This window comes from Ceratotherium simum, chromosome 24, assembly GCF_057802395.1.
Source record: "Ceratotherium simum simum isolate JZ-2026a chromosome 24, ASM5780239v1, whole genome shotgun sequence".
Classification (NCBI taxonomy): Eukaryota; Metazoa; Chordata; class Mammalia; order Perissodactyla; family Rhinocerotidae; genus Ceratotherium; species Ceratotherium simum.
In genome coordinates, this window is record NC_141923.1 from 32,399,866 (window position 1) to 32,544,044 (window position 144,179).

General features: G+C 41.1%; 2 protein-coding genes and 3 long non-coding RNA genes across 6 annotated transcripts; 4 read left to right on the forward strand and 1 right to left on the reverse strand.

Annotated features, from left to right (window-relative positions):
- The first annotated feature begins 9,252 nt into the window (after positions 1–9,252).
- On the forward strand, positions 9,253–10,414 carry LOC147913920 (uncharacterized). The gene is made up of 2 exons (XR_015556161.1): positions 9,253–9,367; positions 10,031–10,414. It is a non-coding gene; the product is annotated as an uncharacterized LOC147913920 (long non-coding RNA).
- A 5,172-nt stretch (positions 10,415–15,586) lies between these two features.
- TTC9 (tetratricopeptide repeat domain 9) lies at positions 15,587–55,295 on the reverse strand. 2 transcript variants are annotated; one of them, XM_087448309.1, is made up of 4 exons: positions 54,731–55,280; positions 21,899–22,081; positions 19,987–20,051; positions 19,813–19,877 (listed from the first exon to the last, which is right to left on the reverse strand). In XM_087448309.1, exons 1-3 carry the CDS (start codon positions 55,134–55,136, stop codon positions 19,987–19,989), a joined length of 654 nt encoding a protein of 217 aa, XP_087304435.1. In that variant the 5' UTR covers positions 55,137–55,280; the 3' UTR covers positions 19,813–19,877. The 2 variants fall into 2 exon arrangements, with proteins under 2 accessions (XP_014639728.2, XP_087304435.1); XM_014784242.2 differs by lacking the exon at positions 19,987–20,051 and having other exon boundaries at positions 15,587–19,877; positions 54,731–55,295.
- On the forward strand, positions 43,339–52,856 carry LOC147913921 (uncharacterized). Its single transcript, XR_015556162.1, has 2 exons — positions 43,339–43,415; positions 52,586–52,856. It is a non-coding gene; the product is annotated as an uncharacterized LOC147913921 (long non-coding RNA).
- Positions 55,296–57,638: 2,343 nt separating the features above from the next.
- On the forward strand, positions 57,639–73,419 carry LOC147913922 (uncharacterized). Its single transcript, XR_015556023.1, has 4 exons — positions 57,639–57,956; positions 58,280–58,462; positions 58,570–58,675; positions 71,865–73,419. It is a non-coding gene; the product is annotated as an uncharacterized LOC147913922 (long non-coding RNA).
- A 21,304-nt stretch (positions 73,420–94,723) lies between these two features.
- MED6 (mediator complex subunit 6) lies at positions 94,724–117,712 on the forward strand. The gene is made up of 8 exons (XM_004426303.3): positions 94,724–94,823; positions 101,679–101,838; positions 102,933–103,024; positions 104,996–105,078; positions 105,391–105,499; positions 106,885–107,000; positions 116,663–116,690; positions 117,303–117,712. Exons 1-8 carry the CDS (start codon positions 94,802–94,804, stop codon positions 117,431–117,433), a joined length of 741 nt encoding a protein of 246 aa, XP_004426360.1. The 5' UTR covers positions 94,724–94,801; the 3' UTR covers positions 117,434–117,712.
- The last annotated feature ends 26,467 nt before the right edge of the window (positions 117,713–144,179 follow it).

A 144,179-nucleotide genomic window follows, 5' to 3' on the forward strand; every position in this document is an offset into this window, starting at 1 on the left:
TCAACTAAGACCTTGGGTTCTTTTAACTAGAAGCTGGTGCAAACCTGGGCAGGTATAAGATTAGACGCAGGCTAGGACAGTGGGGCTTAGTGGCTCAAAAGGTAGCTGTGGTTGCAAGAAATGGAAGGGGAATGGAGGAAGCTAAAGAATTTAGCCCTTCCTCAAGCTCAATGACAGCTCTGATGGAACCTAGGAGCCCTAAGTTCCCTCATGCTCAAAGGTTACACAGTTTAGACCACTGGGGATGAGGTGTCAGTACCTTGCTTATACTGAATTGTGTGCCAAATGGGGCACTAGCATGTCTTTTGTTTTGTGTGTGTGTGAGGAAGATCAGTCCTGAGCTAACATCCATGCCAATCCTGCTCTTTTTTTTTTTTTTTTTTTTTTTTGCTGAGCAAGACTGGCCCTGAGCTAACATCCATGCTCATCTTCCTCCACTTTATGTGGGACGCTGCCACAGCATGGCCTGACAAGAGGTGCGTCGGTGCGCGCCCGGGATCTGAACCTGGGCCTCCAGCAGCGGAGTGTGCACACTTAACTGCTACACCACGGGGCCGGCCCCCTGGCATGTCTTTTTAATCTCTTCATTTCCTTATCATACAAGTTTCCATCAAATGTCAGTCTACCGTGAACTTGTACCCATGCCTGATGGTCAGATACTCCACGCGTGTTGTCTTTATTTCTATCCCTCCATCTTCTCTGAAGTTCCTCTGCAAAAAAGAGCCATTCCCACCTTTGACTAATATGCATATTAGTTCATGCAAATAAATGAAATGCATGGACCAGAAAGGACCAATTCTGTTTGGGGTCAGCTAGGATATCCCACCATATTTATAGAGCATTAGAACTGTAAGAGACCTTACAGTAGGTCAGTGATTCTCAAATATCAGTCTATGAACCAGTATCAGAATTTTAGCTTCTAAAAAATGCAGTTTCCAGGACCCCACCATCTGTATGTTTAAAAATGCTGGCAGGGTGATTCTGATACCCAGATAGATTTCTGACTTGCCTTCACCCATGTGAAGATGAGGATGAAGTAAACGAGGCCTGCCCCAGGCTCAAGGTCCCACAGCCAATGACGGCAGATGGAGGTTCAGATTTCCTCAGTCACAGGTTGTGTGCTTATCTGCATTTCTCAGCCCACATGTGTGTCAAAGAAACAGAAGCCCTATGATGTTGAATCAAAAGTAATCAAAAAGTAAAAATTTAAGGAACATTTTGATAAGGTGAACTTTACCAGAGTTGTCCCCTGACTGAAAGATTAAGAGAACCAGCGTGTTCCAACCTCCTTTGCCCCCACACTCAGCCTGTCCCCACAGCCTCACTGCTTCGAGGCTGAGGAGTGAGCCAAGAGACCAAGAGCCCTCCATGATCTTAACAATTTCCATAGATTCTAAATCTAGGAAAATAATTTTGCTTATAAGCCGCCAGACTCCATTTAGGACTCATCAAAACAAAACAAAACAAAACATAAAACCAGACCAAACAATAACTTTTGCTCAGGGTTCCTGAGATGTTCTTGGAAACCTTCATGGCCCTCTAACTATGGTGACTGCCCAGCCCTCGGTTCTCCTTGTTGGGAGCTCTTTCCCTCCCTCTACCTCAGGACTCATTTCTGTGCCTGTGACTCTCAGACCTTCCCCTGCAGCCCTGCCGTCTCCCCAGCACACATCGCCACTAGGGTGTCCTGTCACCACCTCCCTCTTTCAATGCATTCTAAACAGAACTTTGTCCTCTCCGTCAACATGGAGTATCTCCCTGTACTTCTTTTTGGCCAGTGCTTCCACAAAACTTCTCATCTCCTAAGCTTGAAAATTGAGGGAGGTTTCTAGTTAAGTACTGCTGGACTCCATCTTTGTTCTTGTTTTATGTTGGATCAAGGACAGAAACAATTATCAAATCTGTAGATGGCGTGAAGATTGGAAATTAACAGATATGGGTGATGGAATCAAGATGAAAAGGCTCACAACGAGCTGTAAGGAAAGACTGAAGTCAACGTGATTAAATTTAATAGAAGTAATGTGCATTAAGATAAAAATATAATATTACAATACCATATTATTCCATTTATATGAATTTCAAAAATTATTTTTGTTTTTTTCAAAACTAATCTATGGGGCTAGAAATCAGAATAGTGGTTACCTCCAGGGTTTCAGGGAGGAAATTGACTGGAAAAGGGCATGAGAGAACTTTCTAGGGTGATGGCAATGTTCTATATTATGATTGTTGTGTTGCTTGCAGAAGTGTATTCATTTTTAGGACTTATCAACTGACACGAGATCTGTGCATTTTATAGTACATAATTATAATTCAATAATAAAAATAAAATAACTCAATAATAAAAATTTAAAAATCGGTGGTACAAGTAGAAGATGGAGCCACAAGCATACTACAAGCCAGCTGTGAAATGATCTGATGAAAAAGCTAGGCACCTTTGCAGTCCAGAGGTAGACAATGATAGTCCCTTGTTTTCTGCACTGGCCAGTATGGTTCTGTGTGTCACATTTTAAGAGGGACACTAATAGACTGAAAAACAAGGGCCAGAGCTGGAAAACCTGTTAGGAGATGAAGAGTTGAAGGAACTGGAACATAATAGGCTAGAAAAAGAGAAGACTTTAAAGAGAGTCCAGATGGAAGATTGCCACGTTGAAGAGACGACTGTCTTGCTCTGACGACGGCCAAAGTTAGGTTGTGAGTGGAAGCTACTGAAAGACATGTTCCAGCCCAATATAACAAGGTGGATTCTAACAAGTAGAACTACCTAAAAATGGAATGGGCTGTATTTGATATAGGACTCCCTGGAAGTATCCAGGTGGGGACTAGAGAACCAACTGTTGGGAACATCATAAGCTTCCAGTGTGGACAACTATGGTTTCCTGAGTATGTGCCATGTACCAGGCACTCTGTTAAAACCCAGAGACAAAATTAAGAATAATAATTTTCCTCTTCTTCTTCTTCCTCTTCCTCCTCCTCTTATTATTATTATTATTATTCAATAATTAGCTAATACTAAAGAATTCTTACTTTATGCCAGAGACCATCCAAAGCAGTTTACATACATTATCACATTTAATCTTCACAATAACTCTATGAGAATGGTACTATTACTATCCCAGTTTCAGAAATGAGATATGACCAGTAAGTGTTCTTTCTTTTAATTTTTGTTTATTGCAGTAACATTGGTTTATAACATTGTAAAAATTTCAGGTGTACATCATTGTACTTCTATTTCTGCATGGACCACATCATGTTCACCACCAAAATACTAATTACAACCCATCACCACACACATGCACCGAATTATCCCTTTCATCCTCCTCCCTCCCCCCTCCCCTCTGGCAACCACCAATCCAATCTCTGTCCCTATGTATCCGTCCATTGTTGTCACTATCTACTACTTAATGAAGGAAATCATACGGTATTTGACCTTCTCCCTCTGACTTATTTCACTTTGCATTATACGCTCAATGTCCATCCATGTTGTCACAAATGGCTGGATTTCGTCGTTTCTTATGGCTGAGTAGTATTCCATTGTGTATATATACCACAGCTTCTTTATCCATTCGTCCCTTGATGGGCACTTAGGTTGCTTCCAAGTCTTGGCTATTGTGAATAAGGCTGCAATGAACACAGGGGTGCATGTACCTTTGCAAATTGGTGTTTTCAAGTTCTTTGGATAAATACCCAACAGTGGAATAGCTGGATCATATGGTAGTTCTATCGTTGATTTTTGAGGAATCTCCATACTGTTTTCCATAGTGGCTGCACCAGTTTGCACTCCCACCAGCAGTGTATGAGAGTTCCCTTCTCTCCACATCCTCTCCAACACATGTTGTTTCCTGTCTTGTTAATTATAGCCATTCTGACGGGCGTGAGGTGATATCTCATTGTAGTTTTGATTTGCATTTCCCTGATAATTAGTGATTTTGAACATCTTTTCATGTGTCTGTTGGCCATCTGTATATCTTCTTTGGAGAAATGTCTGTTCAGGTCTTTTGCCCATTTTTTAATTGGGTTGGTAGTTTTTTTGTTGTTGAGATGCATGAGTTCTTTATATATTTTGGAGATTAAGCCCTTATCAGATGTATGGTTTGCAAATATCTTCTCCCAATTGTTAGGTTGTCTTTTCGTTTTGTTGATGGTTTCCTTTGCTGTGCAGAAGCTTTTTAGTTTGATGTAGTCCCATTTGTTTATTTTTTCTATTGTTTCTCTTGCCCGGTCAGACGTGGTGTTTGAAAAGATGTTGCTAAGACCGATGTCGAAGAGTGTACTGCCTATGTTTTCTTCTAGAACTTTCACAGTTTCAGGTCTTACATTCAAGTCTTTAATCCATTTGGAGTTAATTTTTGTGTATGGTGTAAGGTAAGGATCTACTTTCATTTTTTTGCATATGGCTATCCAGTTTTCCCAACACCATTTGTTGAAGAGACTTTCTTTTCCCCATTGTATGTTCTTGGCTCCTTTGTCAAAGATTAGCTGTCCATAGACGTGTGGGTTTATTTCTGGGCTTTCGATTCTATTCCACTGATCTGTGTGTCTGTTTTTGTGCCAGTACCATGCTGTTTTGGTTACTATAGCTTTGTAGTATATTTTGAAGTCAGGGAGTGTGATACCTCCAGCTTTGTTCTTTTTTCTCAGGATTCCTTTAGCTATTCGGGGTCTTTTGTTGTTCCATATAAATTTTAGAATTCTTTGTTCTATTTCTGTGAAAAATGTTGTTGGAACTTTGATAGGGATTGCATTGAATCTATAGATGGCTTTAGGAAGTATGGACATCTTAACTATGTTAATTCTTCCAATCCAAGAGCACGGAATATCTTTCCATTTCTTTGTGTCTTCTTCAATTTCTTTCAGAAATGTTTTATAGTTTTCGGTGTACAGATCTTCCACCTCTTTGGTTAAGTTTATTCCTAGGTATTTAATTCTTTTTGTTGCAATTGTAAATGGGATGGTATTCTTAATTTCTCTTTCTGCTACTTCGTTGTTAGTGTACAGAAATGCAACTGATTTTTGTATGTTGATTTTGTATCCTGCAACTTTACCATATTCGTTTATTACTTCTAAAAGTTTTCTGGTGGATTCTTTAGGGTTTTCTATATATAAAATCATGTCATCTGCAAATAGTGACAGTTTCACTTCTTCCTTTCCAATTTGGATCCCTTTTATTTCTTTCTCTTGCCTGATTGCTCTGGCTAGGACTTCCAATACTATGTTAAATAGGAGTGGTGACAGTGGGCATCCTTGTCTAGTTCCTGTTCTTAGAGGGATAGCTTTCAGTTTTTCACCATTGAGGATAATATTAGCTGTGGGTTTCTCATATATGGTCTTTATTATGTTGAGGTACTTTCCTTCTATACCCATTTTATTCAGAGTTTTTATCATAAATGGATGCTGGATCTTGTCAAATGCTTTCTCTGCATCTATTGAGATGATCATGTGATTTTTGTTCTTCATTTTATTAATGTGGTGTATTACGTTGATTGATTTGCAAATATTAAACCATCCCTGCATACCTGGAATAAATCCCACTTGATCATGGTGTATAATCTTTTTAACGTATTGTTGTATGCGATTTGCTAGTATTTTGTTGAGGATTTTCGCATCGATGTTCATCAGTGATATTGGCCTGTAATTTGCTTTTTTTGTGTTGTCCTTGTCTGGTTTTGGTATCAGGGTAATGTCAGCTTCGTAGAATGAGTTAGGAGCTTCCCCCTCCTCAATTTTTGGAAGAGTTTGAGAAGGATAGGTATTAAGTCTTCTTTGAATGTTTGGTAGAATTCACCAGGAAGCCGTCTAGTCCTGGACTTTTATTTTTGGGGAGGTTTTTGATTACTGTTTCGATCTCCTTACTGGTGATTGGTCTATTCAAATTCTCCACTTCTTCTTGATCCAGTTTTGGAAGGTTGTATGATTCTAAGAATTTATCCATTTCTTCCAGATTGTCGAATTGGTTGGCATATAGTTTTTCATAGTATTCTCTTATAATCTTTTGTATTTCTGAGGTGTCTGTTGTAACCTCTCCTCTTTCATTTCTGATTTTACTTATTTGTGCCTTCTCTCTTTTTTCTTGGTGAGTCTAGCTAAAGGTTTGTCTATTTTGTTGATCTTTTCAAAGAACCAGCTCTTGGTTTTATTAATTTTTTCTATTGTTTTTGGTCTCTATTTCATTAATTTCTGCTCTGATTTTTATTATTTCCCTTCTTCTACTGATTTTGGGCTTTGTTTGTTCTTCTTTTTCCAGTTCCTTTAGGTGCATTTTTAGATTGTTTATTTGAGATTTTTCTTGTTTGTTGAGATAGGCCTGTATCGCTATAAACTTCCCTCTTAGAACTGCTTTTGCTGTATCCCATAAATTCTGGCATGTCGTATTTTCATTTTCATTTGTCTCCAGGGTGTTTTTGATTCCTTCTTTGATTTCTTCGTTAACCCAGTCGTTGTTCAGTAGCATTTTGTTTAATCTCCATGTATTTGTGGCTTTTCTGATTTTCTTCCTATAGTTGATTTCTAGTTTCATACCGTTGTGGTCAGAAAAGATGCTTGGTATTATTTCAATCTTCTTAAATTTATGGAGACTTGTTTTGTGGCCTAATATGTGATCAATCTTGGAGAATGTTCCATGTGCATTTGAAAAGAACGTGTATTCTTCGGTTTTTGGATGGAATGCTCTGTATATATCTACTAGGTCCATCTGTTCTAAGGTGTCGTTTAAGGCCAATGTTTCCTTATTGATCTTCTGTTTGGATGATCTATCTGTTGGTGTAAGTGGAGTGTTAAAGTCCCCTACTATTATTGTGTTACTGTCTATTTCTGTTTTTATGTCTGTTAATAATTGCTTTATATATTTAGGTGCACCTACATTGGAGTGCGTAGATATTTACAAGTGTTATATCCTCTTGTTGGATTGTTCCCTTGATCATTATGTAATGCCCTTGTCTCTTTTACAGTTTTTGTTTTAAAGTCTATTTTGTCTGATATGAGTACTGCTACCCCAGCTTTCTTTTCATTGCCATTTGCGTGGAGTATCTTTTTCCATCCCTTCACTTTCAGTTTGTGAGTGTCTTTAGGTCTGAAGTGTGTCTCTTGTATGCAGCATATATATGGGACTTGTTTTTTATCCAGTCAGCCACCCTATGCCTTTTAATTGGGGCATTTAGTCCATTGACTTTTAAAGTAGCTATTGATAAGTATGTACTTACTGCCATTTTTTAACTTTTTTTTTTTTTTCTCAATGTTTAAGTAGTCCTTCTCTGTTCCTTACTTCTTCTATACAGAATTGATGGTCACTTTAGTTTGACCACTGTCTGAAAGCTGTACTCTTTAGCTACCCTCCTCCCTCCTTTTATGTTTTTGATATCATATCTAACCTCTTTTTGTGCATTTGTATCCATTACGTTCTAATCGTGGAAATAGATAATTTTTCCTATTTGTGGTCTTCTCTTTTCCCCTTAAATCAGTCCCTTTAACATTTCTTGTAACACTGGTTTCTTGGTGACAAACTCCTTTAATTTTTGCTTATCTGGGAAAATTTTGATCTCTCCTTCCATTTTGAACGATATCCTTGCTGGGTAGAGTATTCTTGGCTGTAAGTTTTTTCCTTTTAGCACTTTAAATATATCGTGCCATTCTCTTCTAGCCTGTAAGGTTTCTGCTGAGAAGTCAGCTGATAGCCTTATGGGGTTTCCGTTGTATGTAACTTGACATTCTCTTGCGGCTTTTAGGATTCTCTCTTTATCTTTAATTCTGGACATTTTGATGATGATGTGTCTTGGTGTGGGCCTCTTTGGGTTTATCTTGTTTGGGGCTCTCTGTGCCTCCTGTACCTGGATGTCTGTTTCCTTCCTTAGGTTAGGGAAGTTTTCATCTATTATTTCTTGAAATAGATTCTCTGCCCCCTTGTCTCGCTCTTCTCCTTCCGGGACACCTATAACACGGATGTTAGTGCGCTTGATGTTGTCCCAGAGGTCCCTTAGACTGTCCTCACTCTTTTTAATTCTTTTCTCTTTTACCTGTTCACCTTGGGTAATTTCTTCTAGTCTTTCTTCCAGCTCACAGATCCGTTCTTCTGTATCCTCTACTCTGCTTTTGAGTCCCTCTAATGAATTTTTCATTTCCAGTATTGTATTCTTCATTTCTGATTGGTTCTTTTTTATATCTTCCATTTCTTTGTTGACATTCTCACTGAGTTCATCTATTCTTCTCCCCAGATCAGTGAGCATCCTTAACACTCTTAGTTTGAACTCTCTGTCGGGTAGGTTGCTCATTTCTGTTTCACTTAGTTCCTTTTCTGGGGTTTTGTCCTGTTCCCTTACTTGGAATGTATTCTTTTGCCTCCTCATTTTGCCTCTTTCCCTGTGCTTGTGTCTACGTATTAGGTAGGTCAGCTACGTCTCCTGCTCTTGGAGAGGTGACCTTATGTAAGTGATGCCTTAGGATGCTTCCAGTGTGCTTCCCTCAGTTCTCAATGTTCCAGGGGTGGCCCCTATGTGGGCTACGTGTGTCCTTCTATTGTGGCCTATTAGCTCTCCCTATAGGCGCCCAGGGAGGCTGGGTTATGCTCCTGGCCAGCTGTTGTAATGCTCAGCTGCTTGTAGTTGTTGTGGGCCCTTCAGTCTCTTTATCAGGTGTGGGGAGCCCCAGTACAGTTGGCTGTAAGTTCTAATACCACATTTGTGTTGCAGTATTTCTTTTAAGTGAGTAGGCCCCCAGTGTGGCAGGTTGTTAGGCTCAGGGCCTTACAATTGCTGTAAACCTCTAGCCTATTAGGTCTCTTGTCAGCTCTCTGGGGATTGCAGCTGGGTGGGGCTGCCCTCAGGCACAGGAGCACCCAATTGTTTCAGGCTTTGGAAGGTGGGGCAAACCTCCTATGTGGGTCTTTGAGAAGCACAAGTCTTCTGCAGCTGACAAGCCCTGTTGCCCACAGGTCCACACACACAGTCAACACAGTCCTGCCCTGTGTGAGTGCCCCAACCTCTGCAAGTGGACCCAGTCTCTCCACAGCGGGAGCCCCACACACTCCACCACAGCCCCACACTCTCCACCCGCTCCTTGTGCACACCCTACCCCGCTCAAGTCAGCTCAGTTGCCAGGCTGCAGAGAATCCAGTCACCAATCTATGCAGGCCCACACGTTGCCTGAGGGCTTGTTGTTGGGTGGGGCCAGTCTCTAGGGTGGGCTGCCTGCCCTGGCTGAGCTGGATTAAATTGGTGCTCTAGCGGGTGGAGCAGACCCTGGGCTAGCAGGTCTCAGGGAGAACTCCAATGGCGTCTGTGTCAGCACGCTCACACCAGGCCACAACAATGGCCGCCGCCAATGTCCCAGTCCCTGGAGAGGTCTCACCCCTCACCGTGATGCACTCAGGGCCTATTAGGTGAGTCTCTTGTCACCGAAGCACTGTGTACCTTTCTTTCTGGTGATTTTAGGATGCTTTCTGGATGGGTGAGTTTGTGCACGGGCCCTTTAAGAGCCAGTTTTAGTTTCTTTGTGAACCGGGTTTTCTGGGGGTGCTACCCAATGCTTTAGTAGCAGGCAAAGTCAGATATTATGCCGCTGGTGTCGATTGTGCTGGGTCCACAAAATGCCCCCAGCGGGGGCGCTCCCCGGCTCAGGGCCCCGCGCCTCCAGGGAGGCTGCGTACCTGTGAGCTGCTCCCGGCGGCCGTGACGCTGGCGGCTTGTGAAGGCGGCGTTTTTTCTCTCCAGAAGGGAGTCTCTGCCTCTTCCACCTCAGTTAGGATTGTCCGTTGTTGCAGGAGTTCCTCTTATCCAGTTTTCAGTTCTGTCTCAGGGGTAATTTTTCCACGAGTAGTTGTAAATTGGCTGTGTCCACGGGAGGAGGTGAGTTCAGTCTGCCTACGCCGCCATCTTGACTCCCTTATCTCATGACCAGTAAGTGTTAAAGTCCGAAGCTGGACTCTGACTTGGCCCACATTACAAAGGGTGTGTGAGCCTGCATGGGGCCAGGAGTGGAGGTCCAGGGAGCAGATGGGCAGATGGTCAAGCCGTCTTCTCCCCTGCTGTTCTCTCTCCTACAGTGCTGCAATCCTTGTTCCGCTGCCTTGGTTCAGTGGCAGCAGCTATGGAAGAGTCTGAGGATGGGGACACAGAAACTCCATGAAGGAGCAGGATCAAAATAACCAGGAAGGCCCCGCCAATCTGGTGACTCTTTAGTACTCGTAGGATGTTCCTTGAAGCTCTAGAACTTTGCTGTCCAATATAGTAGCCATTAGCCACATGTGATTATTGAGCAATTGACATGTGGCTGGTCCAAATGGAGATGTGCTGTCAGTGTAAATTACACACTGGATTATGAAAAAAGAATGTAAAATATATCATTAATAATTTCTACATTGATTATATGCTTTAATGGTAACATTTTAGATATATTGCGTTAAATAAAATATATTATTTTAACAGTTTTATTGAGATATAATTCACTCATTTAAAATGTACATGTCAATGGCTTTTAGTATAGTCACAGATGGTGCATCCATCACCACAATCGATTTGAGAACATTTTCATTACATTTCAACAAGAAACCCCGCACCTCTTAGCCATCACTCCCCCATACTCCCACTACCACCCCCAAAACCCCCAACCTAGGCAGACACTAATTTGCTTTCTGTCTGTGGATTTGCCTGTTCTGGAAATTTCATGTAAATGGAATCATACAATACATGGTACTTTGTGATTAGCTTCTTTCACTTAGCATAATGTTTTCAAGGTTCATCACTTTGTAGCATGTGTCTGTACTTAATTTATTTTTATTGTGAGTAATAATCCATTGTATGGATATACCACATTTTATTCCTCCATTCATCACTTGATGAACATTTTGATTGTTTCCATTTATTAGCTATTATGAAGAATTCTGCTATGAACATCAGTGTGTAAGTTTTTGTGTAGACATATGTTTTCATTTCTCTTGGGTGTATACCTAGGAGTGGAATTGCTGGGTCATAGGGTAACTCTATGTTTAACCATTTGAGGAACTGCCAGACTGTTTTTCACAGCAGCTGCACCATATAGTGTTACCACTGGCAGTGTATGAGGGTTCCAATTTCCCTACATCCTCACTGACGCTTGTTATCTGTTTTTTTGATGATAGCCATTCCAGTGGGTATGTAGTGGTATCTCACTGTGGTTTTGATTTGCGTTTCTCTAGTGGCTAATGATGTTGAGTATCTGTTAACGTGTTTAGTGGCTATTTGCGTATCTTCTTTGGAGAAATGTTTATTCAGATGCTTCGCCCATTTTTAAATTGGGTTATTTGTCTTTTTATTATTGAGTTGTAATAGTTCTGATGTATTCTGGATACAAATATCTTATCAGGTATAGATTGCAAAAATTTTCTCCCATTCTGTGGGTTGTCATTTCACTTTCTTGATGGTGTCCTTTGAAAGACAAAAGTTTTTAATTTTAATTGACAAAAAGTCCAGTGTATCTATTTTTTTATTTTGTTGCTTGTGCTATTGGTGTTATATTTAGAAAACCATGGCCTAATCCAAGATCACAAAGATTTCCACCTTTCATTCTCTTCTAAGAGTTTTATAGTTTTAGCTCTTATGTTTAGGTTTTTAATCCATTTTGAGTTAATTTTTGTATATGGTGTGAGGTAGCAGTCCAACTTAATTCTTTGGCATATGGCTATCCAGTTGTCCTAGCATTGTTTGTTGAAAACACTCTTTTTTCTCCCGTTGAATTGTCTTAGCACCGTTGTTGAAAATCCATTTACCATAAATGTGGGTTTATTTCTTGACTCTCATTTCTATTCCATTGATCTATTGTCTATCTTTATGCCAGTACCACATTGTCTTGATTACTGTAGCTTTGTAGTAAGTTTTGAAATCGGGTAGTGTGGGTCCTCCAACTTTGCTCTTCTTTTCCAAGATTGTTTTGTCTAATCTGGGTTCCTTGAATTTCCATATGAAGTTTAGGATCAGTGTGTCAATTTCTGCAAAGAAATCAGTTGGGATATTGATAGAGACTGTGTTGAATCTATAGATCAATTTGAGAAGTATTGCAATCTTATCAATATTAAGTCTTTCAATTCATGAACATGGGATATCTTTCCCTTTATTTAGGTCTTCTTTAATTTCTTTCAACAATGTTTTATAGTCTCCAGAGTATAAGTTTTGCTTTTTTTTTTATTTTGCAGGGAAGGATTCACCCTGAGCTAACATCTGTTACCAATCTTCCTCTTTTTTTTTCCTTCTTCCCCAAGTCCCAGTGCATGGTTGTATATCCTAGTTGTAAGCCCTTTTAGTTCTTCTATGTGAGCCACCACCACAGCGTGGCAATGACAGACGGGTGGTGTGGTTCTGTGACCGGGAAATGAACCCCGGGCCACTGAAGTGGTGAAAGCGCCAAACTTTAACCACTAGGCCATCAGGGCTGCCTCTGTATTTCTTTTGCTAAATTTATTCCTGAGTATTTTATTCTTCTTGATTATTTTCTTAACTGTATTTTTGTTTAGAATATACTATTAAAGGTAATTTTCTCTGTTTATTTTTACCTTTTTAAATGTGGCTACTAGAAAATTTAAAATTACATAGGTGGCTCACATTGTATTTCTAAATGGACAGTGTTGTTCTAGAATAAATAGGCTGAGATTAGAGAAAACAAAAGAACATAAAACAATGGGGTATATCCAGGGTGTTCATGACATTATGCCTCTGGAGCTACATTTGTGAAACCTGGTCTAGAATTTTCACCTATTCTGGAAATCGCAAGTCTTGAAGAGCTTCCGACAGCACTCAGAGATAACATGCGTAGCCACTTGTCCCTGTTCTACACAGAGGGGATTTAATCAGATATAACCTGCAGGGTCTTCTGTGACTTCTCAGCCCTCGGGCCTACAAGGGTAGTAAAAGTCACATTGCCTGAGCCAAGGCATGAAAAATCGGGAAAAAGGTAAGAAAAGACAGCTCATGATGAGTATCTCAAATTCTTTCATATTATATCCAGGGAAAGGAGTCACAGAGCCTTGTCATTGACCCTGGACTGGCATGTACTCATCTCTCACCACTTCTGCTCCACCAGTTGGCACCCCCTCAGGAAAATCTTTCCTGATCCTCCAGGATTGGATAGATGCCCCTGCTATGTGCGCCCTTGGTGTTTCTGTAACATTTATTATACAAATTTGAAGCCGTGTCTTTATTTTTCTTTCTTCCCGATAGACTGTAAGTTTCTCACCAGAGACAATACCTCATTAACCATGGAACCACCTATACCGAAGTGACTGGAATGATAGATATTGAGTCAGAGAATGAATGAATGATCACTATATTCCTTCTTTCTTTAGAAGAGAATATTTTTACAGCATTACATTAAAAAAAAAAAAAAAAGATAGGTGCTTTGTAAGTGTATTTTGCTTCAGTGGACAGAATATGAAGTTTGTTGTCAAAAAACTACCTGAGTTCCAGTTCTGCCTTTATTACTTAATAGCTGTGTGATCTTGAAGAAGGCACTTAGCTTCTCTGGACTTGATGCCTCATCTGCAAGATGAGACATTGAACTATTGAGCTTTAAGATTCCATCCAGCCCTAATATCCTGTGAAATGGTGAAAACAGGACAAGTCTAGCTTTCAATTGTAGGTTTGCTTCCAGACAAGCAATTCAGTGGAACAGCTGAGATCCCCAACCTTTTGCAAGGGCCTCTGCCTCCTCCCTCCCCTCCCTCCTCCTCCATGGCTTAGCAAATATTAATAGCCAAGGGCCTCACTGAGTGTGGTTTTTAATAGAATCCAATTTCAGTCCATTTAGAGTGGGATTTTTCATGCTGACTTGGTAATTTGAACTCTGTCATGCCTGATGGACTGAATGCATTTTCCCTGTCTGCACTGCCCGCCCTGGGCTGGTGGGGAGAGAGTGTAGGCATTGGGAGCGGGAAGCAGGGGCATCTTAATCAAAGTGGCTGCAGATCAGCTATTGTGGCCTCACAGCCAGTTTTGCCTGTCCTGCCCTGAGGCTGGTGATGAGGATGCCAGGGCATTGGAAAGAGAGTGGGCAATGACTTCTCCCCTGACGATCGCCTTCTCCTTGCAGCCCAGAAGCCACTGGCCTCTGGGTGGAACTGCAGGGAGAAAACTGTGTTGATCTTTGGATATGACTAGAAGACACTTGGTTCTGAAGACCATCAGAGTTATTCTAGCAGATTGTTGTGGAGTCTCTGATGTGCTTGGCGGGGGCATGTGATGGAGTATGGGGCTTCCTCTGCCCCCTACAACCCCTAAGTACTTGTTCTGTTTGATCAGAGAGTAATCCAAGGGCCTGTTGGAAGTCCCCTTCCTTCTAGAGCACAGTGTGGGAATATGGAAGGTGAACACACAGGTATTAGTAGCTATACTCTAAATGAGGAAACTGAGGCTGAGGGTGGGGGAAGGAAATGAATGTTTATTCCATGCTTACTCTGTGCCAGGCACTGAGCTAGGAGACAGGTATTTCTTAATCATCCCAACACCCTTTTAAGGGATATAACATTATTCCCATGTACAGGCAAGGAAAATGAGGATCAGAAAAGTCAAGCAACTGCCGAAGGTCACACAGCTAGTGCAAGTCAAGTTGGTATTCAAAGCTCCATCTACCCACTCCAAAAGATCACAGAGTTTGAAATGGTGGAGCTCAGTGCTCTGATTTGTCTGCTGGTCTACCTCAGCAGCAGCTCCTTAACCTGGCTGGTCATCAGAAGCACTTCAGGGCATTAAAAAAAAAAATGTAGTATCTTGAGCATTATCCCTATGAGTCTGATTCAGTGGGTCTAAGGCAGAGTCTGAGATTATGTATTTTTAAAAAGCTACTTCAAGTGATTCCGATGTTTTGGAAAGCACAGCACTGGAGCACGTGACTTCTCTTCTAACTCAAGTCTCCTAGGATTTCTTCAGTTCTCAGAAGCACAGATCCAGTCCAGCCCTGCATTGACCTCAAGTAACATTTGCCACTGAATCCATTATTCATTCATTCCAGGTTCAATGCGCAACATTTATGGAACACTCACTAGATGCCACGCATTGTGCTAGACATTTTGGCTGCAAATATGAGTAAAGCACAGTGCCAGCCTTGAGGAACATCCAGGTAGTGGGTGAGACAAACATAGATAGGAGGTTCCAATCCGTTGTAGCAAATTCTGGGCAGAGGTAGGCTCACGCTACTTTAGGGGTGCAGACTAAGGGGTCAGGGAAGGCTTTCAAGCACTGATGCCTTGGCCAAGTCCTATTGGAGTTAGCAAGGCAAAGAGGGGGCTGGAGGCATGAGGCATGGCCAACTCGCCAGAGGGAATAGCATGGAAAGGCCCAGAGACCCAGAAAGATGGGCTCGGGGAATCACAAGAAGCTGTGCAGCGGCGGAACATGGAGAACCTTGGGAGGAGGCCCTGGAGGGGAGCCTGGAAGAGTCGGTGGGAGAAATCACATGACACATTGTGTGTCATGCTGAGTTTGGCCTTTACCCTAAAAGTGATGAGGAGCCACTAAAGATTTTTAAGCTGTGGAGTGCGTAATCAGATTGTGTTCTAGAAGGATCACTCTGATAGAAACAAGAGGGTGAACCGGAGGCAGAAGAAGGTGGCAACAGAGGAACAAATTAATTGCAGAATTAAGAATTTATGTATGTCAAAAAGCACCATAAACAAAATTTGAAAGCAAAGCACTTGGAAAGCATATTTGCAATGTTTCTTGACAAAAATAATATTTTGAATAAAATTACATATCAATAATAAAGATAAACATACCAATATCAAATAAATAGAAAAATTACAAAGAAAGAAGTACAAATGGTCAAAAAGCATATGAAGATGTCATTCACTAATAATCAAAGAAGTGCGAGTTCAATTAACATTGACACACTATTATTTTCCTATCAAACTGGTAATGATTTGATAAGTGATAATACCCATGAAGTGAGGGTGCAGGGAACAGGGCACTCTCAAGGCTGCAAATAAGAGAGTGCTTTGGTACAAACTTTCTGGAGGGCAGTTGGCAACATATATCAAAATTCTTAAAGATAGCCAAGCAATTTCCTTCTTGGATTTTATCCGAAGGAAAAAGTCTTAGATATGTGCAAAATTTAGCTACAAGAATGTCTGTTGCAACATTATTTACAATAAGGATTGGGAACAAATGAAATAATCACTATTAGGAGACTGGTTACCAAATAAGGGTCCACCTGTATAATGAGGATGCTGTTGGAAAAAGTTTGAGAGAGACACAAAAAACATTACGTTCATGATATAGTAAGTGAAGTAGCACAAAGTGCAAAAACGTGTGTCCAATATGCTACTATTTGTGTGTGTGACAAAAGAATAAATATGCATATATTTGAAAATGCATAAATGTCTCCGGAAGGACATACAAGAAATTGGAGAGAAACTAGATGCTGGCAGATGGGGTGGGAAGGAGATTTACTTCTTATATTATAGGGCTTTTTGTACTTTTTGAATTTTGTATCTGTGTATGTATTACATATTCTAAAATATAAATACACATTTTGAAAAGTAAGTTATTAAAGAATATATACAATATGATCCAGTTTTTGTTAAAAAAAAAAAACTGTGTGTGTGCATGTGTACATTTATACCAAAAAGAACCAAAAGATACATCCAAAAGGATAACAATGTTTATCTTGGATGGTAGGATTATGGGTTGGAGTTTGTCTCTTTTTTTGCTAAAATTTCTACAATACACGTGTGAGGCTTTCATAATAATTACAAGAAAAGTGTAATTTTTTTCCCCAAAGAGTCTTATCACAAAAGTCCAAGCAGGAAATGACAAAGCAGGTCATATCCAGGATTAGTGCTCCAGGTATAGTTCAGCAGTGACGTCTGCCAACAAAGCATGTAATTACATGACAATCCTTGTTTTAGGGAGGGATGGGGAGAAGGAAGCTGAAGGTTTGGTAAGGTGAACAGACCTGATTTTGCATAACAGCCCTCTGAAGTCTCTGTTGGACAAATGCACAGAAAATTCAGTCCCACCACCCCAAACATCAACCAATACTCCCAGGAAGCTTTTTTCTTTGGGCTCATTTAACTTTGGGTCACAGTGAATGGAATTCCAATGTGTACCTAAGTCACCAGACAAGGAGACAGTCTGCACACTTGTTCTGTGAGGTCCCACGAGGTTGTCCTCTCCTAGTTCTGGTTTTTAACCTTTCTCTTTGGAAGGATGGCAACAATCTTGTCCCCATCTGTCCAGCCCTGCCCCAACTCACTCACTGAGGCAAGACCTCTCTCCTGCTCCATGTTAGGAATGGTTACTCTGAGTCCTTGCTGATGACGGGAAGACCCTGCCAGTTTGAACTGGTTCTGCCGGAAACCTCATCTTCAACCTTCAGATCCTAACAAGCAGTTTGCCAGCTCACATCTTTCTGAGCTGGAACCTTGGGAATGAGGGAGTTTTGCACATTTGCTTATGCTGTGTATGCTGCAGAGTGGGGTCATGAGAAACCATTTTGGAGGAAGAGGGCGGAGAGAAAGATATGGTAGGAGTAGGGGAGAATGTGGCAGCTGTAACAGCTTTTTCTTTTTCCTCTTCTCTAGAGGGTGAGCTATAAGCAAGCAACTATGGGCCGCTGGATATTTCTAGCACCTTCTTGCAGCCCCCGTTGGAAGCCTTTGAGGAGCTATGTGAATATAACCTGTGCTGCTGGCTTCTGGGCCCTCAGCAGTGATTGGATTCTGCAGTGGTGGACCCTCTGATTAAGCAAACAACCCATCATTGACTCTGTTTCCTTTCAATCTCTACCTGTAATGGTGACTCTTCCCCAAAGCTGGGGATGGGGTGAGGAGTGCTAGGTGGGTTGTTTGGATAGTGCTGGCCTCAACAGCAAGTAGAATGAACAATATGCAGAAATAACCGCTGGCTCTCAGCTGTCTTTTCCTGGCCTGTTTCTGCCCTGACCACTAGGGAGTCTAGTGTTAGGGACCTTTTTCTGCCTTGGGCTTAAATACAAGAGGCAGTCCATGTACCATCACTGACATCGTCAAGGCTTTTCAACTTAATACACATTGTCCTGCTCTTGAATGGTGGTAACTGCTCAATATAATACTTTGTTGAGCAGCAACTCACTTTAGAGTATTAACAGCTAAATCTCTGGAGTCAGAGAGACCTGGTTCACATCCTAGCTACGCCATCTAAGCTCATGCAAACTCGGAACAGTTAATTTTTCTGGTTTCCGGTTTTCTTATCCATCAACTGGGAATAGTATCTTATAGAATAATTACATGAAAGAAATGAGATTATACATGTAAAGATCTGAGGATAGTGCATTTAATAAACGCGAACTATTAACATTATTGCATCTGTATACATTTTAATTTGTACAGTATTGTCTCTTTCACTAACCACACGAAAAATACATGAAAGTGCTTTGAAAATTTTAAAGCATCATATAAATTAACGGTGTCATTGGTAATAATTTCATATGAGGATTTCTCAACTCCTCCATCTCTTTGAAGACTGGGACTACATCCTATGTCCCACAGCATATTGCACAATGATAGGCAAATGATAAGCCCTCAGTAAATGTTTCTTATTTGACTGAAGCAACATGGCAGAGCGTAAAGAGCATAGATATCAGGAGACTAGGCTGGGATAAAATTCGTTTAAGGCAGGAGATCCAGTCTGCAGTCATAATTTATTCATTCAACAAATATTTGTTGAACACATTCTATGTGCTAGATACCGAGTCCAGATAATTTCATCAAAAAGAGACTGTGCAAGTTCCCACAAAGCCAAGTCCCCGGGCAGTCTCCACGATCCCAGCCTACTCTGAAAGCACAAAGGCGGTAGCCAACATTGTGTACCACTGGACAAATGGTCCATTGCTTTGGGGGAATTCCCATCCTGCCTGGCTCTGATTGACGCTAAGGAGCTCTGATTGAGAGTTGGGGGAGGGAGTGAAAGGGAGGGGGTGGGCTGCTTCCAACAGAAATGACAGGAACTGCTGCCTGTTAATTTATTTTTATTTACACTTAATTAGTCTACAGTTCAACTCCCCAGTCTATACAATGCCCTTTTCCCTAGACATCATCTCTCCCTCCCTCCATCACCTATGTGGTCTGCCCTTGGCCCACTACACCCTGCCCTTCTGCTGTCACAGCTGCCTGCTGGGTGGGAGTATCGGAGAATGGTATGTGTGGTCACCAGAGGGCACTGAGAGTGGGATTCAATGGCATGTGAATCCTGGCAGAGCCTCAGATCCCCAAGAAAGAGAGAAGAAAGCACAAGCCAAGACAACAAGTGAGGGATGGAGGCAGGCGCTGAGGTTATTGAGGATGGGGGTGGGCGGGAATCCAGTGTACAAATTCACAGTCTCTCTGTTGGCTTAACCAATGCTTCTGGTGTTTGTCTCATCCCTGGAATTGTCACAGTTGCCTTGAGATGCTCTGGTCTGTCAGGAAGGTGTGGAGGGGTCCAGCCTGTGGGCTCCGTGCCTGCTACCTTTGGGATGGTGCATCTCCCAGCCTCTGCCTCTGTCAGAAGCACTGGCCAAAGTCAAAGCCGAAATGGCATTCCTGGCCTGTGAGAGTCCTCTCCAGCTGTCCCTGCGGAAGTTAGGTCCCTCTCAGTGGCTGACCTACTAGAGAAGAGGATGTCTTCATTGTTGGGGCAACCCACCAGATTCCAAATTTGCATGTCTCCTTTTCACACTGGGAGAAGACAATGAGTTGAGGGGCAACAGGAGGAAGAGGGGGGAGCCGGAATAAGTGGGGAGAAAGGAACAGGACCCAGGGAGGGGCTCTCCACCAGGGGGTGCCTGGAAGTCCCGGGTCAGGCGCGGTGCAGCTCTAGAGAGGTGTTCTAGTTACACCGCTTCCTTCTCTCTCTGGGAGCATCTGCTGAGCTTCATCTCCGTCAGTTGGATGTACCGAATCACGTTGGTGTCTGTGAGGAGAGAAACACACCTTAGGGAACACCTGGCGAGAGGAACATGTGGGTCTACACAGAATCAGGGTAAAGCTGTATATGCAGATCACAGACAGGCTAGACTCACTCAGTCAAGGTCGATGACAGTCGAGAGGGCACCAGGATGTCGGTCCTCTCCTTCACGGCCTCCACCTAGCAAATGCGGACAGGTCACCGTGACCCAGGGGACAGACGGGAAGGAGAGGAGAGGAGGGGCAATTTCTCCCCTTATTTGTAGGTAACAGCATCCCCCAGTGGTCCTGAGTCAGCACAGTTAGTTAAGACTCTGCTGGGAGTTTAACCTCAGGCAATTACCAACTTCTCTGAGCCTCACGTCTTGTCCGCCAGAAACCACCTCCATTTTTGAACGCCTACTTTGTGCCACATTTGTTACCTTCGTTATCTCATTTAACCCTCCTTATAATCCTGTAAGTATGTATCATCATCCTCACTGAGACGAAAGGGAAAACTGGGCTCCAGAGAGATTGAGTAAGATGTCCAAGGAGACACATGGTAGTTGATGCCTTTCCTGGGGATCATAGTACCTTCCTCACAAAATTGCTATGAGGACCAAAATAGATAAGTCTAAAAGTGCTTAATCCAATGATCAATAAATATTAGTTGAAAGCAACTTTTTTTAATTGAAGAGTTTAAAATGACCTTGCCTCTATGTCTTATTTTTATGGTTATAAGTAGGATGGGACAACTACCTCACCACAAACTGGGGAATTTCTCCCCAATTCCAGTCCTTAAATTAGTGAGTAGGGAACAACATGGAACAGCTACTTAGCTCTGCACACACCGGAATATAAGGGCTCCAGGGCTGCCTGAGAGGTTTACTTCCAGAAGTAGAAATAAATGCTATGCAATGCTAAAACATGCCAGGCATAGCATCTGGAACAGTGCTGACCTACAGCAGGTGCTCAAGAAAATTCCATTGAATGAGTCTAGTTCTTAGTCCTTAAGCTGCTTACAGTATAGTTGGGGGAACACAATTTATGTACAGAAAACCAATCAACAACACAGAAAAATAAAGATATTGGTATTCTTAAGAAACTAAAGAAAAAATATACATTTGGGTATTTGCAAGTTGATCTTAAAATTCTTAAAGACTTCTTGGAAGGAGAATTGCATTAAAAAAAAAATCAGCCATATGAACAAGAAGGGCAACATCAAGGCCAAGTCATTGTTTAAATGGTATCTCCTCAGAGAGGCTCTTCTGACCACCTGGTCTATAATAGCACCCCCTTTACTCCCAATCCTTTGACTTCGCTTTATTTCCTTCACAGCACTTACCACTACTAAATGTTACATTTTCTATTTGTCCACTGGTTTACTGTCCAACTTCCTCCCTTATAACGTAAGCTTCTTGAAGGTACCAACTTCCTTTTGCTCACTGCTATTTACCCAGCATCGAGGATAGTTCTTGGCTCATTGTACCTGCCTAATAAATACCTGTTGAATGAATGAACGGCTGAGCTAGTGGGTATGAATGTAAGTGAATGGTACAGATAACACATGCTCCAAGGAATGGGATCTGACTGGAGAAGTCAGAGCATGCTTCCTGAAAGGTGCTGAGCTTAGCACCAAAATTATCCATTTGTATTCTGTCTCGCCAACCAGTATGTGAGCTCCTTACAGTAGGGACCACATCTTCTCATCTGCATCCCTGGTGCCCAGCACAAATCTAGGCACATAGTAAGAACACAATATATATTTATTGAATAAGTGCAGAGAGCTGGATTTTTGGGGGGAGAAGACGAGAATTCCATATTCTATTTGAAGAGAAGAAGCGCCCAAGCTCCCCAGAACCTAGACCCCAGGCAAATACATGGACTGTGTGCTCTCCTCATTCCGGGTCCTAACACATACCTGACCCCTAATTTGCCATTTCTGCCCCTGCCTAACCCTGCCAGCCATGAAGTCTGTTGACAACAATGAGAAGGCCTCAGCGCTGCCAGAGGGGGCTGACAGTAAGAAAACAGCCATTGCTGCCTTACCTGTGGGTTGTCGGGTCCTTGCTTCTTTCAGATAGTAGAGGGCTTTGTCATAGTCTCCCAGGTGGTAGAAGGCCACACCAGACCGGTAGAGGGCCTTGAAGTTCTCCCCTTCCTTCTTCAGGACTTTGAGGCAATACTCCTTGACTCGCTCATAGTTTACCAGCTCAGCCTGGAGCAGGCAGGCTAGGGAGGAAGCGAGAAAAAAGAGAAAACGCCATCAACACACAGACTCTGAATGCTTCCCTTGGGTTCTTTCTCCCCATCCAGAGAAGGTTTAGTAATGTTGGGGCTTTTCACTGGGGTTTATGCGATGGAATTTGTCATCAAATAATCCTGGGTTCTAGGACCCAGTTTCATCACCAACAAGCTGTGTGACCTTGCGCAAGTTACTTAGCTTTGTATTACGGGTTGAGTTATGTCCCCCAAAAAAGATACCTTGGAGTCCTAACCCCTGGCACCTCAGAATGTGATCTTATTTGGAAATAGGGTCTTTACAAAGGTAATCAAGTTAAAATGAAGTCATTAGTGTGGATCGTAATCCAAGACTGATGTCCTTATAAAAAATGCACCATAGACTGAATTTTTCTGTCCCCCCCAAATTCATATGTTGAAAACTAATCCCCGATGTGATGGTATTTGGGGGTAGGGTCTTTGGGAGGCTTCACCCTCATAAATGGGATTAGTGCTCTTACAAAAGAGATCCCAGTGAGCTCCCTTGCCCCTTCTGCTATGTGAGGACACAGCGAGAAGACGGCCATTGATGAACCAGGAAGAGGGATCTCACCAGACCCTGCATCTGCCGGTACTTTGACCTTGGACTTCCCAGCCCTGGAACTGTGAGACATAGACAGTTGTTGTTTCACCCACCTAGTCAATGGTATTTTTATTATAGCAGCCCAAATGGACTAAGACAAAGGGGAAATTTGGGCACAGAGACAGACACACACAGAGGAAAGATGACGTGAAGTGGCACAGGGAGAAGACGGCCGATTATACGCCAAGGAACGCCTGAGGCTACCAGAAGCTAGGAGAGAAGCCTGGAGCAGAGTCTCCTTCACAGCCCTCAGAAGGAACCAACACTACCAACACCTTGCTCTTGGACTCCTAGCTTCCAGAACTGCGAGACAATAAATTTCTATTGTTTAAGCTTCCAGTTTATGAGACTTGTGGCAGCCCTAGGAATAAGCTACAAGAGGCAATAACAATACTAACCATGGCTAATAATCGTCAAGTGCTTACCTTGTGCCAGTTGCTTGTCTCATTGCTTTACTTGAATGATATACAACATATATAATCCTCAGAATACTATGATGTAGGTCCTATTATTATTCCCATTTTACAGATGAGGAAGCTGAGGCCCAGACAGGTTAAGTAATTTCCCAAGGTCACACAACATGAAAGAGGTGAGGCTGAGATTTAAATCAAAGTTGTCTGACTCCAGAGCCCAAGTTCTTTATTGAGTTGTTGAGGGGATTATACAAAATAATGGCCATAAAGCATTTACCACAGGGCTTGGCACATAGTAAGTACCCAAATGGTTATTTAATATTATTATAATTCTTTTCAGCCCCTGCACCCCTGCAGTGATGACTGCCTCTGACTTTTTTCAAGTTCTCTTTCATACATGTTTGTCTCTGTAGTTCCTGGGAGCAGGGGCCTTCTGACAGGTTAGTGACCAGCCTCACCCGGAGTATACTTCTGGAGCGGCCTGGGTGTCCCAAGCAAGAGGAAGCTAAGGCTGGCAGGTGCCTTCCTATTCCATAGTCAGCCATCTCGGAGAAAACCGTCTCTCCTTGAAGCTTTCTCTCACCAGCAGTCAGCCACAGGGCCAGGACCAGGGTGAGGAAGCTTGTATGACCCCGGAGAGTGGGCACCTCCTGAAACGTCATGTCCTAGGAGCCTCACTTGCCTCCCCCTGATCCCAGCAGTGCTGAGCAACCTCCACCTCCACTGGATCACTCAAATATTTAGTAGGCATTGATCAAGGGCAAAGAGGTGTGTTATACACATTGGAGGGATTACAAAAAAAAGAAGTGGGGGCGGGGGGGAAGAAACTCGTCTGTTTCTTCAAAGTGAATGAAAACAGAGACTTAGAAGCCCTGGCTGGTGGGATGGGGGAGAGTGCTGATGCGCCGCTCCTTTGTGCTCAGGTTCAGGGGTCTAACTTCAGCTGTTTTGATCCCTTAAATAACTTCCCAGGGATCAGAACTGCTGATTAAGAGACCAGACCTTTCATTGGGCATTTTGGACAAACAAAAACAAACCATCCTCTTGCAGACCAACGGGGAGGTGAACCACGCAGTCTCTCAAGCTGGAGGTGTGAGAACCAGGAAGTGGAAGAGAACAAGCCCAGATCTAGAAACTGATCCATCAGGTTTCACTGGCCAGAGGGCAAAAAGCCAAACAAGTGGACAGAAGCAACAGGCTGCTAACTGGGTCAGCCCGGGCGTGGGCGGCTGTTGTGACAGACAACCATGATAGCTGGCACTCCAGGGGCCATCCCGCTGAGCTGATGCCACCAGCTCCTCTCCCCTCTCCTCCCTCGGCTGTGGGGTCTGAGGCCTCTCTGCCCCCTCCCCACCCCCGTGCTGTTGGAGTCGGCCCTGGTGCTTCCACAGCTCTGCAGACCGGGAGGGGTTTCTGCAAGAGGTTCCCGAGTGTGAACCTCACTGGCTGCTACCTGTGTGGGACTCGGCTCCAACATCTGCTCCCAGAGCTAAAGGATTTCCTGTCTGCAGCTTCCCTGTGCCCCATCTGATGTCCTCTGCCCAGGCTGAGCAGTCCTCTTCCTGTCCAGCCCTCTGTCTGCAAATAGACACTTCTGTTTGCTGACCCGAGCAATCTAGGAAACAGACCTTTGTTTCTTCTAAAAACAGTTTTTGAATGTCTAAAATTGGTGGGAAAGGAAGCAAAGGGGCCTGGAAATGGAAAAGTACCCCCCACTCCCCAAGGCAAAAGGAACAATAGCAATTTCTGGGACTCATTCAGTGAAAATGTTTCAAATTCCCCTGCAGATCTGGTGGGAACTGTGCTATCTGGCTGTGGACCAGAATTCAGAGCTGGTGGGAGGTAGGCCAGACAGGTTACGGGGTATGGAGCCCCTGCTGGCACCAGAGGCCGAACCCAGGAAGACAGAGAAATCAGAGCTAGCTCAGGTGCAAATGGCTGCCGTCCGGAAAGGCTGGGCCAAGAGGAGGAATCCAGATAAGAAACCAGGGGCGCCAGGCCCTAGCTCTCCAGAAGGTCAGGGTGGAGGGGGTAAGAGACAGTCTGGAAAGCTGCCCTCAGCCCTACCTACAGGTGATTTCTAGGTACCTCTCTAGTTTGGGTGGGAGCTATTTGGGGAACATATAACAAGCCCATGGGAAAAGTAAGAGGGGATGCATGTAGGCACATTTATTTTGGAGTTGAAGAAGTTAAGGAGAGGTTGACTGGCAGTCTCCTGATGTTCTTTCCTCATGCATATGCCTGTCACCCAGGGCCTGGGGGCTGTGGTGGACCCTTAGAATAGATTCCCCTTACTTCCTCTCAGTTGTTAATCTCTTACCCTATGTCAGAGGCAGAAGTCAGGACCTTACGTATACTGTGTCTTTTAATCTTCACAGCAACTCTATGACGCGGGTTCTATTTTTATGCTTCTTTTACAGATGATGAAACCCAATTCCAGAGAAATTAAGCAACCTGCTAAAAGTCACTCAACTAGGAGGCAGTAGAATTATGATATCCACCCACTTCTGCCAGGCTCCTAAGACTGTGCTCTTGACCATGGGTATCCATGCGTCTGCATTTGAAGCCTTTGGAAACCCATGTAACCCCTGGAAAAAGACAGGTCACCTGTGTCAACTACCTTCCTCTGTGTTGCAGGGTCATCAAGGCAAAAAATGATGCCTAACTGCACTGGGCACCATACAAGGCACTGGGATCAGGTGATGAACCAAACACTCCACTCCATCCTGGAGCTGATGGACTGGTGGGGAAGACAGATGTTACATTATCTCAAATGTGCCAAGTGCTGTGGAGGAGAAGGGATGAGTGGGAGCATACCGAGTGGGGAGGGGCCTTCAACCAATATACAGTATAATGGGAGGGCTTCTGCGAAGAAGTGGTATTTAAGCTGGGTTCCAAAGATTGAGTGCTTGTCAACCTCAGCACTGTAAACATTTTAGGCTGGATAATTTTTTGTCATGGGAGATGTCCTGTACATTGTAGGATGTTTACCAACATCCCTGGCTTCTACCCACTAGATGCCAGTTGCGATAACCAAAACACTTGTCTCCAGATATTGCCAATGTCTCCTGGGGGGTAAAATCACCCCTGTTTGAGAACCACTGATCTGAGTGGAGAGGAGAAAAAGCTTTCTAGGCAGAGGAGAGAGAGAGAGAGAGAGAATGGCTTATTTGCTCATTTGAGGAGCTCTGAGAAGCCACGCCTCGCTGGAGCAGAGAGACTGAAGGGAAGGGTAAGAGGAAGTGAAGCTGGAAAAGCAAGATGAACCCAGAACACCCAGACCCTTCTGGCCCATGTTGAGGAGCTGGGACTTTATACTTAGGGCAAGAGTGGATTTGGATGATGAAATGATGGTGACTAGGCTGACTCAAGCGGAGGCAGAAAGAGAGGAGAAAGGGATTAATGTAAGTGGCATCCAGAAGACAGAACTGACTAGCATTAGGGAACCACCGAATGTTACATTCGTGTGGTTAGAGCCCTTCATCCAGGAGATCTTAGATTGTCATTCTGGATTCACTGATGATCCAGGAGTGTTCCTCTATGTCGCTGTTACCTGGTCTCTATTAGAATTAAGGTTTATAATACGAAAGTCTCTGTGCTCTGCTATACAGCATGGATCAATAATTTAGAGTACTGGGCTGGGAATCAGAAGAGCTGGAATCCAGTGCCACCTTCGCCACTAGCCAACATTATGAAAATCACTTTCCCTTTCCTATCCATAAAACGAGGGGCCTGCACTTCACTGAATAATCTCTACCATCCATTTTGGTCTAACAATGTAGGTATACAAACGTTCGCCACTTGATAGAAGGACAAAATTGTTTCACTGGCTCCTCTCTGAAAGGAATTCTGTTCTCCTTGTTCCTTATGGTGAGGCATCTTCTGTTGGGGATGACAATCAGAACTGGTAGGGCAGTGATCAAAAGGGCTTCTGTAAGACAACCCTCCCGCAATGTGCAGATTTTTCGTGCATAGAGACTGGATGACATTCTGATGTGGTCTTCCCAAGCCAAGGTTCTGGGGCAGGGTCCTCTCTGAAGGGAGTAAGCACTGCCACTGTCAGTCAGTCTCAGCAGGGGAGGCTGTGGACTCAGGAAGGCAGGTCTTAGGCCGGATGGAGCTTGTTCCTGTGTGTGGCCTCGAATCTGAGTACATATTTGGATTCAAAGAAGGGGTCATTCAGCAGCAGAAGGGGTGCAGGGCGGGGAGACATGTCAACAATGGACACATGAAGCTGTTCCTGGGCTCCCAAACAATGATATCTAGAAACTCTTTTGAAAGAAATGTTATGAACCTTCTGGTCTCTGGGTCTTCTGACAAGTTTGAATAAATGCTGCAGCCTGGAGTCCAAGCTGTGGAGAATTAAGACAAGCTACCATTTGTGCTTGGGAAGAAGCGCGAGAAGAGAAACAGGCTTCCCTGAGCCTCGTATGGTGACAGCAGCGGTGGCCAGCACAACTTACAAGAGAAAGGTAAACTGGGCGGACGAGAATTGGGGCTGTAAATCTTCAACCACCCCTCCCGTGTGGGATTCCTCTTCCATTGCCAACCTTGGGTGGTTAGAGGATGATTTTCTGAAAAGAGCTGGCAGGCTTTCTTAGCTCCACAAAGGAGTCTGCAGTAGGAAAAAGTTAGAGAACAGGCAACCTAAAGAACCCCACGGCAACAAGAACCCCACTGCACAGCGATGCATGCAGACAGAGGAAATCACACGATTGATGTTGCCCAAAGCAGCCACACTGAGGCCTCAGGCTCAACCACGCCAGGTTCTCTTGGCTCTGGCACCTGTTTCGTTTTGTTTTTCCTGGTGCATGCAGGGCACAGTGACTGTCTGGGCAAAATGCCACTCACTGGCACGAGATGAAGGGAAAGTGGATGAGAGGAGGAAGAAGAAGTTCATGTAGCCATTGGTTTTCTTCTTACAGCTGGTTCGCTATAGTTTGCTGGACAGAAGGGAAGCATGGGCTGCATGGGAGGGAAGGAAAGACCCATCTTGGGTCAGGAGTGAGGAGAAGGAACCCAGTCTACGAGGCTGCTTCACTGTTATGGGTTCAATTGTGTCCTCCCAAAAAGGTATGTTGTAGTCCTAAGCCTCGGTACCTCAGAATATGATCCTATTTGGAGAGAAGGTCTCTACAGAGGTAATCAAATCAAAATGAGGTCATTAGGATGGACTTAAATTCAATATAGCTGGTGTCCTTATAAAAAGGAGAAATTTGGATACAGAGACAGACCCACACACAGGAAAGAATGTGAAGAGACATAGGAAGAAGATGGCCATCTACAAGCCAAAGAACGCCTGAGGCTACCAGAGGTAGGAGAGAGGCCTGGAACAGATTCTCCCTCACAGGCCTCAGAAGGAACCAGCCCTGCTGACACCTTACTCTTGGACTCCTAGCCTCCAGAACTGTGAGACAATAAATTTCTATTATTTTAAGCCACCCACTTTGTGGTACTCCATTATGGCAGATTTAGGAAACCTTGCTGGTCATTCCTCTGGGAGGTGGGCCCAGGACGTGGCTCTTATATTACTGGAGGAAATTTTCCCCAAAGCTAACCAAATTATTTGATCGGTTTCAAAATTTATTTCAAGGGGCAATGGCACAGTGGTAAAGCGGAAGGAGGTTGCATCTGGACAGAGGTGACATTCAGAATATTTAACAACTGCTATAGGTCACAACCACACTGAATAGGCACACAGCATTGTGCCAGTTCTGGGGTGCTCTGGCTGCACATCAATGCTGGACCTGGAGATACTGTCCTAGGCTGCAGTCCAAGCTCTGCCACCTACTAGCCCAGGCCCTTGGGCACGTTACTTCATCTCCCTGGGTCTGCTTCTTCTCATGGGTTAAATGAGGATAATAATACCTATTTTGTGGGAACTCTTGCGATGATAAAATGAGATAATTAATGTATGTGATACGCCTCACACAGTGCTGGGCACAGAAACTGATTCTCATAAATGCTAGCTCTTTAGGAAGCCGTTTGTCAAATATGGTTTCCCCAGCAACGGGCACATGCATTAGAGAAAAGTCCCATTTTGAGTCCTACACACAACGTATGATGCATACATGAAGCTACAGCTTAATTTAAAGCAAAATTCCCAGAATAGGTCAGATACATTTTGGAGGGTGATTTAGAGGGTCTTTCTCTGGCAGAGCAATGGGAATGCAGTGTGTGCAGTGGAATGATGGTCAGTTTGACTTACGAGGCTCTGTGTCCAGGACTGCAATGACCCTCCCAGTTTCACCCTTCCATCAAAGTGCTGCTTTTCTCTTCTGCGTACACAAATGCTTGCATTTAGGTTCTGAAAACAACTCTCTTCTTTTGATTTCTCATCGTTGTTTCATGGTCTAGGACGTACATAAACTCACACTGGCCCCAAACCTTTCCCAAATCTAGGTTTGATGCTTTTGGTTTTACAAAGCAGCTTTCTTTTCAAAGGTATGTTTTCGCTGCTGGGGGTGGGTGGGTATACACAGAGAACATTACAAAAGCACCTTTGCCGCCAGAGAAGAGGGTTAGAGAGAAAGAATGGGGTGGGGTTCTGGGCCTATGCTCTTCTCATTTACAGATTAGACAACCTCTGAGTCAACAGTTGGTTCTACCCCAACCCCTCCACACCCTTGCTGCCTGCTCTCATCCCCTTCCCTCACCGGGAATGGATTCCATAGTCAGTATCTGGCTGACAGCTTTATGGATGGGGTGGGGGATGGACCCAAAGTTGCTGGGCTCCTCTGGAGTCCTAATAATTCAGGAGAGCTAGGAGCTCTAAAAGCCAGCTGTGGCAGGAAAATTAATAGGCCTGGTTCCTGACTCTATAGGGCATGCAAGAGCCTGTGAGGAAAGAGGGAAGTATTTTTAAGCAGGGAAGTTGCTGGCTACTTTCGGTGGCTCTGAGCTAGCTGATTTAAGACAATGTCCCCAGCCCTGGCATTCACTCGGGTGTCTTTGGATTAAAACACCCCCCCTCTGAAGTTCTCAGTGTTGAAGTGGGTAAAAATAAAGGTAATTATGGTTGCTATCTACCTTTCACTTGAAGGCTTGTTGACAGGATAAAAAAAGTCAGTGTTTCCCAAGTGCCAGACCCTAACATCTGACAAGAACCCCACAGACAAGTGTTTCTCATTAAATCATCCATGGAAACTTATTTAACATGGAGATCTCACACCCCCATGCCCAGCGATGCTTGTTCCAAAGAGCGAGGGTGGAGCCACTAATCTGCATTTTTAATAAGTCCCCAGTGGGCGCCTGCAGGTGGGGCCTCCTCACCTCCTGAGTCAGCACTTTACATTCCAGCATTTTGGATGTTTGTTTCTTAAGGACCATCTAGTTGGTTAAACCATGAGAGCCCAGGATAGCCATGGGGACCTCCAGGATTACCCACAAGGGCAGACAGGTCCTAGGTGGCCAAGTCCTAGAGCTGGAAATCTGCACATATAGGCAAAAAATTGTTCTCAGACAGACGGTCAACTTGTGACATTTTGGGTTTTTCTCATCTTAATGATTAGAGACTTCTCACCAGAGAACAGGAGCCCAGGCCTGGGAAACAGGGCAGAAGGCTGAGACACCTCACAATGAGTCAGGAGAATTGAGCCCTGTACCAATTGGCAGTAGTCATCCATCCTCCCGGAAGGGTAACAAGAGTAAGAGCAGGTAACTTTTACTAAACATGAATGGGCCAGCCACTGTTCTAAGTCTGAGCTCATTTAATCTTGACAACAACCTATGAGGTAGGTTCTAGTATTTTGCCCATTTTCCAGATGGGGAAACTGAGGCCAGGAAGTTCAGTTACTCGTCCAAGGTCACAAAGTTGATAAGTATCAGGGCCAGGATTTGAACGTAAGCCATCTGGCACCTGAAACTGTGCCCTTAAGCATTACACACGCTGCCCTCCAAGGTTGCTCAACTGCCTATAATGAATTTTAACTCAGTTCCTTCATTAGACAGATTTGAGGCATGAGTTCTGCTTCTTGTGAGGAGTAAGGGTGAGACGGTGACAATCTGTGCTCACTTTCCATGTATACTTCTCACCTGGAAGCTTCCCCTATAACTCTCCAGGACCCTCTATCCCACTTGTTTCTCTACATTCAAAGAGAAAAACAAACAAACAAACACACACAAAAAAACCCAGTGCAGAGTTTCCACCAAGGCTTTTTTTTTTTAAGTTCTAAAACTACCACCATCTCCAGTTCCACTGACAGTCTACTGTTATCCTGGTAGGGCTGACATGACACATCTCTGGTTTCTTCCCGAAACAACCCCTGCCTTAGCTGGTGCTTGCAAAACTAACCCCCACAATATCATTATCATTTTAATTGATTGATTGATTGATTGATTGATTTATTGATTTATTTTTGGTGAGGAAGATCGGCCCTGAGCTAACATCCCTTGCCAATCTTCTTCTTTTTTGCTGAGGAAGATTAGCCTTGAGTTAACATCTGTGCCCATTCTTCTTCTATTTTGTATACGGGATGCCGCCACAGCATGGCTTGATTAGCAGTACGGAGGTCCACCGCCAGGATCTGAACCCGCCAAACACAGGCCGCCGAAGCAGAGCGCGGGAACTTAACCACTACACCACTGGGCCGGCCCCCACGATATTATTGTTTAATTGAAACTTTTATTGAGATAAGTGTAGATTCACATACAGTTGTAAGAAATGATACAGAGAGATCCCCTGTACCCTTTAACCCAGTTTTCCCCCAAAGGTAACATCTTGTAAAACTATAGTGCAATGCATTGACTATAATATTGACAGTGATACAATCCACAGATCTTATTCAAATTTTCCTAGCTCAACTTGTACTCATTTATGTGTGTGTGTGTATATACGTGTGTGTGTGTGTGTGTGTGTGTGTGTTTAGTCATATAATTTTATCACCTATGTAGGTTCCTCTACCTACCTCCAAAGTTAATTTAAAGAACAGTTCCATCACCACAAGGATCCCTCCTGCCCTTCTATAACCACATCCATGTTCCTGCTGTATCCCCACCTCCTCTTTAACCTTTGACACCACTAATCTGTTCTCCATTTCTAAAATTTTGTCATTTCAAAGTGTTATATAAATGGAACCACACAATATGAATCTTTTGGAATTGGCTTTTTTCTACTCAGCATAATCCCCTTGAGATGCATCCAAGTTTGGTGTATGTATCAATAGTGCATGTTCCTTTTTCTTGCTGAGTAGTCTTCCGTGGTGTGGATGTAGCAGTTTGACCATTCATCTGCTGAAGGACCTCTGGGCCCTTTCCAGCCTTTGGTTATTAGGAATAACACTGCTATGAGCAGTCACAGACGGCTTTCATCTCTCTGAATTGCCCAAGAGTGTAATTCCTAGGTCATGAGGGAAAGTATTCAGTCTCTCACCATTTAGTATGATGCTAGCTTTAGATTTTTTGTGGATGCTCTTTATCAAGATCAGGTAATTTCCCTCTATTTCTAATGCTGAGAAATTATTACTTTTCTAAAATACCTGTGAATTATAGCACACCCCTGCCTAATGGTAATGCTTTCACAGAACACGTTGGGTAGTCTTTTTTTAATGAGGTCAGATCTACACGTGCAATCATCAAGTGTATTTTTCACAGCCACATACTCAGATCATGTCCATCATTGCAGTTATTTATGAAACATGTCTTCTTTGCCCTTCCAGACAACAACCTGTAGGGCATCTTTAAATCCCCACACAGCAACACCACATCATAGTGGTTTGCACATATTGTTTGCTCAATAAGTAGCAATACCTAACATTTGTATAGTGTTTTACAACTCACTTGACCTTCACAGTGACTCTGGGAAATAGGTATGATTGGCCCTGCTTCCAGAAGCTAAGGTTTGAGGAAGTTAAGTCACTTGCTAAGGCCATTTTACTTGTAGGGAAAGAGCCAGGGTTGTCTAAGCCCAAGTCCCATGCTGGTTCCCCTCCAGCAGAGGTGGTGGTAAAGAGTGGAGACCTGGACTGGCTGGTCTCTAAAGGGCTTTTCCTAGTCTAAGGCACTGAGAAGCTATGACAAGAGGAGGACGGCTGACTCAGGGAGTTAGCACCCCATATGGGGCATTATCTTTGTTTGCACCACACTTGCCGTGCGTGGCGCCCAGATAAAGAGTTCTCCCACTACTGCTGCTGCTGCTCCCACCACCAGGAGTCGTGGGGCCTTATCTAGTGGGCTAAGTCTCCTCTGATCCCATTCACGTTAATTTCTGACCTTCCAGGTTTCCAATCCAGCCCATGCTTGCACTTGATTCAAACAATGTCAAGTGTTTCTTTTGTTTTAGCAACATTATCTTTGGAGATCTCTTCTTTTCACAATTACCAAGCTGCTCTTTGTTTTCCCACCCTTTGAATTCTTCACATGGATGCCCCCAGCATTCAAAGGCTGCTTGAACAAGGACCCCTGCATCCTTCTCACCACCACTGCACCATTCTGGGCAGAGGCTCTTGGTAAACTTATTCAGTAAGGATTCATTCATCATGGCCTGTGCCTGGGGCTTCGTAAGGAAAGCTGAGAGCATTCAAAAGATACTGATATCTTCAAGGAGTTTATATTCTTCTTATTCACCCTTTGATGACCAGTACTTAGCTGTCAAAGTGGCAGGTGAAAGAACTAAGGTGAAAAACCAGCCTAAAAATCTTATAAGCTGAAGGCTTAAGTTGACAGTCCTTTAAGGAATATTGGAATCTGCTCAAGGGAGTTGCAGTGCCAAAGCCTGAGGTCAGCTCAGCCTCGTGGTGCCTGTCCACGCCACTGTTGATGAGGGAAGGCACAGAACTGGTGCTACGGCAGGATACTTACAAGTTAGCCCAACCATGGCTCCTAACTCTCACTCTTGACCTCTGTGTATACACAGAGGGATTGCTCTGTGTATTGCTGTTCGTTGAAGTCTTCATAAACACCCCTTTCTTGGGTCGGAAGTGGACTTTGGAGTGGATACCTGGGCCATTTGGAATGTGATGATGAGTATATACCCAGAAATATTCAGAAGAAACCCATTGCCTCATATTATCCTTACTCTGTTGGCTCTGGCCAAGGACACATGTCATGCCCATTGGCAGGAATCCTCAGCCAGGGTAGGGAAAAATCTCAGAAGCCAAAATTCCATCCTGTTCCCTTTTTGGATTTCAAAGAATGCCTCTCCTATTCTGGTCACCTCTCCCGGCATCCCTCCGTGAGCCCAGCAACATCTCTCCTGTTCCTATTGCCTCTCTAACACCCTTTCACGACACCAGCACAAACATCACGTCACCAGCTATGTTTGGGGATAAGTTAGTTAACAGGCACACATGTAGCAGAAAGAGCACTTCCGTGGCCTCTCTGCAGCAGCACTGTGTATAACAGTAAAGTGCTAGAAATAACCTAAATATCCATCAGTAGGAGATTGGTTAAGTAATAATGGGACACGGGTACAATGAAGCATGACACAGACGTTAGAATCATGCTGTAGAAAAATACTAATGACACTGAAAAATGTTTTCAGTGGAAAATATTGGTGGAAACAATGAAGGTTGTAAAAGTTTGTGCAGTACAACCTGAATCTTGTGAAAAATATGTGTGTGTGTATATCGACGTGAAGAATTTGTATTAACAGACATCCGAGTTCTTGTTAGGGAAGAAATTATCTTTTTGTTTTTTTTGTAAGAATACCCTCATCAACTGCTTCAGTGGGGAAGGTGAAGCTTTGAGATCAGTTGGAGGCAAATTAGGTTTATGAAAAGTTTGCCAAACTTCTCTGCACGTGAAATGACAGGGATTTGAGAGTGGGAGAACCTAAGCAGGGGAGAAGGGCTGGAGGGGAAAAAAAGAGTCTGAGAAGCACGGTAGATAGTTGGAACCTGCCAAAAAAGGTAAGTGGATAATAAGAAATTCCTGGTAGTCTGATGGTCAAATGAGTTTTAGGAAAAAGAATGTCTAATATTCCATTTTTGAGATGTAAACTCCTTCTGTATCCCATAACCTTTAGCAAAAGCTGGTAAGACTATACATCCTGATGCAATGGTACTGTGGGACATGAAAGGGAAGAAGCAATGAGGGGAAGCAGACACCTTGGTCGACACCCAGGTAGAGTGAGCAGCATCCTCTGGGGACAGAGGGGAAGAAAGGAGACCAGGGTTCCTGGCAGTGGCCCCAGCATATAGGAGACAAACCCCTTCTTTCCCAAATAAAGTAGAGAAAGGTAGACTTTGAAGTGGGCCGGCTGATGTTTCTTTTGCATATACATGTTTATATACACATAGAAGAAAGACTGGAAGGAAATAAACCCAAACAAGAGAGTTAGCATCTTGGGATGGTGGATGATAAGTGAGTTTTATTTTCTTCTTTGAATTTCCTTTATTTTCAATATCTTCAACAATTACGATGTTTTACTTCTGTAAGCAGAAAACTATTTAAAAAATCACCTCTGCCCCTTCTGTCTTCAAGAAAGCAGGGGTGGAAGTTGGGAGAGGAGGTGCGGAAAAGGCTTATGAAGGGTTTCCTGAGCAGCAAGTCTGTTCATGGGCACTGCCTTGGGGAGCCTTAGGGTCATGAGAGGACCCTGGGCATGATGGTGGAGGAACCCCTGTACAGGGATTAAAAGGGGGGCCCAAGGGACACACCTGCTGGTGCTTCCACTCTCAAGACCCCTGGTCAAGCCGGGGGCTTTCCTTGTGTGACACCACGAAGGAAGCTCTGTACGCTGGCACCAGCATGACACACAAGAGGGCAGGCAGAGCAGGCATGAGGCTGCCAGCCTTTCAGTCTTTCTCATGGATGGCTCCCTCTCACAGAGGCCTTGCCTTCCTCCATTTCCCCTTCCCACCAGCAAGCCTTCTCGCTTGTTAATCTCCCCAGGGAACCCATTTGATCACAGTGCATATCTTCTCTTCCTGGCGAAGCCTTGTTCTCTGCTCTCAGACTTGGAACTGGTCTGACTTGTGAGAGAGCCCAGGTTCTTTCACTGCTAGTTCAGTTCAAAGAAAGGGTCAGAGAATTCTGGGGCAGAGTAGGGAGCGTGGCAGAGAACAGACACTGACTGAGGCTTACTTGCTTGCACAATCTCAGGCCAGAGACATGTCTGCCCAGAACCCAGCAGTTTCTAAGTGTTTCCTGGACTGACCTGTATCTTGAGAAGCTGGAAGTAGGCACAGACCCCAGGACCCAAGGGCCCTTGGTTCTGCTGGAGCTCAGCTGCCCTTCAGAGGAGGCCATAGGTAACTTGTTCATGCAGCATCCGGGCCCAGGAACGAAGACACCAGGAGGAAACACCCACATCAAAGGCTTGTTGGTTCATACCTTGCTCACCTCCCCTGCCCTGTAGCCACTTAGGGAGATGAAACTTCCTCTGTTCCCTTCTCTGTTTGCTTACTTGCTTCCCATATTCCCCCACAGCCTCCTTTGCTGAGTCCTTCTTCCTTACCCTCTCGCACACCTTCTTGACTTAGTCCATCTTGGAGTAGGAGTTAGATTTACATCTAACCATCATTTATGAAGCATCTCTTACATGCCAGGCACTATGCTCAGCATGTGTACCTGTGTCATTTGATTTCAATCACCATCACAATCCTGTGTGGTGCATATTATTACTCCCACGCCATAAGGGAAACAGAAGCTGGCAGAGGTTGGGACCTGTCCAAGGTGAATGGAAGAGTCAATGGGAAGTCAGGATTCAAACCCGGATCCTCTTACGCTAAGTAAAGTTCTGTTCCATTAGGCCATATTGCCCCACAGGTTTTCTGGGGTCCAGGTCGGCTGCCTGTCTGTTCCTCTGTGTTCTCTCCCTTCCCTGCCGTCCTCATGGGCACACACAAGGCTACAGCCTTCTCCCTATGTAGGTATCAGAGAAGACTCCACACAAATTCCCAATGACCCAGTCCACACAAGTTCCCTCCAAAACCTGGGGGTGCAGGTCCATTCAAGAAGGGAGCTCAGTTCTGATCCAGCAGGAGCAGCAGGCCCAGAATCTCATCCCCAAATGCCCAGACTCTTCAGGGCTCTCCAGCCTTGGGCCCAGGGTGGCAACTCTGAATCACTATAACTTAGCCCACAACTGTTCCCTGGACCTTTTGGCCCTGCCAGTCCATTTCTTTTTTTTTTTTTTTTAATAAATTTTTTGTTTATTGCAGTAACATTGGTTTATAACATTGTAAAAATTTCAGGTGTACATCATTGTACTTCTATTTCTGCATAGATTACATCATGTTCACCACCAAAATACTAATTACAACCCATCACCACACACATGTACCGAATTAACCCTTTCACCCTCCTCCCTCCCCCCTTCCCCCCCGGCAACCACCAATCCAATCTCTGTCCCTATGTGTTTGTTTATTGTTGTTATTATCTACTACTTAATGAAGGAAATCATACGGTATTTGACCTTCTCCCTCTGACTTATTTCACTTTGCATCATGCCCTCAATGTCCATCCATGTTGTCACAAATGGCTGGATTTCATCGTTTCTTATGGCTGAGTAGTATTCCATTGTGTATATATACCACAGCTTTTTTATCCATTCGTCCCTTGCTGGGCACTTAGGTTGCTTCCAAGTCTTGGCTATCGTGAATAAGGCTGCAATGAACACAGGGGTGCATGTACCTTTGCAAATTGGTGTTTTCAAGTTCTTTGGATAAATACCCAACAGTGGAATAGCTGGATCATATGGTAGTTCTATCGTTGAATTTTGAGGAATCTCCATACTGTTTTCCATAGTGGCTGCACCAGTTTGCACTCCCACCAGCAGTGTATGAGAGTTCCCTTCTCTCCACAACCTCTCCAACACATGTTGTTTCCTGTCTTGTTAATTATAGCCATTCTGACGGGCGTGAGGTGATATCTCATTGTAGTTTTGATTTGCATTTCCCTGATAGTTAGTGATTTTGAACATCTTTTCATGTGTCTGTTGGCCATCTGTATATCTTCTTTGGAGAAATGTCTGTTCAGGTCTTTGCCCATTTTTAATTGGGTTGGTAGTTTTTTTGTTGTTGAGATGCATGAGTTCTTTATATATTTTGGAGATTAAGCCCTCATCAGATGTATGGTTTGCAAATATCTTCTCCCAATTGTTAGGTTGTCTTTTTCGTTTTGTTGATGGTTTCCTTTGCTGTGCAGAAGCTTTTTAGTTTGATGTAGTCCCATTTGTTTATTTTTTCTATTGTTTCTCTTGCCCGGTCAGATGTGGTGTTTGAAAAGATGTTGCTAAGACTGATGTCGAAGAGCGTACTGCCTATGTTTTCTTCTAGAACTTTCACAGTTTCAGGTCTTACATTCAAGTCTTTAATCCATTTGGAGTTAATTTTTGTGTATGGTGTAAGGTAAGGGTCTACTTTCATTTTTTTGCATATGGCTATCCAGTTTTCCCAACACCATTTGTTGAAGAGACTTTCTTTTCCCCATTGTATGTTCTTGGCTCCTTTGTCAAAGATTAGCTGTCCATAGATGTATGGGTTTATTTCTGGGCTTTCGATTCTATTCCATTGATCTGTGTGTCTGTTTTTGTGCCAGTACCATGCTGTTTTGGTTACTATAGCTTTGTAGTATATTTTGAAATCAGGGAGCGTGATACCTCCAGCTTTGTTCTTTTTTCTCAGGATTCCTTTAGCTATTCGGGTCTTTTGTTGTTCCATATAAATTTTAGGATTCTTTGTTCTATTTCTGTGAAAAATGTTGTTGGAACTTTGATAGGGATTGCATTGAATCTATAGATGGCTTTAGGAAGTATGGACATCTTAACTATGTTAATTCTTCCAATCCAAGAGCACGGAATATCTTTCCATTTCTTTGTGTCTTCTTCAATTTCTTTCAGAAATGTTTTATAGTTTTCGTGTACAGATCTTTCACCTCTTTGGTTAAGTTTATTCCTAGGTATTTTATTCTTTTTGTTGCAATTGTAAATGGGATGGTATTCTTAATTTCTCTTTCTGCTACTTCGTTGTTAGTGTACAGAAATGCAACTGATTTTTGTATGTTGATTTTGTATCCTGCAACTTTCCCATATTCGTTTATTACTTCTAAAAGTTTTCTGGTGGATTCTTTAGGGTTTTCTATATATAAAATCATGTCATCTGCAAATAGTGACAGTTTCACTTCTTCCTTTCCAATTTGGATCCCTTTTATTTCTTTCTCTTGCCTGATTGCTCTGGCTAGGACTTCCAATACTATGTTAAATAGGAGTGGTGACAGTGGGCATCCTTGTCTGGTTCCTGTTCTTAGAGGGATAGCTTTCAGTTTTTCACCATTGAGGATGATATTAGCTGTGGGTTTCTCATATATGGTCTTTATTATGTTGAGGTACTTTCCTTCTATACCCATTTTATTCAGAGTTTTTATCATAAATGGATGCTGGATCTTGTCAAATGCTTTCTCTGCATCTATTGAGATGATCATGTGATTTTTGTTCTTCATTTTATTAATGTGGTGTATTACATTGATTGATTTGCGAATGTTAAACCATCCCTGCATACCTGGAATAAATCCCACTTGATCATGGTGTATAATCTTTTAACGTATTGTTGTATGCGATTTGCTAGTATTTTGTTGAGGATTTTTGCATCGATGTTCATCAGTGATATTGGCCTGTAATTTTCTTTTTTGTGTTGTCCTTGTCTGGTTTTGGTATCAGGGTAATGTCAGCTTCAGAGAATGAGTTAGGAGCTTCCCCCTCCTCAATTTTTGGAAGAGTTTGAGAAGGATAGGTATTAAGTCTTCTTTGAATGTTTGGTAGAATTCACCAGGAAGCCGTCTGGTCCTGGACTTTTATTTTTGCGGAGGTTTTTGATTACTGTTTCGATCTCCTTACTGGTGATTGGTCTATTCAAATTCTCTACTTCTTCTTGATCCAGTTTTGGAAGGTTGTATGATTCTAAGAATTTATCCATTTCTTCCAGATTGTCGAATTGGTTGGCATATAGTTTTTCATAGTATTCTCTTATAATCTTTTGTATTTCTGAGGTGTCTGTTGTAACCACTCCTCTTTCATTTCTGATTTTACTTATTTGTGCCTTCTCTCTTTTTTTTTCTTGGTGAGTCTAGCTAAAGGTTTGTCTATTTTGTTGATCTTTTCAAAGAACCAGCTCTTGGTTTTATTAATTTTTCTATTGTTTTTGGTCTCTATTTCATTTATTTCTGCTCTGATTTTTATTATTTCCCTTCTTCTACTGATTTTGGGCTTTGTTTGTTCTTCTTTTTCCAGTTCCTTTAGGTGCATTGTTAGATTGTTTGTTTGAGATTTTTCTTGTTTGTTGAGATAGGCCTGTATTGCTATAAACTTCCCTCTTAGAACCGCTTTTGCTGTATCCCATAAATTCTGGCATGTCGTATTTTCATTTTCATTTGTCTCCAGGTATTTTTTGTTTTCTTCTTTGATTTCTTCATTAACCCAGTCGTTGTTCAGTAGCATTTTGTTTAATCTCCATGTATTTGTGGCTTTTCTGATTTTCTTCCTATAGTTGATTTCTAGTTTCATACCGTTGTGGTCAGAAAAGATGCTTGGTATTATTTCAATCTTCTTAAATTTATGGAGACTTGTTTTGTGGCCTAATATGTGATCAATCCTGGAGAACGTTCCATGTGCATTTGAAAAGAACGTGTATTCTTTGGTTTTTGGATGGAATGCTCTGTATATATCTACTAGGTCCATCTGTTCTAGTGTGTCGTTTAAGGCTAATGTTTCCTTATTGATCTTCTGTTTGGATGATCTATCCGTTGGTGTAAGTGGAGTGTTAAAGTCCCCTACTATTATTGTGTTACTGTCTATTTCTGTTTTTATGTCTGTTAATAATTGCTTTATATATTTAGGTGCACCTACATTGGGTGCGTAGATATTTACAAGTGTTATATCCTCTTGTTGGATTGTTCCCTTGATCATTATGTAATGCCCTTCTTTGTCTCGTTTTACAGTTTTTGTTTTAAAGTCTATTTTGTCTGATATGAGTACTGCTACCCCAGCTTTCTTTTCATTGCCATTTGCGTGGAGTATCTTTTTCCATCCCTTCACTTTCAGTTTGTGAGTGTCTTTAGGTCTGAAGTGTGTCTCTTGTATGCAGCATATATATGGGTCTTGTTTTTATCCAGTCAGCCACCCTATGCCTTTTAATTGGAGTATTTAGTCCATTGACATTTAAAGTAGCTATTGATAAGTATGTACTTACTGCCATTTTTTAACTTTTTTTTTTCCTCAGTGTTTTAGAAGTCCTTCTCTGTTCCTTACTTCTTCTATACAGAATTGAGGGTCACGTTAGTTTGACCTCTGTCTGAAAGCGGTACTCTTTAACTACCCTCCTTCCTCCTTTTATGTTTTTGATATCATATCCAACCTCTTTTTGTGCATTTGTATCCATTACGTTCTAATCGTGGAAATAGATAATTTTTCCTATTTGTGGTCTTCTCTTTTCCCCTTAAATCAGTCCCTTTAACATTTCTTGTAACACTGGTTTCTTGGTGACAAACTCCTTTAATTTTTGCTTATCTGGGAAAATTTTGATCTCTCCTTCCATTTTGAACAATAACCTTGCTGGGTAGAGTATTCTTGGCTGTAAGTTTTTCCTTTTAGCATTTTAATTATATCATGCCATTCTCTTCTAGCCTGTAAGGTTTCTGCTGAGAAGTCAGCTGATAGCCTTATGGGGTTTCCTTTGTATGTAACTTGACATTCTCTTGCGGCTTTTAGGATTCTCTCTTTATCTTTAATTCTGGACATTTTGATTATGATGTGTCTTGGTGTGGGCCTCTTTGGGTTTATCTTGTTTGGGGCTCTCTGTGCCTCCTGTACCTGGATGTCTGTTTCCTTCCTTAGGTTAGGGAAGTTTTCATCTATTATTTCTTGAAATAGATTCTCTGCCCCCTTGTCTCGCTCTTCTCCTTCCGGGACACCTATAACACGGATGTTAGTGCGCTTGATGTTGTCCCAGAGGTCCCTTAGACTGTCCTCACTCTTTTTAATTCTTTTCTCTTTTACCTGTTCACCTTGGGTAATTTCTTCTAGTCTTTCTTCCAGCTCACAGATCCGTTCTTCTGTATCCTCTACTCTGCTTTTGAGTCCCTCTAATGAGTTTTTCATTTCCAGTATTGTATTCTTCATTTCTGATTGGTTCTTTTTATATCTTCCATTTCTTTGTTGACATTCTCACTGAGTCCATCTATTCTTCTCCCCAGATCAGTGAGCATCCTTAACACTCTTAGTTTGAACTCTCTGTCGGGTAGGTTGCTCATTTCTGTTTCACTAAGTTCCTTTTCTGGGGTTTTGTCCTGTTCCCTTACTTGGAATGTATTCTTTTGCCTCTTCATTTTGCCTCTTTCCCTGTGCTTGTGTCTACGTATTAGGTAGGTCAGCTACGTCTCCTGCTCTTGGATAGGTGACCTTATGTAAGTGATGGCTTAGGAGGCTTCCAGTGTGCTTCCCTCAGTTCTCAATATTTCAGGGGTGACCCCTATGTGGGCTACGTGTATCCTTCTGCTGTGGCCTGTTTGCTCTCCCTGTAGGCGCCCAGGGAGGCTGAGTTATGCTCCTGGCCAGCTGTTGTAATGCTCAGCTGCTTGTAGTTGTTGTGGGCCCTTCAGTCTCTTTATCAGGTGTGGGGAGCCCGAGCACAGTTGCCTGCAAGTTCTAATACCACATTTGTGTTGCAGTATTTCTTTTAAGTGAGTAGGCCCCCACCGTGGCAGGTTGTTAGGCTCAGGGCCTTACAATTGCTGTAAGCCTCTAGCCTATTAGGTCTCTTGTCAGCTCTCTGAGGATTGCAGCTGGGTGGGGCTGGCCTCAGGCACAGGAGCACCCAATTGTTTCAGGTTTTGGAAGGTGGAGCAAACCTCCTATGTGGGTCTTTGAGAAGCACAAGTCTTCTGCGGCTGAGAAGCCCTGCCGCCCACAGGTCCACACACACAGTCAACACAGTCCTGCCCCGTGTGAGTGCCCCGACCTCCCCAAGTGGACCCAGTCTCTCCAGGGCGGGAGCCCCACACACTCTGCCACCGCCCGACACTCTCCACCCGCTCCTTGTGCACACCCTGCCCCGCTCAAGTCAGCTCAGTTGCCAGGCTGCAGAGAATCCAGTCACCAATCTATGCAGGCCCACACGTTGCCTGAGGGCTTGTTGTTGGGTGGGGCTAGTCTCTAGGGTGGGCTGCCTGCCCTCGCTGAGCTGGATTAGATCGGCGCTCTAGCGGGTGGTGCAGACCCTGGCCTAGCAGGCCTCAGGGAGCACTCCAATGGTGTCTGTGTCAGCACGCTCACACCAGGCCACAACAATGGCCGCGCCAATGTCCCAGTCCCTGGAGAGGTCTCACCCCTCACCGAGATGCACTCAGGGCCTATTAGGTGAGTCTCTTGTCACTGAAGCACTGTGCACCTTTCTTTCTGGTGATTCTAGGATGCTTTCTGGAACGGGTGAGTTTGTGCAGGCCCTTTAAGAGCCAGTTTTAGTTTCTTTGTGAACCGGGTTTTCTGGGGGTGCTACCCAATGCTTTAGTAGCAGGCAAAGTCAGATATTATGCTGCTGGTCTCAATTGTGCTGGGTCCACAAAATGCCCACAGCGGGGGCGCTCCCCAGCTCAGGGCCCCGCGCCTCCAGGGAGGCTGCGTACCTGTGAGCTGCTCCCGGCGGCCGTGAAGCTGGCGGCTTGTGAAGGTGGCGTTTTTCCTCTCCAGAAGGGAGTCTCTGCCTCTTCTACCCCAGTTAGGATTGTCCGTTGTTGCAGGAGTTCCTCTTATCCAGTTTTCAGTTCTGTCTCAGGGGTAATTTTTCCACGAGTAGTTGTAAATTGGCTGTGTCCACGGGAGGAGGTGAGTTCAGAGTCTGCCTACGCCGCCATCTTGACTCCGCCCCCCCCAGTCCATTTCTTAAAAGCTTTTTTTTCCCCTTGCCACCAGGACTTCCTGGGCTAATGTAGCCAGTATTGCCAGGTTTCTGATGGTGAATGACTGCCTGCTCAGAATTGAAGTATGAATTTTGGAATAATCTGGGAAGATATAGCAGCAATTGGTAATATTCAGTGCCATCAACTTAGATTCCAGGGCCCAGATAATATTTTATATAGGCTTCCAGCCCCTACCCTGGTTTCTCTCAGAGACCCTCTGTCTGAGTCTATCATCCTGGGAAGCTGTGAGGTCTCTTATTTTGGTTTACCCTCAAATTTGCAAGGATTGCCTTGGAAAGCTTAGTTGAGATCTATTAATAATTATTTGTCAGCAGATACCAGTAAACTGGAATAAAAGAGAGCTTGTTTCCTGTTTCCTTCCTAAATCTGGCTGTTCCCAGAGAGAGAGGCCAAGGGGGGAGGGGACTAGAGGGCCTTCAAAATCCTAGACGGTTCAACCCTTCTGAAAGGAGACGTGGAGTGCATCTGACCCACCCCCTGCTGTTCACGTATGGGGAAACTGAGGCTCAGAGTGATGTGACTTGCCCAAGGTCACAGAGCAAGTTTGCAGCAGAGTCTGGACCAGAACCCTGGTTCCCACTCCCCCATGCCATGTTTTGAAGACAGAGAGGATTTAGATTTGGGCTGTGAAGAGCCATGGCAAGTGTCCAGTAAAGGTCTGATGAATGAGTGGGTTTCCTTCTGGGAATTTCCTAGACTCAGGGGCCAACAAGAATCTTGGACATTGAGCACCCATAGCGTCCCTTCCTCAACACCAGAGGCACAACTTAGACGTTCAGGACCAGTTTATATCACAAGCGCTGACGCAGCTCTCTTCCCCGCCTCACCAGTGGATTCAGGCTATCACTAACATGCTCCTGAGTCTAGAGGGGGGCCGCCCTACTGTGGGGCCCCACACTGCCAGGATCTAGCCCTGTGTGTGGATTGGGGTGGTGGGTACTGCAGAAGGGGGATGAGTCATATTATGGGAATTAAGAGAAACTTTGGGGGGCCAGCCCCATGGCTTAGTGGTTAAGTGCGCAGGCTCCGCTACTGGCGGCCCAGGATCAGATCCCGGGCGCGCACTGACGCACCGCTTCTCCGGCCATGCTGAGGCCGCGTCCCACATACAGCAACTAGAAGGATGTGCAGCTATGACATACAACTATCTACTGGGGCTTTGGAGGGAAAATAAATAAATAAATAAATAAAAAAGAGAAAGTTTGGGGCTTGGAATAATTTTGCTTGACATTTTGATGTTACCGTTACCAGACAAAGCATAGGTAATATCCAGAATAGCATTATAAATTATGCGTATTAAGTAGGTTTTATTCAAGAAAATAAAAAGAAAGCAAAAACTACCCATAATTTCTCTACACAGATAATGCTGTCATCAATTTTCTTAAAAAATAAAAGCAATAATGCATATAGTTAGAGAAGTCAAACATTACAGAAAGATTTAAAATAAAAAGTTAAAAACAACATGGAGGAAACTTAAATGCATATTACTAAGTGAAATAAGCCAATCTGAAAAGGCTACATATGGTATGATTCCAACTATATGACACCCTGGAAAAGGCAAAACTATGGAGACACTAAAAAGATCAGTGGTTGTCAGGAGTTGGAGGTGGTAGGTAAGAGAACAGGCAGAGCACAGAGGATGTTTAGGGCAGTGAAAATACTCTGTATGATACACTAATGATGGACATACATCATTATACATTTGTCTAGACCCATATAATGTACACCACCAAGAGTGAACCCTAATGTAAACTGTGGACTTTGGGTGATATTGATGTGTCAATGTAGGGTCATCAATTGTAACAAATGTACCACTCGGGTGGGAGATGCTGATAGTGGGGGAGGCTGTGCATGTATGGGGGCAAGGGCTATATGGGAAATCTCTGTACCTTTCCCTCAATTTTGCTGTGAACCTTAAACTGTTCTAAAAGCAATAAATTAAAACAATAAAAAGTTAAAGTCTCTCATCCCAATTCCCCTGCCAGGTCCCTTTTTCAAACGAAGTTAACAGCTTCACTTGTATGATTTCAGATAATCATCTTGACCGCAAATACTGTACTAGCATATATGTTTATGCTAGTTTATATCGTTTTTTACACAAAGGGAATCATATTAAACACTGTTCTGCATCCTGCCTCTTCATGTAATAGATTTTGGAGACTGGTCTATATCAGCACACACCAACTACCCCATTCTGCGTAATGGCCACACAGTTCAGAAAGAATGGCGTGGAGAATTTTTAAGAGACAGAAAAGACCTTGGAGATCTTGGAATCCAACGCTAGTTTTTATAAATTAGACAACTGTGGCCCAAGAGGTAAAATTCCTTGACCCAAGTCACCCAGCACGTTAGAGACAGAACTTGCAGTCCAAGTCCCTGGTCACTAAGTCACACGTCCGCCGTGTTCTTAAAGATGGGGATGTCTGAAGAGAACTGGGGAAATCAGCCTTCAGAGAACGCCTCTTGCATTCTCCTCATCAGATGCATTCTTTTTTAGCAAGTGCTTACTTTGTGGACTATGAGGCAACCTGCTTTTGGGGAACCATTTTAGTGCGTGTGTTTGAAACAATATGGGGGGGGGCTGTGTCAACAGATATTTAACACAGAAACCAGGCATCAAGAGAATTTTCCTAGTAGACACTAACTGAGTATCCCTATTATCCTAAAATTGTTAGAATTAGAGATGAGAATTTCCTTCATCGGGCAGGTCCCACTTCTTATTTCTTCTCTTTTTTTTGTTTTTCTCCTACATATTCCTGTTCACTTAAAATGATAATTTACACTTCTAATACTTTGTAGTTTATAAAGTCCATTCACATAATCTTCTTGCTCCTTGCACTCAGCCTGTGAGGCTGGCATGACTGCACCCATTTAATAAGGGTGTAATCAGATTAAGTTCACATACGTAGTGAATGTGCCACCAGCTGTCATGTGAGTCTACCTCAGTCAGTGTCCCACTGGACACAGGGCCAGCTGGTTTATTTAGTGCTGGGTTTGGGGGTTTTTTTGTTTTTGTTTCTTGGGAGATGAGGTTTTGGCCCATGAAAGCAAGAAGTTAGTATCAGTCAGTCATAAAAACACAAACTAAAAAATAAATATTACTTCCCAGGATGTTAGGACAGCAAATGTTCCACACCACACAGAAAAATACTGTGTCCAACCTCATTTGGCACTTAAATTGAAATACATTTTAAAATGATGGTATCATCACTCTCATGACATTAAAACTGACCAGGTCTGGAGTAATGCATTTGGTCAACTCCAGATGTTCTTCTGGTGGGTCATTTCCCCACATTGTATCCACAAAGGGTTACAAAAACAGTAATGGCTGAAATGAACTCCTGCTCTTAACACTTCTACTTAAATTTCTCAAGACCTCTTAACTGGAATTCACACACTCTGGAGCACGGGGATAGAAAAGCGGAAGAGGAATAGGTGGGGCCTCTGCAGCCTCTAGGCTCATTAGAAATTATGACTCACCAGCTCCTCGCTCTTCTCTGTCCATACAAATTCAGGTCACCTTCCTAGTGACAAAAGACCTAGGGAAACCATGACCTGGTTACAGAATGCAGGACACTTTTCTCTTACTCACCCAGGATGGTCATGGAATGAGAATCCAATTCGCACAGGGCACAATCACAGTAAAAGGATGTTTACCCTACAGAAGACAAAACTGGAGGATGGGCAAGCTAGTTGCCCTAAAAATGTCAAGGCTTGTCCTTGTTACAGTGATGAGCTGTAGTCTACGTTGCTCCAAAGGATAGACAGAATATGGATGGATCGATAGAAATTTCAAGGAGGCAAATTTTAGTACTTAAGGAAGAAACCCCTAAAGATGGAGGCTGTGGGGTGAGCGGCTAGGACGACAGGCGTTGGAATTATAGATCTGGCAGATGAGAAATCCCAGTTTGCCACATACCATGTGACCATGGGCGAGTGACTTAACTGTTCCAAGCTTGAGTTTTCTGTCTTACAAAGTTATATAGATTAAATGAAATTTTATATATATATGTAAGTTTATTAAAGGCAGTGACCTTGTCCTTCTTCTGTATACCAGCCCCCAAGCCCAGGGTCTAGCACATATTAAGTGCTCAATTAATATTAATGGAATGATTGAATGTATTGGATCCTTAATATGAGACAGATGCTGGGATAAGCATTTTCATTCATTTCAAACACATTCATGGAACATCTACTGGATGCCAGGAACTGGGCTCATCATGGTAGTCTTTACCGCCAATATTGTTACTATTATTATTGTAGTTATTGTTTTGTGGGGGTGGTTGTTAAACAGGTCACTTTAGGTGGTGGTGAGTATCCCTATTGTTGGAAGTACCTAAGCTCCTGCTGGATGACAAGCTGGCAACGTTGACAAGGAAATTCACACACCTGTGTAAGGTTTGGGGTCATAACCAAATCTGAAATTATTTCTGATTTCATATAACTCTCAAGCTAGCTAGTTAGCACCACTTCTCACTTTTGTTCTTTACACACAGAAACAATGTGGAAGGGACACATTTGTCCCATGAGCTTCCTCCATGTAAACCTTGTCTGTAATTTGAGTGCCCTTTTAAAATCCTTTTGGCAAGAAGGGAAGGAAAGATCCGCTTGGATACATTTCAACCTGGGATTCTTCTAGTTCACGTCAACCCTCCTTGGCACTGCACATCCTGCTTCCTTTTCAAAAATATTTGGGAACTGTTGGTTTTGGGTCCTACTATACATAGCATCATTTCATTGCTGACATGAAAATGTGTGTATATGTATAAAAGAAAGATAATGAGCTTTACATTGCTAACGAGTGATTTCAAGGCCATCTGAATACCACCAGAAAGGCCAAACTCCTTCAATCTTCTGTGGCATTATCTTTGGCTTTTTTTGTGTCTAGTATCATTGTCTGTGCTAGAGCTTGCTGCTGTGTGGTTGGGATGGACTAATCATCTCAGCAAAAATGGAAAACTCTGTTCCCAACATGGACACCTGACCTCTCAAAGCCAAACAGCTGGGAATTAGGAAATTGCTGGTTGGTTGGTTGAAACATTAGGTTGTCATCCTAGCTGTCGGAGTAGGCACAGCCTGGTGGTGAAAGAGAACAGCAGGAAGGAGAGAATGTCCCACCTGGAGGTCACTCACAACTCGAGAAACTCTGGGACCAGCTTCTGGCTGCTCCACATCTTTGCCTTCCTGTGTGCACTGCAGCTGAGTCCCCCTGCCTTGGATGGGGCACTCCCATGTATTTTGGCTGTAGGGACTCTGACTTCAAGATGTCCTAAAGAGTTTCTGGCTGAGTCATCCAATTCATTTCCCTTGGAGGTAAATAAGGAGCTTCAGAATCCACTTTAGAAACTGGGCCTCAGTCTACATTCAGAATGTTCTTTCCTTAAAAGGATTCTACAAGCTCCAGTTCTCACAACCTTTCTTGAAAGATGATCTTAGAAGCCACATTTACAGGCTTAAGATTTGTTGGCCAAAGTGCTGCCCAAGAAACAGCCTCAGACCAACAATGGCTTGACCAGTCAAGCTCTCCCAACGAGATGGGAGGATCTTGGTTGAGCATCCTAGCATGAAGATGCTTTCACCTTCCTTTGACCAATTCTTACCCCAACAACTCATCTTCTGGCTACCAGGTTACCACTTGTCTCTAGCTCTTAACCTCCTTTTCACCACGGAGTTCTTGCATTTGTAATTCATCCATCTTTACGCTTGGTTCTCTGGTTCCACGCTAATTTCTGTTGCTTTCCATTTAACCCAGAAATTGCTTCAAATGCATAGAGAAAGCAATCGTGTTCTAAGAAACACAAACGACCTAAATCTCCATCATATCCTTTCTTACTTATGTTACTTCCCTCCACTAGTCAACCACTTATGCTGAAAAGGATGCATAGAAGCAAAGAATAGGGGAGCACACAGTTCCTTTTCCTTTCCTTACTTGTCAGAAAGCCAAGCTCAGTAGAGAGTGTGCATATAAAGTATGGATACGAAGAACTGAAAGAAAAACAGTTGAGTTCGCTTTGTCAGCATTTCCACTGTTCTACAAAGACTAAACTACATGTTCATGTATAAGCTGCAAAATGCGAATTGTGTAGTTTATCTGATTTCACATACAAGTTAAGTGCTCTAATATTTCCATTTAAAACTGGCATTGCACAATATAAAGATGAATAGTAAAATTCATGCCAATCATTTAAAATTTTAATTTTCTTGTAGTGACATTATATAGCAAATAAAAACACCATGTCAAGTCAAGAAAGAGAGAGAGATCATGAAAGAAAGGAAAAAGCTTTACCTTTTAAGACCTTTAATGACACTTTTCCCCTGCTTTTTTAAGGAGCCCCACATTTTTGTTTTGCACTGGGCCTCACAAATTATGTAGCTGGCCCTGGTCCCATGGCTTTAAGACATGTCCACAAGCACTGATAAAGCTGATTCCCATGCCAGGCCTTTTCCCAGTGTGACTTTTCTCTAGGCCTCTCACACCCCTGTCTTGGGGCTTCAGTTGGGATCCATAATGGATATAATCTGCCCCTTTGGTAAAATAAACAAAAAAATCGCCCAAACATAGCTCTAAATGAATGGGAAAACGGAGGAAAAATGATGTGGTAGGGGCTTATCCAAAGTCACAGGGTATGCCAGGGACAGAGGCGTAAGCTGACTACCATCTAGCCTTCAGATCCAATGCCACGGCCTGTTGGCACCCATCTCCACTGCTGGCATTTGAGTCTTGAACATCATTTGAAAATATCAACAAAGTCATTGTGCGCTGCAGCCTTTTGATCACACCCCAGCTGGAGCCACCACAACCCCACAGGAACAGATGTAGAGCAAGAGGCTCTGCCCTTAAGAGGTTCTGCAAAGAACATTCCAAGGCCCCAGGGGAGTCCTGTGTCTTGTTCAAGGTCAACAGGAGTTGATCAACAGGCCAATACATGCTTCTTTTGCAGCCTTGGTAAGGATTAGCTTTCTACATCTCCCCAGGCAGGTCAGAATGTCTTCTCTAATCATCATATCAAAGTCACTAGAAATTCTGAAGGAACAGGAGGCTTCCCATCTCTTTCCTTGAATTTCTTTCTTTTTTTATTTTTTTTGTGAGCAAGATCAGCCCTGAGCTAACATCCATGCCAATCTTCCTCTTTTTGCTGAGGAAGACGGGCCCTGAGCTAACATCTATTGCCAACCCTCCTCCTTTTTTTCCCCAAAGCCCCAGTAGATAGTTGTATGTCATAGTTGCACATCCTTCTAGTTGCTGTATGTGGGATGCCGCCTCAGCATGGCCGGACAAGCGGTGCGTCGGTGCACGCCCAGGATCCGAACCCGGGCCGCCAGCAGCGGAGCGCGCGCACTTAACTGCTAAGCCACGGGGCTGGCCCCTCCTTGAATTTCTTGGAGGATAAGACATGCAAAATCAAGTCTTGCACCACTGGCCAGATCCCTCCTAATCAGAAGGAACTCCAAGCCATAACAGACCACAACCACCGGCACTTTGAAAATTGCCTGCACACCCTTCATATGGTCCCCTCAGGTCATCCAAATGGATTTTTAGATGAGTATCTCTTAGCACATTCTGGCTGCCCCCTTGCTATTCTCTTGGAGACTTCCATGCAGAGCACAAAGGTCCACTGGGCCTGCGTTTCCTCCAGAAGCCTCACAACAGCCTTTTGTTTAGTGCTGAGATGCCCTTAGCAACACAGCCTAATCCTCCAGGTACTTCTGGGCTAGTCCAAGTTCCTTCTAAATGCCAACCTCTCCCTCTATGCACAGCTGTGTACAAGGACAGATCCTTGAGAACGAACATCTTCAGACTGCCCCACCTGGAGCCAGCTGGGCTGCTCAGCCAGTGCTGCAGCCCCAAGGGAAGGATCAGTTGCCCTTTGCCAGAATGAACTTGCAGTTGCTGTCTCCTTTCTTTTAGCAGGCACAAGGTGGAAAGGAAATCTTATGGACCACATTGCACTGTTCTGCTCTGACAACAACAACCGGGATCATCTTTCCTTCCCTTTCCATCAAATGATAGTTGTAAAGACACATTTAAAAATTTTGTCACCATTTAAAATCATCTTCACAAAAATATTTTAACAAAATGTAAAAATGCTTCTGACCTGATGGTAAGTTGGAATAAAAGCAGCATACAGAAAGTCCTTAGCTTTGTAAACAGTTCACATTTATGTATAGAAAAAAGTACAGGAAGGAAATAGATCACAATGGATTTCTTTAGGTGGTGGGATTAAAGGTAATTTTGTATTTTCTTCTTTAAAATTTTGGTATTTTCTAAAAGAAAATACATTTTGTAAGTATGTATTACTTTTATAATCCAATGAGAAAGGATATTTTCCTATTAGCTAGGATTTCTGAGGTAGTAGTAACGGATTTTGTGCATCATCCCAAAGGAAACCAACATCAGGCTTTACTCTTTCTCCAGATGACTTCTACACAGATCCCTTCTCTTGGTTGGATTTTCCACACAGGATACAGATTTTGGCTTGACAAGGCTGCTCAGCTCATAATCACTCTTCTTTTTTTTTTTTCTTTTTTATGTGAAACTTGACAATATTTGGAAATAGCCCTAACAGAGCCTTGAATCAAGGTACCATATTTCTTTCTCTTGGTTACCAGGGCTGAGAGCTCCTAACAGAATTTTCCAAGTGGAAGGCTCTGGAGCCCACCTGAGACTGGACTCAAGGGAGACAGAGGCCTAGAGGATGCTGACTTCGTGCATCAAGGTGTCATGACAAGACATTGATTTTGGAGTTGAATGGCTCCAGAACCTCGGGGTTCTTTTCTCTGCAAAACTGATGATCATATTTCTTTAATCGAGTTGTTTTAAAGGTTAAAAAAGATACGTACAGTGCCTAGCACAGCGCACACAATAAATCATTAATACTAATAAGTGGTGAGCACTGGAGAAGGCAGCAGAGGGGAAAACCGGCTGTTGCTACTTTCTAGTCTCTCACCACTGAAGTTTTCCAAAGTGTGTGGGGGGCGGGGGTGGAAGTGGAGGAGCTGTCCAGATCTTAGCCCCGCCTGGACTGGGCTGGACCAACCGAGGACGCATCTTTGGTTTCACCATGGAAATGTAACCACTTCTGGAGTAAAAGATAGGCAGTGCTAGCCACAGGCCAGCAGCCAAAAGCATGGGGTGAGGGGCAACCCTTGAATGCCCATGGATAATACTAAATAGAGGACTCCATTACTGCTCTGAAGTCATCGCATTACTGATCCAGAGGGCCTCTTCCTCCTCCCATGACCACTCTGCCCTTTAACTATTCATCAGGCAGTAGCGAGTACGCCAGAGACTTACGGGAAATAAAAGGAATCAAGCTGTAGCTTGTGATGGATTGAAATATTCCACCTTTGCTATAAACTAGTACTTTATCTGCTGCCATTGTTACTAGTACTGCTATCAGTACCTCCATTTCTACAACTGCTCTACCACTATTACTAGGGATCCTCTAAGTTCGTAAACTACAACGTAAACGTGCCTGGCTTTAAAAATGATACTGGACGTGGCATTATGGGAAGGCAGAGGTAGGCTGGCACAGAAACCTCAAAGGGAACAGAGCAGATCTGCATTTAGGAACAGACCAGAATTACAGATATTTCTTTTTCATCCCACAACTGCCTGGGCCCCAGACACAGCCTCCATCCCCAGCCACACCCAGTCACTCTCACAACCCTACCCTACCCCAACTGTTCATAGCTAGTTTAGGCAATTTCAAGGGTTAGGGACTAGGAGTGATGACCTTTTATTTGGTCAGAGGAGCTAGACCATGCCCAAATCCCACCAAATGGAGTGGGCAAAGAGGAGAGAATGCTTTTCAAATATAAGGCCATTGCCTCTGCCAATATCTTCCACATTCTCACAGGAAAGCCCTGGAGAGACCCAGACTCTTCCTTTTTTAGGGACTTTAAATTTTCCTGTGCCAAAGTTAAATTTTTAAAAATGCCTGACTTAGACCTCAATGCCCAAAATGAACTCTGGAATGTATACCTCACCTTCTCATCCCAATAGAAGGACCCTCTTTCGCTTCACACCCAACAGCCAGCTGGTGTGAGGACCAGTACTACCCGGAGCGAGAAGGAGGCAGCGAGGGGAGCGAGAATGTAGCACAGCTCAACCACGAACTAGCTTCCCTTTGAGATCACTCTCTTCACCTGGCAACCGGGGGCCCCAGCAGATCTCAGAGAGAAGAAAGTGGCATTTTGGAATCCATTTTGCTCAAGATGCTGAAGGCATCGTGGCAAACTGCCCTTGCTACCGGGGCCAAAGGAACTTGGGGGAGGACCTTACCCATAGGGATGCGGTCAGTGGGGGGAAGGTGAGGGCGAGCTCTGGTGCCAATGATACCTGAAAAGAGCAGCCACCGGGCACGCGGTGGGTGCGGGTGGCCCACTCTGGGCGCTGCGTCCCGCATTTGGACCCAGGTCCACCAGTGAGCAGCAGCAGTCGCCGCCAGGCCAGGTGGGTCCCCTTCTGACTGTCCACTTATTTATAGGTGAGATTTACAATGGATGCGGCGGAAGGGACGCGGGATGACAACGAGTTTTGGAAGGTATAATCCTAAAAGTCACACTTTTTCCAAAGCGCCCCCCTCCCAGGTTCTCCCTCCAGAGCAGCTCGGTCCCAGCGGGGGAGGATGCCTCGCGGGCGCCGCAGAGGTCGGCTGTGAGCCGGAGGGCCGGGTACCCGGGACCCGCGCCGAGCGGGAGGCGGGCAGGGCAGGGGCAGGAGGGGCCGGTGCGCGGCGCGGCGCAGCTCACCTGCCAGGCTGTTGTAGCAGTCGATCTCGATGGCTTCCACCGTCTTGCTCTGCTCCTCCGAGAGGCGGCCGGGGTTGGGGGCCCCAGCCGGGGAGGCCGCGCGCGAGTCCCGCTCCCGTTCCCCGGGGACCGGCAGCAGCCCCTTCAGCTCCAGCAACGCCCGGTGGTATTTGCCGATGGCTTCGCGGAATTTCTTGTCCTTGTAGCACTGCGCCCCTTGGCTCTTGAACTCGTGCGCGCGCCGGATGAACTCGGCGGGCTCGGCCGCCGCCCCAGCCTGGCCCCGCGCCGGGGCCCCTCCGCCGCCGCCCGGGACGCACAGAGGCGGCGCCGCCCGCTGCGCCTCGCTGGCCGCGGGCGGGCTCGGGTTCCCCTTGGCCCCGGCCGCCGAGCCCTTCCTCTCCATTCGGCCGCCGCCCGGCGCCCCGCGCGCGCCGAGATCCGCCCGCCGCCGCCGCGCCCTCCGGGGTTTAAAAGCGGCGGGCGCCGGCCCCGCGCCTGGCAAGCTCGGCCGCGGCCGTGACACCCCGCGGCGGTCTGCCGCCCCGCACTCCCATTCTCCTCGCCAGCTGCGGGAGGCTGCTCTCTCCTCCTCCTCCTCCTCGGATTGCCTTCCCCTCCTCCCCTCCCTCCCACCCCCGCGCCGCCCGCCCGCCTCCTCGCCCTCCTCCCCTCCCGCAACCTGCGGGCGGTGGCGACCTGGCCCTCGCGCGCTCCGGGGCTAGCGGTGTGGGGGACCGCGGGCCCGATTGGGGTGGCGGTGATTGTCGCTGACCCGGAAGAAGCTTGGCTCTCCTGAAGGAGGGGAGGATTAATGACAAAGACGGCCCCGTTCTTTCCCATTCAATCCAGCCTTCGGAGACGCGCCTAGACGAAGGGGGGAAGGGGTGTGTGTGTGTGTTTGTGTGTGTGTGTGTGTGTTTAGGGATGGGGGACGCCAGCGTGCGGCGGGGAGCAAGGGGCGTAGGCACAAGCCATAGCTTCTTGTTCTTTGCAGTAAGGCATTAATTTGTTTAAGGTGGCAAGGCCTCCTTTTTGTGGATCCAGGTTGTTGCTGGGGTGTGTCTCCGTGTGTGGCCACCCCGGCGCCCAGAACAGTGTTCACTTCAGCGTGTGGGGCGTTGTTTTCCAGGAGCCACCGTGTGCTGACACCTTGGTGTGCCCACAGCTGTGCAGAATGAATCACAGATATCAGAGATAGAACACACCTGTTACTGTCGGTCATCAGGCTTGGCATGCATGTGTTCTAGTTTCCATTTACAGGACAGTCCATACCCTTCCTCAGGAGGTTCTGTTCCTTACTTCATTCATTCTTTCAGTCAGCCCTGAGTGTCACCTGTCTTCTGGGGATTTGCTGAGGCCAAGGGGCAGACAAAGATAGGCAAGTGACTGTCCTGCTCTCAGTTAACTAACTCCCGTTCTCCTGGGAGAGCTACACCACCCGCCGGTAGAGTCACTCTAGGAGGTAAGATCGGTAAGTGTTACCAGGGAGGAACAGAAAGTGCTGTGGAACCCCGGGGAGGTGAGGGGGGTGCTTTTTAAGTAGTGGTGGATGAGGAGGCTTTATGGAGGAAATGGCATTCGAGGGCCTTGTAGGATGGATAGGACGTGGGCATGAGGAAATAGAAGGAAGTGACATATCAACCAGTGAAGAAATAGAGCAGAAGCCATGATGTTTGAAATGTTGGGTGTGTTTAGGGCATTGTGGTTTGATTTTGTGGCCCAAACAGTAGCAGGAAATGATTGGGTTAGTTGATGGAGGCGTTTGGATGAAGAGTTTAGATTTGATTTTGTAAGCAATGAAGAAGGCTGACCTGTTTTTTAGTGCTCCCCCCTCCTTTATGATGCTAAGAAAAAATATATTATTCCAAAGCAGTGGTTTTCAAAGTGCAATTTCCAGACCTGCAGCATCAGCATCACCTGGAAAACTGTTAGAAATGCAAATTCTAGGGTCCCGCTCCAGACCTGCAAAAATCAGAAACTCTAGGGGTGTGGTCCAGCAACCTGTACTTTGACGAACCCTCTGGTTGGTTAGATGCACACTCAAGTTTGAGAACCCCTGCTCCCAAACCTTGCTACTCAAAGTGCAGGCTTTGGACCAGTAGCATTAGCATCACCCAGGAGCCTGTTGGAAATGCAGAATCTGCAAAATCCCAGACCTACTGACCCAGAATCTGCATTTTAACAAGATCACCAGGTGATTCATATGTCTGTCAGAGTGTGAGAAGCTCTAGAGGATTTGCAAAGTACAGAAACGTGTAAAGAAAAAACCCCTAACCCTGCACCATCACCCAGATATATTTTTTGTTCATATTTTGATGTAATTCCTGCCAGTTGTTTTCTATGCATCTATATTTGTACCAAGTGCTCTTTTAACAAACATGAGTGGTATGGAACAATATATACAGTTTCCTGCTCTTTTTACTTTACATTATATGTGATTAAATAGTCTTTTAAAGCCTCATTTTTAGTGGCTTCATAATATTCATTATGTCTATACCATAGTGTGCTTAACCATTTTTCTATGGTCAGACAGATTGATTCCAATTGTTTGCTATTATAAATAACACTGAGATAATAAAAATAATAGATACCATTTATATATAGTGCTTACTTTGTGCCAGATACTGAGTTAAAGACTTTACATATAATAATTCACTTAATCCTCATAACAACTCAGTGAAATAGCCACTATTATTACCCTATTGTGGACACCAGGTCACAGAGACTTGCCCAAGGTCATACTGCTAAAAAGTAGCAGAGCTGGGGTTTAAATCCAAGCAATCTGGCTTCAGAATCTATGCTCTTAACTATATTTACACTTAAATTTTTGTCCTAATTTATTTTTCCTTACAAGAAATTATCAGTTTTTAAAAATGTCTTGAAACGTCATCAATTTGCTTCTTAGAAAAGTTATGCTAACTTGTGCTCTCTCCAACAATGTACTAGTTTTATAACATCCTTGCCGACATTGAGGGTTAAACTTTCAAAAATATTTTCTAATTTGATAAATGAGAACTGTATATTGAGTGACCTGGGATCTCTTTAATTACAAGGGTGAGCATTTTTCACATGTATAGTTTCCATTTATATGGTGCTGAGGGCTTCTATTTGGACACAACCTTAACGTACTAAATTATACCTTATGTGTTACAGCATCTTACTTTGCTAGTGCCTGAACACTCACCTGAGCCCCAGAGAAGGAAAATGAGTCTCTACTCACACAGTGAGTTTGCAGTGGTTTCTGACCAGGGAGACATTGTTTTAGTTCAGTGGTTAAGAGACTTTAGACTCAGACAGGGGTGGGCTGCAAGTCTTTGCTGCTTCTTGGGCAAGTCATTCAACTTCTGAAAACCTGAAATCTCCTCACTCGTTAAATAGGGATACTACTTGCTTCATAGGGGTGTTGTGAAACACCTTGTAAGTGCCCCACGGGTGGTAACTTTCCTTATTACTCATTGAATCCTGTCATCCTTGGATCCCATAATAATGTTGTAGAAGACTCTAGTTAATCCATGTCTACCAACCCCTGGCCCTTTTTACATTAAGGTATCACGTCAGGAAGAGCAAAGAGAAGACATTGGTGGTTGCGTGCTCTGAGTTTTTATTAACTTCCTACTCCGGTAGGAAGAGCTACTGAGGGCAAATAATGGACGAAGATCCAGGCCTGGGATTTGGCTACTATCAGAAATAAGACGTAAATTGGTTCATGACGGTCACAACTATTTAAAGGTGAGAAGTACTAATGTGCTAAATTGCTTTTTGTTTTCCTACTGTGTCCTGGCTTCCTACTGTCCTGAGTACAGTATCTCATTCTTAAATTTTGGGTTTGAGGACAGGGCTGCAAGAGACATGAAATCTACATGGTATTATCCTGTGTATGAAACAGAGCCCAACACCAGAGCTTAATACTAGCTTGGATGAAGGAGAACGTGAGCGAGGAAGGTAAGAGATATCATGGGCGGGGAGGCAGAGCAAGAGGAGACTTACTATGCTCATCTGTCCCATTCGGTAGAGCTGTGTGTGTATGTCTAGAACTGTTTTGTTTGCTTGTTTTCAGTTTGCTTCTGTCTATTTTTTTTTTCTTTTTGTGAGGAAGATCAGCCCTGAGCTAACATCCATGCTAATCCTCCTCTTTTTGCTGAGGAAGACCAGCCCTGAGCTAACATCTATTGCCAATCCTCCTCCTTTTTTCCCCTTTTTCTCCCCAAAGCCCCAGTAGATAGTTGTATGTCATAATTGCACATCCTTCTAGTTGCTGTATGTGGGACACTGCCTCAGCATGGCCGGACAAGCGATGTGTTGGTGCGTGCCCAGGATCCGAACCCTGGCCGCCAGTAGCAGAGCGCACGCACTTTACCGCTAAGCCATGGGGCTGGCCCAGTTTGCTTCTGTCTCTAAGCCACTCACTGGTAAATGCGCACCGGTTACTCAGAAATGGTCTCCTTCCTTCAGATGGAATTAAACAGGTGCCAAAGAGAATTTCTCAAACATTTTTTCATTAATTATTGACCATATGCAGAGCACTATTTTAGGAAGTGAGCAAACATCCAAATGACAGACAATTTGGGCATGGATTTAGGGTTCAGAAACTCAGTGCTTCTCAAACTTTAATGTGCATTTGACTCCCCCAGAGACCTTATTTAAATGCAATTCCCTGATTCCATTAATCTAGGGTTGGCCCAAGATTGTGCATTTCTAACAAGCTACCAGGTTGTGCTGATAGTGCTGGTTTATGGCCTACATCTTGAGGAGCAAATATTTAGAGGAAAGGGAAGTTCCATCTCTCCCCTCCTCTCTTGGCCTTTGCCTTCTCCCAGGGAGGACTTGTTCATTCGATTGGTCAGGTTCCAGGAAATTAATTGGTGAGCATTTAACAAGGGCAGGGTTATGAACCTCCGTGCAGTGTTCTTTTCCACTTCGTGCAGCAGGAATAGGTAAGCTGAGCCAGGGCCTCCTTTTGGGATCTGGCCATCTCGATTTCTCTTCCTCAAATGCATAGCCAAGCATACTTTTCATTGCTTCCATTTCTGGTACAATGTGGCAGGACAGAGAGTGAGAAGATTTTGGTGTGTAGTGGGGAGGGAAATGCTCATGTAGGCCTTTAGTGTAGGCTGCTTGCTCCAACCTTGTTTTTTCGAGAAAGCTCTGCACTAAGAAATTGAACATTTATTCAGGTGAAAATAAAGTGGTATTTTGATTTTTTATCTGTTGATGGCCCTTGAATGTATTGCTTGCTCATGACCCTCACAGGGAAGAAAGATGACTGAGCCACAGGAGGTTTCTAGTTCTCATGGGTCCTTTGGCCCAACGTCATCAAAACCTCTCCCTGCATTCCTAACAGGCAAGCACTGGACACAGGCCAGTGAATCCATGGATGATCACACCACTAATGGAATAACTCATTACTGCTGAGATATGCTGGAAGATTTCTTACAAAAGATGTATGTGGAACTATTTGGATGCAAAGAACTGGGCGTGGTACATAGAAGGCAAAGTGCGTCTGCTGGCTTTATGAGTCTCAGGCTCTGGATCTGCACTGGGTTCTGACCTTGCTTCTGCTTCTCTGAATCTCTACCTTCCCACTCACTGCCTGCTCGTCCTAGACAACCAAAGGCCCCTCTCTTTCCAGACTCACTCTGGAGCTCGCATACCTCCTAAACAGATGGCATGTGCTGCTTTTTCTCTTCCGTCAGCTCAGTGTCTTAAGCATATGCGAAAGATATATATTTGAATCTCTTTTATACTAATCTAAGCTGTTCAGGGTTTGGTCACATGCCAACCAAACCAGAGCTATTTTGGGCATGTTTTTCTAATTGCATTCAACTTCAAAGTTTACCTGAGAAAATTACAGCATGTCCATCACCAGTTTTTATCCATATTCAATCTTCCATCATCCCTCCATGGAAAAGTGGGAGATTTTTAACTGTTTAATGCCCAGATGTAGCATTAGCCATATAAGGCTAATGTGAGCTTCATATTTTCATTTATCTCACCACCTGTCCCCTCACCCTCAACCCAACAACAAATTTCTCTATAATTCCAGAGCCCAGTTCAGTCTGCCTATCCCTCCTCTCTCCTACCACTCCAGCCACTCTGCACCCGCCTACCTTCCCCTCTCCAATATCCACTATAGCCCTCCATGGGGGCGGTGATGTCAGTTATTCGGATCTGCTTGCATCCCTTCCTTAGGGGATTCTTTCTTCCTCTATTCCATGTGGTCCTGGTGGAGCTGTCAATCATGGTGTCTGAGGTCCCCCCTTCCCTGACTTACTAGGGCTTATTCCAGTCTCAGCCAATCATATTATTCCATCTCCCTAGCCCACAGTGATTGGTTCAGGGAGGACCATATGTAGAAACAATCAGAAATTTCCATGAGATTTATATACAGACCTTGGGAGAGAAAAGTTCTTTAAGCTGGAAGAATTTGAGGTGGGGACTGTCAATGGTCATCCTGCTCACCACCTGGAAAAGACCTGTGTGAAAAATGAAGTTGAATGGAGGCGAAAACGATATGAGGGAGAGACAGAGCTCTGGTGGTATCAATTAAGTTCTTAGATCCAGCGGTTTTTAATGCCGGAATCCCCTTGGACTTCCTAGTATGTGAACCAATGAATTCTCTTTTATTTGAGCTAATTCAAGTTGTCATTTACAATTGAAAAACTACTGACTATATATTCCTTCTCAGATTTTTACTCTCTTCACCCACCACCTATTGCCACCTTGGTTCAGCTGCTGGTACATGTGGCTGGTAACTATAGCTGTGTCTCCCTGCCTAGAAAACATTCATTTTTAAAATTCTTTTACACTCACTAAAAAATAGTTTACTTATTCACTTATTCTCACTTTGTATTATGGAAAATTTTAAACATACACAAAAGAAAGAATAGTATAACAAATGTTCAAGAACCCATCTCCCAGCCAGCATAAACAATGAACAGTAACCAATATTTATTGACATATGTTCAGTTTTCAATGTTACCATTCTCTCTTACATCTCCATGCCTTTGGACTCACAGTTCCCTGTATGTTTCATTTTTCTATATTTCTCATTTGTTTGCTTCTTAGTACATTAGGTCTTTCAGCCCAAGTCACCCAGATTTGCTTCAAGATTTAGCAGAAGTGTCATTTCTACTATGAAGCCTTACTGACCTCTGTATACAAGTTGGGTGTTCCTTCTGCTGTTTTCTGGTAGCTCCTTTTTCATACTTTTATATTACATAGGATTTATTCATTCAACAAACATCTATTGAAAACTTTCACCATTTCAGGCACTGGAGATCTATTACTGAACAAAACAGGCAAAAATTCTCACCTTCATGGAGTGGAGACTGACAATAAACATCATAAATAAATTATATAGAATGTTAGAATGAGATGAGTGCAACAAAAAAGTGAGTTTAAGGGGAATTGTGTCTATGTCTGTGTTCAAATTTTAAATAAGGAAAATCAGAGAGGCCACACTTATTACACTGCATAATGGATATCTGCTTGCTTTTTTGTCTCTGCGATTGGACTATAGCTACTTGAAAACAGAGATTGTGTCTTACTCTTTTTGTAGCCCCAGCACCTAGTATAGCAGTAAGCATTTTGTAACAGTTGTGGAATAAATGGAATAAACAAAGAATACAAGATACCAACTCGAAAGATTTTTGGTGTCAAGGAAGCTTTTTTAAAGATAGTACATATACATGGAAAAAACTTCAAATACTACTCTCTGTAAAAGAGTATATAATACAAATCAAATTTTCCTTCTACCCCTGGACCCAGTCCTCCAAAATTCTTCCCAATGACCTCTACTGTTACTTGTTTCCTATGCATCTCTCCAGAGATTATCTAGCATTGTCTGTCTGTCTGTCTGTCTATCTATCTATCTATCTATCGATGGATCTATCAATCTATCATCTATTGATCTATCATCTATTGATCTAAAATTATGAATATTATCTGGAAATCATTGTATTTCAGTATATTCAGAACTGCCATACTTTAAAATATAGCTATACAGTATTTGTACACATGTATCAGAATGTATTTCGCCATGCTTCAGTTGATTTATATTTAAGTAATAATGAAGATGTATTGATGAACCACTCAACTAGTTGGGAAGTCAGGTTGCACTGTGAATCTGGTGATCAAATCTTTCACACTTAACTAAGTCAACAGCTCCCTGTTGGAGAGGAGGCCAGTCTCTTCACCTCTGCGTATATTATTTAATTTCACCACAACCTCATGAGGTTGTTATCATGATGCTCACTTTACAAAGAAGAAACCTGAGGTTTTCAGAGGTTAGGTAATTTGCCCAAGGTCACACAGCTTGGAAGCAGGGAGCAGGCCTGCCTGACTACAAAGGACGTGTTTTGCCACCATTGGAGTTTTTGGTACTTCTGCTAGGGATGAAACAAAGAAGATTTACACAGACTGCCTGGCGGACTGTCTTAGATGATCTTTAAGATTCTTCCAGAATCTGGAAATGCTGTAACACTGTGCCACCTACAACCACCCATTCTCTGCCATTTTCTCTCTGGTTTTGTGCCCTGGGAGACTGACCCCTGCACCAACTAGGCTCCTTTGCCTTCTTGCTGCTGGTTAGCTTTGCCCAAAGGCAAGCACCAACATGAGACTGGAGGATGGGGGAAAGAGAGATTAATATATTTCTTTCCCACTCCCTCCCTGCTTTGGCACCATGGTTTTAGGGGTGGCCGGGTCCCGCCATTACGTTGGTTGTGATTGGGTGCCCCCTCCTGCTTGGGTCCGCCTGTCAGTAGACTCTGGTAACACAATTTCTGCCTTTTGCCCAAATATCTTCCCTCTCTTGCTAGTCTCTGGATGTTTTCATACCCACGCTTTTGTAAATAGTCTCCATATAAAAAGTCTCTTCAGATGAACCATTACAATTAGATTTTGTTTCCTGTCATGACCCTATTGTAAATACTATTTTAAGGTGTTATGTCTTTCAGGGGACTCTTACAGACCTGATACTACAAGATCCAATGTAATTTATCTCTAGTGGTAAAATTTCAGGTGAGTAGGGCCAGCTGTTCGGAGCTAATCTGGACCTTTTTACTCTCAAATTCTATCTACTTGGCAGCAGCCTATTTGGCCAAGTGCTGAGACCTGCTCTGCTGTTGGTATGTGAGGTTGTGAGCAGATGGAATTTTTTTTTTCATTGTTCTATTTCTTACAATTTTACATATACATCAGCAGGTATTTAACATTTTAACAGCCTTTTCGAAAACACACACATACACAACATTTTTTCCCTACAGAATTTCTGGAGAGATCTATTAGTTATCTATCTGTAGCTGCAAAACAAATTATCCCAAAACTTAGCAGCTTAAAATTTTATTTATTGTTTTTAAACAATCCCACAGTTTCTGTGGGAGCATCTTGGTTGGGTGGTTCTGGCTCAAGGTCTTTCAGGAAGTTGTAGTCAAGCTGTTGGCTAGCACTGAAATTATCTGAAGGTTCTACTGGAGGACATGCCAGTTCCAAGCCTACTCACATCATTGTCTGCAGGCCTCCATTCCTTGCTCGTTGTTGGCTGGACATCTTAGTTCCCTACTAGGTAGGTATCTCCATAGCGTCCTTGAGTGTCCTCATGACATGGTACCCGGCTTCCCCCAGAGCGAGAGATATAAGAGATCCATAGTCTTTTAAAACCTAATCTCAAAAGTGACCTACCATCACTTTGCCACATTCTGTTGATCACACAGACTAACCCTGGTACAAGGTGGGTGCTAGGGGACTGTACAGGGTGTAAATACCAGGAATTGGGGAATATTGGGGGACATTTTGGAGGCTGGCTACTTCAAGAGAGAAGTGGGTATTATGTTTTTTATTGTACATAGCTACCCGCTAGATCTTAAGAGGTCATTTGTGTAACATCAAAAGAAAAATAAAATGAGGTAAGCTGACTAATGATTACAATATGTACAAAAAATGCATTTTTATTACAAAGGTCAGATGAAATTTAGGGCATTGAAAGGAATTTAGGACTCAAAGATCTTTAGGATTTTTGTCTTTCTGTAAATTTAACTTTCTGATTTTAAAAGTTAAAACTTATCAATGCATTTTTAAGATGTTAAAATATCATTGGTTCCTGGAACATTGCTTTGGAGCTACTCTGCTGATAGGAAGTTTCCATAAGATTATTCTGTCAACCACTACCTTATGGTCCAACAGTTCTTAATCTTCTGGGGGGAGGAGTCGTGAATTGCTTTGACAAGTGTTGCCAGTGACAGAATCTGGTGGTAGTGGTGCAGGCTGCAGTGTCCAGCGCCTGGTGGTGGTGGTCTCTGCACCTGCTGCCTGCACTGTGGATTTATTTAATGGCATGATTTGCGGGCACTATTCTTGCCCTTGGATCCCTGATTCTAGCCCTGGTGATTCTGTGAGCTATCCCTTAGCATTTTTTATGCAGTATTTTGTTTGTTTCTATTGGCAGATCTTTGAAAATATTTATGTAATGGATTCTGAAGGTGCTATGGCACAGAAAGTGGAACACAATTTAGATTGAAGTGAATTCATTGATATGGTCACACTTAACTGGTTATTTTGGATTCAGTGTTTTTATTTAATTGTGGTTAATTACATATAACGTAAAATTTACCATCTGAACCATGTTTAATTGGTTATGTTCAGTGGCATTAAATACACGCACATTATTATGCAACCATCACTATCATCCATCTCCCAAACTTTTTTCATCTTGCAAAACTGAAACTCTATATCCATTAAACGCTAACTCTCCCCTCACTCCCCATAGCTTTTTTTTTCCTATTGTGGTTAAAAACATAAAATTTACCATCTCAACCAATTTTAAGTGTATTGTTCAGTTGTGTTAAGTGTATTCACATTGTTGTAAAACAGATTTTCAGAATTTGCTCATCTTGCAAATCTGAAACTCTATACCCATTAAACAACTGACTTCCCCCTCCTCCCAGCTCCTAGTAATCACCATTCCACTTTGGGTTTTTATGAATTTGACTAGATATTTCATGTAATATTTTCTTTGTAGTTACCATTACAATTACATAAAATGTCTTAAAGTTATAACATTATATTTTAAACTGATAACAACTTAACTTCAGTTGCATACAAAAACACCACTCCCCATTTATGTTATTGATGTCACAAATTATATTTTATATACTGTATACCTATTAACATAGTTTTATAGTTATTTTTTAATGTTTTTTTAATTTCAACTCTATGTATCAAAGTTACAATAGCACAGGTTACTGTATTTGTCCATGCATTTACCTTTGCCAGAGAATCTTATATTTTCATATATCTTCATCTTGTCGTTTACTCTCCTTCTGCTTCAACTTGAAGGACTCTTTTTAATACTTCTTGTAGAGCGAGTCTAGTGGTAATAAACTCCCTCAGCTTTTGTTTATCTGGGAAAGTCTTAATTGCTCCCTAATTTTTGAAGGACAGTTTTGCTGAATACAGTATTCCTGGTTGACAGATTTTTCTTCCTTTATAACTTTGAGTATATCATGACACTCTGTTCTGGCCTGCAAAGTGTCTGCTGAGAGATCCACTGATAATCTTATGGAAGTTCCCATGTATGTTATAAATTGCTTTTCTGTTGCTGCTTTCAAGATTATCTCTTTGATTTCAGACAGTTTGATTATAATGTATCTCAGTGTGATTCTCTTTGGATATACCCTAGTTGGATTCTTTAAGCTTCGTGAATCTGTATGTTCATTTCTTTCCTCAGATTTGGGAAGTTTTGGACATTATTTCTTCAAGTAAGCTCTCAACTCCTTCCCCTCTCTCTTCTTCTGGGATTCCCTAATATGTATTTAGTCCTCTTGATAGTGTTCCATAAGTACCTTATGTTCTATTTGCTTTTCTTCATTCTTGTTTTCTTTTTACTTCTCTAACTCAAGGTTTTCAAATGACTTGTCTTCAAATTCACTGATTCTTTCTTCTGCCTTTTCAAGTCTGATATTGAACTCCTCTAATGAGTTTTTCAGTACTGATATTGTATTATTAAGCTCCAGAATTTGTTTGGTTCTTTTTTATAGTTTCTATCTCTTTGTTGATATTCTCATTTTGTTCATGTATCATTTTCCTGATTTCATTTAGTTGTGTATTTGTGTTCTCTTTTAGCTCATCAAGCATCTTTATGATAGTTATTTTAAATTCTTTGTCAGACTGCTCATAGATCTATGATTTTTAGAGTCTGTTTCTGGAATTTTATATTGGTCCCTTGATCGGTCCATGTTCTTTGTTTGCGTTGTAATCTTTCACTGGGATTTGGGCATTTGAAAAAACCACCACCTCTTCCAGCTTTGCATATTGGCTTTGTGCAGAGGAAGACCTTCACCAGTCAGCTCAGCTGCAGGTTCTAGGACATCCCAAACCTTTTCTGATCTATTGCTCCCCCTAGTGTCTACTTGTGGTTCTGCAGCTCTGACATGCTGCTTGCCTTTGCTTTTGGTGGCTTGCAAACTCTGGTGCCAGTCCTTTCAGTGGTCCAAGTCAGGCAACATAGAAACGAGTCCCTCAGGTAACCCTCAGACAAGTTGGAATGTTAGACTCATGATCCACTCTTCTGTTTCTATCCTGAGGGGGACTCCTGGGCTAAGGGATTTCTTCCCAGTTGCTCAGCACTATGCTGCATAGGGGAAGGGCAGGGGTGAGATGCCAAATGCTGCAAATTTCCTACCCCTTTTGATGAAATCCCTTCTTGGCTTTACAGTGACTTGAGTGCTATAGCTTCTTGACTGATCTCTAGAGGCCTCACAGAGGTATTCTGGTCCATATATTGTTAACTTGGTGTCTCTCTGGGGAATGAGGGCCTGTAGCTTCTTAGTCTACTATGTTGCTGACATCACTCTCTCCTCCCATAGCCTTTTTTTTAATATACATTTTTTTTGGAGGGGATGATTCACCCTAAGCTAACATCTGTTGCTAATCTTTCTCCTTTTTTCTTCCCACCGCTAGAGCCCCAGTACATAGTTGCATATAGTTGTAAGTTCTTCTGGTTCTTCTATGTGAGAGGCTGCCACAGCATGGCTACTGACAGAGTAGTGGTGTGGTTCCACACCTGGGAACCGAACCCGGGTCGCCGAAGAGGAGCACACCGAATTTTAACCACTAGATCATCAGGGCTAGCTCCCCCATAGCCTTTTAATCAATCCTTTTGCTACTCAAATCAGTTTGACTACTACAATATGATTTCCCTGGTGTCATGATGTTGGAACTGGGAAACCATCAAGGTTTGATGAATGAATGGGGCATTTCAGGCCCAGCGAGAGAGAGCTTTTTCTGAGCACATAGCTGTTTTCAAGCACTTCAAATCACACTTTTGACCACCACAAGTGTTTGGATTGTGTGGGACCACTCTGGTTGCCTTGTGATGACTGTGAAGTGTGGGCTCATAATTACGGACCTGCTGAAGATGACCAGATTTTCTTTCCCTTCTCTTGTACAGAAGATCTCCTCAGATCTGCAGAATTGCATCTAAACTCCTACAGATGCTGCTGCTGTTGCAACAATCTGTCACCAGCCAAGCTTATCATCCATTATTTATTTCCTTTCCTTACCTTCTGCCCCAACCCTCCCACTCACAGGCTGCAGAAGCTTTGTCAGTAAATTCAGGGCTCAGGTGTGGACCTGCGAGGGAGGTATTTGAACATAAGCGTGGGTAGGGCAGAGAAAAAGAATTAGGATGAACATACAGCTTCATTTACACTTATTTCTCTTACGTGTACCCGATAATCTTATACAGGGAGTGTAAAATATCTGACCTATCAAGACCAGGAATCCAGCGCTCTGTGAACTTTTTCAATAAATCAAAGTTCAAGCTCAGTGGTGGGGATTAAAGTGGCTGCTTAAGGCTAATATTAAGAGAGAAACATGTGAAAGCACATATTACAGTACACACAGGGAGTTTATTAACAATTTCCCTTCTTTCTTTACCTCTTTCCTTTTTCTCTCCTTCCAACCTTCCTTTACTTCTATTTTCCAGCAACTAAGTTGCTTTATAATTGATAGATTTGTTGTATATTCATCAAGTACCTTTCTGTGCTGAGAAGGTATGGTACTACATTGTTTTGAGTTGGCTATTATTTAATTCACAAAGTACTAGCATTATCAGGGCCACCTTAGCATGTAGGAGAAGAGGGGAAGGTCTGGAGAAGAATTCAGAATCAAAACAGACAGACCTGAATCACTGGGGGGCTGGAAGGGCAGTACAAAGGTGTTGGAGTTGAAGACTATCAGACAGCTAGGGGGCAAGTAGAAAAAAGCAAGCCAAATATTCATTTCCAAGTCTAGGGCATTAGCTTGAAGACTTCTCAGGATTTATTGAAAAAAATTTTTTTATTCTAGTTGCTTATGTTACCAATCTTCTTTCAGTTTAAAAAAAAAAAAGCCAGAGAAAGACAAAGTGTTGTTTTATTTTTTTATTTTTTGTCCTGGTGAATCTGGGCTCTAGAGTTCCTCCTTGAACACTGAGAAGGAAATCCAGCCAGCCTCGTGTTTCTGGAGCCAAAAGAATAGCCAATAGAGGGCCGGCTCTGTGGCTTAGTGGTTAAGTGCGCGCGCTCTGATGCTGGTGACCCGGGTTCGGATCCCGGGTTCGGATCCCGGGAGCGCCCCGAGGTACCACTTCTCCGTCCAACGCGAGGCCGAGTCCCACGTACAGCAACTAGAAGGATGTGAACCTATGACATACAACTATCTACTGGGGCTTTGGGGGGAAAAAACTGAATAAATAAAATCTTAAAAAAAAAAAAAAAAAAAAAAGAATAGCCAATAGCAAATTGCTTTGTAAAGCAGAGACTCCTGCTGGCAAAGGTGGCTTCTACTATATGGGGAGGCACTAGACTCTCCCAGGCTGTAGAGTGGGAAGCCAAGACTCAGCCCTTTCCCTGCACCTTCAGGGTTGAAAAATGAATGTCTCTGCCTCAATTTGGCCCAGGGCCAACCCGTGACTGGCTCTACCTGCTTCTTCTTCCTTAGCTACTTCCAATGCTTAGGCTGGACAAAAACTTGTTAAACCAGATAAACTCAATACAACCGTTCAAAACTATAATTTTAATTACGTAACTTTTTTGTTTGTTTGTTTTTGTGAGGAAGATCAGCCCTGAGCTAACATCCATGCTAATCCTCCTCTTTTCGCTGAGGAAGACCGGCTCTGAGCTAACATCTATTGCCAATCCTCCTCCTTTTTTTTCCCCCTCCCAAAGCCCCAGTAGATAGTTGTATGTCATAGTTGCACATCCTTCTGGTTGCTGTATGTGGGACACGGCCTCAGCATGGCCGGAGAAGTGGTGCATCAGTGCACGCCCGGAATCCGAACCCCGGCTGCCAACAGCGGAGGGCGCGCACTTAACTGCTAAGCCACGGGGCCGGCCCTTAATTATGTAACTTATGTGCAATAAAATGTGGTAAGGCTCCATGGTACAGGGACAAATCACTGAATCTTTGAACAAGAGGCAGCAGGGGGTTGGGTGGTAGGAGAGGGACCTTAGAGGTCACCCCAACCAAAGTGTAGTGATTACAGTGAGGATTCTGAAGTCAGACTCATGTTCGAATCTTGGCTCTGCCACTTATCACCTGTGTGCATTCAGCAAGTGACAACTTCTCCAGGCTTCAGAATCCCCATCTTAAAAATGGAGACAGTAGTCCTTATTTCATAAAACTGTTGGGATGATTAAATGCCAAAATCCATGTCAAGTGTTTTCATTGAGTTTCTAGGGCACAATTCTAGTCTAGGATGGGCACTTCCCTGGGAGAATGCCTAAATTTCTGCAGTGATGAATTAGGATTAGAGGAGGGAGCTGTAAGACTGTTTATGTGTCTGTGGCAGCAATAAAAGGGGTTTTGGCGTGACCCTGTTCCGAACACTCAAAAAGTCAGTTGTTATTATTTGTGTTGTTTCCAACAAACAACGTGCCCTCCATTACCACTCTCTCTGAGTCACCTCTCTCAAATGTACCCAGGCAGCTGCCTGGAATGAAGAGGATCTAGAAGAGCTTAGCAAATAGGATCTGTTTCGTAACAGACACCAGCTTTTGAGAGGTCCTTACTCAGCAAGTAAGGCCAAGAAGCCAGAACAGAGTGTTAAATCAACTCATGCCCATGACGAGACAATAAAAAATATCTATTAAGACTGTTTCTTTTAGTATTTTTGACACAGCCCCAGGGTTCCGCTGTATACTCAGCAGCTGCTAGAGCTCCTCAGTTTACATGTGGGATTCATGGATTTTCCTTAGTTTTATCTGCCCAGTAGACATCTTTGCTTGGATAATCCACCAGCACTTCAAACACAACTAAAACAAAACCCAACTATTCTACCCCCTTCTCCAAACCGTTCTTCCATTTGTTTTGTATCTCAGTAAATCATTCATGCAATTGCCAGGCCTGGAATTCTGAGGAATTCTCCCTCTCCTCACCCAGGGCTGTTCACCAATTCCTGTCAATTCCGCCTCCTAACTATCTATCATTTTAGTTCATTTCTTATTGTCACTTCCTTAGTATAGGCCATCATTTTTTCAGGCTTAGATTATGGTAACAAATTTATAAATTCAAATCTGACCTTGTCACTTGCCTCTTTAAAATCTTTCTTTAGTATCCTACTGCTCTCAATTCCTTGATGTAGTTTACAGTGATCTTGCCCCTGGTTTCTGCTCTAGCCTTCTCTCTCCTATTATTGTCATATAGTCTATGCTCCAGGCATTCTGAACATTTGTCACTTTTCTGCTCTCTCTTGCCTCTTGGCTTTGGTTCATGCTCTTTCTTCTGCCTTGTGTTTTCTACCTCTCCTGTTCAGTTGGCCAACTCCTACTCATCTTTCATGTCTCTGCTTAGACACCGCTTCCTCCAGGAAGTCTTCCCTCATCTCCTTCCTGTATTTTGTACCCTCTTTCCACACTCTCAGATTACTCTGCTTCCTCCATCACAGCTCCAATTACAATGTAGTTTAATTATCAGGTCTTTAGTCCATATCTCTCACTAGGCTGAAATGTTGAGACCATGTCTATCTCATTCACTGTTATTTCTCTGTCACCTGATAGTGCTTGGCATAGGAGGTTACATTCTAAATATTTTTTTGAATGAATATATGAAGAATAACACAAAAATGTCTTTTTTATTTTCTTTCAAACTGCAGCTCTCTTCAGGTAAAATCAGCCATACTTGGTGATATCAACGTGTAATCAGAAATTGAAAGATCCTAAAGCTCTCTCTTGATCTGCATCTCCTGCAAGTCCATCATTGGAACTTGTCATCCCATCACGTGCTCAGTCTGGTGCATGTAGCCTATGGAAAGGGGGAGTGAGCCAAGTGTTTGATGCAAGAGTGTTGAGCCTGAGATGTCAAAAGTTTCCACCCCTTATAGATTTAAGAACCTATAAAGTCACTGGGCTTCTCATCAAAATATTTAGAAATGACATTTGATAAACTATGCTTGCATTGAACAACCAACAAATATTTATTCAGCACCTACTATGTGCTGGACCCTGTTCTGAACATAAGACAAAAATCCTTTGAGGAGCTTTCATTCTTGAGGCTTGCTTGGTCCTCTGATGAACTGAACCTGCTAAACCCCTCACTACTAATCATAGTGTAACATCTGCAGGAAGGACTTTGTTAGACTTGTAGATTTTGGTCAGTGTGTGGATTAGGTTTCTTATAACCTTGGAAATGGAAAATTCTTCCTGTGTCTGGGACACTTGTGTAGCGCAGCTAAACTGATAGAGAATATCTTTCTAGAAAATTTCTGTTATTGGTCTTTTTCCCCTGTTCCTTCAACAACCACTGCTGAATTAGTTTCTGATAGAGAATTCAGAGGTGTTTTCGGTTCCAAGAGACAGAGTACAAGTGGAAAAAGGAAATGTGGCTGGAAAATGGAAAGTTAATAACCTAAGCAGCCCAGGTGTAGCTGTATGAGACAGAATGGCAGACAGCCGAATATGACTTGAGATTCTGCCTCAAAGAAGGCAAAGAACAAAGCTGCAGTCTGTCTTTCAAACAAACCTCATCATGGAGAGCAATGGGAACTCTCATACACTGCAGGAGGGACTGTAGAGCAGTAAGTCACTTTGATAATAATTTGGCATTATCTTCTAAAGTTGAATAAATGCATACCCCATGACCCAGAAATCCCCTTCTAGGTTCACGCCCTACAAGAATGCAGACACATGTGCTCTCGGACACAGGTTCAAGAGTGTTCATGGCAGCATTATTCAAAATAGCCTCAAACTGAAAACAATCCAAATGCTTATCAACAGCAGAAAGAACAAATTCTGGCATATTAATACAAACACTATTCAGCAATGAAAATGAACAAAGTACAACTAATAGCACTTAGATCAATCTAAAACATAAAGTTGAGCAAATGAAAGCTCAGGATATGAAAAAATACAGACTGTATGATTTTATTTCTATAAATTCCCCCCAAAGGCAGACTAATCAACTGTGTTTAGGAATGCGTGGTTAGGTGGCAAAAATACAAAGAAAAACAAGGAAGCCATTAGCATAAAAGTCCAGATGGTAGTTACCTTCAGTGAAGAGAGAGAAAGTTGGGATAAGGAGGGACACAAGGGCAGCCATATTCTATTTCTTGACCTGGGTGGTGCTTAAAAGGTGTTCATTTTGTGTCATTAATTAAGCTATACATGTAAAACTTTGTTACTTTCGTGTATATATATATATATATATTCTCGCCTCCCCCAATAAACAAGGTTAAAAAGCCAGCCTTGCCATGATTCAGAGGCAATCAAGCTTAGTGGTAAAGAGTGTGAGCCTTGGAGTTAATTTGCTTTGGAGTCAAATGTGCCTGTGCTGCTCATCAGCTCTGTGACTTAGAGCACTCTGACCTGGCTAAGCCTCAGTTTCCTTCTCTATAAAATGGGAATAACAATAATATCCATCTCATAAGCTTCTTATAAGAGTTAAATGAGATTATTTATATAGTACTTAGCCCACTGCCTGATATTTGGTTAAGCACTCAATAAATGGTAGCTATACCTAAAAGGTAACAATTCAATGCCAAAAAATTTGTTGCTTTGCCTATGTAATTTACCAGGCCTGGTGGATTTCTCTTCAGAGCAAGACAGGGAGTATATCTAGAAAAGGAGGCAAGGAAAAGAACTCTCTGAACGTGATCTTGTCTTGGACAATCATGCTAACCACTCTGGGGAGCTTCTTGGATGTATTAGAAATAGACTCCCTTGGGATATGTCCGCTGTTGGGGAGTGAATGTTAATGTATGTCTTTAATCAAGAGGTATCTGTTCAAGTGGGACCCATACGAGTTGGGGATTTTTTAAAATCTGGTTCATAACACTTAACGCCATACAAAAATATGAAGTGTATATAAGAAAACTATGGAAAGAGCATCATGGAAGATGAAATGATTAATAAACTCAAAGAAATAGACCCCTTTGAGAGCCTGATGAATGTTATGGACTCTTGTCCTAGAAAAATGTACATAGGTAATGATGCACAAACTTTGCAGTCAATTCCAGGGGGTTCACAGTCTCCCTGAAGCCCTTCTGTAATCTCTCTGGATTCTTCATGCCTTCTAAATATAGGGTTCTCTAGAGGGAGAGCAACAAGGAGCCAGGAGGACATAGTAGCAGCACAGCACAGCATGGAAGGCTCAGGGTAGGGAGTGGCTTTTGATAACATCAGGGTTTCCCAGAACTATGTCTGACAGAACATGGGAAATCTTAATGAATACATTCTTAAATATATATGAAAATACTAAACATATTTGTATAGTTTTTTATAGTGTCATGTGGCAATGTGTCTTAAAGAAATCGTGTATCATACCTGATACATTGCATGACAACATGACACATAGAAGCATGGTATTGAAATGCACATTATTCGCAGCATTTACTAAATATTCTTATGTTGATGGATATGGCTTCTTTGATGATGGCTAGTTCATCTACTCTGTCATAATATCAATATAAGTTGGTGATGTTAACTGGTATTAGTTGCATATTCATTATGACGCCATACAAACTTATTCTCTATGGTTCTGTGGCTGAAAGAATGAACTCATCTGGGAGGTCACTTTCTGCAGTCTACTTTATTTGCAGCAACCAAGATATCTCATGAGTGCCTGTTGATGTTCTTCAATACATCAATTCTGACCCCCTCTGAAATGTTGGGTGGGATGGATGCTGTGATACACCAGCCAGATACCCCTTCAGGAATGAAGGGCTTATGCTCAGCCGTTGGGAGAACTCTGACGGGCTGTCTCAGCTCCAGAGCTTCTCTTGGGGCTGGCTGAGTGCATTGTCAAGCCTGCATCACAGCTTAACTTTCCCCTCTGTTGACTCCTGCTTCCTTCCCCTCTTGTCCATAGGAGTTGATTCCAAGAGCACTTCCTAATAAAAGCCATGCTTGCTAACCACCTCAGAGTCTGTCTCCCTGAGAACATACCCTGAGACACTGAGTTAGACAGTTAAGTGCTCAGGGAGCCTCTAGTGATCTCAAGCAACCCAGTTTTTAGGAGATAGTTTCTAAAATGACCCCTGCAGGGCAGCCATGATTCCTGGTCCCATAAGGCATGCCTCCTCCAACCCCTTTTCTCAGCCCAACTCTTCTAGACACCAGGCTGTGGGCAGCAATACTAATTCCAGACTCCACCTACTGGTAGAGATGAGGCCCGTAGGATACTGCCTGGCTTGGGTGGGATCTACCCAGGAACTGTTCAGGCCAAGTGGGGATGATCAGTCGTCACGGGTGTTTGGGCTGGGAACACAGAGAATGAAAATGAAATTCGGTTCTTTGGTTGGTCCAAGGCAGTGTTTCTCAATTTTTTTATTCATTCTTGGCCCTTTAAGGGGCCTTTTTAGATATTTTTTTCCTGATTGCCCTCCATGACTTTTTTTTAAGGAGGGAAGGGTTTTTTTTTAAACAACTTTATTAAGATATAATTTACATATCATATGTTTCACCCATTTAAAGTGTACAAATCAATGGCTTTTAGTGTATGCACAGAGTTGTGCAACCATCACCACAATCAATTTTAGAATATTTTCATCAACCCCTAAATAAACCCTGTACCTATTAATTATCACCTTCAGTCCCCCACCCCAATTTCCCCCATCCCTAGACAATTACTAATCTACTTTCTATTTCTATAGATCTGCCTTTCTGGACATTTCATATAAAAGGAATCGTAATATGGGGTCCCTCTGAAATTTAATAGGACAGAAATACTGTATATTTATGAACTGCATGTATATCTGTGCTTGATGCAAAAAGAGAGTAAGATTTTTTTTATACCCTCTGCAAGAACCAGTTTGCATTGCCCCCACTGAGAATGCATGATCCAATGTGACACTTGGTTTCTCTACAGAATTGTCCTAACCAGCTGCAGATACCAAAAGTGTGAGTCATTTGTTGACAATACACGATTATCAAAATGAAGTCTTTGTGTAATTGGTTTTAATTACTACCACCACCCCCAGAAACTGGCTACAAGTGAACTTGTCATGAGCTTAAATAGAAGTGAATGCAGTTTTCTTGACTAAGCCCAAATACGACTTTATAAATGGAAAAAACGGATCCTAAGAAGTAGCAATCCGGACTCTGTCTTTTACCTGCATCTGCCTTTGAATGGACCTACTGAAGAGCTTCCGGTGTCCTGCCTGCTTTCCCAGCAGAGCACCTGGAGATGTTACCAGGGGGATCAGATCTGGTAGTCAAAACTCTGCCAGACTCTGGAAACAGTCTGGGATAACATAAAGTTGAAAGAAAAAGATGATAGTACTTTAAGTCCTTTAAATCCCTTTGAAATAAATGTAATCTGAGGTTTTAAAAATATTCCTATTCCTTATTTGAATAAGTGTCAAAATACCAGTGGATCTCCCTTTTGTAGATGATTTTCCACTCAGTAGCTGTGTGCTTCCCCTATGCTTATATGTTTTCTTCCTCTTAACTACTGGAAATTTCTGCTGGGCCGAGAGTATCATGAAGAAATCAACCCTGTCTCTTGTGTACCTTGGATTATTATAAACTTGACTATGAAAATCATCTCAGAAGTCCTTATTTACAAGATTATTAATTGGTTCAGACATACCAGGACAGTTGGCTCTATTCTGACAAGTTGGGGATGGTTCTTTACAAATGACTTTTTCAAAGATTGATAATTAGGGAAGAAAACGTGGTCTGGGGCTTAGATTATTTGCCAGGAGTCTGGATTTCCATTTCCAAGTGAATCAACACATAAAGAAGAAACATTCGTTTCTTCCTCTTACACTGTGGTTTGCAAGCCTAGCTGTACATTGGAATAAGCTGGTAAACTTTAAAAATGCTGATGCCTGGGCCCCATCCCCAGAGATGCTGATTTAATTGGTTGGGGTTGTAGCCTGGGCATCAGAATTTTTAACCTACTTAAATGAAAATTTCTGGGGTTGGGTCCCAGGCATCCGTACTTTTTAAAGCTCTCCAGGTGATTCCAGCATGAAACCAGAGCTCAGAACCACTGCCTAAAGCCTAGCTTCTCTTTGAGCACGTAAGTCAAAATCCACTCGACAGGGTAGGTACTCAAATTTTTACTCATTGATGGATGAATCATGTAGACTTAGAAAGCCTGGGTTTTACTTCTACTTCTGCTACTAACTACCTATGCTAGTCACTTCCCTCTCGTGAGTGAGGAAAATGGGCCTCATGACATCTAAGGCTTTTTCCTGTTCCAACTTCCTGTGGTTAATACTAATTGTTTCTTTCTATTTTAAAGCTACAAAGGGCCCTTGAAACTTTTGTAGGATTTGGTGTATCAGGTAAATAAAATGGAATAATAGTGCCACTGTTCTTCTTTGGCCAGTTAATTTTCACTGAACAACTCTAGTACTTTATCAACTAATTACTAGGTGCTAGACATTGAACAAAACTAATATCATTTCTTTCCTCATGGAACTTAGAGACTGTTGGAGAGAACACAGGGGGATAAAAGTGAACAAACAAATGAAAATATTTACAATCAGTAATAGGCTCCATAAAACAAAAACAAACAGGGCCGGCCCTGGGGCTTAGCGGTTAAGTGCGCACACTCCACTGCTGGCAGCCCGGTTTCGGATCCTGGGCGCGCACCGACACACCGCTTGTCCGGCCATGCTGAGGCCGCGTCCCACATACAGCAACTAGAAGGATGTGCAACTATGACATACAACTATCTACTGGGGCTTTGGGGGAAAAAAAAAGGAGGAGGATTGGCAATAGATGTTAGCTCAGAGCCGGTCTTCCTCAGCAAAAAGAGGAGGATTAGCATGGATGTTAGCTCAGGGCTGATCTTCCTCACACACACACACACCAAAAAACCCAGTGGGAGCCCATACAGTAGATAATTAAAGGTGGAGGGAAGCTGCCCTTACATGGAGTGAGCATGGAGGTTATAGTTAAGCAGAGACCTGATAGGAGGTGTTAATTTACTCGATATTCAACAAATATCTATTGAGCTCTTCCTATGGGCCAGGGACTACTGTTGGTGTTAGAAATAGAGCAGAGATAAAAAAAAAAAAGAAGTGCTTGGCTCAAAGAGCTTGCATTCTAGAAGTGGAAAGGAAGCAGAGGTGGTCTGGAGTCTGTGTGTGTATGGGAGTGGTGGGTGGAATGGGGGTGCATCTCAGGCCAAGGAATAGCTGGTGGGAAGATCCTGCAGAGGTCAGCTGAGTATTTCATGAACTAAAAGCAGGCCAGTATAGCTGGAGCATAGTGAGAGTGGTGAGACTTGGTTGGACAGATGGACTGGAGCTAGATCATAAGAGGTTTTCCAGGCCATGAAAATGAGTTAAGAAGGTTAAATATTCCATATTCAGTTTATGGAAATCACCTAGCAAGAATTTAAATTGAGTCTACTGAATCTAGGTTTAAAACTACTGTGCAGGGTTAGTAGCTTAGCTGATGATTGAGCCCCACTTCCATACCTTAATGAGCCATATTCTTGAATCTGGAAATGCAAGAACTTCTGCACTGGCTGTATACTGTTTACCCACAAGGCTGCTATAATACCATTAGTTGGTGGGGTCATGGCAGTAACGAGTATGTGTGCATCCCTGGGATGGGGGATGGGACTATAGCCTGTCTGAATCCTTAAAGGTCAAAGATCCATGACCCATAAAAAAAAGTCTTATCAAAGGATTTGGGCCAATAGAGATCTACAGTAGCACCAAGAAACATATTTGGTCATTTATTCATTTGTTAATTTCACAAGGGACATTTATCGAAAGCCTACAACCACAGGAGTTTCCCCAAAGAAGACAGACAGACAATTTGACTATTACGACATAATGTGATAAGTGTTGTGTCAGAGATGTGCTCTGGATGCTATGGGAGCATATAAGAGAGCTACCTAACTCACTGTGGTTGCCTCAACTAAGTTTTGAAGGACTTCTAGGAGGTGGCTGGGTAAAGGAGGGGAAGGATATTCTAGGTAGAGAGAACTCCATGGGCAGAGAGATCAAGATGAGAGAGATTAAAATGCATTGCTAGGGACAAAAGGTAGAGAGATGAGGTTGGAGAGGAAAATAGAGGCCAGGTCATGAAGGGCGTTGTAATCCATGCCAAGGAGTTTGGACTTCATCCTGAGGACAATGGGAAACCATTCCATAATTTTAAGCAAGGGAATGACCTACTATAACTTCAATAATGAATTATAATAGCTAACATTTATTGATTTCTTTTTGTGTGCCAGGCACTCTTGAGGACTGTCACATACAATGACTCACTTAATCTTTTCTAGAATCCTTTGAGTTAAGAACTATTACTAGCACCATTTTGTAAATGAGGAAGCTGAGACACAGTAATGCAGGAATTTTTCCCAAGGTGGCTCAACTCGTAAGCGGCTGAACTAGAATCCAAAACCAGACTGTTGGTTCTACAGAAAAGCACTTAACTACCATGCTACCTACCTAATTCCTTGTCACCCAAGTGTGGTTCCTGGACCAGCAGCAGCAGCATTACTTGGGAGCAAATCTTGGGCTTCACCCTAGACCTACTGAATCGGAATCCAAATTTTAACAAGATTCCCCTAGGTGATTTGCGTGCACATTAATGAGTGAGAAGCACCGGGCTAACCCACGTGAGGGAACTGAGTCAAAAGTGATGAACTGGAAGCCAAATACCCCATCTAAAGAGGAATACTGTTTTAGCTCAGGTTGATTGGTGAGTGTCAAAATGTAAAGAGCACCCCCACACCTACTGCAAGTGCGTTTTTCATGTTTTGACGACAGGCAAAGGATAAAGATTTTTAAAAAAACATTGAGTTGGGCATCACTGTGTTGGCTAACAAAAGATGTTTGCAAGTAGAATTTGGCCTAGCAGCTGCCAGTGTGAAATTTCTGGCTCACATTTTAGAGATTTAGGAGGCAGAGAGAAGCTTCTCTTCCCTTGGGTCATTTTTAGTTGCTTTTTTTTGTCATTTAAGATGACAAATACTTGAGAGTAATGATTAGGGAATAGGTCTAGAAGCAAGGGGACCAGGAAGCTGCTCTTCCTGTGTTTTGTCTAGAGTTTTGAGAACTGCGTATTCTAGGTGCCTCTTTTGTGGTCCATTCAAGTTCTCCAGGATAATACATTGGGGTTGGGGGCCAAAGGCATAGTCGGTAATAAAAAGCAATTATTTTCTTGGTGTGTCTGGGACCTTATGCTGACAGCAGAAGACAACTGGTCAAGAATATGGGGGGTCAGGGTCTTTGCCATCTGTCCTTGTCTTTTCAGAGAGTAATCAATATGCATATGGGTCTGGGAACCATTTTTCCAAGATATCATTGGAATAACTATAAAGTGTTATATCCTTATAATGTATAACATAAAAATAGGTGTCTTTAGTGAGGCTGCTCTATTCTCTAACTGCCAAGAAACCCAAAGCAAGAAGTATAGATTTTCTTTTGCAGACTTGTTAGGGAGCCACAAGAAGTTTTACGTGCCAGAATGTATATATATCATATTTTAGAAATATCACTCTGATGGGAATGTGAAGAACGAACTGGAAAAGGTAGAGACTGAAGATCAATAAGGAGGCATTTTAATGGTCCAAAAGAGAGATGATGAGGTCATGAACAAAGTCATTTTCAGGACCACAGAGAGGAAAGAAGAATTCTCTTTGCTTCAGATGTTGCCCAGGTGCATAAGACTCTAGTCCACGGCTTTCCCCTGACCTCTAGCTCTTATTCCAGTTGCCTCTGGATCTCACTATTTATGTGTTCTATAGTCATCTCAAGCTTCATGTGTTCAAAACCCTCCTTTCCTCCTTTATGTCCTATCTAAGTGAATGATGTTCACCCATTTACCCAAGCCAAACAACTGAGAGTCACCCTGGGCTTTCCCACTCCCACATCCATTCAGTCAAAGTCCTTTAAATTCTACTTTCTTGATGCCCATCATATCCATTCCTTCCTCTTCATTCCACTGCTGTTTCCCCTATTCAGGCCCATATTCTTTTTCACTTTAAACTATAGGCAGTAGCTGGGCTGGCCTGGTGGCACAGTGGTTAAGTTTGCGCATTCTGCTTTGGCGGCCCGGGGTTCACCAGTTTGGATCCTGGGCCCAGAGCTACTCACCACTCATCAAGCCATGCTGAGGCAGTGTCCCACATAGAAGAACTAGAAGGCCCTACAGCTAGGATATACAACTATGTACTGGGGCTTTGGGGAGAAAAAAGAAAAAAAAAGAGGAAGATTGGTAACATGTTAGCTCAGGGCCATTCTTCCTAAAAAAAACCAAAAAAACCACAAATAACTATAGGCAGTAGTGTCTCCAGTCACTTATACCCTTCAAACTATCTTTCACATAACTGCCAGACTGGGCTTTCTAAAACAAAAATCTGACATTATTACTCTCAGTAAAAAATTCTCCAATGATTCCCTCATTGCCTACAGGATAATGCCCAAATTACTTATTGTGGAATACAAGCCCTCCAATTACTGGGCTTCAATTTGCCTCTTGCTCTATCTTATACTCACTCATCTCACTCATTATCCACCTTACTCCCAATATCCAGACACAGGTAAATGTTTGCAAAACTTTGAAAATGCCAAGATGCTTCATGTCTACATATTTCTGTTTCCTTTCCTTTCTCCTCTCTCTCCTTTCCTTTCCACCTCATCTGAAAAAACCTCCTCATCTTTCATGTCAACTCAGACATCATCTCCTCTACAAAACCTTTGCAGAAAACTCCACCCCACTGCTCCCATTATTTCCTGGGTAGAATTTCTTAATCCCTAGAGTGCTGTAACAGTGTAATAATAAATATTCATAGGAATTATTTATTGAATAAATGAAAAAAAATGGGTGTGTTCTCTTTCCCTAGTTCATTAGCAGAAGAGTTTGGTTGTTGATGTTTTTTAATACCACATCACTGTCTAGGAGAGCTTGTTCATTCCCATGGGCTTCAATTACCAATTCTACACAACTAGCTTCCAAAGAAGCTCCGGTTCTGTGTTATTGCTTACCAGATATTCCAGTGGGAAAAATAAACCAGAGGCAGGGACAGTAATCAGAAGTCTATTACAATAATCTAAGTGAGAGGCAGTGAGAATGGAAATTAGGGAACAAATTTAAGAGACATCTGAGATATCAGTTGCTTCCAGGCCATATGGGGAGACTCTTGCCAGTGCTCTGAAATTACACAATATGTGCTGATGTCTACTTCCCCTATGGTGAAGGCTGACACAATGAGTGCTCAGAGGACTGAGGAAGGTCAAATATTTTCAGAGCAGCGCTCCTTTTCCATTCCTTTCTCTTCTCAAAGTCTGCTGTACACGTGGGTGGGAAGTCAGCAGAGTTGGGAAACAGGAAGGAAAATTCCAATTTCTTCTTTCCCTACCCAAGCCCTGGGTCTAATCTTTTGTCTTGGACTTCCTAGATATAATATATAAAATCAAGACTGCCAACTACCCTTAGTAACTGCATGACATTAGACCAAAAAATTTCCTTTATGCCCTCTATCTACAATTTATGGCTTTTGGCAGATTGGCATGCTGCACACCTCAATCCACCTCAGTTTATTACCAGATCTTGATTCTCCTGGATTCATATTGAGGAATGTGGTTCCAGGACAAAATCCTACATGTGATCTGCCAGTTCTGACTATAAACAATTACAAGGTTTTGCCTGACATGCTTCATGGGTTAAGGGAGGCGGGGTGGGAAGCTCTCCCCACACCAGACTTGGTGCATAGCCAGTGCATTGTAGTTTTCTGGAGGGAGTTGCAGTCAAGGACTCAGGCCCCCTTGGGCCAGCCATGCTCATACACATATCTGCGTTTCCAGCCCAGGCACCTCCATTTGGCATCTTTATTGGGGACCTTGGCTGAGATACTTTCCAAGCACTTCCACCAAGACCCCACCAACACCACGTTATTGGGGTGCCTTGGCTGAGGCACTTTGATTCAGTACCTTTTCACACCTATCCCTTTCCCCTCTTCCTTCCTATGGCCCCAAAGGTCCATAAAAAAGAAGGAGCTTTTTGTTCAGGCCTCCTTGGCAGTGAGATGATATCCCCCATCTGTGCTTCCATTTGATCCTTGCCTGGTGCCATTCCATGGGGAAGATGGAACACTAATGAGCCAATGCCTTTCTCTTTTGCCTCTTGCCTGTACTGTTGCAGTAAGTGAATAAAGAGGTTTGGTTGTTACTTTCATTTTGGCTTGTTATCCTATTTGACCACCTCAACACCAGGCAGCTTGGCATACATCTGTTTGGTTTCCCTATCTTTTAAGTAGGTATAAGAATATTCCATCTCAACTCCCTTCTATTAAGGGCTCTGGGCTCCTGAAACAAGAGCTTTTTATTATACATGCCATATATTCTACTTTTTCATTTCACTCTAGCAAGATTCAAATATTTTGAGAAAAGGAGAATGGATAATCCAGATGCACATTAGACTACATTAGATAGAATATTGAAACCTCTAAAACAAAACAAATATTTTTTCTTGGCCTACAGAATAATGTGACTAATTTTGGCCAGATGGAGCATGATTATGAATTAGCTACATGTAGACTAGATTTGAGACATTAAACAATGACCCACTGCATAGCTTTAAATTATACAGACAAGGCTCCTTGCCTGTGGTGGTTTAATTATTTTCTTGAAAGATGTTACACTTCATCATTCAGGAAGCCTAATGAATTTTATAATTACCCTTTCCTCTGAAGTCCACAAGTGATGATTTCCCGTCTGGATTGGTAAAGAAGAACCCATAGTAGGAAATATTATTGATGTGTAAAAAACTCAGGACAGCACTCCTTTGCTGACCATTCCCATTTTTGTACATACCCAACAGCAGTTTGAAGTGCTTGCACCTGTCGGCCTGGGGGAGGAAGAGAGCAAATTTCTTTTACCCCTCCAAGGTCTATGCCTGTATTACTTTGACAGCTCCTGCCTTAGTTTAGTCCGCCATCACCTCTTGTCTGGATTGTTAGGAACTATTGCTTAGTATGCATCCAATTCACCCTCCACACTGACATCTGAGTTCCCATTATCAAATACAAGCTTCCACTGACTAGCCAATGCCTTTAAGATCAAGGCAAAACTCCTAAGCAAATAAGATCTGAAACAAACAGGGCCCAACTGTCCCTTCCAGGCTCATCTTCCAGCATCATCACGTTGTATACTCAAGGCACACTATACCCACTCTCCTTTGAACAAAAGTCACTTCTTTGACTTTGCACCAGCTATTCCCCCAGCCAGAGCAAAGTACCCCTTCCTTTTCCTCTTCCAGGAAAAATCATGCTCATCTTTCGATACTTGTTCAAATTTCAGTTGTTGTGTTCAATATGTTAAAAGCAGAACAGCAAAATGGGAAAGAGTAAGGGTACTGGAGACGTGAGCTCCATCACTGATCACTGTAAGCTTGGGTGACTTGTTTAACTTCCCTAAGCTTCTGTTTCCTCACATGTAAGTTGGCAACTTTTTCCTCCTGGCTTTATTGAAGTATGATTGACAAATAAATTTGTATATATTTAGGCTGTACAATGTGATGATTTAATATATGTATACATCGTGAAATGATTACCACAATCAATTAACACATCCAGCACCTAACATAGTTACCTTTTCTTTTTTTTGTGGTGAGAACACCTCAGATGTACTCTCTTAGCAGATTTCAAGTATATAATACAGTATTATTAACTATAATCACCACGCTATACATTAGATCCCCAAAACTTATTCATATTATAACTGAAAGTTTATGCCCTTTAACCAACATCTCCCCATTTCCCTCAGCTCCTGGCAACCACCATTCTACTGTCTGGTTCTGTGAGTTGGTGATTTAATAGTAACTACTGCATGAGGTTGTTGGGAGGATTAAATGCAGCAATCTTTTTAAAGTGCTTAGCGCTGTGCCTGGCATATCGTTAGTACTTAATATGTAAATAACCATTATTTCTATTTTTGCTGACATTTTTTTCCAACTCAGTTGTATTTTAACTCTGTTATGTTTTAGCTTAACTAGCTTTTATGCCTAGACTTATATTAGTTTGGGTGAATTGAATGGCCAAGGAACCTAGTTTATCAACTCTAGTTCGTTTATTCCTAAATATTTGCCACAGCTATATCTCATGGAATGTGGCTGAACAAGTTATATTGAACTCCTATGTGATAGTGATACTTGTAAGTGTAATTCCACCAAGAACTATTAAGCCAGGATCAAGCTTTTGTATTTTGGTAATTCTTAGAGTTCAGTCAGTTATTTTTAGTGCTTTGCTTTAATAACAAGTAACATTAACATAACCAAATAATTTGAAGACTCTACGTTTGTCAAATGTTTCTACCTACGTTTGCTACGTCTGGATGGAGAAAAATATTTTTACTGGATTTATGTAAACAAGTGTGAGTTTTAATAACACTTTGGACTTATTCTAATTTGACTTATTTCAATGTTAACTACACATCAAAGCCAAATTTATTTCCATTCTATATGAAAATGACACAGATATCATTGTGATATCTAATCTAGCTTTTAAGATCTGACAAATTCTTACACGTAAATACAGTTTTCTTGTAAGAGAGGTAACAGAATTTGTAGCAAAAGTTAATTATAGATTACTTGTCTCATCTTTGAATGTATATGTGTACAACTATGTCTTCTTCATCTAAAAATACAAATTTAAACATGTTGAGAACAGAACCCCTCCCCCATTATTCCACAGATCCTCAAGAGCTTTACAGTTGATTTGTCTTCTATAAACCTATAACATCTATTATATCACTTTCACTTTGTATTACAATATTGGTTCATATGGCCATTCTGTACCCACCCACAACTGACAACTGAATGAATAAATAAAAATGTATAGATGAACGAATACTGAGAAGACAAATTGTTTCTTTGGGTGATTTGTCCATGAATCAGACAGATAGTCTTAGGTTTGTGTATGGCGTATTAAAAAACAAACTCTGAATGCTAGCACATATACAATATGGTTTTACATTTTACATGGGTATACTGCATATCTGAATAATATATGCATTGATACTCTTCATTTGCATATTACTTGGGAATAACTTACCGCATGGACTAGTGACATGAGAAAAGACACTGTATTACAAAGTTTGTCATTTCAAACCTTTTTTCTATTTTTAAGTTTTATTTGGCTGTTGGAAAATTTTTTTATCTTCTTTTAATCTAGATCTGTGAAATGACATTGAGTCTTACACTTGAACACCCACAGGAAAGTAAAAAATCAGCTCACATTATATGTCAGGTTCACATAATGCCATACTCACAAGGACAGAGATCTGTGAAGAAAAGGGTCAGGTTATATGGCAGGAAATGGAACATGAACCCAGAAATTTTCTTCCTACCAATAGATATTTGGTAAATGTTAGTATAAAATATACCATATTCATGGCCCTAAGAAAACATAATTATTTTTTTATGTCCACATATTTTAGATTTAGAAATAAATAAAACGTAAACTGCAGGAAAACTCAGCAGGAGATAATTATTAGAGAATACAAAGAGCATAATTACTAGGAAGGCAAGCCTGGTATCAGAGTTACCAGGCAACCAATCCCAAGAGAAAGTAACATGAAAGTGGATTGGGAGATAGAGTCATCCAATCATCCAAATGCCTGGGCAATTAGGTGTCTGAGAAGAAGTAGAAATGAACATGTTGTCATTTCATGGAGGCTGAAGAGAATTTCCTAACAAGTCAGCAGAGAGAGGATGAAGAGAGGAGAACTATTTACAGACACAGACATTATTAACCATTTCCTGCCTTCTTCCCTACCCACCTACTCCCCTCCAACTAAAATCACATTAATCACTAATTGGCAGCATCTGCAGAGTAATGAACTTTTAAAAAAGTTTTTATCCCCACTCTAATCTTCCTTACACAAGAACAGATTTTTCCAGATAAATGTGTGTGTGTAAGCATACACATTTCTCTCCTATGTGTTAGGCTGAGGGTGTTAGTGAGGGAAGGAAGAGAATAGCATTCAAAGTTTCTGGGTAGAACCACTTCCTAGGGCTCAAAGACAAACATCCTGCACAATTCTGGAATCTGTGAGAAGCTCAGTGTTGTAGGGGTTCAGTATGTGGAGCGGTGGTTTGGGGCTGGGAGATAAAGCTGAAAAGCAAATTGGGGCCTACTTACATTTCACCCTGTGGGCAGAAAATAGAGAGTCAGTAGAGATTTAGAACAAGAAAATACTTTTTAAAGAAAAATTCCCCTAGCAACAATGTTTAGGCAAGACAGAACGGGTGTTGGGATTAAAAGAGATGCAGAGGAGGAGCCTGATACAAGAGAGGTGCTTAAGGAGAACAGACAAGATTTGGTGCTAGATTAGATGAGGGCAGTAAGGAAGAGGAGAGGCAAGGTTTCTTAGCTAAGACCAAGAATACAGGCAGGAGTGAAAATCTTTCAGTTTGGGACACAGAACAGCAAACTGGAGCTGTCAAGTAGGCAGTTGCAAATATTTTCCTCGAACTCAGGGGAGAGGTCTGGATTAGCCTACTTTGTAAACCATGATAACATAGATGGAAACTGAAGCCACAGTGTGGATTAGATCATCTAGAGAGGAGAGTAAAAATCAGGAAGATAGAAAAGACGAGGCATGGGATTTAGAGAATTTGTGGGTAAAACAGAGGAAGCGAAGTCAGTGTAAGTGATGGAAAACGAATTGTCAGAGAGGCAGCAGAAAGACTAGAGGAGAGTAGTGCCATGGAGATCAGGAAAAGACAGTCTTGAGAAGTTGAGCGTGTCCAGAGATTTTTCAGATTCTGTATCCAACACTTAAAGGATGCATTTCCTTCTTTGGCACTCATGATCATATAAGGAATAAAGCAAATATAAACAAATATCAAAGAATAGGTATTATATAGAACATGTTCTCTGAGAAAAAGACAATTAAGTCAGAAGTTAATAATAAAAAAAAAAAAAAGAGGGGCCAGCCAGGTAGCATAGTGGTTGGGTTCACGGGTGCTCTGCGAACCTCGGGTTTGCAGGTTCAGATCCCAGGTGTGGACCTAGGCACTGCTCATTCAGCCGTGCTGTGGCGGCATCCCATATACAAAGTGGAGGAAGATGGGCACAGATGTTAGCTCAGGGCTGATCTTCCTCACCAAAAAAGAGATTAAAAAATTCCATATAATTGGAAGTTAAGAAAAGCATACTTATAAGTAATTCATATATCAAAGGAAAAATTGAATTAAAACTTAACCAACACTTAGAACAAATGATCATGAAAACACTATACATCAAATCTTGAGGTATTCAGTGAAAATGTTTCTTCAAGGAAAATTTATAGCCTTACATGCTTGTTTAAGAAATGAATGGAGGCTGAAAATTAATAAGCTAAATGTTCATCTCAATAAATTAGGAAAAGAACAACAGAACAAAGCCAAAGAAAGTAGAAGGAAGGAAAGAATAAAAATAAAAGCAGAAATTAGTAACAGAGAAAAAGATACCATAGAGCAAGTTAATAAAGCTAAAAGCTGTTCTTAAAAAAAAAATACGATCAAATTAGATAAACCTTTGGTGACATTAATCATGAAAAGGAGAATAAAAAATGACTAAAATTGGGGACACATGAAGATATAGCCTAAATTAAAAAGACAATACGAGAATACTATGAACAATTTTTTGACTAATAAGGTCTAGGAATTATTACCTTCTTCCCTGTATTCTTGTTTAGGAAACTATCTAATCCTTTACTTGCAGATCTCTAAGAGTAAAGCAAGATCTACCAGCAGATTTCCAAGCGATTGCCACAGCCACCCCCTTCCCAAGGTTTACTGGGATTGTCACTTGAGATATAGCAATTGACTTTCAGCGTCACTTCTGGGGCCCTACTTGCCATATCAGTAGTTAGTCAAGGATCTTCCTTGCGATACTCCCTTTGCTTCACTCCAGAATTAGCCAAGCGTCTCAGGGGCATACTCAGCCCAAGGATTGTGAGGATTGTTAGCCATCTTGAATGCCATACTGGAGTCTGGTCAACTGAGTCCACCTTTGCTATTGCTTTTTTATGCCTCTTGGAATCTTATTTGAGGTTTAGTGCTGCACAATCTCATGGACTCTTGACCACTGTCCTGCAGTGAGAACAAAATCCAGTAAGAGGTTCTTGGAGGGAAGACGATTCTGTTTCTTCTGGGCTAAGCTTATTCAGTGCTCTATGTCTGGCATTCCAGGGTTGAACTCTTAGCGATCAGATTTTTTTGTTTCCTAAGGTGAATAGCTGCCTTCAGAGGTAACTGCCCCAGGTCAGCTTTTTGGCATTTGCCATGCAGAGGTGGTGTAGATTTATTCACAACCCTTAAAATACAAAATATTTGGTACTATATCTCTCCCTGGACCATTGAGGCCACTCTCATAGATTCTAGGGTAAGTTTTTGGAGATACCTCCTAAGTAATTCTGAGGTGATAGTCTATCCTGGTCTGTATGATGAAGTAGCTGGCTTTTTCCTCACTAAATAAGAGAGAAAAAAAATCCCACACAGATTTAGTATTTGCCAGAACACTTTTCTAGTAGGATACCACACAAAACACAACTAGGTGTTTTTCTTTTGATTCTGCGGATTTCCAGAACATTAGCACAAATGAAGTTGTTTGTTCTGCATTGTTCTAAGATCAAGAGAAATTTTAAGTTTTCATATAACTTCCCCAAAATCCTTTTCCATTTAACCATTTCATTACATTTCATTTATTATTGAATTCCAGAAGTTTATTATTGATCTGAGAGCCATTGTATCATCTATTCATTTATACATGATTTGTTCATTCAACAAATACTTGCTGAGCACCCATAGGGACTAGGTAAATACCATCAAGCAAACACATACATGACCAAGTCCTCATGTAATTTACAGTCTAGAGAATTTCTTTTTAGAAAAGAGTCTGAATTCAGGCCCCGGAATTATAGAGGTATCGCTTTAAGGAAGGGTACATATTTCTGTAGGTAAAGAAGGGGGATGATATGATGTGTGTAAATTTAGAATATTGGAGAGAATGTTAGAGAAAGTGAAACATAGTAATGAGGAGCAGTGTGTCAAGTATTTAAGAGGATCTTGTGTGAGGAAAAGCTGTTTATCCGGACCGTGACCATATGGAGGAAGGTGACTGTAGTGCATTATCAATTTTCCACGAGCATCATTTCCTTTAACCAATCAGAAATCATTCCCACCCTCTTATTGCAGAGCTTCTTGTTTTTCAATTTCACTTGCATCCTGGTATTTGCATATCAAATGATGTAAGTCCCCAAATCACAAACCCTCAAAAGGCCACATTGTATGTAGGGGAGGCAGTTACAAAGTTTTTGCATATCAAAGGGAGTAGATACACCAGCATTACTGATTTTATAGAAGAGATAGTACATGGCAAGAATTTTTGTTTGTGTTTGTGTATGTGTGCATGGTTTAACACAATAAAACCTTATTTCTTGCTTTCGTCAAGGTCCAGTGTAGGTCAGTAGGGTGGCTTGGCACCTGTGGTCAGTCATTCAGAGACCCTGCTTCCTTCATTTTCAATCCATGGCCTCACGATCTCTCTGACGTCTAGCTGGTGGATGCAGAGGGAGAAAGTGGAAAAGGCACCAATGCTTTTAACCACCTTGGCCTGAGGATGACACTCATCCCTTCCATTCTTTTTCCACTGATGAAACTACCTGTGTACTCAAGTAGATAATAAGTTCATGAGCAGAAAGCTCATCTGCCTCATTCGGTCTCCTCATTTGCAAAATGGGAGCAATAATAGCTTCTGCCTCATAAAATTGTGAGGGAAAAAAATTCATCAAAGTGCTTAGCACAGTGCCTGATCCATAGTAAGTGGCTCAATAAACAGCGAATGTTTTTGACATCCATAAACAAATTTCCAATTAGAACTAATACCTTTGTGGCATTCTACTCCTTAATCTAAAATCTTTAATAGCTTCTCATTTTCTTTGAATACAAAATAAATCATTTACAAAGCCCTCTGTCATCTGGCCCCTGCCTTCCTTCCCAGTCTCTTCCCACCATTCCTCCTTCATTTATATGATCCAGTTTATATTGGCCTTTTTCTGGTTCTCACACCAAGCCGTTTCCACTGCAGGGGCTGCTGTTCCCCCTGCCTGAAATGCTTGTACCCCAGCTCTTCTCATAGCTGGTTCATTCTCATCCTCCAGGTCTCAGCTCAGATATGTCACCTCCTCGGAGAGGTATGTCCTGACCATCCTATCCAAAGGGGCTTCCTCTAGTTATTCCCTAACGCATCCTCCCTCATTTTTGATATCACAATCTGTAACGCTCTTCTTCATCTATTTACTTATTTATTGTCTGTGTTTTCCATCAGACCTGTTGGCTCCTTGATGCCATAAGCTTTGTTTGTTTATTGCTTTATCTTCTCTTACTAGAGCTGAGCAAAACACAGAGTAGGTATTAAATAATTGATAACTGACTGAATGAATGGATGAATTAATTGAAGATAAATTGAAGATCTTCTCAACTGGGTCTTTCACCTTATCCTATCAACATATTCACATTTCCCTATTATTACTTCTGTACAACTTCCAGGCAGTTTAGCCTTCCCTCTCAGCCAAGCTTCTTGAAAGCACAGTCTACACCCAACGCCACTTCCCTTTACTCTTGAACATACTGTCCTCTGGCTCCTGCCCCTACTATTCCACAGAAACTATCCTTGTTAGGGGCACCCTGTTTACCAAATCTAGTGCCTACTTCTTAGCCCTTACCCCACATGTCAGCTTGACACTGTTGAGTACTCTTCTCTTCCTGAAACTCTTCTGCTTTGACTTCATACTTCTATAGATGCCTGTGTACAGTAATGGTTCTCAAGTAGGGGCAGTTTTACCCTCTGGAGATATTTGGCAATGTCTGGAGACACTTTTGGTCGTTATACCTGGGAGGGTGGCTGCTACTGGCATCTAGTGGGTAGAAGCCTGGGATGCTGCTAAATGTCCTACAGTGTACAGGGCAGCTCCCCATACTTCCAGCAGAGAATGATCTGGTACAAAATGTCAATAGTGCAAAGCTGACAAACCGTAGCGTACAGAATGTCCTGCAGACACTTCATGCACAACATGGACATGTTAAAAAATAAATCATTACCCCTTTTTTCACCTACTCACTTGTTTCTTGTTATTCCTAATCTGATTAATGGCACCTAGTCTTAGAAATCTTGGGAATAATTTTTATTTCCTATCTCTCCCTCATCAGGCTCATCTATTAGCCACTAACTCCCTCTCAATTCTATTTCCTAAATATCTGTAATCCTTTCTCTTCCCTCAGCTTCCACTGCCTTGGTATGAGTGTAGACATCATTTAGTTTGCAACAGTTTCCTAAATGGACTTCCTGCTTTGAGTCTTATAAATGCTTCTGTCAACTTAAAAAGCAAATTTGCCCATTATTTTATCCTCAAAATTAGTTTATTCGGGAATAGCCAAAACAATTGCTATTCAGGATGTGCATGCTATGGCAAACCATAGGCAAATCCAGAAAACAAAGGAGATGCTTTTATAGAGAAAAAGTAGTAGTAGGGAGGGGCTGTTCTAAAGGAAAGTCCACTGGGGGAAAGTAACAGTTGGAGGCTGCTATGACTTCTCATTGGCTGAGCTGTGGCATTTCTCATTGGCTGGGCTGCTGCTGGCGGGGAAAGAAATCTTTCCGTGGTAGTTTTGCTTCCCGTGGAAGACGCAAGTGTCCTCTTCCCATTTGTGTATTTGACGATGTGTGATAGGGCGTGAGAGCTCCCCCTATAGGCCTTCCCAACTCCAATTTAGTTAGTTTCTTTTCATTTCCACACCTCCAACTCATCCTCCTTGAATAATCTTTCTAACGTGGAAGCCCACTCACATTTCTCCCACTGCGTATAAGACAAAGCCTCAGCTCCCAGGTCTGGCTTACCCTGTGTTTTATTATCTACAGATCTACATTCTGTTGCTTTTCTTCTTGATCTTCTCTCCTAATAAAAACAAAATAAAACAAAACCAACAAAACAAAAAGCTCCATGTTTCACATTTCTCTTTATTGGACATGATTCTCCCCCATTTTGGAATGCCCTCTCCACCAGCCCCCCCCCCCCCCACCCCCAGGCCCTCCTGAAAATTTCCTCCTGGAAAAATCTGTCTTTTCAAAAGTCTGCTCTGTGCATGTGCATATTTCTGTTGGGACACATTATATACATGCCATCTCAGGTATAAAATCCCAGTTCAAAATTGAAGCGTAAGAAAACAATATATTTTTATTCTACTTAGATTTTAAAATTTTGAATTCCCAGTCTATGAGATGGAAAATCCCAGTAAATTCATCTTCCGCCTCCCTTGCACCTGTGTTGTATTTAAATTCTGGGGAAGCCAACATAGTACCTAAGTTTTGGAGAAGATGTAGGCACCCCTCATCCCTGTACATAGGGCTTCATCAGATTTTGGGGTTCTCTTCTCAGTATCCATGTCTTGCTGGCAGATATTCTCATCATTTTGCTTTTATGGGGCCACACTGGAGCTTGAGAATCTTTCTGAGGCTTTCTATGGCTTCCCCATACCACAGAATTATTCCCTCTCTGGCGTCTTGCCACCTACCCCAGATTACCAGGAATGCAAACACTAGGTCCTTACTCAGGGACCCAGCAGTATTCTCTTTCTTATAATCTTGTTAATATTTTACTTCAGAAGCATTTCCTGTCTTGTGAAAATTTTTTCTCAGAGGCATCTCGAGAATTCTTTCTGCTTACTCCTGTCCCATCTCCACACTTGAGGCAGGGTGAAAAATAGAATGGCTAGTAGCTCCTAAATCTAACAACTCATTGGATACACCTGAGGGAGCTTTTAAACTTGAAGATGCTCCCACCCCCAACTCTGCATAATCAGAATTTGTTTCTTTAAACAATCACAGGAGATCAAGGTCGAATTTTTGAATCTCTCAGTGGTGGGCGTGAGGCAGGACTTCGCTCAGTCTCTTTTTCCTCAAAGTCTCCAAATTTTTTTTCCAACAGTACAGCCAGCCTCTTCCTCTCCTGACTACCCCTCCCCACCGCCCCTCTCCTTTCCGCTCCCTCCACCTTGCAGCCCCACCCCTCTGTTTCCCGCCCCGCTCCACCTCCCCTCCCCGCCGCTCTCCTCTCCACCCTGTTCCACCGCCACCCCTGCCCCTGCTCTCCTCCCACGCCTGCTCCATCTCCCAGCCCGCCCCTCTCTTCCAGGCCTGCCCCTCTCCTCTCAGCCCCACCCCCTCCTCCCAGCCCCGCTCCACCTCCCTGCCCCGCCCCTCTTCTCCCCGCCGCTCTCCTCCCACGCCTGCTCCACCTCCCAGGCCCGTCCCTCTCCTCATAGCCCCGCCCTTCTCCCCCAACCCTCCCCTCTCCTTCCAGGCCCGCCCCTTTCCTCCCAGCCCCGCTCCACCTCCCAGGCCCACCCCTCTCCTCGCAGCCCCGCCCCCGCCTCCCAGCCCTACTCCACCTCCCAGCCCCGCCCCTCCATCTCCTAGCTCCGCCCCTGTCCTCCCCAGCACCTCCCCTTCCCTGGCAGTCTCCTTCCCTCTCTGCGTTCCTTCTCACTATCCCTACCGTCTGCAATCCGCTGCTTCCGTCGCCGTAGTTGTTACGTTTACTCTGCGCCGGAAGAAGAATCCGCGAACGCCTTTGGAGTTATGGCGGCGGTAGATGTGCGAGGTAAGCTGTGTTGGTTACGGTCTGTTCCTGATTGTCTGGGGTCTGCTTTGGGGTCTGTAGCTCGCGGGGGAAAGGTTCACGTTCGCTTGTGATGCCTCCAAAGCTCTTATGAGTGGTTTTTGTGGACGACCCAAGATTCTAGTCTGGGGAAAAGTTGCCTCTTTTTTCCCAGTTCCGCAGGGGTCTCCTAGAAGCGTCGAAACGAAAGGGCCGGAAGAAGCCGTGGGTACTTTGAGCCCTCGGACCTGCAGTATTGTTCGGCACGCGTGTCTCTCCAACAGTATTGGGACACTTGTTTTCGGGTGAAGGAACGGTCTTTGGGCAGAGAGGGGAGTGGGGTAATGAGCGGACACGATTGGGTTCATCTCCTAGGACGTGGCGTGAGGGCTGCCTTGTTTATTTCTGACATCGCGCACCGCGCGTCCCTGGGCATGAATCCCTAAGATCTTTTTCTGTGAGTTTTATTTTGGAGTCTATAATACTTTCTGTCGAGCTCCCAATAATTACTGAGGGCAAGGGTCCTTTCTTTTTCACAGCCAAACTGTAAAGGTACTCAAATATTTGTTGAATCAGTGAATAAATATATAGAGACGCAATTCTTTAATTGCTGCTTGATCTCTGGTAGTATTGGGCCATACATCTTATCAGCACACGTACATATATCCGTTTCGGTGAATTTGTAATAAAAAAAGGCCTGGAATTGTGCTCTGGGTTTCCCAAGAGTGAACGGAAGGGTGACTAAAAAATACCTGAAGCATGAGAACTTAGTTCCAAACAGACCAGGTTCCTCCAGGTTGGGAGGAGGTATCATGGAAGTTCCCAGGAAAACTTGATTTGTTCCCGCGAATATCTTTATCTTTTACTACTGTATTGGCTCCCACAAAACTTCTACACCTGTATGAAACTCTCAGTGTAGATTTATTTCCATTTGAAATTTTGTGGTACTTTTTCTTAGAGCAAGTGTGAATTTTTGTACCTAGATGCTAGCTGAGATTCATGGTTAAATTTAAGCTTCTCACCTACATCAGATTAAAGAAAAAGAGCTTTCCTCAAAAGATGTTTAACTATAATATGTTTCTCATCACTTCTGCATAGGGTTGTTTTTGTTTGTATATACTTGATTTTTAAAGGAAAGTGTTTTCTTTTTCTGTATTAACCAAATTGGAGTCTAGCACACTCATTACAAATATCTTCTCATTTATAGTTACTTGGAATATCCAGTGATCTTCAGCATTTCTGGATAATGTTTTTACATGTGTATCTTTCATTATAAGTGAGAGTTGCAAGTGCCTAATTTCATCACTTGCTGATTGTTAGAGAGCTGTATTTGGGCTATGTCAACATGCTTCCTTGTTCTGAATAAAAAAGAGAAACATGTAGTTGGTCAGACTGTTTTCAAATATTTAGGTTTCATAATGTTTTTGTTTAGATTTCTTAGGGTTGTTGCAAAAGCTTTAAGGTGGGAGTGTGTCTGGTGTGTTAGAGAAACAGCAAGGAGGCCAGTATGGCTGAAGCAGAGTGAGAGAGGTTGTGGGAAGGAGATGAGGTCAGAGAGATAATTGGTGGCTTGATCATATAGGGATTGTAGGCCGTGGTAAGGTCTTGGGCTTTTCTTCTGAGTAAAATAGCCACTAGAGGGTTTTGGTCAGAGGAGATGAAGAAAATCTGACTTACTGTTTTTTAGGATCACCTTGGCTGGCGAGAACAGTGTAGGAGGGCAAGGGTGGAATTAGGGAGACCAGTTAGGAGGCCATTTCTGTAATGCATGGAGGTTTGGGGGTAGCTTGGACTAGAGTGATAACAGGGGAGATGGTAAGTGGTTTGAGTCTGCTTGACTTGGTAGTGTGTTCTCTTTATGGGGCTGTGGTCATGGGTGGTCTCCAGGTGGGACAGATAATTGTATTGTATTTCACAGCCACATACCACCCTCTTAATCCCAGTTAACTGTTTTGTAAATGAACATCCTTGGATACTGGAGTATAAGTAAATCTACGACCAGAAGAGTAACTTGTCCTTGGCCCTCAGTCGTGAATTAATAAACATTTGCTAACTATTGCAAATCAGGTCCTGTGCTAATTCCTGATGAGTAAGACACAGCCCCCATTCTCTAAAAACTCACAATTTAATGGGAACACATTTGTATTTCTGGATTATGATACGATGAGTATTAATGAAAGTATATAAAAACTGCTGAGAACTAGAGAAAGAAGCAATTATTTTTGTCTTGCAAAGTAGAGAAAGGCTTTGCAGAGATATTGACATGTGAAATTTTAACCTAGCATCACCATTTAAATTATCTACTAAACTCATACTCTTGAGAATGAAAAGGGTCTCTATTAAAAAAGAGGCACAAACGGGAAAAAAAAAAAGAAGCACAAACTAGGACACCCTTGATTAAGCCAGAAATAAGTTTGGTTATCGTAATCTTAAATTGGCTACCAGCACTACCACCATCATCATCATGATTAACATTTATTGGGTTATTACAGTGTGCTAAGCATTTTATATACATAATCTGGCATGTAGGTATTATTGTAATCCCCATTTTATAGATGAGGAAACTAAGCCATGGGGAGATTAACTTGTCTGAAGTCCCATAATTGTCAATATACTTTTCCTTGTGCCATTCTGCTGTGGTGGTGAATTGTGGGCGGTGAAGTGGGAGTAGTGGAGCTAGATTGTGAAATGCCACGTTAAGGAATTTGAAGCTTCTTCTTTTAGACAATAGGTATACATTGCCATTCTTTAAGTAAGAAGTGACATAATCAGATTTGTATTTTGCATAGAGTAGCGTGACACAGTGTGACAACTCTCACTTAAAAATGTATGAGTAGCATTTTTAAGGCTGAATAGGATTGAGAGAAGAACTGGAGATGGAGCCCGGTAAGGAGGCTGTTGTCCAGGTGACACTTGGAAAAAGATTAATAAGATAGTGGCAGTAGGGATGGAGAAGAGGAAATGTATTTGATTAGACTAGATCCTCTCTCGGACAGCACTGATTGTTCTACAGGTGGTCTCCACAATTTATAGTATCAGCCGTGGCTTTTCTTGCAAGGTTTTTTCTTTTAACTTAGTTTTTTTATTATTATTTTTAAATTATTATATTGAGGTCATAGTGGTTTATAACATTGTGTAATTTCAGGTATACATTATTATCAGTTTCTGTAAAGACTACATAGTGCTCACCACCAGTAGTCTAATTTTATTCATCACCATATATATGTGCCCCTTTACCCCTTTTGCCCACCCCCAACCTCCTTCCCCTTGGTAACCACTAATCTGTTCTCTTTGTCCATGTGTTTGTTTATCTTCCACATATGAGTGAAATCATGCAGTGTTTGTCTTTCTCTGTCTGGCTTATTTCGCTTAACATAATACCCTCAAGGTCCATCCATGTTGTTGCAAATGGGACAATTTTGTCTTTTTTTATGGCTGAGTAGTATTCCATTGTGTGTGTATATATACACCCCCCCCCCCCCCACATCTTCTTTATCCATTTATCAGTTGATGGGCACTTGGGTTGCTTCCACATCTTGGCTATTGTGAATAATGCTGCAGTGAACATAGGGGTGCATAAATCTCTTTGAATTGTTGATTTCAAGTTCTTTGGATAAATACCCAGTAGTGGGATAGCTGGATCATATGGTTTTTATTTTTTTAAATTTTTGGGAAATCTCCATGCTGTTTTCTATAGTGGCTGCACCAGTTTGCATTCCCACCAGCAGTATATGAGGGTTCCCTTTTCTCCACATCCTCGCTAACCTTTGTTATTTTTTTGTCTTGGTAGTTATAGCCATTCTGACAGGTGTAAGGTCATATCTCATTGTAGTTTTGATTTACGTTTCCCTAATAATTAGTGATGTTGAACATCTTTTCATGTGTCTGTTGGCCATCTATATATCTTCTTTGGGAAAATGTTCATATCCTCTGTCCATTTTTTGATCAGGTTGTTTGTTTTTTTGTTGTTGAGTTGTATGAGTTCTTTATAGATTTGGGAAATTAATTTGCAAATATGATTTGCAAATATTTTCTCCCAGTTGGTGGGTTTTCTTTTCATTTTGTTCGTGGTTTCCTTTGCCTTGCAGGAAAGGAAAGCTCTTTGGTCTGAGGTAGTCCCATTTGTTTATTTTTTTTTTCCCATGCCTCAGTAGACATGGTAAACAAAACAGGTTCTTAATATCGCTCTTTACTGGGTGTTTTCAACTTGAGGCAGCATAGTGTAGAGGAGTGTAGGCTGTGGAGCTGGGCTGCCTGGATTTACATCTCAACTCTACCATTTAGTAGCTCTGTGACCTTGTCAAGTTATTTAGCCTTCCCATGTTTCAAGTTCTCCTTCTGTAAAGTAGTAATAATAATAATACCAGCCTCCTTGAGTTATTGTGTGGTAAAAAGGTTAGAACAGCGCTTGGAACAAAGTCAGTGTTCAAAAGTGATAAATAGTATTCTCTCCATTTGCATTGGTCTCACAGGTCATGCTCGCCTTACTTTTCATCTTTAATTTTATTTATTTATTTATTTTCCCCCCAAAGCCCCAGTAGATAGTTGTATGTCATAGCTGCACGTCCTTCTAGTTGCTGTATGTGGGATGCGGCCTCAGCATGGCTAGAGAAGCGGCCTGTGGATGCACGCCTGGGATGCGAACCCGGGCCCTACTTTTCATCTTTGACTAGTTTACTAAATGAGAAAAATGTGACATATAACTGCTGATCAAGAAACAGCTTGGTGAATAAAATTATAGGGAGAATTTACTGAAGTCACTTGGAGCAGATGACATTTATAATTCCTTCTAATTTTGAGAGTCTGATTCCATGTTTAGTGTATCCAAGCCAAATTCCTTATTATTACTTCCCTCAATGAGTTGTTGGTTCTTAAGATCTCTGACTTGATAGATGGTCATTCAGGAAATTGTCTCTTTTTCCCCTAAAAATGTCTCTGTTGTCCTTTACTTTGTATGCATTGCCGTTGCCTTCTACCAGGTCCTCATCACCTCACGCCCATATCTATTGACTCACCATAATCGTTGGTAGGTAGGATCTATAATTATACATTTATTTGTTTCCACAGATTTTTCCTCTACCTATGCTGAAATGATCTATAATATTATAACATTTTATTGTTAATAGCTTATTATGACACTGTATAGACATAGTTTCCACTAAGTGAGAAACAAACCTAAAGTTGTCCTTCTACAAATGCTTTTATGTAATGATTCCTAAGGAAATAAAAAAGAAATGTGTAAGAAAGTTGCTTTAAACAAAACTACTTTAATAACTGGACTGTAGTGTTTAAAGCTGAGAATAATGATTATCCTTAGTTGCTTTTCTGTCTTTTTCTGTAAATGTTATTTCCTGGCCTGTTAGACATTTGGTTATGGCATGATCCGTTTGTGATGAACCATCTTAATGGACTGTAGTAATTATTTGGTCATTAACATACTTCATCTGTTTGTTTCCTCCTTTATTTTATAATGCACATACCACGTTTTACCTTTCTTTACGTACTTTTTTCTCATTTAATTCATTTCGCTCAGAACTGCTTGTCACTTTGGATTAGGTCTGACTTTCTCAAAGATGCCAGAAGCAATTACAGTTTAGAAGAGGTTGAGGTTTTCAGTTCTTCCTCCTTCAACCGGTATTATATAGGCCTTTTGATGTCATGACTTATACCTAGTGGGATGTAGTTCAGTCAGTGGAATGAAACATCATTGCAGCCAGTAGCCAATAAAAGCTCATTAATTAAAACTATCTAGCTCTATTTACCATGTCTTTTTTTTCTTTTTGCATTTTTAAAAATTTAAGAATTAAGTTTACTTTAGAATGTGAAATTGTATGGCTGTAATTAAGGGCATTCTAATTCTCATTTGCCCCAAAACTTTTACATCATTATTATCTCATTTATAATAACAGCTTCCTAACTTATTTCTCCGTTCCTAATTGGGAGGCCTCAAACTTCTGGCTGTAGATGTGTTTTCTTTGGCAAGCATGTGTTTGAAAATTTTTTAATTAGTTGCCAACATATAAAAACTCAGGATTTCCAGTTTTTTGAAAGACCTCTCCAGATTCCAAATCCTATCACTTCTTCACCTAATCAAATTATTCTCTAAACATATAATATACTTTTATTTATTTATTTTTTTCTTTTTTTTGTGTGAGGAAGATCAGCCCTGAGCTAACATCCGTGCTAATCCTCCTCTTTTTGCTGAGGAATACCGGCTCTGAGCTAACGTCTATTGCCAATCCTCCTTCCCCCTCCGCCCCCCAAAGCCCCAGTAGATAGTTGTACGTCATAGTGGCACGTCCTTCTAGTTGCTGTATGTGGGATGCGGCCTCAGCATGGCCAGAGAAGCAGTGCGTCGATGCGCGCCCGGGATACGAACCCGGGCCGCCAGTAGCGGAGCGCACGCACTTAACCGCTAAGCCACGGGGCTGGCCCATCTAAACATATAATATACTTTTATATTTCCCTACCTTTGTATATGCATTCTCTCTGCTTGGAATTACTTTGCCCCTCTTTTCTCCATGGTGAAAATTTATTTATTCTTTAACAGAGGGCTAAAACCCTCCTCCTCCTCACCCCATGAAAAATCATTACTGTTTCCTCAGGTAAGGTATTCTGTTCCCACCACTGTGCTCTTGTAACACGTTTATTCATACCTTGATTACAGCACTATTATGTTGTGTGTTATTACTTTCTTGCATATTTATCTCTTCTGTTAGGCTGTGAGAGTATAGAGGTTGGGATCCATGTCACCCTTATATTCATAGTGTCTGCAACATTAGATGCATAATAAATGTTTGTTGGATTGGATTTTTTTTCTCTTTTCTCATCCTTTATCATTTTGTTTCTTTCCTATAGATAATCTGTTGGGAATCTCTTGGGTTGACAGTTCCTGGATCCCCATTTTGAACAGTGGAAGTGTCCTGGATTACTTTTCAGAAAGAAGTAATCCTTTTTATGACAGGACATGTAATAATGAAGTGGTCAAAATGCAGAGGCTAACATTAGAACACTTAAAGTAAGTTACTCTAAGAAGATAGCATCTTTGCCAGCTAGAGATTTTACAATGAAAGGTTCTTTCAAGCTGTGGATTGTGAAGTACAGAGCAGACGTTTTGGAAGAACTGGAGTTTTGTTTGGGTTTCTACCAATTTGACATGCAAAGGAATTATTAGTAGTCACTTGTAACCTAGGAAGTCTTTTCTGTATAACTTCATATATTATTGTCCAGTTAAAATACAACTGTGAGGTTTAGGTGTAGATGTGATGAGTGATTTTAACAATGCAACTGTTATCCTTAACCAGGTAACTATACTTATTGTCTCCTCTACATCTAATTTAGTGTCTTAAACCATAGTCTGGTTTATAGTAGATTTGACTTTGTATGACTAATAAAGGAAACAAAACTTTTAGTCAAATAGTGCAAAGCAAGCTTCTTCAGAGTTAGGATGCTAAATAATTAAGAATTTATTACTATTTCAAAAGTTTCTGAAACAACTGTGTAATGTAGTTTTTCATCTGTTAGCTAAACATTGGAGGGGGTTCATGAAATTAAATTTCTATGGTATTTTAAATAGCTTTTGTTATGAGGCACATATTTACAACTGGTAAGACAACTTATTGTCGCTTTTAAATGTAATCTGTCAGGTCAAAAAATTTGTTGGGGATGAGGATAAGGTTTTTGATGTTTTCTGGTTGGGTAGAATGTATAGTTGACATGTATAGTCAAGGCCTGTATAGTCTTCATGTATATTTTTATATTTTATATAGATTTATAGATCTCTTTGATCAGGAAGCATCATGATATTTTGGTTGCCTTTTTGGAAATGTACGCTCTTCAGTGTACTTTCATGACTGAAAATACTCAGATTTAAGTTCATGAACGTCTGTAGAGAAATTTTGTTGTTGTTTAAAAACCAAATTTTACTTTATCTGTATTCCACCTACTTGGGAAAATAGCCAGTTTTATTGAACAGCCAGTTTTTAATATCTAACATAGGCAATTTTAATCCTGTTTACAGTGTTGCTATACTTTTGTATAATAATTTGAATGTTCTGCAAAATTATTTGTAGGGTGTTCATAGATATTTGAATGTCTGTGTTCTATTTTCAGTCAGATGGTTGGAGTGGAATACATCCTTTTACATGCGCAAGAGCCCATCCTTTTTATCATTCGGAAGCAACAGCGGCAGTCCCCTACCCAAGGTAAAATGTGTAAACTTCAGGCATTATTTTCTTCTTAGGATACCATGATTTATTTACTTCCTGAGTTATATGTTCTTGTTTTTTGGGATTAGGTTCTGTTTTGCAGATCCCTAAGACCGACATACATACATGTTCAGTGTTTTGCTGGGAGGACTCAGCAGACTCAGCATATAGTTAGTTGTACTCTAAGATCTATTATGGCAACACAGTAAGGATACCAAGCCAGATCAAAAAGGGAAAAAGCCATATGAAGTGGGATCTCTAGGAATCCATATGTGTAAGCTTCCTATGCTTTCCCTCCTGCAAAGGGTCACACCAAGTGCACCCTCCCTCCAGCAGTGAAATGCAGCCCCGCAAGTGTAATGTGTCTGCTCAGAGAAGCCCAGTTGAGACTCTGAGTCCAGAATTTTTATTGAGGGCTAATCCTGTAGACATCCTTGCCTGCCAAAATTCCTGACTCTCAGAAGGAAATCAGGTTTTCACCATACAGTCATGCATCGCTTAATGATGGGGATACATTCTGAGAAATGCATTGTTAGGCAGTTTTCTTCGTTGTGCGGAAATCGGAGTGTACTTACACAAACCTGGATGGTATAGCCTATGCACCTAGGCTATAGGGTACTAATTTTATGGGACCACTGTCGTATATGTGGTCTGTCGTTGATCAAAACCATCATTATGCTGCGCATGACTGTAATCATATTGTTTGTACAAATTGTTTAGGCAGGCTGATATAGCAGGCATAACTTTATCACTTATGAAATGTTTCAAAAACTAAGTTCCCCTAGTTGCATGCTTAGATGCCAAGAGTCTTCCAGTGTGCCCAAGGACGACTGTCCAAGCAGTAACAGAGCAGTTCGCTTCATTGAAGCCATCTCTTCCCGTGAGCATAGTTGTTGGGGTTTCAACTGAATCTCAAGTACCCCAAGTAACTTTTCTTCTCGTCTCAGTCCATTGAGTCTAATTCTGTTACAAAATACATGGTAGATGCAGTTGCTCAAATTTATAGAGGATAAATTGAAAATCCTCATTGACACATTCAACCAAAAGTCTTACCTGAGTTATATTACTAAACAAAAGCTTGCTTTTGAAATTACACTGAAGAATATAGAACTCAGATTTGATTTTGAATCAAAGAGCTAGTCACTTGTTCCAGAGATGACCAGCTACATCTCCTAACTAGATATCCTCATCAAGTTAACCCTGATATTGATTTCAGAAAATGACTTGCTCGAGAAGTTGTGGTTCCCAAGTCCAGAATCCAAATTTAGTTTCAAAATCAAAGATCTAGAGTTCCTGCCAAGAGGAAAAGAAAACCTTAGAACAAAGACGAGACCAAGGACAAGATTTCCATGATGAGAGGGTTCAGGGTATAGAAGCTACACGGGATGGCACCAGCCTCACTAGCAGCTGTTTTATTCCTTAGGACCCAGGACTGGGACACAGAGGCAGGTTCAGTGCATCTGATATCTTCACCCTGGGCCCTACATCTCTCTTGCTTTAAGGTCTTACTACCCAAAGTGTCATTGACTGACAGCAGCATTGGATCACTTGGGTACTTGTTAGAAATGCACTAGCCTTACTGAGTAAGAATCTGATTTTAACAAGGTACTCCAGTGATTCAGTACATTAACGGCACATTAAAGTTTGAGAAGCACTCCTCCTAGAGCAAGAGTTAGCAAACTTTTTCTGTGAAGGTCCGGCGAGTACATATTTTAGGCTTTGTGGGCCTCATGGTCTCTGTGACAACTACTCAACTAGTGCCATGGAAGCCTTAGATAATAATGTAAATGAATGGGTGTGGCTGTTTTCCAGTACAACGTTATTTACAAAAACAGGAATTACCAAACCCTGCCTTAAGCTCTAATATGGGAAAATGTCAAATTTTAGTTGTTCTTTTTATGGAAATCTACGTGGCAGTTTGTGTGCAAAGCTGTATTCATAAACTTTTTTTTTCTTGCGCTGCTTTAGTTATCCCACTGGCTGATTACTATATCATTGCTGGAGTGATCTATCAGGCACCAGACTTGGGATCAGTTATAAACTCTAGAGTGGTAAGGGTCTTTACATTCTTTAATCACTAAATAAAACTTTTAATTGAGCTACCTTGCTTCTAAGAAATAAACAGGAGCTCCTCTCTCTTGTGTAAGTTGGTATAAACTGTTGACTAGTGGCATGTCTTGAGCATTGGTTACTGTGGGCCAGCTCCATGTTAAAAGTATATACCACAGCCCCAGCTATATAGTGATTTGGTTTCTGAAAAACAGAAAATTACTGTCTTTGTATGTGTAATATTTTGTGAGTATTTACTTTGGAAATTTTGGTTGGCCTAATAAGAAATTCAGAGTTGATTTTCTTTTTGCAAGCTTACTGCAGTGCATGGCATTCAGTCAGCTTTCGACGAAGCTATGTCATACTGTCGATATCATCCTTCCAAAGGGTATTGGTGGCACTTCAAAGATCATGAAGAGCAAGGTAGGTAGGACACCTAGACCCTCCTAAAACTCTTTTTGGCCCTCTGAGGATGAAGCTGTTTTCTTTAGGAAAATGGCTATTGATAGTTTCTAGGTGTGTTTTACTTTTCCGTAGGAAGACTTCTCATAGGATGATGACATTGTCACAGCTATGATTCATGTAACTGGATGTGGTAATAATAGCTTCCCGTAGGAACAGATATAAATTTTAATCTGTTAGGTAACTAGTAATAGGTTGATTCAAGGTTTTAAAATACTTGGAACATACAGAGGAAATTGGTGATGAGGAATGAGTAATGATGATGTTTCCTGCTTACCTGACTGTTGAGTCATCTTGAAATCTGGAACCCAAATCCCCTCAGTCTTCAAAGTAGGGGAGATGCTCTTAGAGCCCTCTCTCCAGATGACCAGTCTGTTTTCTGATCTTTCCGTGTTATCACCTGTTGTGACGCCAGGTTCCCTAGTTTCCATAGCTGCTAATCTGCTGCTTGTTCTGCACCATATTTTACCAATGAAAGTACTTCTAGAAATCTTTCTGTAGCATTATACCTATATCCTACATTTCCTTCTCTGAGAAATAGCAACTCAGAATAAATCACTGAGGGAAAGGTAGCCTTTAAAAAGAGTTCATTCATGGAATGAATGGTCTTTCAGATACAGCTCTATATATTCTTGATAGTAGGTGCAGGCCACAACGTTTGATGGAGGAAAGTTTGCATCTGTTGAGTAAACTTCTCCCAAGAGCTGTTTGCCCCTACCTTAAGGAAGTGTTTAGAGCAATGCTTGCCTGGAACTCTTCATGTAGGGACAGTTCTCCAATACACCCCTCTCCCAGGGAAAATTCTACACATGATTAGCCTCAGAATTTCTCTTGCGAGTTCTTTTCTTCCTGTCTTCGTGATCTTCTGTTGTTTGGTTGGTCCTATTTTTTCAGTGGGTTATAGTCTTCATAATTGAGTATGGTAACTTGAGTTTGTGAAAGTTGCATTTTCCATTTGCACCTATTAAGCTGTGTGGGAAAAGACCATTTAATACACTTAAAATATACACATGATAATTTGAGACCAATAATCTGGATTATGACTTAGGTAATTGTGGAAAACTTTAGCCTTAAAATTCTTATGTCTGTTTATGTTTATATACTAAAACTGAAGTATCTTTAAAAGACTTATCAGCTTTTTAAATGTTAGAATCTTCATTTCAGAGGGAGAGTTAGAACACTTCTGTGTCTATGTTATGTGTAACTTATTTGGGGGATAATTTTTGGAATAGCAGCCATTAAAAATAATGAAGTTTGAGTATATTCCTGGTGGGAAAAGATTTTTAAAAATATAAGACACCAAACTAATTAGGCAATGTTTCAATTTGGACTTCATATTTTAATAGATAAAGTCAAACCTAAAGCCAAAAGGAAAGAAGAACCAAGCTCTATTTTCCAGAGACAACGTGTGGATGCTTTACTCCTAGACCTTAGACAAAAATTTCCACCCAAATTTGTGCAGGTAATGAGAATGTCTGTGGTTAATTTTGATTTGACACTTTTTCCTGACATATGTAATTTTAATTGAGAACTGATTGAGATGTGACCTAAAAATACTGATTTTCCTCATTAGTTAAAAAATGATCTCTGAATCAAAGGAATGGTTTTTTTTGGTGACGAAGATTGGTCCTGAGCTAAGATCTGTTGCCAATCTTCCTCTTTTTGCTTGACTAAGATTGGCTCTGAGCTAACATCTGTGCCAGTCTTCCTCTATTTTGTATATGGGATGCCGTCACAGCATGACTTGATGAGCGGTGTATGGGTGCTGGCCTGGGATCCAAACCTGTGAACCCCAGGCCGCCGAAGCAGAGCATGCGAATTTAACCACTACACCACCAGGTTGGCCTTGCAGAGGAAAGATTTTTAAAGACTTATTGGAGCAAGTGGCTAAAGGGAATAGAATTAATACTGTTCTGTGTGCTTAAGTTTAATTTCTCATTGAATCTTCACAACTATGAGGACTGCGTATAGATAATATTCTCATTCAGAAGGTTGCTAAAAGTGTCATAGGTGGTAACAAAACTAGAATCTGCAACTCACACTGTTTTTACTCTATGTGCTGCCTTCCAACCTGAGGTAGTGGATAGTTAAGTCCTTAAAGGATAGAATAGTTAAAACTTCTGTAAAAGAGAATAGAACATTTGAGGTAGAGAGTTTGCCATGATAAATGGAGGAGGCAGGAGTAATGATAGTTACATCATACAGGTGTTTGAGTTACATGAATTCTATCACAGTAGTCCTCCCTTATCCATGGTTTCACTTTCCGTGGTTTCAGTTCCTCTCAGTCAACCAGGGGATCTGACATACAGTCAGAAGGTTGATAGTAGCCCAATGCTACATCACAATGCTTGTGTCATTCACCTCACTTCATCTCACCATGTAGGCATATTATCTCACATCATCACAAGAAGACAAATGGTAAGTACGGTACAATAAGATATTTTGAAAGAGAGAGACCACATTCATATAACTTTTATTACAGTATATTGTTATGATTGTTCTATTTTTTATTAGTTGTTAATCTCTTATTGTGCCTAATGTATAAATTAAACCTTATCATAAGTATGTATGCATAGGAAAAAGCATAGTGTGTATATATATAGGGTTTGGTACTATTTGTCGTTTCAGGCGTCCACTGGGGGTCTTGGAATGTATCCCATGTGGATAAGAATGGACTACTGTATGTTATTTTGGGGGGTTCCAGCAGCACTAGCAAATTCACCTGCCATTCTACTAAATGAGCTTTTGAAGTGAAGTGGGTATGAGATGGGATATGTAAACATGTTATTCTCGTGGTTATTCTCAGTTCTTATGAGACTTTACAGGGCTGTGTATAGACAAGGTCATATGCACTGTTTTTTTTGTGGGGGCCTATTTAAGAGATTTTCAAGGGTAATTTTAGATTAAATGAGATTGTTCACACCATGAGATGAGTTTAGAATACTCCTCCCCTTCCCCCTTCCCTGACTCCAGTGTGTGAGAGATATGTGCTATTGGAATGGTAATGTGGTGGTGAAAGTAGCAGAAGACACAGTTGGAACTCAGGGCAGGAAAGCCAGTTTAGAGAAATCTCATGAATTGCACTTGAAGATGAAACAGTGTCTGTTGAATAAATAAATAAATGAATTATAGCTGTGTGTAGGGTGAGGTGATGAGTAACTGCTACAGAGTGTAAGAGGTTAGGTGTGGTTGAACATTTCATTCAGTGAGTACATAGTATTTACTAGCAAGGCTTGGGGAAGAACATCTAGACCTTCACAGTACAGCAGCCATTAGGCGTATGTGACTGTTGAGCATTTGAAACACAGCTAGTTCGAATAGAGTTGTGATATAAGTGTACAATACATGCTGAGTTCAAAGACTTAGCACAAAAAAATATAAAATATATCAGTAATATAAAAAGATTGATTATATGTTGAAATGATAATGTTTTAGGTATATTTGGTTAAAAAATATAAAATTCATCTGTTTCTTTTTGAAAATGTGACTATGGGAAAATTTAAAATTACATGTATAGCTTGCATTTGTGGCTCACATTCCATTTCTTTTGGACAGTGCTAATCTAGACAGTGGGAATAGAACATGCAAAACCAGAAACATGAAAGAGTATTAATGGACATATACTGAGAAACCACAATATCGTTAGTTTGTTCTTTTTCTAGTTCCTTGAGGTGTAAAGTTATAGATTGTTTATTTGAGATCCTTCCTCCTTTTTAATGTAAGCATTTATTGCTATAAACTTCTTTCTTAGTACTGCTTTTGCTGCATCCCGTATGTTTTGGTATGTTGTGTTTTTATTTTCATTTCTCCAGATAATTTCTGATTTCCCTTTTGATTTCTTCTTTGACCCATTTGGTTGTTCAGGAGTGTGTTGTTCAATTTCAACATATAAGTTAGCAGAAGGAAAGAAATAATAAAGATTAGAGCAAAAATAGATGAAATGGAGACTAGAAAAACAATAGGAAAAAATCAATGAAACTAAGAGTTGGTGTTGTAAAGATAAAGTTGACAAACTTGTAGCTAGACTAACGAACAAAAAGAGAAGAGTGAAATAAATAAGAAATGAAAGAGGAGACATTACAACTGATACCACAGAAATGAAAGGATCATAAGAGACTACTATAAACAATTATATGCCAACAAATTGGATAACCTATAAGAAATTCCTAGAAACATACAAAGCTACCAAGACTGAGTCATAAAGAAATAGAAAATCTGAACACACCAGTAACGAGTAAGGAGTTTGAATCATAAACCTCCCAACAAAGGAAAGTCCAGGACCAGATGACTTCACAGGTGAATTCTACCAAACATTTAAAGAGAATTAATACCAATCCTTCTCAAACTATTTCAAAAAATTGAAGAGGAGGGAACACTTCTAAATTCACTTTATGAGGCCACCATTACTCTGATACCAAAGACAAAGACACTACAAGAAAAGAAAACTACAGTCCGATATATCTGATGAACATAGATGTAAAAATCCTCAATGAAATCCCAGCAAACAATCCAACAACACATTAAGATGATCGTACATCATGATCAAGTGTGATTTATCCCTGGGATGCAAGGATGGTTCAACATACTAAAATTAGTCAGTATGATACACTACATTATCAGAATGAAGGATAAAAATCTCATGATCATCTCAGTAAATGCAGAAAAAGCATTTGAACAAAGTTCAACACCCTTTTATGATAAAAACACTCAACAAACTAGATATAAAAGGAGTGTACCTCAACATAGTAAAGGCCATCTATGACAAACCCACAGCTAAGATCATACTCAATGGTGAAAATCAAAGCTTGTCCTCTGAGATCAGGAACAAGACAAGGATACCCACTCTGCACACTTCTCTTTAACATAGTACTGGAAGTCCTAGCCAGAGAAATTAGGCAAGAAAAAGAAATAAAAGGCATCCAGATGGGAAAGGAAGAAGTAAAATTGTCTTTTTGTGGATGATATATGATTTTATATATAGCGAACCCTAATGACTCCACTAAAAAACTTAGAACTAATCAACAAATTCAGTAAAGTTGCAGCATACAAAATCAACACTCAAGAATCACTTGCATTTCTATATACTAACAACGAACTATCTGAAAAGGGTATTAAGAGAACAATCTCATTTATAATAGCATCAAAAAATAATTACTTAGGGATAAACTTTTGTTTCCAGCTTGAGATATAATTGGCATATAACATTGTGTAAGTTTAAGATGTTCAACATGTTGATTTGATACACTTATATACTGCAAAATAATTACTACCATAGCATTAGCTGACACCTCCATCACGTCACATAATTACCATTTCTTTTTTGTGGTGAGATCATTTAAGATTTATTCTCTTAGCAACTTTCAAGTATATAATACAGTAGTATTAACTATAATCACCAAGCTGTACCTTCGATTCCCAGAACTTATTTATCTTATAACTGGAACTTTGTACCCTCTGACCAGCATCTCCACTTTCCCCAACCCCCTCCAGCCAATGGTAACCATTATTCTACTCTCTGTATCAGTTTGGCTGTTGTAGATTCCACATATAAGTGATATTATGCAGTATTTGTCTTTTTCTGTCTGATTAATTTCACTTAGCCTAATGCCCTCAAGGTTTGTCCATTTTTTTCACAGATAGCAGAATTTCTTTCTGTCTCATGGCTGAATAATATTCCTGTGTGTGTGTATCACATGTTCTTTTATCCATTCATCTGTTGATGGACATGTGGGTTGTACCCATATCTTGAATATTGTGAATAATGTTGCAGTGAACATGGGAATGCAGATATCTCTTTGAGATCTTGTTTTAATTTCCTTTGGATATATATCCTGCCGTGGGATTTCTGGATCGTATGGTAGTTCTATTTTTAATTTTTTGAGGAACGTCCATACTGTTTTCCATAGTGGTTGTACCAGTTTACATTCCCACCAACTGCAAAAGGGTTCCTTTTTCTCCACATCCTTGCTAACACTTACCTCTTGTCTTTTTGATGATAGCCAATCTAACAGGTGTGAAGTGATATCTCATTGTGGTTTTGATTTGCATTTCCTTGATGATTAGTGATGTGGAACACCTTTTCATGTACCTGTTGGGCGCTTGTATGTCTTCTTTGGAAAAATGTTTATTCAGTTCCTCTGCTGAATTTTTAATCAGGTGGTTTGTTTTTTTGCTATTGAGTTGCATGACTGCTTTATATATTTTGGATGTTAATCCCTTATCAGATACAGATATTTGATTTGTAAATATTTTCTCCACTTCTGTAGGTTGCCTTTTAATTTTGTTGCTGGCTTCCTTTGCTATGCAGAAGCTTTGTAGTTTGATGTAGTCCTACTTGTTTGTTTTTGCTTTTTTGATGCATTTGCTTTTGGTGTCAAATTAAAAAAATCATCTCTAAGACTCATGTCAAGGAGCTTACTGCTTACATTTTCTTCTAGGAGTTTTATGGTTTCAGATCTTACGTTGAAGTCTTTAATCCATTTTGAGTTAATTTTTGTATATGGTGTAAGATAGTGATCCAGTTTCATTCTTTTGCATATGGCTGTCCAGTTTTCCAAACACCATTTATGGAAGAGACTTTTTTTCCCCCTATTGTATATTCTTGGCCCTTTGCTGTCAGTTAATTGATCATGTATGTGTGGGTTCACTTCTGGGCTCTCTGTTCTGTTCCATTGATCTGTTTCATGTATTGTTTTTATGCCAGTACCATACTGTTTGGGTTACTACAGCTTTGTAATATTGTTTGAACTCTGAGCTATCTGCACGCCCATGTTTATTGCAGCATTATTCACAATAGCCAAGGCATGGAAACAACCCGAATGTCCATCAGCAGATGAATGGATAGAGAAACTGGTATATACAGTGGAATATTATTCAGCCTTAAAAAGGGAAGGAAATTGTACCATTTGTGGCCTCATGGATGGACCTGGAAGATACTATGCTAGTTGAAATAAGTCAGTTACAGAGGGAGGAATGCAGTAGAATTCCACTTATATGAGATATCTAAAATAGTCAAACTTGTAGGTGCAGAAAATATTATAGTGGTTGCTAGAGGATAGAGGAAGGGGGGAATAGGGAGTTGTTAAATGGATATGAAGTTACACTTATACAAGGTGAATAAGTTTTAGAGATCTGCTGCACAACATAGTGCCTATAGCTAACAGTATGCTGTTGTGCGCTTAAAAACTGGGTAAGAGGGTAGATCTCATTTTGAGTGTTAGCACGCAAAAAAACCGAAAACCAAAGGAACATAAGGAATCTTTTGGAGGTGATGGATATGTTTATTACCTTGATTGTGGTGGTGGTATCACAGGTGTACCTGTATGTTCGAACTCATCAAATTGTATACATTAAATATCTGCAGTTTTTTGTATATCAATTATATCTCAATATACCTGAAAAAAACAAAGAAAGAAGCCAGAAAATACTCTGGAGGTTTACTCTGTGTGTTTGTGGAGGGGAAGAGTAATGAAATAAAAGACTTAGAAGATGGATTAAGCTCGGATTGAGAAGGATTTTGTATACTCTACACAGGAGTTTGTGGTTAATCCTATAGTCCAGTGTTTATTTGCTATTTTAAACCCATAACCACTCTCATCAATATAACAGGTTTCCAGCTATATTAAAAATTATTTGAAGCATTAAAACAATAGCTGTCATCACTAAAGACAAACCAAAGCAGTGGTAATTTTTTTTATATTCTTTTTCAAATACACGGTCTCTTGAAGTATACTGAGATTTCCTCTCCCGCATCTTCTAGACCCTCATCACTGAGTAGCTGAGAATTATTGGTGATGGCAGTAGAGACCCATTAAATATTTAAAAATAGTTGCAAGGAAGTAATGTACTTAGTTTTGTGTTTTAGGAAAATAAGCAATAACAATGTAGAGGATGCTTAGGGAAATGTAATAATTGGAGCCAAGGAGGTTCAATTATGGAAAGCCTGAATTAATTCTGTGGCCATAGAGAGGAGAGGATTCAAGAGATATTTCAGAGTTAGGACTGCCTAAATTTGGTAGTTGGCTTTGGAGAGATTGGAATTAAGGATGATTCTGAGGCTTCATGCCTAGAATCAACTTGATGTTGATTGTTAACCAAAGTTATAGGAATATAGGAAAAGAAACAGATTTTGGCTTAAATGTAGTTGTTAGGGGTTCTATTTTCATTGGCCAACCTCCAGAATATTCGTTAGCTTACTGCTGTGTTTGGATTCTGAGGTACCCCAGCTGATGACTATTTGTTTTTTTCTGGCTAGAGGTGCTGCCTTGAATCTCATATGCTATCCTATCCTGGTGAGCTAGACTGGACAATGTAGAAAGCTCAAAGACTCTCTTGAATCTTAAAACAAACAAACAAACAAACTAAACTTTACCTTATAGAAAGTTATGAAAATTTAAAAACATACAAAAGTAGAATAATTCAAAATGAAGCCCTCATGTACCCATTACCCTATTTCAGCAATTATCAAAGATGGCCAATCTTGTTTTATCTCTTCTTCCCCCACTTCCTTCCAGTTATTTAGAAGCAGGTTGCAGACTTCATATCATTGCAGTGAATTTTTTACATTTTTCTTTTAAAGGTTTAGCCGTAGTCACACTTCAGTTGTCATTTTCCAGAACTCCACCTTTCTTTGTACCATCCAAGGGCCAAAGCCAACTCCCAAAGAGAGAGTGTGTCCAACTCTATATAACAGACTAGGAGGAAGATGGCTCTCTGTAGAACCGTTAATGATTTCTTTGCCCCTCCTACCCAAAACATTTCTCCTCAGATCTAGAGAAGAAAATAGATTCTTGGTCTACTTGAAGTCTCCTCTGAGCTCCTGTTTACCCCATTGTGTCTCCCAGAACCATTTGTAGCTCAGGACTTACTCCTACTTATCCATTGTATTAAACAGTTGAGTTTCTGGATCCTAGGGATGTTGCCCCTATAGGGAGGTGCTCAGGAGAATATTGGTGGAGTCCTGCCTGCTTCTTTGAAGCTCCTTTTTCTATATTTTAATTCTTGTTACTACTGAAAGTACACTAAAACTGATGTGATGGGAGTTCAGGCCCTGAGAGCCTTTTATGATGAATGCCCTCTCAGTGCTGTTTTCAGAAGATGCTAGAACACCGTGGGTTATTTACTTCTGCTAGATTTATCCCAAGATTACCTGATGAAGTTTTGTTAGAAAGCACCCCCATTCTATTTTCCCATCTCAAACCATATCCTACTAGTTTGTCTGACAGTATTGACTAGAAAAGATTAGACAGTGTGCACAGGGTAGATAATGACATTATTTCAGTGTCCAGATACAGTCCAGTGTCTGATATAGTTCAAATGGTTCAGTGCTAGCAGTATAAGAATATCCCCTCTCAATTCCTCATTTCCTCAACATTATGCCATGTATTTCCTCTCCTGTTTTAAAGTAAGAAAAATTATTTGTTTAAATGCTAGTATATTCATAAGATATGTGATAATGTGGCTGTGTTGGGGGTTCCCATGACCACACCCATGTTTAGAGATTTGCTTAAAGGACTCACAGGATTTATTACAGTGACATAGTAAGGATATCCAGTCAGATATAAGGGAAAAAGACGTAAGTCTGGAGGAATCCATGTCAGGCTTCCTTATACTCTCTTCTTCCCATGAAGGGTCACCAGAGGGCACTCTTCTCTCAACAGTGAAAACGCAGCAACATGTATGTGATACTTCTGCCCAAGGAAGTCCACTAGAGACTTGGTGCCCAGGTCTTTTGGGGAAGTTTGTCATGTAGGTACCATCTATCTAACATGTACCAAAATTCCACATTCCCTGAAGGAAAGCAGGTATTCAGTATAAACAATGTAGTCTGCAAACAACCTAGGCACGATGAGGCACCATTATCAGTTAGAGAATGGGGGGAACTCTCCCAAAATTCACTTTCTTTAGACACCAGCGAAGGGTCAACCTTGCAAGCTGGCCTTTCTAAGGACAGCAGCCTTAGGCCTTCTATGTTAACCTTCTCTACACAATGGATAATAATAATGGAGCTCAGTTTTGGTCTTACTAAGTGTAATGGTTCCCAGAACTTGTAGTTGGAGTGGGCTAGTAGGCAGATGGCAGCATGAATCTGGAACACGTGCTATCAGAAAATTTTGTAGTCTTTAGTCATAGGCATAGATAAGAAAGCTTAGGAAGGACATGTAAATTCAGAAAAAAATTCAGAAAACAAATGGAGGCATTGAACTTAAAAATGAAGAGAACGCTTTTCTTCTGAGATGACGGGGAAGTATATAAAGGTATTTTATATATATGTATATGTGTGAGGGTGTGTATATATAGATGTATGTATGTAAAGGTATAATAAGTTTGAAGGTAGATAAGAGGGAACTTGGGGCATTGACATCCTTATTTTTTTTTTAAAACATAAGCAATAGAGTCATTATTGGCTGAGGGTGAGGGGTAGGTTGTGAGCCTTGAGGAGGGAGGAGGAGGAAAGTGTTTTAAAGCATTTAACTCAGGTAACGGGAAAAGGGAGATGACAGGGCCCAGTCAAGTAAAAGAACTGGTGTACAGAATGGAGGATCTTACCTTGTTCCTGACTCCTAGTGCCCCCATCGTTTCCCCCTGCAGTTTGATTTCTGATAGTATACTCACCACAAGCGTTATGTTTTATAGAAGAATACTTCTTTTTCCTCTCGACTGCCCATACCTGCCAACTTGAAAAGTTGGAGAGTTCATCCAAATTTTGTTCTACTTTCTTATAGCTCATACTTCCAAGGCAAATGAGCCTCTGGAGTCTTGAAAGGCTCCAGTATTCCCTCCCATTGGATTCTACTTAGCTACTTTTTGAAAAGCATTGTAGTCTGAGTGCAGAGGCAAAGGGTTCTGTAGATCTTCAAGGGTTTTTATGTTTGACTCTTTTGTTCTAGTTTGAGATTTTTGTCTTTTCTGGAATGGGAATAAGAAGTAGAAAATGATACATTTACTTTTTATGTTACATGAATAGTAGTACCTCTTCATGAAGTCATTTATAGTATAATTTGAATGAAGGTATACTTTTAAAAAGAATTATGAAGTCAAGAAGAAGAAAGCTTTGCTAACCTGCTCTGTTTTCTTCTTTCCCTTTCTCCCCCGCCAACCCCCCCTCTTTTTTTAAAATTACAGCAAAAGTCTGGAGAAAAGCCTGTCCCAGGTATGGTTCCTCTGATATTCTTATTAAACTTGAAATAAGACTAAACAGCCTGTTGAACTCTATACCTATAGCTTGTGAGGTGAGCTATGGTCATTTTGTGCATCTAGACTCTCTCATGGTAGCTTGTTACTCCTAACCTTTGGGATCTGCTGAATTGGCAAAAGATGGTGCTTTTGTGGTAATGATATTAGTATTTAAAAGATGAATTGGAGTGGGAAGAGTAGGTATTGAGGAGGTGTGGAGAAGCTGAGGTGATTTGAGGTTGTTTTTAGTTCAAATCTCAGTGTGAAGAAAGGTCTTCTGTTTCAACATTGAAAAGAAGAATCGAACTATCTGTTGAACTGGGATAGAATAATTATATATCTTCTTGATGCATAATGTCTTATTTAAATGTCATATGTTTTTGTCTAGTATCACAAATTTGCTTGGGTTATCACGCTTTTAGGTTTGTAAATGGGTTCTTATACATCTGCCTGTTGAAACAGCTGAATTTAGAACTTGAGATAAGCAGTTCAAAGTGAATTTGAAAGAATCTGAACCATTCACATTAAACATTGTCTAAATTGATCTCATCCCTCCACCCTCCAAAATATATCTGTTTTTGATGTCCAGTGGATCAGACAAAGAAAGAAGCAGAACCTATACCAGAAACTGTAAAATCTGAGGAGAAGGAGACCACAAAGAACACCCAACAGACGGTGAGCACTAAAGGCCCCCCTGAAAAACGAATGAGACTTCAGTGAGTGTTGGACGAGAGAGAAACTTGCCGGACTCCTCTTGTCCCTCGTTATACCTCATTACTGTGACAGGCTCTTGAACTTTAGAATTCTTTGTCACAGCCCTCTCGTTTGTATAGAATGTGCTTGTTCTTTAAGGAAGGGTGTAAAGATCCTGATGCTTTCGATATGAATATTATGTATCTTTTGTGACCTTTCTGCTACTGGACTTGAGCAGCCTCCTCACTCACGTGTGTACTGCTATATATATATAACAAAATAAAGGTATTTGCGTAAACTTCTTTATTATGACTTTTTCCCCCTTATTTTTCTCTCTGAAATATTTCCAGGTGCACTTTGTAAACACAAAGGATTAATGTTAAAGTGGTATCTAAGCTTATTTTCTTTTATTAGTTGCTTATTCCTCAGTATTAAAATAATAAAGTTACTGAAAACTTGAAAGATAAAGAAAAGGTAAAAACAACCTCACTCACCAAATACCATCACCCTACAAATGCTATAACAGTGTTGTGAATTTTGTCTTCTTTTTCTGTATATAGATGTTTTTAAAACCAGTTTGTAATTATTCTCTTCATACAGTTGTGCTTTATCATATTATTATGTCTGTTGTAAGCACTTCTCCATGTTTAGTATTTATAGACTATTTATTTTAGTGACTGAATAATTCTTGTGAATCATATGTTTTCTTAAACTCTCCCCATGTGATACTTAGGTTTTCCCCAATATTTTATTTTAAATAAGGCTGCAGTGATTACATTTGTGTATAATGACTTTCAGTATTTAGTATTTCCTTAGGATCGAGTCCTAGCAGTAGAGTTGCTAGAATCTGTCCTTTTTTTTTTTGCCTCTCACTCCATATTGCCAAGTTGTTTTTCTCAAAAGGCTTGGACCTTTTATCACTAAGACAGCAAAGTATGAAAATACCAAGTTCTCCAGAACCTTGCTTCCACGGAATATTGTCATTTATGTTTTCTAGTGCTAATTAAGTAGCCAAAAAATGGTGTTTTATTATTTTAAGTGGTTGGGTAAGTTCTCATCTTTGATTTTTGCTTTTGTGAAACGTCTGATCTGTATGGTGTAAAATTTTTCTTTTAGCTTCTTATTTTGACATAATTTCAGGCTTATAGAAAAGTTGTAAGAATATTACAAAGAATTCCTACATATATACCTTTTGCACAAATTCCCCATATATTAACATTTTTCCATATTTGTTTTATTCTTTAATCTCTCTCTCAACTCTTGCTGTCAATTTCTATTTCTCTCTCTCTCTCTGTATTATATATGTATATGTATATATACATATAAAATACACACACACATATACACCTTTTGTTTTTAGATTGAGAGTCAGTTGCAGTCACAATGCCCATTTCCCCTAAGTACTTTAGTGTGCATTTCCTAAAATCAAGGAGATTCTCTTACATAGCCACAGTACGAAAATTAAACTGGTATGATACTATTATTTAACTTGTAGATCTTATTCAGATTTGCCAAGGGTGTCAAGAATGTCATTTACAGCAAAAGGATGTCCTGAATTATGCATTGGATTTAGTTGTCTTGTCTCTTTAGTCTGCTTTAATCTGGAACAGTTCTTGAATCTTCCATGTTTTCCATGACTTGTTAAATTTAAAGAATTTAGGCCAGTTATTTTGTTAAATTTCTTTCAGTTTGGGTTTTTTTGATATATTTTCATGATTAAATTCACCTCATGCCTTTTTGTCAGGAATACCATGGAAAAGATGCTTATGGAGGCACATGTTGTCACTTTGCCCCGTGTCCGGTGATGTTAACTTGGATCACTTGGTTACGGTAGTATCTGTCAGGTTACTCCACCATAAAGTTACTGTTTTTCCTTTTGTAATTTATAGGCATCTCGTTGGGGAAATAGTTTGAGGCTCTGTAAATGTCCTGTTATTCCTCTAACTTTTACCCTCTAGTTGGCATCCACTGATAATTCTTGCCTGAATCATTTATTACTACGATGGTTGCCAAATGATGATTTTCTAATTCTATCATTCCTTCAGTTTATTAGTTGACTTTCTGCTATAAAGAAGAGCTTCCCTTTCTTCTCTACTTATTTATTTATATTAGTGTGGACTCCTGAATTCTTATTTTATTCAATGAGTAATATTTCTTTACTATCGTGATTTATATTAATGCTCAGATTGTCCCAGATTGGGCCAATGGGAGCCCCTTCAAGCTGATTCCTATGTCCTTTTGACATGACTCTGTCATTCATAGAAGATTTTCTTTATGTTTTGTCACAATAAGGTATTCCAGGCTCATCCCAACCCTGGAGTCAGCTATTTGTCTTAAGGATCCCTAATTCCTTTTTGTGGAGAATGCATTTGGAAATCAAGATCGAGGTGTGCTCATTAGCTACTGGGGTGTCGTTGCTTCTAGGTTCTCTCAGCTGATAGAATTAAGCAAATAGATACGTATGTGTGTGAGTGAATACACGTATGTCCACACACATCTGTATCTGTCTGTCTATTCTATGTATATTAAAAGCCATCACTTCACACTGATACTACCAGTTCCAGTCCATCACCACAAGGTGCACTCTGTTCTTTCCCATATTTGTAACTCTTCTTCCACATTGCTGAGTATTCTGGTTCTCGTTATCCACAATATTTTTACTTATTTGCTTAATCCTAGAATAACAGAAAGTAGTTTAGAATTGCTGACATACTCTGCAGAAAAGAAACCTCCTAATTAGAGTTCAGTATTTGCTTAGAGTTCTTTTTGTCTTTAACTTGAGGACATGTATAGTTCAGATACTGTGTTTGAAAATTGGGTTAATTTTTTTTCCCTCTTTAGTGTGGTTACATTACTCATTCAGTAGACGGTTTAGTTCATTTGGTTCTGTATTGATTTCCATTTTAGCTTTTCCCCTCGTTCTTACTGACTTCTTTCTGTTTTGTTGTTATATTGTTTTGGGGTGTGTGAGATGTTAACATGGTTCTAAATGTCAGAACTGTCCAAAAGAGATTCTAAGTATCCTGCCTCTCCTCCCCGCCTCCATTCATTTCTTCTGTCTCTTCCACCTCATTCCTACCCACCCCCTCAAAGGAAGCAACCTAGTCTCTAGTTTACCTTTACTGTATTTCTTTTGCACAAATGAATAGATATTTTCTTATTTCTCCTTAGACAAAAGGTAACATATCATATAACCTATTACACTTTGCTTATTTTCCACTTATTTAAGCATGAATTTTTCATGTAAAGATATTAACTCTGTTTATCATACTTACTTCAAGTGTTTTTCCAACTTTTTTTTTTCCAGCAAAGCTCCTTTTCTTTCAACTACAATTATTATAAAATATCACTTACAGAAAAGCACACAAAATAGAGTACAACTCATTGTAGCCCTGTAACTCACTATGCAGGTAAAGTTGAACATTACCAATACTCCAGAAGCTCCTTTATGTCCCCTCCTAATCACAATGCTTGTCCTTCTGATCAGAGGTCACCCTTATCCAGTTTTATGGTAATCACTTGTTTTCTTGACATTTCTATCATGTAAACATGCATCCCGAAATAAATAGTTTTGATTGCCTGTTTTTTATTTTTAATATAAATGGATTCAGTGTGTGTTTCATGAATGGCTTCTTTTGTTCAATGTTATATTTGTGAGGTTCATCAAAGTTGTTGCATGTTATTATGGTTCTTTTATTTTTATTTGTCCAGTATTCCATTACATAAATATATTACAACTTTTTAAATCCATTCTAATGGTGGTAGACATTTGGATTGTTTGTAGTTTTTGGCTATTATGAAAAATTACTTTTGTGAATATTCTTGTACATACATGCTTTTTGGTATATATTATAGGCTGAATTGTCTCAGCAAGATATGTTGAAGTCCTAACTGCCAGTACCTCAGAATGTGACCTTATTTGGAAATAGGGTCATCGCAGATGTAATTAGTTAAGATGAGGTCCTGCTATATTAGGCTGGGTCCCTAATCTGATATAACTGGTGTCCTTATAAAAAGAAAGCCATGTGAAGAGACAAAGGGAGAACACATGTGAAGATGGGGGATTAGAGTGATGCATCTACAAGCCCAGGAATGCGCAGGATTGCCAGCAAATCACCAGAAACCGGGAAGAGGCAAGAAAGGATTTCTCTATAGGTTTCAGGAGGAATAAGGACCTGCTAACACCTTAGTTTTAGACTTCTAGCCTTCAGCACTTTGACACGATACATTTCTGTTGTTTTAAGCCACCAGTTTGTGGTACTTTGTTACGGCAGCCCTAGGAAACTAAGCATAGTGTACATGTGCTCATGTTACTGTTTTAGTCAAATTGCTGGGTCATAGGTATGCCTTTATGCGGCTTTGATTGATAGTGCTAAAATATTTTCCAGAGTGATTGTATCAGTTTATATTCCCGTCAGCAGTGTATGAGAGTTCCTGTTGTGCCACGCCTTTCTTGACCCTTAATATTGTCAATTAAAGAACAATTTAGTCATTATGATGGGTATATAGTGGTATCTTGTTGAGGCTGAAATTTATATTTCCTGGTGATTGATGATGTTAAGCATCCTTTCATATAATTATTGGTTACTTGAACATTCATGTTTGTGAAGTGCATCGTTTGCATTTTTCTGTCATTTTGTCTGTCTGTGTCTTATGGAGTCCTAAGAGTTCTTTGTATGTTTTGGATAGGCGTCCTTTGTCAGTTACGTGTATTGTATTTAAATGTATCTTCTCCACTCTGGCTTGCCCTTTTACTCTATTAATGGCCTAAAAATAAACAGAAGTTCTTAATTTTAATGTAGCTCAGTTTATCAGTCTTTTCTTTTATTGTTATTGCTTTTTTGTGTCTTATTTGAGGTTTTTTCTCTACATTGAGGTTATGAAGATGTTCTATGTCAATATCTAGATGCTTCATAATTTTACATTTCACATCCAGGAGTATAGTGCATTTGGTTGGGATTGACCTATAGATCAATCTGGGGAGAACTGACATTTTAGCAGTATTGAGTCTTCAGAACCACAAATATACTATATTTCTCTATTTTCTTTACTTTCTCTCTGCAAGTTTTCAGAGTACAGGTCTTGTACACGTTTTGTTAAATTTATCCCTAAGCATAACAATTTTTTAATTTCATTGAGGTCATAATAGTTTATAACATTGTGAAATTTCAGTTGTACGTTATTGTCAGTCACCATATAAATGTGCCTCTGGACCCCTTATGCCAACCCCCCAACCCCCTTCCCCTCTGGTAACCACTAATCTGTTCTCTTTGTCCATGTATTTATTTATCTTCCACAAATGAGTGAAATCATATGGTGTTTGTCTTTCGCTGTCTCGCTTATTTTGCTTAACGTAATACCCTCGGGGTCCATCCATGTTGTTGCAAATGGGACGATTTTGTCTTTTTGTATGGCTGAGTAGTATTCCATTGTATGTATATACCACGTTTTCTTTATCCACTCATCAGTCAGTGAGCACTCGGGTTCCTTCTGTGTCTTGACTATTGTGAATAATGCTGCAGTGAACATAGGGGTGCATAGATCTCTTTGGATCATTGATTTCAAGTTCTTTGGATAAATACTGAGCAGTGGGATACCTGTCTTGTATGGTATTTCTATTTCTAATTTTTTGAGAAGTCTCCATGCTGTTTTCCATAGTGGCTGCCCCAGTTCGTACTCCCACCAGCAGTATATGAGGGTTCCCTTTTCTCCACATCCTCTCCAACATTTGTTTTTTTCTGTCTTGGTAATGATAGCCGTTCTAACAGGTGTAAGGTGATAGCTCATTGCAGTTTTTTTTCCAAAAATTTTTTTATTGATGTCTTAATAGTTTATAACATTGTGAAATTTTGGTTGTACGTTTTTGTCAATCACCATATACATATATATATAGAATTATAGCCATTCTAACGGGTGTGAGGTGATGTTAGTGTTGTTTTGATTTGCATTTCCCTGATGATTAGTGATGTTGAACATCTTTTCATGTGTCTGTTGGTCATCTGTATATCTTCTTGGGAAAAATGTCTGTTCATAATGTCAAAAAATGTCATTTTTTGATCAGGTTGTTTTTTTGTTATTGAGTTGTATGAAATATTTTGGATATTAACCCCTTGTCATATATATGATTTGAAAATATTTTCTCCCAGTTGGTGGGTTGTCTTTTTGTTTTGTTCATGGTTTCCTTTGCCTTGCAGAAGCTCTATAGTCTGATGAAGTCCCACCTGTTTATTTTTTCTTTTATTTCCTTTGAGTAGACATGGTCTTGGAAAATACTTTCTGAAACCAATATTCTTTTCTAGGAGTTTTATGGTTTCAGGTCTTACCTTCAAGTCGTTAATCCATTTTGTGTTAATTTTTGTGTATGGTGAAAGAAAATGGTCTACTTTCATTCTTTTGCATGTCGCTGTCCAGTTTTCCCAACACCGTTTATTGAAGAGACTTTCCTTTCTCCATTGTATGTTCTTAGCTCCTTTGATGAAGATTAGCTGCCTGTAGGTGTGTGGTTTTATTTCTGAGCTTTCAGTTCTGTTCCATTGATCTGTGTGTCTGGTTTTGTACCAACACCATGCTGTTTGATTACTGTAGCTTTGTAGTATATTTTTATTTATTTATTCATTTATATATTTTTTGCTCTTTACAACCAATCTGTGTTGGACTTCTTTTTTTTTTATTTTTTGTTTATCGCAGTAATATTGGTTTATAACATTGTATAAATTTCACCTGTACATCATTATACTTCTATTTCTGCATGGATTGCATCATGTTCACCACTCAAATACTAATTACACTCCATCACCACACACATGCCTAATTATCCCTTTCACCCTCCTCCCTCCCCGCTTCCCTTCTGGTAACCACCAATCCAATCTCTGTCTCTGTGTGTTTGTTTGTTGTTGTTATTATCTACTACTTAATAAGTGAGATCTTACGGTATTTGTCCTTCTCCCTCTGACTTATTTCACTTTGCATAATACTCTCAATGTCCATCCATGTTGTCACAAATGGCTGGATTTCATGGTTTCTTACGGCTGAGTAGTATTCCATTGTGTATATATACCACATCTTTATCCATTCTTGCCTTATTGGGCACTTAGGTTGCTTCCAAGTCTTGGCTATCGTGAATAACGCTGCAAGGAACACAGGGTTGCGTGTATCTTTACGCACTGGTGTTTTCACGTTCTTTGAATAAATACCCAGCAGTGGAATAGCTGGATTGTATGGTAGTTCTATCCTTAATTTTTTGAGGAGTCTCCATACTGTTTTCTATAGTGGCTGCACCGCTTTGCACTCCCACCAGCAGTGTATGAGAGTTCTCTTCTCTCTACATCCTCTCCAACACTTGTTGTTTCCTGTCTTGTTAATTATAGCCATTCTGATGGGCGTGCGGTGATATCTCGTAGTTTTTTTTCTTTTGCGAGGAAGACCAGCCCTGAGCTAACATCCAATGCCAATCCTCCTCTTTTTTGCTGAGGAAGACTGGCCCTGGGCTAACATCTGTGCCCATCTTCCTCTACTTTATATGGGACGCCGCCACAGCATATCTTAACAAGCAGTGCGTTGGTGCACGCCCGGGATCCGAACCGGCAAACCCTGGGCCGTGGCAGCGGAGCGCGCGCACTTAACCACTTGCGCCACCAGGCTGGCCCTCGTAGTTTTGACTTGCATTTCCCTGTTAGTTAATGATGATGAACGTCTTTTCATGTGCCAGTTGGCCATCTGTATATCTTCTTTGGAGAAATGTCTGTTCAGGTCTTTTGCCCATTTTTTAATTGGGTTGTTAGTTTTTTTGTTGTTGAGATGCATGAGTTCTTTATATATTTTGGAGATTAACCCCTTATCAGATGTATGGTTTGCAAATATCTTCTCCCAACTGTTAGGTTGTCTTTTCGTTTTGTTGATCGTTTCCTTTGCTGTGCAGAAGCTTTTTAGTTTGATGTAGTCCCATTTGTTTGTTTTTTCTATTGTTTCTCTTGCCCAGTCAGACATGGTGCTTGCAAATGTGTTGTTAAGACCGATGTCGAAGAGCGTACTTCCTATGTTTTCTTCTAGAAGTTTCATAGTGTCAGGTCTGACATTCAAGTTTTTAATCCATTTTGAGTTAATTTTTATGTATGGTGTAACGTAATGGTCTACTTGCATTTTTTTGCACGTGGCTGTCCAGTTTTCCCTACACCGTTTGTTGAAGTGACTTTCCTTTCTCCATTGTGTGTTCTTGGCTCGTTTGTCGAAGATTAGCTGTCCATAGATGTGTGGGTTTATTTCTGGGCTTTTGATTCTATTCCATAGATCTGCGTGTCTGTTTTTGTGCCAGTACCATGCTGTTTTGGTTACTATAGCTTTGTAGTACATTTTGAAATCAGGGAGTGTAATACCTCCAGCTTTGTTCTTTTTTCTCAGGATTCCTTTAGCAATTCGGGGTCTTTTGTTGTTCCATATAAATTTTAGGATTCTTTGTCCTATTTCTATGAAAAATGTTGTTGGAACTTTGACAGGGATTACATTGAATGTATAGATTGCTTTAGGAAGTATGGACATCTTAACTATGTTAATTCTTCCAATCCAAGAGCACGGAATATCTTTCCATGTGTTTGTGTCATCTTCAATTTTTTTCAGCAGTGTTTTATATTTTATAGTTTTCAGTGTATAGGTCTGTCACTTCTTTGGTTAAGTTCATTCCTAGGTATTTTATTCTTTTTGTTGCAATTGTAAATGAGATTGTATTCTTAATTTGTCTTTCTGCTACTTCATTGTTAGTGTATAGAAATGCAACTGATTTTTGTATGTTGATTTTGTATCCTGCAACTTTACCATATTCGTTTATTACTCTAAAAGTTTTTTGATGGATTCTTTAGGGTTTTCTATATATAAAATGATGTCATCTGCAAATAGTGAGAGTTTCACTTCTTCCTTTCCAATTTGGATCCCTTTTATTTCTTTTTCTTGCCTGATTGCTCTGGCTAGGACTTCCAGTCCTATGTTAAATAGGAGTGGTGAGAGTGGGCATCCTTGTCTGGTTCCTGTTCTTAGAGGGATAACTTTCAGTTTTTCACCATTAAGGATGATATTAGCTGTGGGTTTGTCATATATGGCCTTTATTATGTTGAGGTACTTTCCTTCTATACCCATTTTATTCAGAGTTTTTATCGTAAATGGATGCCGTATCTTGTCAAATGCTTTCTCTGCATCTATTGAGATGATCATGTGATTTTTATTCTTCATTTTATTAATGTGGTGTATCACATTGATTGATTTTCAGATGTTGAACCATCCCTGCATCCCTGGAATGAATCCTACCTGATCATGGTGTATAATCTTCTTAATGTATTGTTGTATGGGATTTGCTAGTATTTTGTTGAGGATTTCTGCATCGATGTTCATCAGTGATATTGTCTTGTAATTTTCTTTTTTTGTGTTGTCCTTGTCTGGTTTTGGTATCGGGGTAATGTTGGCTTCGTAGAATGAGTTAGGGAGCTTCCCTACATCCTCAATTTTTTGGGAGACTTTGAGAAGCATAGTCTTAAGTCGTCTCTGAAGTTTGGTAGAATTCACCAGGGAAGCCGCCTGGTCCTGAACTTTTATTTTTTGCGAGGTTTTTGATTACTGTTTCAATCTCCTGACTGGTGATTGGTCTATTCAAATTCTCTTATTTCTTCTCGATCCAGTTTTGGAAGGTTGTATGATTCTTGTATGGTTGTATGATTCTTTGGAAGGTTGTATGATAAAATGATTTATCCATTTCTTCCAGATTGTCCAATTTGTTGGCATATAGCTTTTCATAGTATTCTCTTATAACCTTTTGTACTTTTGAGGTGTACGTTGTAATTTCTTTTCTTTCATTTCTGATTTTGCTTCTTTGAGCCTTCTCTCTTTTTTTCTTGGTGAGTCTAGCTAAAGGTTTGTGAATTTTGTTTATCTTTTCGATGAACCAGCTCTTGGTTTTATTAATTTTTTCTATTGTTTTTTAGTCTCTATTTCATTTATTTCTGCTCTGATTTTTATTATTTCCCTTCTTCTACTGATTTTGGGATTTGTTTGTTCTTCTTTTTCCAGTTTCCATTCCTCTAGGTGCATTGTTAGATGATTTATTTGAGATTTTTCTTGTTTGTTGAGATAGGCCTGTATTGCTATAAACTTCCCTCTTAGAACCGCTTTTGCTGTATCCCATAAATTCTGGCATGTCGTATTTTCATTTTCATTTGTCTCCAGGTATTTTTTTGATTTCTTGTTTGATTTCTTTGTTGACCCAGTCGTTGTTCAGTAGCATTTTGTTTAATCTCCACATATTTGTGGCTTTTCTGATTTTCTTCCTATAGTTGATTTCTAGTTTAATACCATTGTGGTCAGAAAAGATGCTTGGTATTATTTGAGTTTGCTTTAATTTGTGGAGACTTGTTTTGTCACCTAATAGGTGATCAATCCTGGAGAATGTTCCATGTGCATTTGAAAAGAACGTGTATTCTTCGGTTTTTGGATGGAATGCTCTGTATATATCTACTAGGTCCATCTGTTCTAGTGTGTCATTTAAGGCCAATGTTTCCTTATTGATCTTCTGTTTGGGTGATCTATCTGTTGGTGTAAGTGGAGTGTTAAAATCCCCTACTATTATTGTGTTACTGTCCATTTCTCTTTTTATGTCTGTTAATAATTGCTTTATATATTTAGGTGCTCTTTTATTGGGTGCATAGATATTTACAAGTGTTATATCCTCTTGTTGGATTGTTCCCTTGATCATTATGTAATACCCTTCTTTGTCTCTTTTTATAGTTGTTTTAAATTCTATTTTGTCTGATATGAATATTGCTACCCCGTCTTTCTTTGCATTGCCATTTGTGTGGAGTATCTTTTTCTTTCTCTTCATTTTCAGTTTGTGAGTGTCTTTAGGTCTGAAGTGTGTCTCTTGTATGCAGCATATATATGGGTCTTGTTTTTTTATCCAATCAGCCACCCTGTGCCTTTTAATTGGAGCATTTAGTCCATTGATGTTTAAAGTAGCTATTGATAAGTATGTACTTACTGCCATTTTTAAACTTTTTTTCTCGGTGTTTTACTAGTCCTTCTCTGTTCCTTTCTTCTTTTGGTCTCTTCCCTTGTGGTTTGATGGCTTTCTTTAGTATTATATTTGGGTTCCTTTCTCTTAGTTTTTTGTGTATTTATTACAGGTTTCTGGTTTGTGATTACCATGGCGTCCATATACAGTAACCTTCGTATATAGGAATCTGTATTAAGTTGATGGTCTCTTTAGTTTGTCCTCTGTCTGAAAGCTCTACTCTTTAACTCCCCTCCTCCACATTTCATGTTTTTGATATCATATCTAACCTCTTTTTTGTGCATTTGTATCCATTATCCTCTTATCATGGAAATAGATACGTTTTCTTATTCGTGGTCTTCTCTTTTCCCCTTAAATTATAAGTCCTTTTAGCATTTCTTGTATTACTGGTTTCTTGGTGACAAACTCATTTAATTTTTGCTTGTCTGGGAAACTTCTTTTTTTTTGTTAAATATTTATGTATTTATTTTTTTCCCCAAAGCCCCAGTAAATGGTTGTATGTCACAGCTGTATATCCTTGTAGTTACTGTATGTGGGATGTGGCCTCAACATGGCCGGAGAAGCGGTGTGTCGGTGCACACCCGGATCCGAACCCGGGCCGCCAGCAGCGGAGCATGGACACTTAACCGCTAAGCCACGGGGCCGGCCCAGTCTGGGAAACTTTTGATCTCTCCTTCCATTTTGAATAATAACCTTGCCAGGTAGAGTATTCTTGGCTGTAGGGTTTTTCCTTTTAGCACTTTAAATATATCATGCCACTCTCTTCTAGCCTGTAAGGTTTCTGCTGAGAAGTCAGCTGATAGCCTTGTGGGGTGTCCTTTGTATGTAACTTGGCCTTTCTCTTGCGGCTTTTAGGATTCTCTCTTTATCTTTAATTCTGGACATTTTAATTATGATGTGTCTTGGTATGGGCCTCTTTGGGTTTATCTTGTTTGGGGTCTCTGTGCTTCCTGTACCTGGATGTCTGTTTCCTTCCTCAGGTTAGGAAAGTTTTCATCTATTATTTCTTGAAATAGATTCTCTGCCCCTTTGTGTCACTCTTCTCCTTCTGGGACACCTATCACACAGATGTTAGTGCGCTTGATGTTGTCCCAGAGGTCCCTTAGACTGTCCTCAAGCTTGTTAATTCTTTTTTCCTTTAACTTATTCAGCTTGGGTGATTTCCTCTAGTCTTTCTTCCAGCTTGGAGATCCGTTCTTCTGTATCCTCTACTCTGCTTTTGAGTCCCTCTAGTGAATTTTTCATTTCCAGTATTGTATTCTTTATTTCTGATGGTTCTTTTTTATATATTGTATTTTTTTATTGACGTTCTCACTGAGTTCATTCATTCTTCTCCCTAGGTCAGTAAGCATCCTTAACACTCTTTGTTTGAACGGTGTGTCAGGTAGGTTTCTCATTTCTGTTTCACTGAGTTCCTTTTCTGGGGTTTTGTCCTGTTCCCTTACTTGGAACATGTTCCTTTGCCTCCTCATTTTGCCTCTTTCCCTGTGCTTGTGTTTATGTATTACGTGGGTCAGCTACGTCTCTTGCTGTTGGATAGGTGACCTTATGTAAGTAATGCCATATGAGGCCTGGCAGTGTGCTTCCCTCAGTTTTGAATGTTCCAGGAGTGACCCCTATGTGGGCTACATGTGTCCTTCTGTTGTGGTGTGGTTGCTCAACTTTTAGGTTCCCCTGGCCAGCTGTTGTAATTCTCAGCTGCTTGTAGTCATTGTGGGCCCTTCAGTCTCTTTATCGGGGGTGGGAGCCCCAGCACAGTTGGTTGCAAGTTCTAATACCACATCTGTATTGCAGTATTTCTTTTAAGTGAGTAGGCCCCCAGTGTGGCAGGTTGTTAGGCTCAGGGGTTTACAATTGCTATAAGTCTCCAGGCTTTAGGTCTCTTCTCAGTTCTCCGAGGATTGCAGCTGGGTGGGGCTGGCCTCAGGCACGGGAGCACCCAATTGTTTCAGGCATTGGAAGGTGGGGCAAACCCCCATGTGGGTCTTTGAGAAGAACAAGTCTTCTGCAGCTGACAAGCCATACCACCCACAGGTTCACACACACCGTCAACACACTCCTGCCCCATGTGTGCACCCTGAACTCCTGAAGTGGACCCAGTCTCTCCAAGGCAGGAGCCCCACACACTCCACCACTGCCCCACTTTCTCCACCCACTCCTTCCACACGCCCTGCCCCACAGAGGTGGACCACTTGCCAGGTTCTGGAGAATCTAGCCAGCTCACTTAGCAGGCCTACAGTTTGCCCGAGGTCTTGTTGTTGAGTGTGACCAGTCCCTAGGGTGGGCTGCCTGCCCTGGCTGAGCTGGATTAAATCGGTGCTCTAGTGGGTGGTGCAGACCTTGGGCTAGCAGGCCCCAGGGAGAACTCCAATGGCATCTGCCAGTGTCTGTGTCAGCACACCGACACCAGGCCACAACACTGGCCGCCACCAATGTCCCAGTCCCTGGAGAGGTCTCACCTCTCACGGAGATGCCCTCAGAGCCTATCAGGTGAGTCTCTTTTCCCCAAAGGACTATGTACCTTTCTTTCTGGTGATTTTAGGTACCTTTCTGAAATGGGTGAATTTGTGCATGGGCCCTTTAAGAGCCAGTTTTAATTTCTTTGTGAACCAGCTTTTCTGGGGTTACTCCCCAATGTGTTAGTAGCAAACAAATAAAGATATTATGCCACTTGTCTCAATTGTGCTGGGTCCAAAAAATGCCTACAGTGGGCTCACTCCCCGGCTCAGGTCTCCCACCCCTCCGGGGAAGGCTGCATAACTTTGGGCTGCCCCTGGGCAGCTGTGAAGCGCTGTGGCTTGTGGAGATGGCGTTTCTCTCCAGAGGGGAATTTCTGCCTCTTCCACCTCCATTAGAATTGTCGTTTGTTGCAGGAGTTCCTCTTATCCAGTTTTCCATTCTCTCTCAGGGGTAATTTTTCCATGAGTATTTGTAAATTGGCTGTGTTCATGGGAGGAGGTGAGTTTAGAGTCTGCCTACGCCACCATCTTGACTTCCCCCCTCTGTAGTATATTTTGAAGTCAGGGATTGTGAGGCCTCCTGCTTTGTTCTTTTTTCTCAGGATTGCTTCAGCTATTTGGGGTCTTTTGCTGCCTCATGTGAATTTTAAGATTCTTTGTTCTATTTCCATGAAGAATGTCATTGGGATTCTGATTGGGATTGCATTGAATCTGTAGATTGCTTTAGGTAGGATGGACATTTTAACTATGTTTATTCTTCCAATTCCTGTGCATGGAATATCATTCCATTTCTTTATGTCATTATTGATTTCTTTCACTAATGTCTTCTAGTTTCCATTGTATAGGTCTTTCACCTCCTTGGTTAAATTTATTCCTAGGTATTTTATTCTTTTTGTTGTGATTGTAAATGGGATTGCATTCTTGAGTTCTCTTTCTGTTACTTCCTTATCAGAGTATAGAAATGCAACTGATACTTTTAAGTTGATTTTGTACCCTGTAACTTTGCTGTAATTGTTCATTATTTCCTGTAGTTTTCTGATGGATTCTTTAGGGTTTTCTATATATAAAATCATGTCATCTGCAAACAGCAAGAGTTTCACTTCTTTGTTGCCTATTTCGATTCCTTTTATTTCTTTTTCTTACCTAATTGCTCTGGCCAAAACCTCCAGTACTATGGTGACTAAGAGTGGCAAGAGTGGGCACCCTTGTCTTGTTCCTGTTCTCAGAAGGATGGCTTTCAGTTTTTGCCTGTTGAGTATGGTGTTGGCTGTGGGTTTGTCATATATGGCCTTTATTATTTTAAGGTATTTTCTTTCTATACCCATTTTATTGAGAGTTTTTATCATAAACAGATGTTGGATCCTGTCACATGCTTTCTCTGCATCTACTGATTTTTTCCTCATTTTGTTAATGTGGTGAGTCACATTGATTAGCAGATGTTGAACCATCCCTGTGTCCCTGGTCTAAATCCCATTTGGTCATGGTGTATGATCCTTTTAATGTATTGCTGTATTCAGTTTGCCAATATTTTGTTGAGGATTTTTGCATCTATCTTCATCAGTGATAGTAGCCTGTAATTTTCCTTCTTTGTGTTGCCCTTGTCTGGTTTTGGGATCAAGTTGATGTTGGCCTCATAGAATGAGTTAGGAAGCGTTCATTTTTTTGGAACAGTTTGAGAAGGATAGGTATTAAATCTTTGAATGTTTGGTAGCATTCTCCAGAGAAGCCATCGGGTCCCGAACTTTTGTTTTTGGGAAGGTTTTTGATTACTGTTTCAATCTCTTTATTTGTAGTTGGTCTGTTCAGATTCTCTATTTCTTCTTGATTCAGTTTTGGGAGGTTGTGTGAGTCTAAGAATTTATCCATTTCTTCTAGGCTATCCAATTTGTTGGCATGGAGTTTTTCATAATATTCTCTTATAATCCTTTGTATTTCTGTGATATCCCTTGTAATTGTTTCTCTTTCGTTTCTAATTTTATTTATTGGAGCCTTCTTTCTTTTTTCTTAGTGAGTCTGGCTAAGGGTTTGTCAATTTTGTTTATCTTCTCAAAGAACCAGCTCTTAGTTTCATTGATGATTTCTACTCTTTTCTTGGTTTCTATTTCATTTATTTCTGCTCTAATTTTTGTTATTTCCCTCCTTCTGACTTTGGGCTTTGTTTGTTTTTCTTTTTATAGTTCTATGAGGTGTAGTTTTGCTTATTTGAGATTTTTCTTGTTTGTTGAGGTACCCCCTTTTGCTATGAATTTCCCCCTTGTACCACTTGTGCTGCATCCCATAAGTGTTGGTAGTATGTATTTTCATTTTCATTTGTCTCCAGATGGTTTTTAATATCTCCTTTGATTTCTTCATTGACCCAATGGTTGTTCAGTAGCTTGTTGTTTAGTCTCCACATATTTGTGACTTTCCCAGCTTTTTTCTTGTTGTTGATTTCTAGTTTCATAACATTATGGTCAGAAAAGATGCTTGATATGATTTCAATCTTCTTATTTATTAAGGCTTGGCTTGTTTCCCAACATATAGTCTATCTTTGAGAATTTCCATGTGCATTTGAGAAGAATGTACATTCTGCTGTTTTTGGATGGCATGTTCTATATATATCTATTATTAAGTCCATCTTGTTTAGTTTTTTGTTTGGTTCCACTATTACCTTGTTGACTTTCTGTCTGGATTATTTATCCGTTGATGTAAGTGGGGTGTTGAGATACCCTACTATTATTGTGTTGCTGTTAATTTCTCCCTTTAGATCTGTTAATAGTTACTTGATGTACTTTGGTGCTCCCCTGTTAGGTGCATATATATTCAAAAACGTTATGTCTTCTTGGTGGAATGTCCCTTTTATCATTATATACAGCCTCTCTTTGTCTCTCATTGTCTTTTTTATCTTGAAGTCTACTTTGTTTGATATAAGTATGGCAACACCTGCTCTCTTTTGCTTGCCATTTGCTTGGAGTATCATCTTCCATCCCTTCACTCTGTGCCTGTGTTTGTCTTTAGAGCTGAGATGTGTTTCCTGGAGGCAGCATATGGTTGGGTCTTGTTTTTTAATCCATCCTGCCACTCTGTGTCTTTAGATTGGAGAATTTAATCCATTTACATTTAGAGTGATTATTGCTGTAAGAGGGCTTAGTACTGCCATTTTATCTCTTGTTTTCAGGTTGTTCTATATTTCCATTGTTTCTCTTCCCTTGTCTTTCTGACTGCCATTTCAGTTTGGTGGATTTCTATGATGTTCTTGTCAGTTTTCTGTGTAGTTTTGAATGTGGCTCTACTCTGATTTTTTTGTTTAGTGGTTGCCATGAAGTTTGTGTAAAAGAACTTGTAGATGAGATAGTCCATTTTCTGATAGCCTCTTATCTCCATTAGCCTAAGCAGTTTCCATCCTTTTCCTCTTCCACATCTAAGTTATTGTTGTCACAACTTATTCCATTTTCTATTTGTGATTTTGTGGTTAAAATGAAGTGTTTATAGTTATTTTGATGCTTTCTTTTCCTTTATCTTTAATGTTATAGTTAAGTGTTTGCTAACCTGTTCTGAAAGAGAGCTGCAATTTTCTGTTTTTGTCTGTATATTTTTCTCCTTGCTCAAGGCTTTGTAAACCTTTTCCATTTGTTTCAGGTATGAGAGCAGTCTTGATCATTTCTTGTAGTGGGTTTTTGTGGCGATGAACTCCCTCAGCCTTTGTTTATCTGGGAAAATTTTTATTTCTCAATTGTATCTGGAAGATAGTTTCACTGGATAGAGTATTCCAGGCTGAAAGTTTTTGTTTTCCAGTATTTTGAGAATATCATTGCACTCTCTCCTAGCCTATAAAGTTTCTGGTGAGACATCCACTGAAAGCCTGATAGGGGGTCCTTTCTAGATTAATCTCTTCTGCTTTGCTGCCCTTAATGTTTTTCCTTTGTCATTGACTTTTGCTAGTTTTACTAGTATATGCCTTGGAGAAGGTCTTTTTGCATTGATGTAATTAGGAGTTCTATTGGCTTCATGTATTTTTAAGTCTGGTTCCTTCCCCAGCTTTGGGAAGTTCTCATCTATTATTTCTTTGAACAAGCTCTCTGTTCCTTTCTCCCTCTGGAATACCTATAACCCTTATGTTGCATTTCCTAATTGAGTCAGATATTTCTTGGAGAATTTATTCATTATTTTAGGTCTTAGTTCTCTCTCCTCCTCCACCTGAAGCATTTCTATATTTGTGTCCTCTAAATTACTAATTCTGTCCTCCATAATGTCAGCTCTGTTTTTCTAAGTTTTCTATATTTTATCTCATTCTTTGTGTTCTTCATCTCCAGCATTTGTCTTTGTTATTTTTAGACTTTAGTCTCCTTTGTGAAGGATTCCTTCTGCTCCTTAATCTTATTTCTGAGTTCATTGAACTGTCTTTCTGAGTTTTCTTATAACTCATTGAGTTCCTTTATGATAACTATTTTGAATTCTTTGTCATTTACCTTGTAAATTTCTGTGACTTCTTGATTGGTTTCTGGAGACTTGTCATTTTCCTTCTGATCTGCAGTGTTAATGTATTTCTTCATTGTGTTTGATGAAGTAGACCTTTGCTGGTACATAGCGTCTGGTCACAGATTCCACCTGCCATCACTTGGGGGGGGAGGGCGGGCAGGATCTGTGTTTTCTGAAACTGCTGTATCTGCTGGAAGTTGTGCCTGTCTGCTGGAAGTTGTGCTGATAGGGCTCGTCTGTGTGTGCCCGCTGGCCACTATTGCCTGGCAGGTCACACACACACAGGCGCAGGCACTCAAGTGTGGATCCACTGCCCTGGTTGACTGGCCCAGCTGGTGCACTAGGCAGGGGTGTAGAGAAGGGGCTGTTTCATTCATATCTGTGAGCCCTCTCTCCAGTCACTGGCAGCCCACCTGGGCTGCTGGGCTCTGTCGGGATGCCCACATGGTGGCTGAACCGCATCAGTGTGGAGCATTCCCGTGGGCTGGGATGCAGCTTTGAAAGTGAAAGCATTCATACGGAGGCCTGCCTGTTCCCCTGCCTGTTCTTAGAGTTGCTTGCCGGCTGCTGGGTGAGAACCCGTGACCTAGATCACTGCCACTGGGGAGGGGGCGGAGGTCCACTCACCTCCTTCCACTGCTCCCTGGGGATCCTGTACCCCGAATTTCAGATGTATGGTTGCTTGGATCTCTCAGATGTCCTATTGTGCTGTGTGGGTATCCTCTGTTGGTTAATGAATGTCCATTTGGTTGTTTCTAAGGGGGCAGAGACTAAGGGAACAGCTCACTCCACCATGATGCTGACGTCACTCCTTCTGTCTCTTTTTCTTGACCAGTGTTGCTAATGTTCCATCATTTTATTTATCATTCCAAAGAACCATGGTTTTGTTGATCTCTCTATTGTATGCTTGTTTGACTCACTTAGTGAATCTTGGTTGTTCATATTTGTAATTGAGGATCTATATCGAATGATATATTTCCTCAGATTAAATTTCCATTTATATGTGTTTGTCAGTGAATGGAGATTATACCTCTGGTGGTTTGGGGGTGGGACAGGATGTGTAGGTAGGAGGTCTTCTGGATGTGGGAGGTTCCCATCCCTCTTGGTAGCCCTAAGTTACTTGAGGCACTGATTGCCTTGCCTTCCACACTAGTCACTCCCTAGAAACTTCTCTCCTTGCCTTCCACAGCAGCATCATTTATTTCATTCATTTTTCCCCCCTTGCTAGCTCTCTGCTTCATTTCAGTTGGCTTTGTAAGTTATTCTTTGTCAGTATAACCAAGTCTTGGGCCCTTTTCTCTGCTCCGTCTACTTCCCACAGGAAATCTCAACCCTGTTATGACTTTAATTACCTTCTATATGCTGTTAACTCAAAAAATATGTATCTAGGTCAGATTTATTTGCTGAATTTGAGATTATTTACTCCTCCCTCTCTTCCTTCCTTCCTTTTCCCTCCTTCCTTCCTTTGCTCCTTCCTCCATTCCTTCCTTCCTCCTTTTCTTCCCTTTCTTCCTTCCTTCCCTCACTCCCTCTTTCCTTCCTTCCTCCCTCCCTCCCGTCCACCTTCCCTTCATCCCCCCCTCCTTTCATTTCTCCATTTCTACCTCCCTCCAAGGGAATAATAAGGATAAAGCTCCTGAGGGGGGAGGATGCTTTGGTGTGTTAGTGGATCAGCAAGTAGAACAGCTGAAATTGAATGAACAAAGGGCAGAATAAGGAGGAGAGGAATCAGAGGTAAGGAGGGAACAAGTAGCATTGGCAGGAGGTGTATTGGGTAGGACCTTGTAGAACATTGTATAGACTTTTACTGTGAATGAGATGGAAAAGCTTTGGATTATTCTGAGCAAGTAATGATATGATATGACTTACACTGTAACAGAATTCACTCTGTCTCCTTGTGTGGAAATTGAGTGGTGGGGATAAGGATGGAAGCAGAAGACAAGTTAGGAGCCTATGGCAAAAATCAAGGTGGGAGATGATGGTAGCTTTGACCAGTGTGATAATGGTGGGAGTGGTGAGAAGTGATCAGATTCTATATATATTCTGAAGGTTGAAACAACAGGATTTGCTGACAGATTTGATATGAGATGTGACAAAAAGAGGATCAAGGATGACCGTAAGATTTTTCTTGGTCCTGTAAGGAACTGGAGCTGGGGTTCAAGGGGCTGGAAGCTGGCCAGAGACTTACTACATACTTGAGAAGAATGTGTATTCTGCCGGTTTTCTATGAAATATTCTATAAATGTGAATTATATCTAGTGAATTGATGGTGCTGTTGAGTTCAGCTATGTCCTTTGTGATCTTCTACCTGCTGGATCTGTCTATTCCTGGTAGAGAGGTGTTGAAGTCTTCAGGTATAATAGTGGATTCATCTGTTTCTCCTTGCAGTCCCATGAACTTTGCCTCGTGTATTTTGATGCTTTGTTGTTATGCACAAACACACACATTAAAGATTGTTATGTCTTCTTGGAAAATTGACCCCTTTCTCATTATCCGATGCCCTTCTTTATCCCTGATAATTTTCCTTGCTCTGAAGTCTGCTCTGTCTGAAATTAATATAGCTGCTCCAGCTTTCTTTTGATTAGTTATCATGATACATTATTCTCCATCCCTTTACTTCAAGGTGTATATGTCTTTATGCTTACAGTGGGTTTCTTGTAGTCAACATATAGTTGGGTTGTTTTTGATCCACCAAGAAAATCTGTGTCTTTTAATTGGTGTGTTGATACCATTGATCTTTAAAGTGATTATTGATTTAGTTGGATTAATATCTACTGTATTTATTACTATCTTCAGTTTATTGCCCTTGTTCTTTATTTCTGTTTTTGTCTTCCATTTTTTCTGCCTTTTGTGGTTTTGGTTTTAACTGAACATTTTATGTGATTTCATCTTCTCTCCTTCCTAGCTGATCATTTATACTTCGTTTCACTTTTTAAATGGTCACCCTAGAGTGAAATATACATTTACAATTAATTCTAGTTCACATTTAAATAATTCTATACCACTTCACAAGTAGTGCAAGTACCTTATATTCACAAAATATTCTTTTCTTATTTATTTTTTGGCTCATCTTTTTCTTTTAATTGTGAAATTTTTGTTGTACATTATTGTTTGTCAGTCACCACATAAGTGCATCCCTCCACCCCTTGTGACAAAATATTCTTAATTTTTCCTTCTATCCCTTTAGTGTTGCTGTCATTCATTTAGTTTATCCATAAGTTATAATCATTAAATGCATTGTTGCCATTCCTATTTTGAACAAAGTTATCAGTTAGATCAATTAAGAATAAGAAAAATGAAAAAGTTTTTTAACCTTCACTTATTCCTTCTCTAACTCTTTCCTCTTCTTTTGTAGATGTGAGTTTCTAACCTATATAATTTTCCTTCTCTGAAGAACTTCTTTTAACATTTCTTGCAAGGCACGTCTACTTGCAACAAATTGCCTCAGGTTTTGTTTGTCTGAGCAAGTCTTTATTTCTCCTTCATCTTTGAAGGAGAATTTTGCAGGATACAGAATTCTAGGTTGGTGGTTTTATTTTCTCAACACTTTAAATATTTCACTCGACTCTGTTCTTTCTTGTGTGATCTCTGAAGATAAACCCAATGTAATTCTTATCTCTGCTTCTCTATAAGTATGGTGGTTTTTTCCTTTGGCTTCTTTCAAGATTTGCTCTTTATCTTTAAATTTCTGCGGCTTGAATATGATACACCTACATGTAGATTTTTTGACATTTCTCCTGCTTGGTGGTCCCTGAACTTCCTGGATCTGTACTTTGGTGTCTGACATTAATTTGTTGGTAATTCTCCATCATTATTGCATCCAATATTTCTTCTGATCCTTTCTTGCTTTCTTATCCTTCTGAGAATACCACATATATGTTACGTATGTTACACCCTTTTTAATTATCCAACAGTTCTTGGATATTCTGTTCTATTTTTTCTTTTAGTTTTGAGTGTTTTTATTGATATATTCTTGAGCTGACTAATTTTTTCCTCAGCCATGTCCAGTGTACAGATGATCTCATCAAAGGCATTCTTCATTTTTATTATAATGCTTTTGATTTCTAGCATTTCTTTTGGATTATTTTATTAGAATTTTCATCTCTCTCATTACATGATCATCTGTTCTCCCACATTGTGTACTTTATCCAGTAGAGTCCTTAGCATATTAATAATAATTGTTGTAAATTCCTGGTCTGATATTCCCAGCATCCCTGCCATATCTTGAGTCTGGGTCTGATGCTTGCTCTGTCTCTTCAGACTGTTTTTTTCTCTTTAATATACCACGTAATTTTTTATTGGAATCCAGATATGATGTACTGGGTAGTAGTATATTGGCGTATAGTATGTAGGCCTTTAGTGATGTGGTGGTAATGTATAGAGGGATGAGAAGCAAAGGATAGTTCTATAATTAGGTCTGAGTGTTTAAGTAGCCTGTGTCCCTGGACTGTGACCCTCAAAAGTGTTTCTCAGTTCCTCTACCCCTCCTAGGTGGAACAGGATGGCTAGAGGGGGCTGGAGTCATGTATTTTGCCTCCCTTAGCCCAGTAGGGCGTTGATAAAACCCCAGTAGATTAGGCTGTGGGAAAGTAGTTGCTGTTGAAGCCTTGTGAAGAAGGACAGAATACTGTGGATGTATTTCAATATGGCTACTTTTGCCTCCCCCTGCCACGACTATGAGGGGATTTTGACTTCAGTGTGAGAACCAGGTAGCGCTCCTGGAGGTAAAACTCATAAAAGTGTGAGGGTCCCCCTAAACTGGCCCTCCCTGTAGTTTTTAACTCTCAGATTTGTCCACATCTAGCCTCCAGCAATTTGTCAATTATAGTTTAGGTTTTCCTATCCCATTCCAGTTTCCCACAGAGATTTCTGCCTGTGGGTTTCTGCTCTGGTAGCGTGTGGTTTTTTGTATTCACTGTTGGTCTCTTCAATTTTGGGGACAACAGTTTTTCCCATGAACTCAGTTCTCCAATGGATCTAAAAGGAGTTATTAACTTTTAGTTTGTTAAGCTTTTTACTTCTTGTTAGGATGGGGTGATGACTTCCATTCTCTGTACATGCTGCACCAGTAACCCAAAGTCTCCCATGTACTTTTCTTGGTGTTTACGCTGCTTAATGTTCTCTGAGCTTCCTGGTGTTGTGGTATGGTTTCTGTCATTAATTTTGGAAGACTCTCACTCATTATTACTTCAAAGACTTGTTTCTGCTTCTTTTTCTCTTCTCCTACTTGTATTTCCATTGTGTATGTGTTATACCTTTTGTAAAAGTACCACGGTTCTTGGACATTCTGTTCTTTTTTAAAAATTTTTTTTCCTTTGCATTCTAGTTTAGGAACTTACTATTGACGTATCTTCAGGCTCACTGATTCTTTCCTTGGCCATGTCCAGTCTACTTATGAGCCCGTGAAAGCATTCTTTATATCTGTTACAGTGTTTTTGATTTCTATCACTTAAAAACATTTTTCTCTTAGAGTTTCCATCTTTCTGCTTATATTACTCATCGCTTCTTACATGTTGTTCGCTTCTTCCCTTATACCTCTTAACATATTAATCATAGTCATTTTAAATTTCCAGTCAGGTAATTCCAAAAACTGCCATATCTGAGTCTGGTTCTAATGTTTGTTTTGTCTTTTCAGTCTGTGTTTTTTCCTGCCTTTTATTAGCATGCCTTGTAATTTTTCACTGAAAGCCAGAAATGATGGATTGGGTAATAGAAACTGAGGTAGATAGGCCTCTTGTGTTTCTCTGACTGGGAACTAGGCTGTGTGTACTATTTCCCATAGCCGTAGGTGTTAAAGGTTCTAATTTCCTCTAGTGTCCTTGTTTTTGTTTCCCATGTTGTCTTAGGATTTCCTGAGTAACTCCTTAAATCGAGCCTGTGCCTTTTACTTCTTTCAGCTGTAATCCACTTATTATACAGGAGACCTTTCAATGTGGTCTAAGGTGTGGGAGGAAGGGAAGCATTCTATAACCTTAAGATTAGATCTCAGTCTAGTAGTGGTCCTATGCCCCTGGGCTGTGAACTTCACAATGCATTTAAACTTCCTCCTTGCCTTAGGTGAGATAGGAGGGCTAGAGAGGACTGGAGTTGGGTAATTCCCTTTCCCTCTAGTTGAATAAGGCTCTGGTGAAGTCTTTTCCCTTACTGGTTAGACCTGTGTTTTGAGGACACTCTGAGTGTATTTCAAAATGGTTATTGTTCTCCTCACCATATTTCAAAAAGGTCACTTTTCTCCTCTTCTTGGTCAAACATATGGTTTGTTTTTTTTTTTTTGATCTTTACTATGAGAACCTAGTAGGTTTCCTGGAGGTCAGACTTAACAACAGTGTAGAAGCTCCCCTTAGAGTGGGCCCGCAGGAATATTAACTCTGATGCTGGTCTACAGCCTGGCTCCAGCAGTTCATTGAAGTCACTGTTTAAGTGTTAACTAGCTCCATCCACGTCCTCAGGGAGGCTCATCAGTATTCTCTGCGTGAGCCTGTTTCTCCAGTGTGTCCTGCGGCCTCATTTCGCTGATGGATTAAGAAAAGTCATTGATTTTCAGTTTGTTTGGCTTTTGTTCTTTTTGTGAGGGTGGGAATGATGATTTGCAAGCTCTTTACATGCCCGAGTGGAGACTGGAAGTGTATCCATTGTGCAATTTGTTTTCTTTAAGATTTTTTTAGACTTGCTTTATGGCTATGGATATCATCAGTTCTGGCAAATGCCCCATATGCATTTGAAAATAATGTGTATTCTGCAATTTTTAAGTATAGTGTTAAATTTATATGTTTCAGATAGGTCATTTTGATTAATATTGTTAAATTCTTCTATGTCTTTACTTATTTTTTGCTTGTTCTGAGTAGACATCTCCAAATAGGATACTGGAGTTTCAATTTCTTCTTTTTGGTATCTTCACTCTTGCTTCATATATTTTGAAGTTATTCTATTAGCAGCATACAAAATACTGTGAAATGTTTCTTTTTACCATATTAAATATATTCTTCTCTACCTTGATTAATACCTCTGTATCGCTGTCAATACTTCGCCTTGACATCTTTGGGTATGGTTTCATCAGATTTATTTTTGTTAATGTTTGCATTGTTTACTTGTCTACATTTTAGTGTTCTCATGATTTACCTTTTCCTTTCAGCCCTTCGTAACAAGCTACATAATGAATTTGGCTATGTTAGGTGGTTGGTAAAGAAATGACACTAAACTAGCAAGTGTGATTACAGTCACTCCTGCCTACTGTAGGAAGATCAACTCACTTGCACATGTGAAACAAGGGAGTTGAATACAGGTGTGATTGGTATTGTTATCCCTGTATCTTCAAAGTCTTCGATCATGGCACAAATGTCTGTAATTCCCATTCAGTCATTGCTTTTAGGTTACTATTGTTGAAGCTTTATGAGTAAAGCTTGATAAGGATATATCTTTGTTTTATCACTATCCAGTCATTTGTATTACCTCTTTAAAGAATCCACTGTTCCAGAGGTTTTGTGAAAAGGTATATTGTTTTTAATTTATATTTTAAATATAGATTCAATCTCTAATGTAGAACTATTTAGATTTTCTATTACTTTTGTCAATTTTGTTACTTGGGTTTTCAAGGAATTTTCCCATGTTGCCTCAATTTTCAAATTTATTGACATAAAGTTATTTATTTTCCATTAATTTTTGTGTTTATAGGAATGGATACTGGCAATTTGTGTTTTCTCCATTTAGTTCTTGATCGTTATAGCTAGGTGTTTGTCAGTTCCCTACAAGGAACCGATTATTGGCTTTGATGATTTTCTTTCTAATGTGTTTATTCTGTTATTGTTTTGTACTCTCATCTTTATTTTTAAGTTTTATTCTACTCTTAAAGTTTAATTAGCTGTTATCTTTGTGACATTATATCTTATATAAAATATTTTCAATCTTTCTCCTTTCCATATACTCCAAAAGCCAGAAATTTCCAGATAAGCATTGCTTGAACTGGAGTCTACAAGTTTAATATGTTGTATTTTCATTCAGACTGAAATGTTTTCAATTACACATTTTGATCATATTTGGACCAAGTCTTATTTAGAAAGCTGTTATTTAATTTGAAGCAAAACTATTTTCTAGCTCTTTTTCCTTATTCAGTTTGCTTTCTTAACTTATGTAGTTAAGGAACATGCATTATGCAATTTTTATTTGTACCATTTGTTGAGTCTTCCTTTATGACCATGGATACCATCTGTTCTGGTAAATATCTCATGTGCGTTTGAATCTGATGAGTATTTGCAATTTGGGGGTATAGTGATTTATGTGTCAGTTAGGTTAATTTGATTAACCTTGCTTAAATCCTCTATTTCCTTGTTCATTTGTTTTGTCTGATTGTTCTATCAGTTTCTGATAGAAGTGTGTTAATACCTACAAGTAGATTTTTGATTTTTCTGTTTCTTCTTTTTGATCTCTCTACATTTGCTTTATATATTTTGAAGCTATTTATTAAGTAGACATAAATTCCTGTTGAATTTTACCATGTCTTGAGGAGACTGGGCATCCCGTTGCAGGATAACTTCCCCAGCTGAGATAATTGCAGGTTCTCGAGCCAGAGGTGACTAAATTTCTCAGACAGGAGAGGTCTGGGTTCTCTCCCTGGGGAGGGAGCCTCAGGGATACTTGGGAGGATCTAGATGATCAGAATCAATCTCGTCCACCAGGAATCCCCTTTGCAAGTTTCAAGTTTTTTCCCTTCTTAGTCAGTGCCCTAATTTTCCCACTAGAGTCTTGGTGAATCTACGTATTCAACGTACGTTGTGATTCTGTAACTCCACAATTAAATTTGATTTCCTGTGAG

Excerpts from the sequence above, each read along its gene's own strand:
- TTC9 (XM_014784242.2), bottom strand. The coding sequence starts at position 55,136 with ATGGAGAGGAAGGGCTCGGCGGCCGGGGCCAAGGGGAACCCGAGCCCG. Across the intron at positions 22,082-54,730 it reads CTGCTACAACAGCCTGGCAG|CCTGCCTGCTCCAGGCTGAG; the intron begins GTGAGCTGCGCC and ends CTTCCTCCCTAG. Across the intron at positions 19,878-21,898 it reads AAGGACCCGACAACCCACAG|ACACCAACGTGATTCGGTAC; the intron begins GTAAGGCAGCAA and ends CTCTCCTCACAG.
- MED6 (XM_004426303.3), top strand. The coding sequence starts at position 94,802 with ATGGCGGCGGTAGATGTGCGAG. Across the intron at positions 103,025-104,995 it reads GCGGCAGTCCCCTACCCAAG|TTATCCCACTGGCTGATTAC; the intron begins GTAAAATGTGTA and ends GCGCTGCTTTAG. Across the intron at positions 105,500-106,884 it reads CAAAGATCATGAAGAGCAAG|ATAAAGTCAAACCTAAAGCC; the intron begins GTAGGTAGGACA and ends ATATTTTAATAG.